Source organism: Kogia breviceps, chromosome 14 (assembly GCF_026419965.1).
Source record: "Kogia breviceps isolate mKogBre1 chromosome 14, mKogBre1 haplotype 1, whole genome shotgun sequence".
Lineage (NCBI taxonomy): Eukaryota > Metazoa > Chordata > Mammalia > Artiodactyla > Physeteridae > Kogia > Kogia breviceps.
In genome coordinates this window covers 24,600,924-24,745,102 of record NC_081323.1, presented here as the reverse complement: position 1 = coordinate 24,745,102, position 144,179 = coordinate 24,600,924, and the positions used below count along the sequence as shown (strand labels likewise).

General features: G+C 44.4%; 1 protein-coding gene across 11 annotated transcripts; it reads left to right on the top strand.

Annotated features, from left to right (window-relative positions):
• Positions 1–59,100: 59,100 nt before the first annotated feature.
• RALY (RALY heterogeneous nuclear ribonucleoprotein) lies at positions 59,101–142,482 on the top strand. Of its 11 annotated transcripts, none has more exons than XM_059039083.2 (10): positions 59,111–59,386; positions 95,559–95,693; positions 134,480–134,744; positions 135,845–135,917; positions 136,106–136,153; positions 138,191–138,360; positions 139,074–139,187; positions 139,394–139,608; positions 140,870–140,918; positions 142,124–142,482. In XM_059039083.2, exons 3-9 carry the CDS (start codon positions 134,489–134,491, stop codon positions 140,912–140,914), a joined length of 921 nt encoding a protein of 306 aa, XP_058895066.1. In that variant the 5' UTR covers positions 59,111–59,386; positions 95,559–95,693; positions 134,480–134,488; the 3' UTR covers positions 140,915–140,918; positions 142,124–142,482. The 11 variants fall into 11 exon arrangements, with proteins under 11 accessions (XP_066869400.1, XP_058895066.1, XP_066869399.1 ...); XM_067013295.1 differs by having other exon boundaries at positions 59,158–59,386; positions 95,559–95,641; XM_067013299.1 differs by lacking the exon at positions 136,106–136,153 and having other exon boundaries at positions 59,101–59,386; positions 95,559–95,641.
• Positions 142,483–144,179: the final 1,697 nt, after the last annotated feature.

Sequence of the window (144,179 nt, the reverse complement as noted above, 5' to 3'; positions counted from 1 at the left end):
AACTGGCACCTTTCATTTCCTTTCCTTGGCCTGTCCCACTCCCTGACCAGTATTTCCCAGGATAAACTCCCAAATAAACTACTTGTATTTGAATCTTTGTCTCAAAGTCTACTTCTGAGGGAACCCAAACAAAGTTACGTGGCATGCAGACATAATGTGGGAAAAGAAGCAGAGGAAGCTGGCCAGAGGGCAGGGAAGAGAGAAAGATTGGACCCCAAGAGAGGGAAAGGGTTTCTGTGTTCTCGAGGCTCTAGTTCTCTCCCTGTGAGCACTGTCTTGCATTTCTCCTCCTTGGCTTTCCAGGTAGCCTTATAAATTAGGATGTTAGGTATTCTGGAACATAAAATGATTTAGCACCATCCAGGTGCAGCAGATTCTCTTGGACTCTTCCAGAAACTTCCCCATAAAATATGCAATTACATTGCGAGTCGATACCTCTTGCTCTGGGGAACGGTGCCACAAAGGACGTTCTGTGGCTCCATAAATATGCCCCTCGAAGTAGACCTTTGGTTTTTCAGAGCTGAAGCGGGGGATGAATTGGGCAAATTTGCATATGGGTCAGAAGCTACATGGGAGCGTCAGGAATCAAGACTCCTACACCCTTTCCTTTTGAGATTCAACATGATCACAACTTTTCTGGTTGATTGGGATGAGTCCAGCTGAGATTCCTGAAAGAAACAGCATAAAGACCCACAGGGAAAATGACTATAAATGTATAGGGAGTCTGCACTGGTGACCAGTGTTCAACACCAGTGTTTGTTCCAGCAAGTTTTGAAGCTGACGCTGGGGAAGATACATAGTTTTTGATCCTTTAAGTGAAAAAACCAAGTCTTGTTAATTATAGTCTCCCATATTTTCCCCTCTGCTTAGGACCTTCCTGTAGAAATTCGCTAGACTTCTCAACATTGGGTGGGAGAGTATGTGGTGTTTATACCACATTGCCTGTAGGGGAGAGAGGGAGGAATAGAAGCCAGTAGGGGCAGGGGCTGGAATCAGAAAGAAGTGGATGGGAGCAGTTGGCTTCTGTGCTAGAGGAGTTCTCAACATAGGGTGCCACAGTCACAGAGGGAGTGTGCCCCAGGTGATAAGGGAAGTCTCAGAAGCAGGGTCAAGCCCTTGGGTCAGGGATAGCATGATAAATATAATGACATCGATGGTGAACAGGATAATTGTCATAACATCTCCTGTTAATAGGTGAGAAAACTTCACCATTCTCAGCAGGGCTGAGCGTCAGGTCCAAAGAGTAAAATCAGACCCTGAAAAATATGACTCAATGGGCAGAAAGTAGGATGCCCGAGAACAGACTGGGAAACGGAGTCCTATTTGGGTCAAGATGAGCCGTTTGGGACCAAGCCTGTGAACAGTTTGAGGGTGTCAGAAGCCAGCTTGGGAGTGGGGTAGCTCTGAGAAAGGGCTAGTTCTGGTGGCCTGAGGCCAACAGGGCAGAGCAGCATTGTCCTTCTCGTGGCTTCTATCCTTCACCATCCAGCACTCCCTGGCCCCCATCCTGCTTCACACTCCCCGGATGGATTAATTTTTTACATCAATAAAAAATAGTTTTTATTGAAAAAGTACAAATAGAGAGAAATAAGCAGAGGAAAAATTAGTCTTGCCACTTTTACTCTTCTGTTTTGACCTTGCTATTTTGTCCCAGCCATTTAACCTGAGACTTTGATGAAACATAATATTCTTATTCAGAGCCTATTAAATCCTTGAAATCAGAATTATATAAAAGAGTAACAGTATTTATTGAAAATTTATTTTATTAAGACATTTTAATTCCTTGGTCAATTTTTTTTCAAGACAGCATAGTAAAAAAACAAGTCTAGTTTATCCACTTTAAAAAAATATATTTATTTAGTTATTTATTTGGCTGCATCGGGTCTCAGTTGCAGCACATGGGATCTTTGGTGCTGTGCGCGGGCTTCTCTGTAGTTGTGGTGTGTGGGCTCAGGCATGTGGGATCTTAGTTCCCTGACCAGGGATTAAACCTGCGTCCTCTGCATTGGAAGGTGGATTCTTAACCACTGGACCACTAGGGAAGTCCTTAGTTTATCCACTTTTGTTTTTAATTCGCTGAACTTATTTCCAACAAAATCAATTATTTTTATGCAAATGATACTTTTATTCATATCATGTCATATTGACTATAGATTCTAGTATTTTAAGTTTTGTTTGAGTGTCATTATTTTTACAATCAACTTTCCTGACACATTATGTATTTCAAAAAAATTTTTCCCAGTTTTCTAGAGATATAATTCATATAAGACACTGTGTAATTTTAAGGTATAGAGCATAATGATTTAATTTACATATATTGTGGAATGATTACCACAATAAGTTTAGTGCACATTCATCAGCTCATGGAGATTTTTTTTACCGGAGAAGAAAAACAAAAGGTTTTTTTTGTGTGATGAAAACTCAGGATTTACCTTCCTCCCCAGATGGATTTAAATTGATACACTCAAAACTGCAAAAGTAGGGCAGGTTTTCCCTCCCTTCTGTCTACTCACCTTCAAGAATTTAATGAACTTGTCTAGGTTAAAGTGTTTTATTTCAAGCCCAATGCCAGCAGTATCACTGAGGAAGTAAATCCTAAACTAATAGAAGTTGAGTGTAATGTAAAATAGCAATTAATCTCTGTCACAGAGAGTAAGAAAAATTAACAAACTGCTGTTCAAATATTTATTAGCAGGAGAGACTGGACAGATATCTTTATTCTGTGACTGGGGGCGATTGAAACTTAAGGAATTATCTTGTCCTTACACGGGTGGCGTTAGAGGACCAGAGCCATCCCTGGAGGGGCGGGGGGGAAGGGTGACCCCTGTGGTGGGTCAGAATGGGAGGCAATGTCTCCAGAGGCTTCTTCTCCCCTCTCCTCGCTAAAATCGAATTGTGGATGTTGATCCTGACATGACAGGCATCAGCTCACCTCTGACACAGGTAGGGATGCTCCCCTCTGCCATCCAGGGGGCTCAGTCCTGAACCTCAGCCTTGACCCTCCTGTTGCCATGCCTCTGTATTCCCTTCCAATCACCCCCTCTTTTTGACAGCCCTGGCATTTCTTGACCACTCAAGATTTTTCCCCACAAGTGCTGGGCCTCTCTTCCACAGGAGTCACAAATCACCTGTCCTCTCCCATTAGTCCCCCACCTAAGACCTAGATAAAGTTACTATAAAGGCTGGCACCTGGAAGAAGAGCTCCAGACTTTCCAGCTGTGGGAGGTTGCCTCCAAAGATGGCCACCAACAATGCTTCTCAGCCTTGGACTCACATGTTGCTCCTCCCTGTCAAGAGGTGGTACCGTTCCTCCCCCCCTGGAATCTGGGCTGGCCTTGTGACTTGGCTTTGACTTGCTGCTGCCATTTCCACACCTAGCCCTTAAGGGACCTGGCAACTTCTGCTCTCTTGGAGCCCTGAGCCACTGGCAAATGTTCCAGTCCCAGCTGAATTCATGAGTGACCCCAGCAAACATGTCACAGAACTGCCCCGGTGTGTCTGGCCAACCCTTGGAATCATAAGAAATAGTAAATCGCTGTTTTAAGCCACTAAGGCTTGCAATGGCTGTGAAATAGTGATAGATATTTGAGACACCAGCCCTTCTAGGAATGAAGCCTGGCTTCCCCCTGATATTTTGCATGATGCAAACTACACTTTGCCAACTTCAGGACCCCTGTTGACACACGTGTCGGACACCCTGATGCTGGCCACCTGCCAGGGTTATTCTGTTTCCCTGCACATCAAACGCCAAGCCCAAGCTCACTGGTTATTCAGTAAACACTGATTATACCTAAAGCTTGATTCAAGCCCTGTTTGGCCACTGAGAATTCAGAGACACACACACTCTCAGCATTCAAAGAGTTCACAGGCCAAAGGGGAGAGAGGCAGGAAGATACAGGGACTTCTCTGGTTGTCCAGTGGGTGAGACTCTGTGTTCCCGATGCAGGGGGCCCGGGTTTGATCCCTGGTCAGGGAACTAGATCCCGCATGCATACTGCAACTAAGAGTTCTCATGCTGCAACTAAGAAGCCCGCATGCCGCAACTAAGACCTGGCACAGCCTAAATAAATAAATAAATATAAAATAAAATAAAATAAAATGAAATAAAATTCAGGGTGCAAAGTGCTGAAATAGTAGCAGGACATAGTACCGTGAGAGTTTGAGAGGTGGTGGGTGGAGGAGGAACAGTCACGCCCAGGTAGACTTCACAGGGACACAGGATCAGTGGGGAGTTCTCCAGGAGGGTCATTTCCAGGTCACTGTGTTTCTGTGCTGTCCCCTGTGGCCCTTCTCAATGCCACTGCCTGTCCTACCACCCCTGGGCCTCCCACATCTCACCTGTGCAAGCTCTGCTCTCACCAGGGCTGGGCTCTACAGCTGGTGGAGGATTTTAAGTAGGAGAATGACATGACGGCTGATGTTAGGAGTGGACTGAGAGGAACCAGAGACTGGGCCAGAGACAGAAGCTCAGTGACAGGGCAGGTGGAGTGGTTAAGGTGAGAGAATCATGGTGGAAAGGGGATAGAGACCTTGCCTAGGATGGAGAGCCTAGGACTCAGAGGTCCAAAGTCCCAAAGTCCCAAAATCCAGTGACTCCTAATCCAGAGCTCATTCCACTGGTGAGTAAATGAAGAGTAATTTATAAAGTGAAAAGTACACATGAGTATGTGGAGATAGGTACAAGAATGACCTTGGTAGCTTTGTTTGTGATGACAAGAAGTTGGAAAGAATTTAAACATTTATCAATAGCAAAATAGCTATATAAATTATGGTACATTTTTACAAAGGAATATTACAGAGGAGCTAAAAGGAATGAACTTAGCTCTATATAACAACATGGGTAAGTCTTGCAAACATGTTGTTGCATAAAAAAGTTCCATAATCACATATATGGTAAAAAAAACAACAACACTTATTTACTAAAAACACAAACAACATTACATATTTTCTATGGGTTTCTATAAAATAAATAAGTGTATTTTTAAAAGGTCTGGAAGCCACCTGCCAAATTCAATATCGGGAAAGGGGACACGGACCAGGATTCTGGGAGGTGTACAAAGAAAGCTTGTGCTTTACTTATAATGTTCTGTTAAAATAAACGGGAATTCCCTGGTGGTCCAGTGGTTAGGACTGTATGCTAGGACTCTGGGCTTTCACTGCCAAGGGCCTGGTTGGATCCCTGGTCGGGGAATGAAGATCCCACAAGTCTCGTGAAGTGGGCACAAAAAAAAAAAAAGAGCAAGAGAGCAATGGTTCAATTAAAACTGATATTATTAAATATTAATTAAAAATTGAAAATAATGAATTAAGAATTTGATTCATGAGCATTGTTCCTCCCCCTGAATTATCAGCTCAAACCCGTACTCTCCGATCCCTCACAGAAGCTGAGGCTACTGGGTGCCCCTTTATTCTGTGTCAGGCTCCGAGTGTTGGGAGTGTCACTGAAGAAAGGAGGGGATGAAGATGTACTGAACCCCCTCTGCCCGGCATGCCCTGTGACCGATCTTGCATCACTGCATCATCACAGCAACCCTACGGGGTGGGTATGACTACTCTCACGTACAGATGAGGCATGAGAGGCTCTGAAAGGTCAAATAAGCAGCTCAGTTCACACAGCATTCAAGTGGAAGGTTTGAACCCAAGTCTGTCTTATTCCAAAAGCTGTACCCTCTCCTCTGTACCCAGGAACAAAGTGATAGACAGGCACAGAATTACTTGGGAGCTTTCAAAGCACACAGGTACCCAGATCCCACCCTCAGAGATTCTCAAGTAATTGATCTGGGCTTTTTTTTTTTTTTTTAAAGGTGATTCTGGGCTTCCCTGGTGGCACTGTGGTTGAGAGTCCGTCTGCCGATGCAGGGGACACGGGTTCATGCCCCGGTCCGGGAAGAGCCCACATGCCACGGAGCGGCTGGGCCCGTGGGCCATGGCCTCTGAGCCTGTGCGTCCAGAGCCTGTGCTCCGCAACGGGAGAGGCCACAGCGGTGAGAGGCCTGCGTATGCATACTACAAAAAAAAAAAAAGGTGATTCTATGTTCTGCCAGACTTGAGGACACTGCTTTAACTGGAGGCCAGCTCATTCCCCCTGGATCAGTCATTATGGGTGACCCTCCAACTGTGCCCTGTGTTACTATAGTGCTGTCCTTCTGGACAATGCCTTTGTGAGAAGCAAATGTTTATTAAACGCTGGGATGAATTTTTGAAAGGTAGCTTGCAAAGCCAGTGTCAAATTTTGGTTCCAAATCTCTCACTGTCTTTTTTTTTTTTTTTTTTTTTTTTGTGATACGCGGGCCTCTCGCTGTTGTGGCCTCTCCCGCTGCGAAGCACAGGCTCCGGACGCGCAGGCTCAGTGGCCATGGCTCACGGGCCCAGCCGCTCCGCAGCATGTGGGATCTTCCCAGACCGGGGCACGAACCCGTGTCCCCTGCATCGGCAGGCGGACTCTCAACCACTGCGCCACCAGGGAAGCCCTCGCACTGTCTTTTGTTAGGGAATGTGAGATGTATTCTTCAAGAAAAAAATTACCCTATGAAATAAATAAACCACCAGTAATAATTTAATAAATTTTAAAGTCAGCGTTTCCCAGACTCAGGCATTTGGGAGCTGCCTTCATATTTGCTATATGTGTGTATCGCCACTGCGAATTTACTTGTTATTTTACTATAAATCAACTCCCATTTTATAAAACTGAAAATGTTTATTATAAACAATAACTGTATATCATCACTAAAAATGAAAACCAAAAATACTTTTGATAAACACATAACTATTAAAAATAAAACATGATTACTTTTCGTCCTTCCTAACATGATCTCATATACCACCATTGATATATGTCCTATATTTTGGGAAACAGTTTTAAATATTAAATTTAAAAGATTGGGAATTCTCTGGCAGTCCAGTGGTTAGGACTCTGCGTTTCCACTTCAGGGGGCCCGGGTTCAATCCCTGGTTGGGGAACTAAGATCCCGCAAGCAGCACAGCACAGCCAAAAATCAATCAATCAATCAGTCAATCAAAGATTAAAACTTTTGCATGAACTCTTAATGAATCTCTCAGCTGGATTATTGCATCTCTCACTTGGGTTATTGCAATATACTCTTATCCTTCCTGTTTCTACCCTCCCCACCCCCTACCTGTCCCCCCCATCTATTTTCCTCCCAGCAGCCAGAGCGATCCTTTAAAAATGTGTATCAGGTCTTGTCATCTGTCCACCCAAACCCCTCCAATGGCTCTCAACTCATTCAGAGTAAAAGCAATAGAACTTTCTATGGCCTATGTCTTTGCAACTTTAAGTGTTGTCTATATCTTTGCAACTTTAAGTGTTGTCCATGGACCAGCAGCGTCAGTATCACCTAGGAGCTGTTTAGAAATGCAGACTCTCAGATCCCACCCTAGATCTGCTGAATCTGCATTTTAACAAGATCCTCAGGTGATTCATATACACTTTGAAGTTTGAGAAGGACTGACCTAAGTGATCCTACAAGATTTCCCTTCCTCTAGAACTGGATGGAGCCCTTAGAAGTTGTTGAGTTTACTAGTCATTAAACTTATTTCAAATGAAATCTGACAAAAAGTCCTGTATTGAAACAGATAAAAGGGAACAACATCTGAGGTCTCTATGCAGATGTCCTGGGGGTCCCCCCTCCTTTTGTTAGTCTTGTGTGTGTGTGTGTGTTTTTCTTTTAATTAATTAATTTATTTTTGGCTGCGTTGGGTCTTCGTTGCTGCGCACTGGCTTTCTCTTGTTGCGCTGAGCGGGGGCTACTCTTCGTTGCGGTGCATGGGATTCTTATTGCGGTGGCTTCTCTTGTTGCGGAACACAGGCTTTAGGTGTGCGGTCTTCAGTAGTTGTGGCACTCAGGCTCAGTAGTTGTGGCTCTCGGGGTCTAGAGCTCAGGCTCGGTAGTTATAGCTCACGGGCTTAGTTGCTCTGCAGCATGTGGGATCTTCCCAGATCAGGGCTCGAACCCGTGTCCCCTGCATTGGCAGGCGGATTCTTAACCCCTGCGCCACCAAGGAAGTCCTCTTGTGTGTTTTTCCAACACCACCAAGCAATTCTCCAATTCTCAGTGGATGCTGACTGATGTCCTACAAATTTATCTCAATTCTGACACTTATCTTCCTGGAGAGAGGGAAAGATGGCACAGGTTAAGCTCTCAGTCTCCCAAGACTGTCCTCCTACCCCCAATTCAGATGCTGATCAAAAGTTCAGGTTGTCACCTGGTACTTTTGACCGACCAGCTATAAATCGAGGTTCCCATGACCCCTCCTCAGGTTCGATTAATTTGCTAGAGTAGCTCACAGAACTCAGGCAACCAGTTCACTTACTAGATTATTTGTTTATTACAAAAGATATTAATGGATACGAATGAGCATTCACATGGAAGAGATGCATAGGGCAAGGTTTGTGGGGAAGGGGCTTGGAGCTTCCGTGCTCTCTCTGAGCGAGCATCTCACGTGTTCTCTCGCAGCACCTGCACGTGTTCACCAACCCGGAACCTTATTGAACCCTGTCCTTTTGGGTTTTTATGGAGGCTTCAGTACACGGGTGCAATTGATTAAATCATTGTTAATTGGTGATTAAACTCAAAGCTCCAACTCGTCTCCCTTCCCTGGAGGTCATGGGAGGTGGAACTGAAAGTATCAATCCTCTATTTCAGGTTGGTTCCCCTGGCTAAAAGCCATCATCCTTAAGGGCGTTCCAAGAGTCACCTCATTCATTAACATAAACTCAGGTGTAGTTGAAAGGGGCTTGTTATGAATATCAGAAGATGCTCCTTTTGGGAGTTCCCTGGTTGCCTAGTGGTTATGATTCCTGGCTTTTACTGCTGGGGTCAAGTTCAATCCCTGGCTTGGGGAACAGAGATCCCACAAGCCGCGCGGCGGGGCCAAAAAAAAAAACCAAAAAACAAAAAAACAAAAAACGACTCTCCTTTCACCTTATAGCTCTTATCACTTAGGAAATTCCAAAGGTTTAGGAGCTCTGTGCCAGAAAGAGGGATGAAGACCAAATATGTATTTCTTACTATAAAGCACAATATCACAGTTAGTGACAGAAAAAGTGAACCCAGAGAGGGTATACCCCTTCCCCATATAACCCAACACTCAAAAATAACTGACATAAATATGCTACAATTGGGCTTCCCTGGTGGTGCAGTGGTTAAGAATCCACCTGCCAATGCAGGGAACACGGGTTTGAGCCCTGGTCCGGGAAGATCCCACATGCCGCAGAGCAGCTAAGCCTGTGCACCACAACTATTGAGCCTGAGCTCTAGAGCCTGCGAGCCACAACTACTTAGCCCGCATGCCACAACTATGGAAGCCAGTGCACCTAGAACCCACGCTCTGCCACAAGAGAAGCCACCACAATGAGAAGCCCACACACCGCAACGAAGAGTAGCCCCTGCTCGCGGCAACTAGAGAAAGCCTAGACACAGAAACAAAGACCCAACCCAACCAAAAATAAATAAATACATTTATAAAAAGAAAAATGCTAGGGTTGCTTTTCTCTTTGGAACAATTGAAGACCTAAAGAGAAAACATGGATGGCCACGGCCTAACTGAATGTTCTGTGGAGGGAGAACTCTCCTGGTCTCTGCAAAATCCCTTCCTGAACAAGGAGCCAGGGAAGCCCAAGTTCTCTGTCTGATCAGATTCATAGGAAACCGGAGGGGCCAGTTTCAAGGCTTTCAGGTGCTGGCAAAAAGCTTGTTATTTTATAAGCGGTCTGTGCTTACTGCTGTCTACAGACAGATGTTAGAGTTCTTCCTTGAGAGAGAATTGCTCTTCTGTTTGGGAAGCTATTTCAAGAGACCTATTGATTATGCAGAGGATACCTGCTGAGGGTCCAGCCTTGCTGTTCTGCTGTTAGTGATCAAACACCAGGGATTTGCACTTTTATCTAAGTATTGTCTTTTGTGTTTGTCTCATATCTTTGCCTTATTATCAACCCTTATTTAGCACTTTGTTTTAAAGGATTTTTGTACATCACATACAGAGGGGAGATGGAGAAGAGAGAATTTGGCAACAGGCCAGGGTGAAAGGAGTCAGGTACCCAAGAAGATGTGCCCAGGAGGGGAACTTTGGCCATAGCCATGTTTAATGCTCGATTTAAACACATTGTTCATTCTGTGATGACACCTCCTTTGCTTTGTTCTGTTAAAAACAAGACAACAGGCCCCAAATAGGTCGCTTATGCTAAGCCCCAGGTCTCCAAACCAAGAATTAACTTAATTACAGTTTTGACTCTCCCAGGAATGGAATCTTAACTCAGTCAATCAGGAATCACTTGATCAGCACTAGTTAGGTAACCTGCCTGACAGACGCCTGCCATCCCCTAAAGGAAAATGACCTTGACATCACCAACCCACTTTTTGTCTAGTATAAGTTTCTTGTTCCTGCTCCCTCCTGCCTATAAAATTCTTTCATTTCATACAGCTCCTCGGAGCTCCTTTCTGTCTGCTAGATGGGATGCTGTCGGATCCATGAATCATTGAATAAAGCCAATAAGATCTTTAAAATTTACTCAGATGAATTTTGTTTCTTTAAAAAATAAATTTATTTATTTACTTGTTTGTTTTTTAAATTTTTGGTTGTGTTGGGTCTTGTTGCTGTGCACGGGCTTTCTCTAGTTGCAGCAAGCGGGGGCTACTCTTCATTGTGGTGCGCGGATTTCTCATTGCGGTGGCTTTTCTTGTTGCGGAGCACAGACTGTAGGTGCGTGGGCTTCAGTAGTTGTGGCACATGGGCTCAGTAGCTGTGGCTTGCGGGCTGTAGAGCACAGGTTCTGTAGTTTTGGCACACGGGCTTAGTGGCTCCGTAGCATGTGGGATCTTCCGGGACCAGCGATTGAACCCATGTTCCCTGCATTGGCAGGTGGATTCTTAACCACTGCACCACCAGGGAAGCGCCGAATTTTGTTTTTTAACAGTTCCCAAATCTTCAGTATCAGTTGTTACCCCAGCAATGAGTTGAATTGTGGCTGACCTAAAAAGACATATTCGCATCCTAATCCACAGAACCTGTGAAGGTAACCTAATGAGAAAAAGGGTTTTGCAGGTGTAATTAAGGATTTTGAGATGAGATTATCCTGGATCACTGGAGTGAGCCCTAAATCCAATGATCAGTATCTTTATAAGAAACAGAAGAGGAGATAACAGAGGAGAAGGCAAGAAGATGGAGATGGAGATGGAGGCAGAGGCTGGAGTGATGTGGCCACAAGCCAGGAATTCCTGGGGCTGCCAGAAGCTGGAAGAGCCTAAAGCCTTTGGAAAGAGTAAGGTCCTGATAACACCTTGATTTTGGACTTCTGGCCTCTAGAACTGTGAGAGAGTAAATTTCTGTTGTTTTAAGGCACCAAGTTGATGGTGATTTTCTAAGGCAACCATAGGGAAGAAATACAATCTCCAATGGCTTTCCGTTGGTGGAGCTTTGGGCATGAAGGAGCTTTGGGAATACATAGGACATTAATGAGAAAGATGTTTCACTGAAGTTTTCATGGGAGACAGAGAAGGGGGTTTGCCTCTCACGTCACAGAGCAGGCACTCATTAGAATTCCTGGTCTGTACCTTCCCACACTGCATCTTTCCTTCTCTTCTCCTTCAATAATCTCTGAAATACCCCTATTTTTCAAGCTATTCAGCCCTCTTCTCAGCTGAACATAAGTGCCATAGTTATCTGCCTAGCTATTATCTCTGCCTCCTCACGTGAGCACTCAGGAGTCTCATTTTCTGAGTCATTTTATTCTTACAACCAATGGGGTCTTTCCTAAGGCATGAGGTATGAAAGGAACCCAAGAGGAAGGAGGCTAGAAAGAGAATTGTCTTCACTGACAATCCCCAGTCTTGGGATGGGCTCTTTCTGATGCACCTCTTTGGGCTTCTCACTGTCTCCACACTCCCCAATCCCCACCCAGTAGCTCTATCTAGACACTAATGAGGTATAATGCCTGGAATACACAGAAAAAACCTCGGTGCTTCCTGTTATTTAATATTTATGGAACGGAATAAAATAGTGGATGCAGTGAGGTGTAAACAGGCCCTTGGATGCATGGGGCTGCTCTCCATTTCAGGCAATCTGGAAAGGAGTGAAGCAATGCCATGCAACCAAGGGGTAATTGCTCTGGCAGCACCTCAACATGCAATGCACTGTGGCCTCACAGCTTTCAAATTTGTCTCCACCCTGTGTCTGGCTCTTAGCAGGGGCTCAGTGATTGTGTCAAGCTGAACTGTGAATCTGGTTTCCACACACAGCTAGCTCCCATTCAGTACTGCCCTGAGACCCAGTCAAGCGTGGGCTCCTGCTCCAGCCTCACACCTAAGGGGCCCTGCACTTGGAGTGCCTTTCTCAAAGGACGCCCCCTTTTGGTGTCTGAGACTGGATGGGGCTAGCATTAGTATTCAGGTCTGGTGCCCTAAGCCCAGACCTAGTTCTATGTTAAATTCTAGTTGCCAGAAACACACCTGAAATTTTTCTAAGAATACCTCTGGGGGCTAGGACTGGCTAGGGTGGGCAGTGCCATCTGCATGGGTCTCCCTGAACCTGAACTGGGGTCCGCGTGGGTTTCTGTCCTACTTCACCCCTTCAAAGTGGTCTGCAACCCTCTACCCTACTTGTGGGGCTGACCAGATGACCTGAGGAGCTCCAGGATCGTGCCTGTGGGGTGTTCCTGGGGCTTTGCAGTGGGACCTGCTTTGGGAGGGTGGCATAGGGGCAGAAAACTCTCTCTGGCTGGTGTGGTATTCCTTTTGTGGTAGCACATGAGATTGAGTTTCTAGAATGATGCTGACACAGAGTTTGAGTGACTCACAAGAGATGCAGGAGGGGTTTGGAGCTCTGGGCTATTAATGGCCTACCACTGACCCTCGGGCCTGACCCATATACATGGGCCTGGGCAGTGGCTCTCACACATCTGTGTTCAGACTATAGTGCCACCTCTGGTCTGCAGCACCCATGGTTGCAGGGTGGCTACAGGTGTCCTTACCCTGTGCACTTTCTGCTCTTGGACTCCAACCTTTCCGCAGGCCTTGAGTCAGGTGTCAGACAGTCCTCTGGGTGTGGCTGTGCCTACTCATTGTTCTGCAGTGTCCACGGGCCTATCAGTGTCCTTTCTTGCCTTTGAGTGATAAAGCAAGTCCTGCTCTTCTGGGGTGGCCTTAGGCTATGCTGGATGAGGACAAACAGTGTCTGCATGTATGGAACTGTTCTTGCTCCACCCATGGGCTCCTCATCTATGCTCCCCACTGGTAGTGGGGTGTAGTAGGCAGGAGTGAGGTCAACACTGAAACAGATCCCATTTTAGGAATGCAGTGATAGGGACCCAAAGTGTTCAAGAGAAGACATGGTTTCAAGACGTGTCGTCCTATACTAACAACTAAAAATTCCAAGTTGTAAATTTAACATGACTAGAAAATGAATGATCATTCACAGATTCTCCATACTCTGGGTAAGACTTCTATCAATGGTCATCATCAAGGAAGCACGACCTTTGACAGTCAACGGAAGCCAGTATTCACTGGCAGCGCAAGGGATGATGCAGGCCCATGAGTAATGGTGTAACCATCATTAAATAAAAGGTATTAGGGAACTGCAGAGGCAAGAAGACCTGTATTGTTTCAATATAAACAGAGACTGAAGAACATGGCATTGTAAACAATAATAGTGTTATTGCCTTTTTCTCAGAGTGGGAGATAGGACATTAGCCCAGAACAGCACATTTGACAGTAAAGTACAGAAAGCGATGGGTACCACAAAGAATCTTCATGTGCACATACATATCTCTTCTGTACCCGTAAATAAATCTCAATAAATCACTATGCCTCACACAGGCCCCGGAATTTTATAATTCAAATCAAATTATTTACATAAGCAGGGGCTCCCCAAAACATATTTGTCTAGGGTCCCATGCACCCTAGGGAGAGTGCTGTTCCCAATTTCAGATACAGTGTCTTCCTTGAGTTCACCAATGGACCCCACATCCATTCATCTTTCTAGTATTCACACCCCAATTTTCCTCGGAGAAAACACTCTGCCCCATAATCAGTCCATAGGGAATCTGATGAAACTGAAATCACTCTCCGCTCTGGGGGTAAGATTCCTCACTCATCACATCTCATTCTTCTGGCCCCGACAATTGTTCCTGGGTGGGCATGTGGCCCAGTCAAAGCCGATGAGATACAGTGAGATTTTTTTTTTTTCCCGGTACGCGGACCTCTCACTCTTGTGGCCTCCCCCATTGCGGAGCACAGGCTTCGGACGCGCAGGCTCAGCGGCCATGGCTCACGGGCCCAGCCGCTCCGCGGCATGTGGGATCTTCCCGGACCGGGGCACGAACCCGTGTGCCCTGCATCGGCAGGCGGACTCTCAACCACTGCGCCACCAGGGAAGCCGGAGATACAGTGAGATTTTTTACTTGGGATTTTGGAAAAGAGACTCTCTCTTTTCTGCAGTACATGCAACCTAAAAACGCATAAGAGCTGCATCTGCTGTTGCCATCTTGTTAGCTAGCACATGAGTCCTGGAACTCAAGCCAGCAACTGAAGAGGCACAAGGAAGGGGTGGAGGGAACTAGGAGCTGGTGAGTTCACCTGATCTTCTGATCAAGCTGCACCTGAAGCCAGACACCCTTGGATTATGAGCCAATAACATCCCCTTTTGCATAAGTAGTTTTAGTTGGATTTCCTATTATTTGCAGCCAGATTAAAACCGACTAGATTATTGCAACCAGATTATCGCATCTGAGGGCAGTTGCCTTTATTGCCCTTAAGCCAATGTCTTTTCCTTTTTTTTTGGCTACCTAGCAGAGAATGGCTCATGAGATATCCACCAACCTCTGCCCAGTTCCTATTCTTGCCTCCTCTCTGCCCTACAACTGAGGCCTCTTGACATCTACTGCAGGCTCAGCCCTTCTCCAATTACCAAGGAAAACCCTGCTCTGAGTTGGAGGGGCCAGTAACTCTAGCCCCAGTACTGGCTCCAATGAGCCATTCTCTCCCATCCCAAAGCCTGCCCAGCTTTTTCAGTTTATAACCAGATTCGCTACTCACCAAGCTCTAGGGTCTCAGTACAAGTTATGTGCTTGGGATTTTTAAACTGGAGTAATCAGAATGACCCACTTTGCCAGCTTGCAGGCATAAATATGGCCATTTTTTTCTTGATTTTTCACTCATTTGAGTCCTCACATGCCCACATTTGTAAAAAGTCCCCAAATCTTCCTTTTCAGGCCTCCCCTGATCCCTGGATTTTCAAAGCCTAGGGGATAATTTGGGTTTAGGGCATTGGTAACGTTCTGTAGGGAACTAGGAGGAAGTCTGATCAGTTCACTATAGCCATTGCTCCTCACTGCCACACGGTGTGGCTGTTGAAGACAGGTTCTGTGTAGTCCCCTGGATGCTTCTCCGTAGCTAATGGATGTCCTTGCTGGGTTCCTGCACAGGTCACAGTAGCGCCTCCTTTGGGCTTCTTCATAGCATTTATCACATTTTAATTACATATTTGTTTACCTACTCATTGTCTGACTCCCCCATAGTGTTATGTACATTCCAGGGATGCAGTTTCCATATCTGCTTTATTCATCACTACTGCACTACTATATTTAGAGCAGAATAGGTGCTTATTAAATATTGCTTAAATCAATGTAAGAATGAAGAAATTCATGCATGCATGAACGAATAAATGAAATGACGTTTCTGAAGCAATGGAGAGACAAGACAGAGAAAGGTAGTTTCCAGAGACAGAATCTGGACCCACCCCTTGGGAGATAAAGGGCAAACACTTGGCACATATGCTTCCACTCCCCACCCTTTCGTCCTTGGAGTCACTAATCAACCACGTCTTCTTTCTTTCCTACTGAAGCTAAAGACAGTTTCTGAATCCTCAGTACAATAGTCCAGCCATCTCCCATAATGAATGGGGGAGGCAGACAAAAATGAAACTTTTTGCCATGCTTTCCCTGTGGTAATAGGATACAAGAGAAAGTTCTCATGCTGGCAGTTTTAAAATATTGCCCCCAAATTCTTTGATACTCCCCCTAGTGAATGATGGGAATCTATGTCCCCTTCCCTTGTGTCTGGGCTCTGTGAATGCTTGATTAATGAATATGGTAGAAATGATGTTATACCAGTTTCCAGGCACAGGCCTTAAGAAACTGGCAGCCTCCACTTTCTGTCTCTTGGAAATCTCTTTCTTGAAACACTGCCACCATGCTGTGAGGAAGCCCAAGCAGCTTTGAGATGAGTCCTACATGGAGAAGAACTGGTAGCCAGAACCAACCAACATGCCAAATCACATGGGTGAGCCATCTTGGAAAGGGACCCACCAGGCTCAGGGAGCTGTCTCAGCTGACATTGCATAAGCAAAGATGAGCTCTCCCTCCTGAACCTTGCCCAAACTGTACGCTCATGAGAAAAATAAATGGTTTCTGTCTTAAGCCACTAAGTTTGGAATGTTATGTTATTCAGCAGTTGTAAATGGGACACTTATGAAACTTCAGCCTCACTTCTTCTCCTATGCTTCAGTCTCTATAATCAAGCTTGACTCAGTGACCCTGCTTCATATGCCAAGTCCCCTTCTAGACTGGCATTGATTTTTATTTTATTTTACTTTTTATTTTAATTGAAACATAGTTGATTTATAATGTTGTGTTAGTTTCAGGTGTACAGCAAGTGATTCATATATATATGAATATATATATTTATGTATACTCTTTTTCAGATACTTTTCCCTTGTAGGTTATTACAAAATATTGAGTATAGTTCCCTGTGCTATACAGTAGTAACTACTATATATGTTACTACTATAGTAACATATATAGTAGTATGTATATGTTAATCCCAAACTCCTAATTTATCCCTCCCCCACTTTCATTTTTGGTAACCATAAGTTTGTTTTCTATGTCTGTGGATCTATTTCTGTTTTGCACACAAGTTCATTTGTCTTTTTTTTTTTTTAGATTCCACATATAAATGATAGCATATGATATTTGTCTTTCTCTGTCTGGCTTACTTCACTTAGTATGATAATCTCTAGGTCCACCCATGTTGCTGCAAATGGCATTATTTCATTCTTTCTTTATGGATGAGTAGTATTGCATTATATATATGTATATATGTGTGTGTGTATATCTCTATCTATCTATCTATCTAATCTTCCATGTCTTGGTTATTGTAAATAGTGCTCCAATGAACATAGGGGTGCAGTTATCTTTTCGAATTATGGTTTTCTCCAAATATATGCCCAGTAGTGGGATTGTTGGGTCATATGGTAGTTCTATTTTTAGGTGTTTTTTTTTTTTTTTTTTTGCAGTACACGGGCCTCTCACTGCTGTGGCCTCTCCCGTTGCAGAGCACAGGCTCCGGAAGCACAGGCTCAGTGGCCATGGCTCACAGGCCTAGCTGCTCCGCGGCATGTGGGATCTTCCCGGACTGGGGCACAAACCCGCGTCGCCTGCATCAGCAGGTGGACTCTCAACCACTGCACCACCAGGGAAGCCCCTATTTGTAGTTTTTTAAGGAACCTCCATACTGTTCTCCATAGTGGCTGTATCAATTTACATTCCCACCAACAGTGCATGACGGTTCCCTTTTCTCCATACCCTCTCTAGCATTTACTGTTCGTAGATTTTTTGATGATGGCCATTCTGTCTGGTGCGAGGTGACACCTTATTGTAGTTTTGATTTGCATTTCTCTAATAAATAGCGATGTTGAGCATTTTTTCATGTGCCTGTTGGCCGTCCGTATTGGACCTGCATTCTGGAGAGGCAGCTTCGTCCTATCCCAGCCATGGCATGGGGTGGGGGACTTATTCTGCTCCTTATGTCTCCCGTCCTGTAGGAGGATTGCTTAGCCTGTGGCCCACCTGGCCTCTCTGACAGCCCATGCTGAGACCTTGGATGTTTCATGATAGACTGTGGCTTTTGAACTTGGAAATGAAATGTGGGTGTTAGTTCAAGCCAGTTTCCAGCCCTTTCATTCCCATGGCTATATTTGTCAACACCTGAGCAGAGAACCTAGAAGAACTTAGCAGAGGTTGTTTGTCGGTTGGGGAAGCTGTGTGCCATGTCCAATTCACTGCTTCCCTGTCATGCCCTGTCACTCTTCCTGCATGCACATTCCTGACTTGGAGGAACCGTCTCTAAAGTCTCTGTTAAGTGCTTCTGAAACATGTTTAGATGCCATTTAGCCATTTGGATGAGCCAGTGACTGCCTCACTAATCTGACAAACTGTTGCAAACAACTTGCTTGCTTCCCTCCTGGAACTGGGCACCAGCAGCCTCCTCACCTTGAAGATACTTTGAATTTTAGGAGGCTAAGGGAGCCTGGCTTTGGAGCTAGACAGATGTTAATTCAAATTCCAGCTTCATGATGTGAATGTCTCATATTCCTGTGAACTTGGGCAGGGAATGTCACCTCCTTCATCCTGGGTTTTCATACCTGTTCATGGATATAATGCTAGCCTCACAAAGTGGCTATGAGGAGTCAGTAAGCTAAGGCACACAACCCACATTTTAGCTGTGTATTAACCAGCCTCTTGAGATTGACCCAAGATGGGTTCAAATCTCCCACTTGCCCTTCTATCCAGGTTAATGCTTGTTCAGGACTTAGAACAGTACCTGTTCGAAAGTGCTAAAGAAAGTCCTATGAATTTTATGGGCCACTTTTGTGCACCTCTGACTCCAGGTCTCTGGTACATCTGCCTAGAGAGGTGGTAGGGTTCAGTGTTGAGTGTGGACTCTGGGCACAAACTTCCTGGGTCTGAATCTCGGCTCCAGTTCTTACTCTAAGTGTGATCTTGGGCTAGTTAACCTCTCTGGGCCTCAGTTTCCTCATCTGTAAAATGGAGATGATAAGAACACCTACCTTTCAAGGTTGTTATAAAGATGGAGTAAATCACTGTATATAAAGCACCCAGAATAGACACTGTGCTGTATAAGCAATTATGATTCTGCACTATGTTTATCAGATATAAAGTCTCACCCCTTCCTTAATTCCCATACATAAACTCCAACTCAAAAATTTTTGTGTGAGTATTGCAGAGCTTACAAAAAACATTTGGGTGCAATGGGCAAAGGAGGAATCTATCACTTGTTACAAAACAACTTCAAGTTGTCTTTAGACATGGCAGTTCCTAAGCTTCAGCCACTCCTCCCGTGACAACCCCTCACCATGTCACCCCATATGGTTTCCATCCTCTCACCTTCTCTCTGGCTCCTTTATCTCTCCCTCCAACTACCTCCATTTCTTCTTCTCAGCCTTCTACCTGGGATTGCCTTCCTCACCCCTGTTCAAATTCTTCTCCCTCTTGTACACAAAATGACTCTTCTCTCCTTAGCCTTTACTTCTTGTACAAGAAACATCCAACACCCTCTAAAGTGCTCAGCAGAACACAAATGGGGACTTCCATATAACTGGCCCCCTTCTTGGAAGACAGTTTGATTCATAAAAAGAAATGCTGTGTCATGATGTAAGGATGTAAAGACTATGATAGGTTCAGTATAAATTATACAGCTTCAATTATTAGATAAAATTTATATGTATTATTTTACATTTACCCTATTATCCTTCTTACTTCCTTTCTCAGTAGACTTGGGCTCTCACTGCACCAGGGAAAAAGAGCCATAGCTGAATGGGAAGAAAAACCAAAGAAGTTAATTCCTAAAGATCCGAGTCCTGGTGATTAAAAGGTAATTTATACAGAATTTTTAAGGGTAATTTTGGCAACAGGTAATTTTCTCCTTGTAGTGTTGAAGTTAGGACATAACCCCCACACGAGACAGAAATCTACAGCATAGTAAGTGTTGGTGGTCTTTCCTTAGAAGAAAGAGAATCAGTCTTTTAGTAGAGCAAAAGAATAAAAGTGAACATGAAAGAGAGAACTCTGATTTGGCAATATGGCAAGTTTATGTGGACCCTTGTTCCAGCTACAAACACAGAGAAATGCTGGATAGAAATCTTTAAACATATCTTTTTTTAAAAGAAGCAATTTATTTATTTATTTGGCTGCACCGGATCTTCTTTGCGGCATGCGGGATCTTTTTTAGTCGCGGGATCTTTTGGTTGTGGGATCTTTTAGTTGCAGCATGCGGGATCTAGTTCCCTGACCAGGGATCAAACCCTGGCCCCCTACAGTGGGAGCACAGAGTCTTAACCACTGGACCACCAGGGAAGTCCCAAAACATATCTCTTTAATATACACCTGAGTTTAGAAGGAGAAAAGGGAAATCCTTAAGTGCCTGAAAACAAGTGTGATCTTAAAGCAAGCACAGTCAACTCTCAGCTGATATTGCAGCAGCCCCCAGGGGACATCCATGGACTTCAAAGACTAGGGACAGAGGTTTTAATATCCATGCAGGTCAGGAGATGTGGCGTTGGGGCCCTGTGAAACAGTGATCTGGAGCTAAGAGCCTTTCCATTCAAAGCTGGAAGGACTGTTCTCCCTGTGAAAAGGAGATCAGAAGTCCTCCAGCTCAGAACCAGAAATAGGCCTGGGGACAGGAGAGGTGACTAGGATGGGAATACAGACACGATGGGGCAGGACACAACCCATTTGTCAGCATGTGAGCATGGATAGGGGAAAATTGACGCTGAGTCTCAGAGTACAAGATTAAATAATAATAAAGAGAATAACAGTGGCCATTTACTGTGCACCTACTATGTTCTGCATACCTCATATTTAATTCTCACAACAACTTGATGAGTTAGGTGCTACTGATGTTGCTACCAGAAGGCTGAGCTTTTGGATTTGGACAACGTTGAGGTGAGAAGGTGGTTGCCTACTGCTCCAGCCTGGGGAGGGTTTTTGCAGGATAGTAGAGGCACATTCTGGAGATCATTTCTCAACCCAGTGGTTTTTTTTTTTTTTTTTTGGCCATACGCGGGCCTCTCACTGCTGTGGCCTCTCCCGTTGCAGAGCACAGGCTCTGGACGCGCAGGCTCAGCGGCCATGGCTCATGGGCCCAGCTGCTCTGCTGCACGTGGGATCCTCCCGGACCGGGGCACGAACCCGTGTCCTTTGCATCGGCAGGTGGACTCTCAACCACTGTGCCACCAGGGAAGCCCCAACCCAGTGGTTTTTAAACTGTGCCTGATGGAAGTTCAGGGGCTGCCTTAGGCAGCAAGGGGAGGGTTTATTCTGGGAGGCTTTGCTGTACCTATCCCTCCTTCAACGAGAGCAGTTCCCACTGATGTCCCTTTTACATATTGTGCTTCTTCCTCATGAGATTTGCTTCACCGAAAGGGTTCTGTAGCAAAAAACAATAAAAAGAAACTACAACAAAATAAAAGAAAAAAAATTAAAAAGGGACAATCAGGTGAGGTATCTAATTGCTATCACACAGCTGTCCCTCACCCTCACAGAATCCCATGATGCTCATATGTTGTTAGCCCTTGTTTTGCTGCCGCTGGACTGTAAGCTTGCAGAGGCTTTGTTCTCTGTGGTTTCCCCAGTGTCTGGCCAGAGGAGATCCTCCATAAATGTGGAAAAAGAAATTATGCCAGGATTTCCACTCCCTTGGCTGACCCAGGAAACCTGCATGGTAGAGACTTGGAAGTGGGGCTCTGTCCACAGGGTGTAGGCTGCTTTTTGCCCCTGGGAGCCCCTCCCATAGCAAAAGAAGCATAAAGGTCCATTTCCTGTTCATTATATTTACCTAAAAGGGAAGACATACTCTGCCTCTGGAAAATCCTTAATTGCGGCTTTATAAAGAGCCTCCACATGCAGAAAAGGGGGAGAAATTAATTGGTCTTCCAGGGAGCAGCTGAACTGAGGTCTGGTAATTGAATTTCACAATGGATGGCTCCCTCTGGGTGGCCTGTGTGTGATCTGGAATGGATATTTGAAGTTTTCCTCAAATAGGAGCTCTGGGCTCCTCAAGGTTTACATTTTTCAGTGGGTATTACTCATTTACACTTTCATCTCAGACAAGATGAAGGGAAATTTACATCATCTTACAAATTCTAAAATGATAGAAGGGAAAGACAAAGGGGTAGGGGAACCTGTCTTCATCTTGAGATGCATTTGGCAAATCCTTTGCAAAGGCTGGAAGAGCCAGTTCAGAGAATAAATTATTACTCAAATGCAGGCTGCCTCAGAGTGAAGCTGCAACCCAACTGGCAGGTACCAGAGCTTGGGGACTTTGTTCCGAAATGAAAGGTGATAGGTGAGATCGGGAGAGGCAAGGAACACACCAGGGATTGATGATAATTGATACCTTGAACTTGTAGATATATACTGAGATGCCCCATCGAAGAATTAACTAGCACAGTCACCTGATAAGGACTTAATTTGTGTGTTTTCTGTCTCAACAAAACAGTTACTAGCAAATCACCGTCCTTGGGAAGGATATACAAGGTAATCCACCAACCACTGCCACCACCAGGGTGGGTATCAGACATTTTGGGTTTCTAAAGTCTAGGTCAGTGCTAGAAATGTAAAGTATATTTCTAGAAATATAAAGTATATTTCTAGAAATATATAGAATAAATAGAAATATAATATGAACCACAAATGCAAGCCACATATGTAATTTAAAATACAATTTATATTTAAAATATACATTTAAAATCTTTTATTTATTTTTATTTACTTTTTTATTGAAGTATAGTTGATTTACAATATTGTGTTAGTTTCAGGTGTACAGCATGGTGATTCAGTTTTTTGCAGATTATATTCCATTATAGGTTATTGTAAGATATTGGGTATACAGTAAATCCTTGTTGCTTATCTATTGTATGTATAGTAGTTTGTGTTGGTTAATCTCCTACCTCTAATTTTCCCCTCCTCCCCATCTTTAATTCTTCATTTATATGATTTCTTATTTTATACTAAGTCTTTTAATCAATGTGTGTTTTAGCTTAGAGTACATCTCAATTTACACTAGATGCATTTCAAGTGCTTAATAGCCCCTTGTGGCAAGTGGCTACAAATTGGACTGTGCAGATATAGTTATTCCTATAGGCAGTGAATGCAAGGAGTAGAATGAACACTTTGTGATTCTAGGGTTACAAAGGAAACTGAAGAGGATTCCAGGTTAAGAAAGTTGATTGAAATGTCCTAATAGTTTGCTCCTTTTCTAATACTTAAGAAGATGAGCAAAAAATAATAAAAGCAGGAAAAAAAAGCCAAAACAACAACCTGGCAAACTGAACAAAACTGATAACTGTTGTGAGGTGAATTGTGACTCCCAAAATTCATATGTTGAAGTTCTAACCCCTAGGACCTCAGAATGTGACCTCATTTGGAGACAGAGTCTTCACAGAGGTAATCAAGTTAAAATGAGGTCATTAGTGTGGGCCCTAATCCAGTAACGATTGATGTCCTTATATATAAGGGAAATTTGACAGAGACAAGCCTAGAAGGAAGACCAGATGAAGAGACAGAGGCAGAAGATAGCCAACTACAGGCCAGGAGAGAGACCTTGAACAAATGGTTCAGGGACAACTAAACATCCATGTGCAAAAGAATGAAGTTAGATCCTACTTCACACCAGGTATAAAAATTAACTCAAAATGTATGAAACATCCAAATATAAGAGCTAAAACTATAAAACTCTTAGAAAGAAAATAGGTGAAAATCTTCATAACTTTGGTTTAAGCAGTAGTTTCTGATATATAACATCAAAAGCACAAAAAGAAAAGGAAAAATAGATAACTTGGACTTAGACAAAATTTTAAAACTTTTGTGCCATAATAGTATGGGAAAAGACAACCTACAGAATGGAAGAAAATATTTGTAAATCATGCATCTGATGAGTCTAGTATCCAGAATACATAAAGAATTCTTACAACTCAACAATTTTAAAAGCCCAATTTAAATATAGGCAGGGACTTCCCTGGTGGTCCAGTGGTTGAGAATCTGCCTTCCAATGCAGGGGACTCAGGTTCAATCCCTGGTTGGGGCACTAGGATCCCACATGCCGTGGGACAACTAAGCCCGCGCGCTGCAACTATTGAGCACGCAAGCCACAACTACAGAGCCCACACTCCTCAGCTACTGAGCCCACGCAGCACAATGAAGAACCCACGTGCTGCAACTAAAAACCTGACACAGCCAAAAATAAAATAAATAAATATTTTTTAAAAATGGGCAAAGTATTTGAATAAACATTTCTCCAAAGAAGAAATACAAATTGCTAGGAAGCACATGAAAATATGCTCAACACCATTCGTTATTAGGAAATGCAAAACAAAATCACAGTGAGATACTACTTTGCACCTAATAGAATGGCTATAAAAGAAAGGAAAAAAATGGCTAATAAGTGTTGGGATGGATGGGGAGAAATTGGAACCCTCATCCATTGCTGATGGGAATGTAAAATGGTGCAGCCATTTTGGAACAATCTAGTAGTTCCTCAAAAGGTTAAAACCTAAATCTATCATATGACCTAGCAATTCCACTCATAGGTTTCAACCAAGATAATTAAAAACATGTTCATACTAAAACTTGTACACAAATGTTTATGGCAACATTATTCATCATAGCCCTAGAGTGGAAACAACCCAAATGTCCATCAACTAATGAATGGATAAACAAATTATTGTATATCCGTACAATGGAATATTATTCAACCATAAAAAGGAATAATGTACTGAAACATGATACAACATGGATGAACCTTGAAAACATTATGATAAATGAAAGAAGCCAACCACAAAAGGCCACATAATGTATGATTCCATTTATATAAGATGTTCAGAATAGGCAAATCCATAGAGACAGAAAATAGGTTCATGATTGCTAGGGGCTAGGGAGGTGGGGAGGGAAGGAGTGAAAAGTGACTGCTTCTACAAATAATAAATGCTGGAGAGGGTGTGGAGAAAAGGGAACCCTCTTATACTGTTGCTAGAAATGTAAATTAGTGCAGCCACTATGGAAAACAGTATGGAGGTTCCTCAAAAAACTAAAAATAGAGTTGTCATATGATGGAGAAATCCCACTCTGGGGCATATACCCAGACAAAACTATAATTCAAAAAGATACATGCACCCCTATGTTCATAGCAGCACCATCCACAATAGCCAAGACATGGAAACAACCTAAATGTCCATCAACAGATGAATGGATAAAGACAATGTGGTACATAAATACAACGGAATATTACTCAGCCATCAAAAAGAATGAAATAAGTCATTTGCAGCAAGATGGATGGACCTAGAGTTTATCATACTAAATGAAGCAAGTCATAAAGAGAAAGACAAGGACCATATGATATCATTTATATGTGGAATCTAAAATATGACACAAATGAATATATCTATGAAACGGAAACAGACATAGAGAACAGATCTGTGGTTGCCAAGAGGGAAGGGAAAGATTGGGAGTTTGGGATTAGTAGATGCAAACTATTATGTATAGGATGGATAAACAAAGTCCTACTGTATAGCACAGGGAACTATATTCAATACCCTGTGATAAACCATAATGGAAAAGAATATGAAAAAGGATATATATAACTTAGTCACTTTGCTGTATAGCAGAAATTAACACAACACTGTAAATCAACTATACTTCAATAAAATTAAAAAGGAAAAAGAAAGTGACTGCTAATGGGTACAGGATTTCTTCGGGGGTGATGAAAATGTTCTGAAATTAGTGGGAGTGCTTGCACGATTTGGTAAATATACTAAAGCCCACTAAATTGTACACTTTAAGGTGGTAAATTTATTATATATGGCTTATAGTAAACAAATATATATAAATGACTAAAAGAAATTCATGAGACTTATTGTTAGAACACAGTAAAACTGATAAAAATCTTTAAATTGTAGAATAATTTTATTTAAAAATTGTAAAAATAGGGCTTCCCAGGTGGCACAGTGGTTGAGAGTCCGCCTGCCGATGCAGGGGACACAGGTTCGTGCCCAGGTCCGGGAAGATGCCACATGCCGCAGAGCGGCTGAGCCCGTGAGCCATGGCCGCTGAGCCTGAGCATCCAGAGCCTGTGCTCCGCAACGGGAGAGGCCACAACAGTGAGAGGCCTGCGTACCGCCAAAAAAAAAATTAATAAATAAAAGTAAAAATAAATTGTAAAAAATATATATAAATAACAAAACTGGGGCTTCCCTGGTGGCGCCGTGGTTGAGAATCCGCCTGCCGATGCAGAGGACACGGGTTCGTGCCCCGGTCTGGGAAGATCCCACATGCCACGGAGCGGCTGGGCCCGTGAGCCATGGCCTCTGAGCCTGAGCATCCGGAGCCTGTGCTCCGCAGCGGGAGAGGCCACAACAGTGAGAGGCCCGCATACTACAAAAAAATAATAACAAAAACTGGGAGGTTAAAAGAAGTAAGAGTGCTTATCATTTTTCGAAGTGGGGAGATAGAAAAAACTGAAACATATAATTTAAAATAAAAACAATGACCACAACTTTAATGTTCTTGTAATCTCTCCTTTGTAAATTTAGAGAGATATTTTAAGAAATGATCTCTTGAAATAAAGAAACTTTATTTGGCTTTCAACAATCTCTTTAGTTTCTCTCCAGTTCCTTTTTTCTTCTAGTAAATTATAATAACATAAATGTAATATATATATATTTTTTTTCCGGTACGCGGGCCTCTCACTGTTGCGGCCTCTCCCGTTGCGGAGCACAGGCTCCGGACGCGCAGGCTCAGCGGCCATGGCTCACGCGCCTAGCCGCTCCGCGGCATGTGGGATCTTCCCGGACCAGGGCACGAACCCGTGTCCCCTGCATCGGCAGGCGGATTCTCAACCACTGCGCCACCAGGGAAGCCCAATGTAATACTTTTAAATTAAAACTTGAATCTATAACATAATCCCATTTTAATAAAATATTTCTATCTCATCTTCCTAGTTTTACAATGGCATAGAAAGATGTTTCAAATAATGTTCATCTCTTGTAATTTCTAGACCACAGGATTTGGTGTGGTTTTCATTTCTACTTTCATATTCACTTTTTCTGCTTTATTGGAATTCTTCATAATAGGGTGGAATAATTTTCCTGAAACAATAGAGTTAATTTTCTAAATGACTGCAAGAAAATATGCCAAGATATGCATCCATCTCTACCCTGATCACAGACACTGGAAAATTAGCAAAGTGAGAAGAGTTTTTTTCACTGCTCATGTAATTTATAAAACCAGCTTACCACTGGTGTCAGTGCCTGTAACAATTTATATATGTAACCCAGATGTACCCTAGAGTGTCTCACTGTTGGTGATCTTGGTAAGATTGATTCAGATTCCTGATCCACAGTCTGCAGATCCACAAAGTACTCTGCAAGAGTCTGGACACTCCAGGGGTCCACATGCTCAGTAACATCCACCTCTGGGGCCTGGTTCTGGCATGAATCTGTGACCCAGATGTGAAACTCAGTCACACACACAGACAAATAAACCACCCAAATCACAAAAAGCATTCATGGGTAAAATTAAATTTTTTTCTATGTTGGTAAAAAATTTAAATACAGAAAAGAACAGAGAGTAATCTAACAGACACCCATGCCCTCCAACTCTCAGAATTTAATGATATTTTATAGTTTTTGCTTCTGATTTTGTAAATCTAGTAGGGTTAAAAGTGAAATCTCCTGGGCTTCCCTGGTGGCGCAGTGGTTGGGAGTCCGCCTGCTGATGTAGGGGACGCGGGATCGTGTCCTGGTCCAGGAGGATCCCACGTGCCGCGGAGTGGCTGGGCCCGTGAGCCGTGGCCGCTGGGCCTGTGCGTCCAGAGCCTGTGCTCCACAACGGGAGAGGCCACAACAGTGAGAGGCCCGCGTACCGCAAAAAAAAAAAAAAAAAAAAAAAAAAAAAAGAAAGAAAAAGAAAAAAAACTTTAAGGAATAAGGAGAAACTTTGCTTTTTCCACTAGAAAGTTAGGCAAGAACGAGTTCAAACCATGCTGGCAATGGAGTCACCAAAATCTAATTAAGGCAGAGACGTGATGTTCTTTTCAGTAGCAGGAGAGCGAGGCTAAGATCTGGGTCACATAGAGATGATCACTCAAAGAGGAACATGGGAAGCAAGGATGGGAATTTGCTGGAGAATCAAGCTGTGAGAGGAAGAAGAGAATGACTGAGGCACTAAAGGATAAATAAACAGCTCCATCAGAGCAGCTCTTGAGATCTGAGAAGATATTTTATGCCTTAGCAGGGCAAGTTGTTCCGTATGGAAAAATTCCAGAGAAGTCACCAAGTCAGGATGTGGGGAGATGGATGGAGAATTGTTTCTACCTGCAGCAAAGGAGAATCCCTGTGAATCCCTGTGACCACATAGGAAAGTCTCTGCTTTGGGGAAACAAAAGGCGTTGACTTTTATATGGAGGCTGACATAGCGGCAAACTTACAGGACCGGCCAAAAGGAGGAAATTACAGAGTGGTCAGCAGCAAGGCCTGAGAGACCCACAGAATGTCAGGGCCTCTCAATTTAAAGTGGAGAAAACAGTTCAAAGTGATTAAGTGATAGGACCAAGATCACACCATGGGTTTTTGGCTATTCTCTTTACTCTCCAGATCTAGCCTTCACCCTCCCCCCAGAGGCATGCTGTGCCCCAGCAGCTCACCTCTATGGACTATGTCAGCTGGATCCTTTACTCTCTGCCTTCCTGTTGGACTTGCCCAATGGGAGGCACCTGCAGAAGACTGGAGGATGGAAGGAAAGAGAAATGAAGTTATTTATTTCCCCAGCTCCCTCCTCACTGGGGACACAGACTGGAACCATTCTAGAAAGCCCTCTCCTACAACTCCAGCTCTTTCCACATTCCCATAAGCACCCCCTCTCCTTGCCCCTTTAGGCTGGAGTCATAATGCTCCCTCTAATGGTTGCAATCTCTGAGGTGTTTCCCCGTCCTTTACCAGTTTTCCTTAACCCTCCTTGCACCATTAAATTCTTCTTTATTCTCCTTGATTCCATTTGTGTGTGCCATCTCTTTCCTAATGCAACCCTGAATGATGTATCACTTGGGCTAGCCACTTTAAAAGTCTTCATGCACAGTTGTCCCTTGGCTGCTCAGACTCAGAAACCCATATTTATGTCTGGAGAATTTCCCACAAATATGAGTCTTAGTGGGAAGTAGAGCTCGCTTCCTGATGTAGAATGTGGAAGTGCTAGTTACTTGCTTTCTCAGCCTCCCTTGCAACTAGGGTTTGGGCATGGAACCTAGGCTTAGGCATTTAGAGGTACACACTATACTTTGATTGAGGAGCCACAGAGCCACAGAGACAATGGAGAAGCCTAATCTTGTGATAGTGGCCACAGAAGCAGCAATATTCTGTCTCTGGGGCAGCCCAGGCAGTAGGGCCAGTGGCAGTCCCTAGTATCAGGTGTGAAGCTTTAGCAGGGTTAAAGGGAAGCTGGAAGGTCTGACATTCTGTAGTAAGGGCAGCAGTGTCCTTACCAGACTAGCCCTGTGCTTCTTCCACGGTGGTGGCCATTCTGCTTCTCCAGCCTTCCCAGCAATGCTGAAAGCTCTCCAGTGTCTATTTCACTGATTCCTCTTCTGCTGAAATCTACCAGAGTCAGTTTCTGTTGCTTGCACTTATGAATTCCAACTGGTGGAGGTTTCCTGTGTGGAGTGCATCCATGCTTCACAAGGAACCAGAAAACAGCCAGGGGCCATGGCAGCTGCTCTCTGCCTCCCACTCTTACCTTAGTTTCTCTCACTCTCTCTGTGCATCTGCCACCTCCTTCTCCAGCTGTGACTTTATCTTAATTCATGAGAAGATAGTATAGTCTATTGGTTGGGAAGCACCCACTTTGAGGCCAGAATGCTTGGGTTTGAATCCCAGATGTATTGCTTACTAACTGTGAGGATTTGGTCAAGTTACTGCACCTCTTTCCTCTTCTGTACAATAATCATAGTAGGATCTTCTTGTTTTGAGGACTAAATAAGATAATATATGTAAAGCCCTTACCAAGCTACTTGGTTCCTAACAACCATCAATAATTGTTGCTATTGTTATCTTCACCAGCAGCATTATTATCATCACCATGATTCAAGGGCCTTACAGAGACTAATTAGAGTAGATATCTTAAACTCCAGGTCCAAAAGGAGCCAGGCAAGCAACAGGAATAAGTGACGTGGAGCCGTGTGTAAAAACACACTGGGGCAAGGTGGGGACTATGGAATATGGAAGATTGTGTGCCTATCTAGAGGAAACAGCCACTTCTCACCAGCAGCCATTTATTGCCACGTGGAATGTGAGCCCAGTGATGCCCAACTTTCCACTGTTTCAAGATAAGCCAGAAATCCAGATTTTTATGGGAAGCTTGATGTTTCTAACATCAAGAAAACACTAGATAGGACAAACAAAACACTCCCAGGGCCATTATGGGCTGTAGATGCCACTTTGTGTGTTCTGAATGCAAATCTCTGGGTCCAGTTGAAATTCTCAGGGAGAGAATCTGGTTGGGTCAGGTTTAGATCACTGACTCAATCAGCTATGGCCATGGTCCACTGCCCACCCAGCAGGGAATGTGGTTAAAACTTTCTGAGAAGCAGGTGTGGGCAAGAATGTGGTGATGAGCTCATTTCAGAGAAGAGAAGCAAGGACTGAGGAGGTTCCCCAAGAGCTGCTTCTCAGTGGATGCCAGGGACACTGAAGGCAAATGCATCAGGAGTGTGATAAGCCCCAGTAACTGCAAACTTAAGATGGGGGCTTATTTATCTTATATAAAAATGTGTCTGGTGGAAGCAGAATAGGGCTGGTACAAAGGCCCAGATATAGCCACGTGATTCCAGATAACTTTGATCTTTCTACACCTCCATCTTAGCATGTAGGCTTTCATTTTCATGCTTGTTACCTCATGGATGCAAGATGGCTGCAGCTGTGACCATCATGACTATTTTCCAGGCAGAGAGAAAAGGAATCAAGAAGTGAGGGACGGTCCTTATGTAAGGATTTCCTACAAAGCCCCAGTATAGTTCTTCTTCCATCTCTTTGGCCAGAACTGACTCTTATACCTGTACCTAGCCACAAGGAAATAGGGAACGTGAATATTTTTAGCTTGGTACATTGCAGCCCCAAACAATATCAGGGTTCTGTTCATTGGGAACAAGGAGAAAGTAGACCTCAGGTAAGCAATCAGCAGCCTCTGCCACCTCCTCCGTATAGGTACTATGTACCCAGACCTTGGCTAAGCACTGGACACAACAGGCTGAAAGCCACAGCCTGCACAGTAGAAAGATACAGAAATGGCTGTGAAACCCAATGCAGCTGGGCCTGGATCCAAAGAGAGAAAAATCAGCCTCTGGTTCCTTACAGCTTGGCCCCACCAGAGCCCAAGCATGGTGGGAAGAATGTGTGATTAACACCAGCAGCAGTTTCAGGAGGCACCCAAGAGATGTTCCAGAGAGAAATATGTAACCGGCACATCTGGTTTATAATGTATATTAATCCCTGACATGTAACTTGAGTAATATATGTAAAGCAAAAAGTCCAAGTGCTGATTTAGGAGGCTTATTAATCCTGTCAGTAGAATTCATGTTCTATTTGCACAGCGCTCTGGGTCCAGCATCTCATCTAGGGCAGCAAGAAGGAGAAGGCTTTCTGATGGATGCCAGCTGATGGCAGAGGCCTCACACTGATGGGGATGGGGCATCAGTCAAGTGCTTGGAGCTCCTAGTAAGGGATGGCACGAGCTCATCTTGGCAAGGAGGACTATGGAACTAGACCAAGTTCCAGCTTGAACTAGTGGCAGATCCATCCCCACCCCTCAAAAAGGAAGAAGTCTAGAAAACTGAGGGCTTTGGGGTTCAAAGCCAGCTCTGCCACTTTTTCACCATGTGAATTTGCATAAGTTGCTTCAGCTCTTTGAGCTTCAATTTCCCCATCTGTAAATGGGAATCATAATAGCACTTATCTCATAGGATTGTTACGAGGTTTGGATAAAAACAAAAAATGACAACAAACCAACAAAGTACTGAGCATTAACTGTGGGCCAGTAATATTCCAAGTGTTTACATGTATTATCTCATTGAATCTTCACAGCAACCTCATGAGGTAGATACTATTCTGATTCCCAATTGATAGTTGAAGAAAATGAGGCACAGAGAGGTGAAGTAACTTGCTCAAGGCCACATGGCTAGTGACTGGCAGAGCTGAGCTTCAAATCCAGACAGTCTGGCCCCTAAGCACACACACTGAGATGCTTCAACAGACTGCTATATTTTGTGCGAAGCACTTAGTAAAGGGTAATTCTCGGGAGTTCCTTGGCAGTCCAGTGGTTAGGACTCCGTGCTTTCACTGCCATGGCCTCAGGTTCAATCCCTGGTCAGGGAACTAAGATCCTGCAAGCTGTGCGACCAAAAAAAAAAGGGTGGTGGTAATTCTCTAGGCCAGTGATGCTCAATAGACCTTCCTATGATGATGGAAATGTTTTGTAATTCTGTAGTGTCCGATAACAGTAGCCACTATCCACAGATGGCTATTGAGCTAACTTGATTAAGGATCTAAATTTTAATTTAATTTAATTTTAATTAATTTAAGTTTAAATACTCACTTGTGGCTAGTGGCTACTGTGTGGGACATGGAGCTCTAGGCTACCCCACCCACTCAGCCCTGCTGGCGGGGTTTAACCTCTTACATCTGTTAGAACCTCAGGGAGATTAGTGGCTTGCCTGGTAGGGGTCCAGTAGGGTTGTGTGAGCTGAACACGGAGAGTGATGGTTCAGTCCTTTGCAGTGCCAGTTAGAACATGCTCTGGGCGTCACCATTCAGAACGCTGCTCCTTTAAGAGAATGGGGGCTCAAGATCCCAAGCCTTCCAGAGAGCCCCAGCTGTAAGCTCCAGGATCCTAGACACTGTCCCAGTCAGTAAGATTATATGACAATCATGGTCCCTACCCTCCTGGAATTGGCAGTCTAGCGGGGGCGAAGGATATTAAGCAAATGACCACTCAATTAATTATGTAATAACAATTCATTAAACTCACACCTGAGTGTATGCCAATGTCAAAAATAATAAAATGGCAGTTAGAGAAAGTGCCTTGGGAACCCTCAACAGAGAACAATTCATTGTGTATGGGGCTTTAGGAGATGGATTGGTCAGAAAAGCATCCAAAGGAAGGGAACCTTGAATTTGGTCTTAAGGGGTTGGAGATTGTAAGGATGAAGTGTGCAGGAAGGGCATTCCAGCCAGAAGGAACAGCATGAACAAAGGCACAGAGGTGTGATAGTACTTCAAGTGTTCAGATAAAAGAGAACATCATGGTTCAAGGGGTGGTGAGAGAGGATGAGCCTGGGAAGATCAGCTGGGGACCACATTGTGAAATGTCTTAAATGTCATGCCGGGCTGCTGTTCTTTATCCTAGGGGTGAAAAAGCTTTCTTAGCAGAGGCGAACAGTTAGATTTGTTTCAGAAGGCAGGTTATACTGTACTGAAGAATGTGGAGTTCTGCTGTTCTCTAGATGGGCAAAGTCTTTCCGGTCTCTCCAATTCTACTCTTGGCCCTTCTAATCCACTCTCCTCACAGCAGCTAGAAGAATCTTCTTTTTAAAAAAATATTTATTTATTCATTTATTTTGGCTGCACTGGGTCTTAGTTGTGACATGTGGGATCTTCATTGCAGCATGTGGGCCCACAGTTGAGGCATGCGGGCTTCTTAGTTGCAGCACGCATGTGGGTTCCCCAACCTGGGATCGAACCCAGGCCCCCTGCATTGGGAGCATGGAGTCTTACCCGCTGGACCACCAGGGAAGTCCCCAGAAGGATCTTTTTTGTTGTTTGTTTTTCTTGTTTTTCATATGGTTCAAAGGCTAAAAACGCCAACATTATCAAAATGTCTATACTTCTCCCACCCTCCCTCTTCCCCATCCACCTCTCCCCACCTTCAGGGATTCCTCAGGGAATCACTTGAATTAGTTCTGTGTGTATCCTTCCAGATTTCTCTATGCGTGCAAATACTCTCTTCTGATCCTTTTTTTTCTTTCACTTAACAATGAGATCTTTTCACATCAGTAAAGAAAGCTTTCCCATTCTCTCTCTCTCTTTTAACATAAAACATTTATAGATTTACATGGAAGTATAAGAAATAATACTGAGAGATTCCATGTCCCATTTGTCCAGTTTCCCCAAATGGTGACATCTTGCAAAACTGTGGTGCAATATCACAACCTGCATATTGACATTGACGCAGTTAACATATAGAAGAGTTCCACCTCCACAATGATCGTGTGTGTTGCCCTTTTACAGTCACACCACCTCCTTCTCTTCATCTTCCCTTGCTCCTGGCAAACACTAATCTGGTCCTCACATCTATAATTTTGTCATTTGAAGAATTCTGTACAAAAGGAATCATACAGTATGTAACCTATCGGGATTGACTTTTTACTCAGCTTAATTCCTGGAGATTCCTCCAGGTTGATGTGTGTATCAATGGTCTGTTCCTTTGCTGACTAGTGTGCCATGAAATGGACATACCACAACTCTTTTGATCATTCACCCATTGAAAGTCATCTGGGCTGTTTCCAGTTTGGGGCTCTTATAGTTTGGATTGTATGATAGTTGCATGTTTAGTTGTTTTTTTTTTTTTAAGGTTGTTTTTTTGATGTGGACCTTTTTTTAAAAGTCTTTATTTAATTTGTCACAATATAGCTTCTGTTTTATGTTTTGGTTTTTTGGTCAGGAGGCATGTGGGATCCTAGCTTCCCCGACCAGGGATCAAACCCACACCACTCGGGGCTTCCCTGGTGGCGCAGTGGTTGAGAGTCTGCCTGCCGATGCAGGGGACATGGGTTCGTGCCCTGGTCCGGGAGGATCCCACGTGCCGCGGAGCGGTTGGGCCCGTGAGCCATGGCCTCTGAGCCTGCGCGTCCGGAGCCTATGCTCCGCAACGGGAGAGGCCACAACAGTGAGAGGCCTGCGTACCACACACACACACACAAAAACAAAAAAACCCCCACACCACCCTCAATGGAAGGCAAAGTCTTAACCACTGGACTGCCAGGGGAGGTCCCTGCATGTTTAGTTTTATAAGCAACTACCAAAATGATTTTCAGGGTAGCTGTACCATTTTACATTTCCACCAACAATTTAGGAATGATCCGGTTTCTCTGCATCCTCACCAGCATTTGCCATTGTCACTATTTTTCATTTTAGCTATTCTGATAGGCATGTAGTATTATCTTATTATGGTTTTGACTTACAGTTCCTTATGGCTAATGATGTTGAACATCTTTCGTGTGCTTATTTGCCTTCTGTTTATCTTCTTTGGTGAAAAGTCTATTCATGACTTTTGCCCATTTTCTAATTGGGCTTTTTTTTTTTTACTGTTGTGTATTGAGATTATTTATATATTCTAGATAATCCCTTGTCAGATATGTGGATTGTAACAAGTTTCTCCCAGTCTGTAGCTTGTCCCTTCATCCTCTATTGTTAAAAGGAGCAGAGCAAACGTTTTTAGTAAGTCCAGTTTATTAATTTTACCTTTTATGGATCATGCTGTTAGTGTCACATCTAAGAACTCTTTGCTTAGCTCTAGACCCCTGTATTAGTTTGCTAGGGCTGCCACAACAAAGTACCACAAACTAGGTGGTTTAAACAACAGAAATTTATTTTCTTATAATTCTGGAAGCTAGAAGTATAAAATCAAGGTATTGGCAGGAGTAATTTCTTCTGAGGACTCTCTCCTTGGCTTATAGGTGGCCGTCTTCTCCCTGTGTCTTCACGTGGTCTCTCCTCTGTGTAAGCATGTGTCCTAATCTCCTCTTCTTATAAGGACAACAATCATATTGGATTAGGACCCATCCTAATGACCTCTCCTAAGGGTTGTTCTTGGAGCCCTGAGCCACTGTGTAAGAAGTTTGACTACCCTGAATCTGCCATGCTATAAGGAAGCCCAAGAAACATAGAGGAGCCATGTGTAGGTGCTGTGGTCAAGTCCTTACTGAGCCCAGCCTTTGAATAATCCCAGCCTAACTTGTACATACTTTTAGCCTTGTTTACTTATATTTTTATGTTAATCTATTTTTTGTCTAAATATAAAGGAGATCACAGACTTCATTCCTGTGTAGTGCATTGGGACAACTAACATTCATGAGAGATGACTCATGTCAGGAGCTGTGAAGGGTCTGAGAGTCTACCCTGCTTACAAGCTGAGAAGCTAGACTGCTTCTTGGGTGCTAGCAGAAGACGGAGTTCTGGGCAGAGCCAGGGACTGTCTGTATTACTTACAGAGAAAGAGTAGCCAGATTATCAGGCATACTCTGATTTCCCATGTCTCTCAAGTCCCCAGGAGGTGATCCAGGTGGGCCTGCACACATAATGAGTTGTGTTATAGGAGAAGAATACTGAGTTTGGAGAATCTACCACTTCTACACTGAGCAGTAACTAGTCAGCTCTTTGTCTGAGGAAGACATTACTTCATCCATTAAGGTTGCTTGCTACAAACATAGTCCTGAGAAATGGCCTGAGTAGAAGGCAGTCAGGACCTTGTGTTCTTGGCACATCCAGCAAGAATGTGCATGGAAGCTTAGGGCCCACGGTTTGTTGGGAGAGGTGGATTGCCTCTCCCAACAAACCACATCCATGGATATGTTGACCACAAACTCCATGCCCTGGATCAGATAGGCTTAATTGTGCTGTGAGGTCCCAGAGCTAAAACTCCACCATTCTCTCTCCAACTCCTGATTCCACTTAAACCAGTAATAATAAAAGGTAAAAGATTTGCTCACATCAGGAGTTTAACTTTTATTAGTAAAACAACCCAAATGTTGCCAGTCTTCACTAGTTTGCCTGTTCAAGGGAAATCACATTAATGTGTTCTATCAATTAGCTATTGCTCTAGTAATGCCACATAACAATCAACCTTAAACCCTAGGCGGGATACAACAGCATTTAGCTTCAGGTTATGAGTTTCCTGGTAGCTGGGTGGTTCTACTGCATGTATCTCTCATTCTCCTCCTAGAACCAGAGGGCTAACCAGAACTTATTTCTCTCCTGATGATGGCTGAATGGCAAGAGAGGGTGCCCAACTGCACAAGCATATTTCAAGCCCATTGGCCAAAGAAAATCGCATGGCCAAGCCCAGAGACAAGGGGTGAGGAAGTATACTCCATCCACAGAGGTAGAGGGGAGGGAGGGAGATACTCCTGACAATAGTCTAATCTATCATCTATCAAAAGCCAGTGGTGTCTCTTTTCAGCACTTTTTACTCATATAGGACCTCAAGCCCTCAAACCCTCCTCCATAATTTCCCTTCAATCCGAAAGTATTAAAGAACAATTAACCCTCAAATGATGACTATTCATACAATGAACTCCTCCCCCACCCCCCAGAACAGGGCTTTAGAAAAACTTACACTCATTTTTCTCAATTAACTAACATTTCTTCCCAATAATAAAAAGGAAATAAAACATTGATTCCAAGTTTATTTCTCTAAGCTCCCTCTGGCCCACCAGGCTGGGGCCAGCTCTTGGATTGACAAATAACCCCAGTGCTTTATGTTAGAGCTTTTACATGCACATGAGGCCTTCTGTTTGAGAGGAGATACGAATTGTGCAATTCCTCATAAAGAAGGGATCTGTGCTAGTTTTTATGGTTATATAAGGTTATAAAAGGTAATAAATTGATTTAGAAATGATTCAGGAAAGAGAGAGAGAATAAGAGTCAGAATAATAGCTAAAGTGTATATTTTCTTTGCTGCCTTATATAGTGAAAGAGAATACACCGAGGGTCTGGGCTTTACAAGGAGGTTAAATAATAAGTATCTGACTCAGAGTGTTGTGTTATAACAATATATTTTCCTCAAGGTCTTTTCCCCCTTTATCCCTGGTGTGTGTGTGTGTGTGTGTGTGTGTGTGTGTGTGTGTGTGTGTGTGTGTGAGAGAGAGAAAAGAAGAATTAAGCAGGGGTATGTGTATTCCTAGGAGTCCCCGGAAGGTATTTCCTATATGCAGTCATCTCTGTGTTCCTCTTCCTCTCTCTCCAGCCCCTGCCTGTGAACATCTGTTGCCCGGGAGGCCCTTTGAAAGCTCCTCATCTTTTCCATTGCTGAGGATATCTGTATTAGTCAAAGATTCTTTGCTCGAAGTGATAGAAATCCAACTTTAACTACTTTGAGCATGAAAAGGGGATTTATTGGCTCACATAACCAAACCATGGATTGTACAGAGTGGAGCTGATCCCAGCAATGACTGGATCTAGACATCCAGTCTAAAATGCTGTCAAGCTTTTCTCTCTCTCTTCTCTCTTGCTTGTTGGAGTCATTCCTGCCTCTCACAGATGGTCGTTCTCTACATGAAGGGGAATGTGGCCTCTGGCAACTCCAGAATCCTAGCCTTCCAGCTTTAGCAACTCCTGGAGGATAGAGAACATTTCCTCAGCTCTGGTGTGAAAAATTCCAGATGTCTCTAACTGGTCTGGCTCATGACTCCATTTCCAGAATAAAAGTGGGGAACACTAGCATGGTCATTGGGAAAATCATTAGGAACCATGAAACCACTTTAATCTGTATGAAGTGCAGTGCTCCTTATGAGAATTATAAAGTTGGTTCTAAGCCCTTTCTCCAATCTGCTCCATAGAAGGCCCAACTGTATAATGGCTGGGGGTGGGGCAATCTGGGAAAACCTCCCACACTGATGCCCTGTGACCTTGCCATAAAGCAACACACTATCCCAGGAGGCACCTCCCTCTCACACTGTCTTTGAGGGCCCTCTGGGTTTTGTCTCTGTGGGTCAGTGGGTAGGTCAGGTTAAATTCCTCCAGGGTAGCTGGCCTGGGATGTGAAACTGGACAGCAGTTGCCCACGTCTTTGGAGCAGTGTTGCTGGGAAACATGATCGCCCACTGTCCCTGGGCCCCTGGAAGGGCTGGCGACCAGCAGCTTCACTGCAATTTTCACTCCATTTAAAGTGTGGGACATTCCAACCTTGACAAGCCTTGGTCTTACAAGACTTGGGACTCACAAGCCTTGAGTTCTAGAGCTGGCTCTCAAGTTCCCTTCTGTCATCCCCTTGCCTCTTCTTCAAGCTCTCCCCAAGCATATCTCCACTTACCCAGAAGCCTTAGTGAGCAATGCAGAATATTCTGAAGATTCGCCCTTTGTCAATAGATTGGCACTTAACTATACATTTACTTATTTTAAATTAGAATAAAATGTTTAAGGTATGTATGCATCATGTTATGATTAATCCACATTTGAACTAATATTTTTGCTGCACTGATCAAATATCTGTTTCGATAACATGAGATAAAAGAGCTTCTACTGGGGCTTCCCTGGTGGCGCAGTGGTTGAGAATCCGCCTGCCGATGCAGGAGACACGGGTTCGTGCCCTGGTCCGGGAAGATCCCACATGCCGCGGAGCAACTGAGCCCGTGAGCCATGGCCGCTGAGCCTGCGCGTCCGGAGCCTGTGCTCCGCAACGGGAGAGGCCACAACAGTGAGAGGCCCGCATACCGCAAAAAAAAAAAAAAAAAGAGCTTCTACTATATTTGTTTATTATCTATCATCCCCCAATAAAATATATAATGGATACGACATTTAAAAAATATTAAATGGATGATGTCTTAGGGTTCCCTCAGATGCAGACCTTGGGTCCAGAATTTGAAACCAACTAGTTTATTTGGGGGATGATCCCAGGAAATACCGATAGTGGAGTGGGGAGGGAGGCAGAGAAGGAAAGCCTGTAAATAAATCATGTGTGATCAAATAATTTACCACTGTGGGCAACTGAAGCCTAATCCCACTGGGGAACTCTGGGAGGCAATTAAGAACACCCCTCAGAGTTATTCCATACAATGGGTGAGGACGATGGTGTAGCCATCAACTCCCCATTGGTCATTGGTTTAAGGGTATTTTTGTGGGCATTACATCACTAGTACTTCTGCCTTGTCCAGTACACAGGCCAAGCATGCTCCTGTGGCCAGGTCTTTTGGGTCATAGCTGCAGTAATCATCCTTGGAGCATGGGTGGGTTGCTGAGGAGATATGGGCGGGGCTCTGGCAGTTGGCTACAGATGGGTTTTCCTTCCTCTAAACCAAGATATCCTGGGGTTTTCCACCCTACCACTGAATCAGTGGGGAGGGGAGGGTGGTCCACATATAGGTCCATGTGCTGTCCCCTGGCATCTTAGGTAACAGTCTAAGGACAGCACAAGGATCCATATGTGGATTGGCCAACACCCAGACACCATCTTGAGTAGAGGAAGGGGTGAAGGCACAGAAAGATGAACACTTTACTCAAAGGATATTAAGCACTAACTTATGTGAGATGGTTTTAAACTGGAAGAGACTAAGTTACTGTTAATAATCAGGTTTATATTTTTCTCTCTCAATAATAGATAGGGGAGGCACAAGAAAAAAAAAAACCTGTCACTTATAAAAAGTAAAGAACCTATACTTTTTTTGCACCTATGAGTTGTAGAGGGTAGATTTCAATCCTCCCACAGATATGATCTCCATGAGGACGGGGCCTTTACCTGCTTTGATTGTTGCCATATTCATAGCTCATAGCACTGTGCCTGGCACATAAGATGCTGAACAAATATTTGTTGAATGAATGTGTGCTCTATATTTCCCTACCAGTGGCCCCTTCCCTTCTGAGATCCAAGCCACTTAATTTCAATTAGTTTATTGCAACTTCACCCAGAGCTGGGCAGGAGTGCTGATATTTTTTCAGACAATTAAGCACTTTAGTAGAGAGCCAGAGTGTGAGGGGCAGCTCTCTGCACCCCACACAAGCCCAGCTGGACTCATAGAGAATGGTGAGGCTGTCAGAGCCCAGGCTGGTAAATGATGGCCTGTGTGTGTCCCTTCAATTTAATGCCCTCTTAATTAATACAAGTAATGTCTGGGTTGTCCCTTGCTGCCGCTACATTTCTGTCTCCAAGGCTCATTGCGATCAGGGATGAACAGATTCCTCAGACCCCTTAGTCCCCACAGTCATGGAGTAGAGCTGGATTCCTGGCCCATCACTGCCCACTTAGCTGGACGAACTTGGGTGAGTTGTGTTCCGTCTCTGAGCCTCAGATTCTTCATCTGGATAGGGCAGCAGCCTTGAGGATGGCTCTAGGCTTTTCCTTCTGTAAAGCCTTGCCTCATAGTGAAAACATATGTGACTCTTCAACATGGCAGGCCACTAGAGAACAAACGTATGGACACCAAGGGGGGAAAGTAGTGGGGAGGGGTGGTGGTGTGATGAATTGGGAGATCGGGATTGACGTGTATACACTAATATGTATAAAATAGATAACTAAGAACCGGCTGTATAAAAAATAAATAATATAAAATTCAAAAATTCAAAGAAATAAAAATTCCAGTAAGAAAAACAAAAAAACCCAAAAAAAACCCAACATGGCAGGCCACATACTTCTTCACCCACAGGGATTCCCTTAATGATGTGGGTCTGGACTCAGCCAGACTTGGGTCCAAATCCTGGGTTCAGCCACCTCTTTCTGGCTGTATGGCTTTAGACAAGTCACTTAACATCTATCAGTTGCACTCTTTTTTTCTAATTAAACACACACACACACACACACACACACACACACACACACAGATGACAGACACTGTCCTAAGACTGCAGAGTTCGAATCCTGAATCTAGTGCTGGCTAGCTATATGACCTCGCAAATCTCTTAACCTCTCTGACTCTGTTTCCTCATCTTTCATGTGGGAATAAAAGTGTTTTCCTCCAGGTTTGCTGTAGGAAGTAACTGAGCTTATACATGTGAAGTACTTAGAACTGTGCCAGCAACATAGCGAGCAATGATAAATGTTTGCTGTTATTATAGCTACACATCTCGCTGAAATTTTACAACCCATTCTGGGAAGAAGTTTGAATTTCTCCACTTCTAAACTGAGGGTGATAACACCCGCAGCATAACCACCCATGGTTATGATTATGAAAAGTAACATAGGCAAAATAACAATAGCTAATATTTATTAAGTATTGCAGTGAACCAGGTATTATACTGTGTGAGTCAGAAATGTGCTTGACAGCAAGTAGCACAGATGAAAAGTAACTGTGGCACATACATTTTATAGAGCTTTATTTATCTAACATAAGAAGTCTGGAGGAATCCAGGCTCTTTCCATCTTTCTGCTTTAACATTCTTATCAAGTCAACCTCTTTTCCCAAGATTTCAAGATGGCTGCTGTTCCTCTGTCCATCATGTCTCTGTTCCAGGCAGAACATGAGGGGAAGAGCAAAATGCTGAAGAATGTCGATTGAGACTGTCTTTTTAAAAAAACTTTTGTGGGACTTCCCTGGCAGTCCAGTGGCTAAGACTCCACGCTCTCAATGCAGGGGCCCCGGGTTTGATCCCTGGTCAGGGAACTAGATCCTGCATGCTGCAGCTAAGACCCGATGCAGCCAAATAAATAAATATTTTAAAAAACTTTTCTGGTAAGTAACACCAAGCAACTTCCACTTGCATATCGTTGGCCAAAACTCTGTCATCTGGGTTTTTCATGCAACCCTACATGCTAGGAAGCCTAGAACACCAAGCCAGCCTTCATGGCAAGGGAGGTTGTAAAGAATTTGGCGGTAGCCAATTCACAATATCTGCCAAATATACATTTTCTTATTTAATCCCCACCAAAGCCTTGAGAAACCGGAAACACTATGATTTCTGTTTTACAGATGAGTAAACTGAGGCCAGGAGAGGGACAAGCCCAAGGATACATAGTTTACAAGTGTCAGAGCCAGGATTCAAACCCAGGTGTGTATGACTGGAGGGCCTGGGCTCTTCACCACTAGGTGATGCTATAAAGAGTCTACCACAATGCCTGACACAAAGTAGGGGCTTAATAGGTGTTACTTCCCTTCCACTTTTGGCCCTCCATGAGGCCCTGTCAACTTTAGGCATTTGAGGCTGGACCTCTGAACCCCTTTCCCTATGGTCAGAAGGGTGAGAGTCCATGGAGAGAAAGATGGTGGCCACGCCCAAGGTTTCCCTGTTACTCAGGCTCTATGACCTGAGTGGGACAGAAGGAGCTGCTCTGTGTGTGTAGGACAGAGGAGGATAGGTAGGAATACTTCTTTGATGCCAGTGTAAACTCTGGAAGGACATTTTGAAATTATGTGGTCAAAAGGTTTCAAAACAGCAGCCTGAAGGCTAAATGGATGTAATTTTTGGTCCTCCACAACATTTTAAAAAATTCAATTGAATTCCTAATATTTTAACGTTGGAAAATTTTGCTTCATAACCTATATTTCCTGTCTCTCTAAGGAAAACATAACCAGGCTATCTGGCCATGCTGGGCCCAGCTGGATCTGGGTAGCCATGACCTCCCTTAGATGGGCATGCGCTCACCCACTAACACAGCTCCCCCACAGACGCCACCCCCACCCCGCCTGCTTCCCTTGTCTGTTATCTCCCAGGTTCTGTGAACTTCTGAGTTTGTTTCTCCCTCACTGAACCATTGGAAAGACTGAGGCTCAGAGGGGAAAGCAGAAGCAGTTTGAGTTGTCTAAGCTCATACAGCAAAGCAACGGCCAACTTCAAACTGGGCCACTGTGACTCCCAGGTCAATGCTCCTTCACACAACACTTCCGTCTGCTGCAGTTTATAAGTTTTTTTCATGCACAGTGAGAAATGCTGTAGAAAGAACTGATTACGAAGAGGATGAGCATGGCATCTCTGCCTCTGCTTGGCTGGGGCTGTCGCTTTCCTCCTTGGGCTTCAGCTTTCACAACAGGGGAACAAGAATCACACTCTCTTAGATGTGGGAAGGCTTTGAGAACTCTGTGGAGCTAGGAAAGTTTATTAAACATGATTGCTGTTTTGTTTTGTTTTGTTGGCTATGCCCCACGGCTTGCGGGATCCTAGTTCTCAAACCAGGGATCGAGGCCTTGCCCTCAGCAATGAAAGCGGGGAGTCCTAACCACTGGACTGCCAAGGAATTCCCATGATTGCTGTTTTGATTGTCTATTGCTAAGTTAAAAAGCACCCCCAAACTTAATGGTTTAAAACAACCATTTAATTTGCTTGTGAATGTACAATCTGGGCTGGGCTTAGGTGAGTGGTTTTTCTACTGATATTGCTGGTGATCACTTTTGTGGTTGCATTCAGCTGGCAGGTAGGTTGATGGCTGGGATTCTGATTCTCTCCATGTGGTCTCTCCAGCCACACTTCGTAGATGGTTGTTCAGGGCTCCCAAGAACGAGCATTCCAAGAGGACAAGCCAGCATGCAAGCATTTACTGTCTCTGCTTGCGTCATGCTTGCTGATGTCCTATTGGCCAAAGTGTGTCACATGGCCAAGTCCAAGAGGAGATTACATAAGAGCATGGCTAGGGACTTGCCTGGTGGCGCAGTAGTTAAGAATCTGCCTGCCCTGTGCTTTGTGACCACCTAGAGGGGTGGGATAGGGAGGGTGGGAGGGAGGGTGACAAAAGAGGGAAGAGTTATGGGAACATATGTATATGTATAACTGATTCACTTTGTTGTAAAGGAGAAACTAACACACTATTGTAAAACACTTATACTCAAATAAAGATGTTAAAAAAAAAGAAAGAATCTGCCTGTCAATGCATGGGACACGGGTTTGAGCCCTGGTCTGGGAAGATCCCACATGCCGCTGAGCAGCTAAGCCCATGCACCACAACTACTGAGTCTGTGCTCTAGAGCCCCTGAGCCACAATTACTGAAGTGCACGTGCATAGAACCTGGGCTCAGCAACAAAGAGAAGCCACTGCAATGAGAAGCCCACGCACCACAACGAACAGTCGCCCCCACTTGCGGCAACTAGAGGAAGCCCGTGCACGGCAACGAAGACCCAACGCGGCCAAAAAAAAAAAAAAAAAAGAGCATGGCTAATGGGAAGCGTGGTTCGTTGGGGTCCACCAAAATAATGGTATAACACAAGTATTTTCATGGTGTCTGACCAATGGCTAGAGTAGAGAGAGTGCACCTCGCCCGCAGGATGACATTTGATAGTCCCTGAGTCTCCCTTCTCAGAATTATCTCTCCTGATGAACCAGCCCAGAACCCGATGCTACCTTTTGCTTTACAGCTTTGGACTGGCAAGACCAGGTTTTCAGAAACCAGATTAGGTTTCAACCCATGGTACCAAATGATTTTTTCTTCAAAGAAATAATTATTCCATGCATTTCCTAGCTCTTTTATTTTTATTTATTTGGTTGCACTGGGTCTTAGTTGCAGCGGGCGGGCTCCTTAGTTGTAGCACATGGGCTCCTTAGTTGTGGCATGTGAACTCTTAGTTGAGGCATGCATGTGGGATCTAGTTCCCTGACCAGGGATTGAACCTGGGCCCTCTGCATTGGGAGTGCAGAGTCTTAACAACTGTGCCACCAGGGAAGTCCCCCAGTCCAAATGATTCATATGGCTGCTTACCATAGTGAGGTGGGGGGAATGTCCTGATTGGCCAGGACTGAGTCAAGTGCTATCACCAGAGTTAGGGGCAATGGGGTCAGCCCATTCTGAACTAAATAGGAATAGTGATAACAGATGAGATTTAGTGAGTGTTTGCTATGCACTAGCCACACCTTATGTGAATTAACTCATATAATCCTCCCCACAATTCCCCATATTCCTTTTTTTTGAGTTTTATTTTATTTATTTTTTTATACAGCAGGTTCTCATTAGTTATCTTTTTTATACATATTAGTGTATATATGTCAATCCCAATCTCCCAATGCATCACAGCACCACCCCTGCCCCACACTGCTTTCCCCTCTTGGTGTCCATACGTTTGTTCTCTACATCTGTGTCTCTATTTCTGCCCTGCAAACCAGTTCATCTGTACCATTTTTCTAGGTTCCACATACATGCGTCAATATGTGATATTTGTTTTTCTCTTTCTGACTTACTTCACTCTAGACAGTCTCTAGATCCATCCATGTCTCTAGAGATGACCCAATTTCGTTCCTTTTTTGGCTCAGTAATATTCCACTGTATATATGTACCACATCTTCTTTATCCATTCACCTGTTGATGGGCATTTAGGTTGCTTCCATGACCTGGCTATTGTAAATAGTGCTGCAATGAACATTGGGGTGCATGTGTCCTTTTGAATTATGGTTTTCTCTGGGTATATGCCCAGTAGTGGGATTGCTGGGTCATATGGTAGTTCTATTTGTAGTTGTCTAAGGAACCTCCATAGTGTTCTCCATAGTGGCTGTATCAATTTACATTCTCACCAACAGTGCAAGAAGGTTCCCTTTTCTCCACACTCTCTCCAGCATTTGTTGTTTGTAGATTTTCTGATGATGCCCATTCTATCTGGTGCGAGGTGATACCTCATTGTAGTTTTGATTTGCATTTCTCTAATAATTAGTGATGTTGAACAGTTTTTCATGTGCTTCTTGGCCATCTGTATGTCTTCTTTGGAGAAATGTCTATTTAGGTCTTCTGCCCATTTTTTGATTTTTTTTTTTTTTGCGGTATGCGGGCCTCTCACTGTTGTGGCCTCTCCCGTTGCAGAGCACGGGCTCCGGACGCGCAGGCTCAGCGGCCATGGCTCACGGGCCCAGCCACTCTGCGGCATGTGGGATCTTCCCGGACCGGGGCACAAACCCGCATCCCCTGCATTGGCAGGCAGACTCTCAACCATTGCACCACCAGGGAAGCCCTGTTTGTTTTTTTTTTAATATTGAGCTGCATGAGCTGTTTATATATTTTGGGGATTAATCCTTTGTCTGTTTATTGATTTGCAAATATTTTTTCCCATTCTGAGGGTTGTCTTTTGGTCTTGTTTATGGTATCCTTTGCTGTGCAAAAGCTTTTAAGTTTCATTAGGTCCCATTTGTTTATTTTTGTTTTTATTTTCATTGCTCTAGGAGGTGGATCAAAAAAGATCTTGCTGTGATTTATGTCAAAGAGTGTTCTTCCTATGTTTTCCTCTAAGAGTTTTATAGTGTATGGTCTTACATTATGTCTCTAATCTATTTTGATTTTATTTTTGTGTATGGTGTTAGGGAGTGTTCTAATTTCATTCTTTTACATGAAGCTGTCCAGTTTTCCCAGCACCACTTATTGATCCTGTTCCTTTGATCTATATTTCTGTTTTTGTTCCAGTACCATTATCGTCTTGATTACTGTAGCTTTGTAGTATAGTCTGAAGTCAGGGAGTCTGATTCCTCCAGCTCTGTTTTTTTCCCTCAAGACTGCTTTGGCTATTCGGGGTCTTTTGTGTCTCCATACAAATTTTAAGATTTTTTATTCTAGTTCTGTAAAAAATGCCACTGGTAATTTGATAGGGATTGAATTGAATCTGTAGATTGCTTTGGGTAGTATAGTCATTTTCACAATTTTGATTCTTCCAATCCAAGAACATGGTATATCTCTCCGTCTGTTTGTGTCATCTTTGACTTCTTTCATCAGTGTCTTATAGTTTTCCAAGTACAGGTCTTTTACCTCCTTAGGAAGGTTTATTCCTAGGTGTTTTATTCTTTTAGTTGCAATGGTGAATGGGATGGTTTCCTTAATTTCTCTTTCTGCTCTTTTGTTGTTAGTGTATAGGAATGCAAGAGATTTCTATGCATTAATTTTGTATCCTGCAACTTTACTAAATTCATTGATTAGCTCTAGTAGTTTTCTGGTGGCATCTTTAGGATTCTCTATGTATAGTATCATGTCATCTGCAAACAATGACAGTTTTACTTCTTCTTTTCCAATTTGTATTCCTTTTATTTCTTTTTCTTCTCTGATTACTGTGGCTAGGACTTCCAAAACTATGCTGACTAATAGTGGCAAGGTGGACATCCTTGTCTTGTTCCTGACCTTAGAGGAAATGCTTTCAGTGTTTCACCATTGAGAATGATGTTTGCTGTGGGTTTGCTGTATATGGCCTTTATTATATTGAGGTAGGTTCCCTCTATGCCCACTTTCTGGAGAGTTTTTATCATAAATGGGTGTTGAATTTTGTTAAAAGCTTTTTCAGCATCTATTGAGATGATCGTATGGTTTTTATTCTTCGGTTTATTAATATGGTGTATCACATTGATTGACTTGCATATACTGAAGAATCCTTGAATCCCTGGGATAAATCCCACTTGATCATGGTGTATGATCCTTTTAATGTGTTGTTGGATTCTGTTTGCTAGTATTTTGTTGAGGATTTTTGCATCTATATTCATCAGTGACATTGGTTTGTAATTTTCTTTTTTTGTAGTATCTTTGTCTGGTTTTGGTATCAGGGTGATGGTGGCCTCATAGAATGAGTTTGGGAGTGTTTCTTCTTCTGAAATGTTTTGGAAGAGTTTGAGAAGGATGGGTGTTAGCTCTTCTCTAAATGTTTGATAGAATTCACCTGTGATGCCATATGGTCCTGGGCTTTTGTTTGTTGGAAGATTTTAAATCACAGTTTCAATTTCATTACTTGTGATTGGTCTGTTCATATTTTCTATTTCTTCCTGGTTCAGTCTTGGAAGGTTATACCTTTTTAGAATTTGTCCATTTCTTCCAGGTTGTCCATTTTATTAGCATAGAGTTGCTTGTAGTAGTCTCTTAGGATGCTTTGTATTTCTGTGGTGTCCATTGTTAACTTCTCTTTTTTTTTTTTAAATTTTATTTTTTGTACACGGGCCTCTCACTGTTGTGGCCTCTCCCTTTGTGGAGCACAGGCTCCGGACACGCAGGCTCAGTGGCCATGGCTCACGGGCCCAGCCGCTCCACGGCATGTGGGATCTTCCCAGACTGGGGCACGAACCCATGTCCCCTGCATCGGCAGGCGGACTCTCAACCACTGCGCCACCAGGGAAGCCCAACTTCTCCTTTTTCATTTCTAATTTTATTGATTTGAGTCCTCTCCCTCTTTTTCTTGATGAGTCTGGCTAAAGGTTTATCAATTTTGTTTATCTTCTCAAAGAACCAGCTTTTAGTTTTATTGCTCTTGCTACTGTTTTCTTTGTTTCTATTTCATTTATTTCTGCTCTGATTTTTATGATTTCTTTCCTTCTACTAACTTTGACAATTCCGCGTATTACTTACATGGGGCACAGAGAGGTTAAGGAACTTGCGCTGGTTCACACAGCTAGTAAAAGGCAGAGCTAGGATTCAAACTCGGGCAGTCTAACTTTGGCATCCACACTCTTTATGGGCTGGACCAAGAATGGGAGTGGAGGTTCATAGGAAAGTCAGGAACTGATGTCAATAAGAGGGGGACATGATACTGTCCAGGCAAAAACAGTATCTGTAACCGATAACCACCCATTAACACCCTTTAAAAACATGATGTATCACTTAGAGCATAATTTGAAGAACAGTTTTATGTTCTTTATGCAGAAACCTGCATAACTGTGCATCTTCCTCTCTATTCCAGCTAGGACTCTTTTAGGGTCTCCTGATTGGATCCAAAGCTAAGTTTTTGGGCCACATGGTCAAGAACTCTTGAGGTACAACAGCAAAAAGAACATCTGAATGATAACTGTTAAAATATGGAGAAGTGGATTTGGAGAAGCAGATGGAGAACATAAAGGGGAATGTGGTGGACAGTTGCAGAAATGCATCTGGGAGGCCAGAAGCAAGATAGATTGAAAAATCTCAAGAATTGTATGTGATTCTTCTGAATATTGGGGGTGGGGAGGGGGTGGAAGGCCTTGTGTATCTGTTATTTCCTGGGCACTCAATCCTTTTTGAATAAGATGCTCTAGAGATGGTTTTTCTCATTAGAACAGATGCCACAGACGCAAAGCTTTCCTTGTTTATATTTCTTCTAATGTGCTTCTGCTTGAGCAAGTGAGCCCTTAATGTCAATTTCAATTAATGCTGCAGCATCTGATCTTGGTGTTGCTTCTTATGGATGCAATGAGTGGGGTTGGGGGTGGAGTGAAGTTCACTGGGAAGTGGGGGGAGGTGTCCCCTCTCGTTAGGAGACTGGAAGGCCCTGGTGAGTGAGGCATTGGGAGGGAAGGTGTGGAATGATTTGCTCCCTACTTAATGAAGGCCATACTTTAAAGATGCCAGCCTGTCTATTGTTTGATCAGAAAAACTAATTTGGAGACCTAGTAGTAAGGTAGAGAGGAGAGACAAGGCTCTGAGGGCTGAGCCGGTGAGAAATGTGACACACACAACCTTGCATTGACCTATGAGAGCTTCCCCCATAACCTAGAACTGCCAGGAGCAGGTGTTCCAAGCCTGCTATCTACTATCATGGGGATCCCCTAATTGTGCCACAAAGCTGGTGGTCTCACACTAGTGTGGGTGTGACCTGAATTCAGCATGGCAGTGGGATGGAGCAGTTTGGGGTAGGGGAAGCAGGGCAAAGTTCATAGAGAGGCAGAGACAATCACAGTCTGACAACTCTTCTTCCTTCTCTTCCTTCCTTCCTTCCTAACAAAGGGATTTCTTTTGTTCCCTGCCAAAGGGAATTTGTTTGGGATAGAGAAGATATGGATTCATGTTTTCTAAGAGACCAACCTCAGGAATGATTCTCTTCCCTTTGAGAAGTCAGGGCTCTTGTTTTTCATCTTCTTTATCATCAATAACAATCATTAGAAGACATTACCATTTCTTGAGGAACTTCTATGTGTCAGGGGAAACTATATACATTATTTCTAGTCTTCCCAGCAAATGTCAAGGTAAACATAACTTATGCCCACTTTACAGAGGTGCAATTTGGGGCTTAGCTTCAGTAGCTTGTCCAGTAAGAGACAGGTTTGGGGTTGGAACTAAGGCCTGATCATTTGATTTCTGGCTCTGATGTCACCAATGACTGAACACTTGGGAGCTCCAGGCTCCTAAGACTTGCCAACAGGTGCATCCAAATGTTAAACACAGAATTTAACCTGCCTTGGAGTAGAAGTTGAGAAGGCTCTAGCCCTAGTTCTGCAACTCTCCTGCTTTCAGCATATGTGATGTGTGAGTTCCTTTCCTGCTTTCAGCATATGTGACGAGTGAGTTCCCCTCTCTAGGCCTACTTCTCTATCTGTAAAATGGGCAAGTTGGACTAAATGTCTCCAAAGTTTAGCTCAGTCCAGTCTAACCTGAGAGCACTCATGGGGGCTTCTTGTTTGACTGTGCTGGAAGGCTACTAAAGTGGACACGACAGGCTTCCATGCTCTAGTTGAGCTGGATGCATGCTTTAATAGTTATAAACCAAGGGCAACAAATCTTGGAGAGTGAAGCATTTCATTTATACTTAGCTAATTGCAAATGTGTGTGGCAAGGGAGATAAGATAGCCTTCTTGGAGGAGAGAAATTTTCCTTCCCCTTCTCTGACCATATGGTTCCAACAGGCACTGCCATCTACTTATTCACCCAATCTCTCTATTCACAATGATTGGTTAAAGAGTAGGCACCTGGCTCAAGGTGGGCCAGTCACAGTACCTGGCCCCGCACCCATGTATAACTGGTCTAGGGATGAGCACCTACTCATGTTGGACCAATCTAAGTCCTTCCCTTAAGGAAGGCTTAAAGTTCTGTCAAGGCTAGAAGCAGAAAGCCTCCATCTCACTAGTGGAGCAGCTGAGAGTTGTTCAGTGCTGAGAGCTGCTGCAGCCAAGTGTCCAGCTTTGACGAGAAAAGCTCACACACAGAGAATGAAAGACAAGGACTGAGGAAAAAGAGTCCTAGCAACATCCAAGTCCCTGATCCTGTCATTTCAATTCTCTGAGCCTGGTTGTCCAGGCTTCCCATCAGTTCTGGGAGCTCCCCAATACCCTTTTAATAAATTCCTTTTCTGTTTCTGTTAGCCTGAGGATTTTTTTTTTTTTTTCAATTTGCAACTGAGAACCCTGGCTATATCCTGGGGCTCTGGGGCAATGCTAGTGGGGCTACTCCTCACCCCAGTCAGGGAGGGGCCAAAAGAGGGTTTATTCTCAAGCAGGTGGACAGGAAGGAGGGTGTGTCATTCCAGTTGGGAAGTGCATTAGCTTGGGAAGCAGGAATCCCTCCCTGTCACTGAACCTTAGGCAAATCTCTGTACCTTTCTGAGCCTCAGTTTCCTTTCCTTTCTGAGCCTCAGTTTCCTATCTGTTTCCTTATCACCTGGAATAGAATGGTGATTCTCAAAGCCGTGTTCTGCAACACCCTGTGGAGGGACCACTGTTTGAGGGTGGTTTGTGCCTGGGGTGGGGAAGCCTACTAGGCAGGACTCTGGGTTCATCTGCTACACTTCAAACAAAGCCACTCCCCTCCCCCATCCGATTATGCATTGCTTTTCTGTGAAAGGTCTGCCTTAAAAGAGGTCTCTGTAGCTTAACAGGTTTAAAACCCCTGGATGAGATGTCTTTGGGGACATTTTCTTTTCTAATAGTTCATGAGTTTATGGGTTATAGGAGAAAGAATAACTTTCACACTGATGATAAAACCATTCTGAGTGTTTTGCTCTATGTCAGGCACTGAATGCTAAGTGCTCTATATACATTTGTCTTATTTTTTAAAGTCCTGGGGCTTTTCTGGTGGTGCAGTGGTTAAGAATCTGCCTGCCAATACAGGGGACACGGGTTTGAGCCCTTGTCTGGGAAGATCCCACATGCTGCAGAGCAACTAAGTCCGTGCACCACAACTACTGAGCCTACAAGCTACAACTACTGAAGTCCACGTGCCTAGAGCCTGGGCTCTGCAACAAGAGAAGCCACCGCAATGAGAAGCCCACACACTGCAATGAAGAGTAGCCCCCTCCTGCCGCAACTAGAGAAAGCCCACACGCAGCAACAAAGACCCAACACAGCCAAAAATAAATAAATAAAATAAATTAAAAAAAAATAACTTTACTGTTAATTAATAAACAAACAAACAAATAAATAAAAAGCCCTTAGGACTTCCCTGGTGGTCCAGTGGTTAAGACTCCGTGCTCCCAATGCAGGGCGCCTGGGTTTGATCACTGGTCGGGGAACTAGATCCCGCATGCTGCAATTAAAGACCCTGCACGCCGCAACGAAGATCCCACGTGCCACAACTAAGACCTGGTGCAGCCATATAAATAAATAAACAAGTAAAATATTTAAAAAATAAATTAAAAAATCCTACAGCAACCCTATGATGTGGGGTCAGATAAGAACCTGGGACTTATTGGTGCAGTCACTATGGAAAACAGTATGGAGGTTCCTCAAAAAACTAAAAATAAAGTTGCCATATGATCTAGCAATCTCACCGCAGGGCATATATCCAGACAATACTATAGTTTGAAAAGATACTTGCACCCCTGTGTTCATAGCAGCACTATTCACAATAGCCAAGGCATGGAAACAAACTAAATGTCCATTGACAGATGAATGGATAAAGAAGATGTGGGATACACACACACACACACACACACACACACACACACACACATATATAATGGAATGTTACTCAACTATAAAAAAGAATGAAGTAATGCCATTTGCAGCAACATGGATGGACCTAGAGATTATCATACTAAGTGAAGTCATAAAGAAAAAGACAAATACCATATGATATCATTTATATGTAGAATCTAAAATATGACATAAATGAACATATCTATGAAACAGAAACAGATACAGAGAACAGACTTGTGGTTGCCAAGGGGGAGAGGAGTGGGAGAGGGAAAGATTGGGAGTTTGGGACTAGCAGTTGCAAACTATTATATATAGGATGGATAAACAAGGTCCTACTGTATAGCACAGGGAAATATATTCAATATTCAATATTCTGTGATAGACCATAATGGAAAAGAATATGAAAAAGAATAAATATGTATAACTGAATCACTTTGCTATAAAGCAGAAATTAACACAACATTGTAAATCAACTGTACTTAAATAAAATTAAAATATTAAATCAGTGTAAATAAAAAAGAACCTGGGGGCTTCCCTGGTGGCGCAGTGGTTGAGAGTCTGCCTGCTGATGCAGGGGACACGGGTTCGTGCCCCGGTCCGGGAGGATCCCACATGCGGTGGAGAGGCTGGGCCCGTGAGCCATGGCCGCTGGGCCTGCGCGTCCGGAGCCTATGCTCCACAACGGGAGAGGCCACAACAGTGAGAGGCCTGCGTACCACAAAAAAAAAAAAAAAAAAAAAAAAAAAAGAACCTGGGACTTGAAAGGCGAAGTAACTTGCTTGAGAGCACATAGTGTTGTTAAGCAGTGAAAGGGAGTTTGGATCCAAACTGATTAGAAGGCATGAACTGGCAGCCCACGGGCCAAACCCAGCCTTAAGATGTGTGTCTTTTGGCCAGCACAGTGTTTTTTTTTCCTTTTAAAATTTGAATTAGTTTCCGGCATTTAAAAACCAGAAGATTTTTGTATAAGAATTTGAATTTACAGCTTATTTTTCTTCTCAGACCTGGCAACTGCCCATACTGGGAGCCCATACTCTCGCATGAGTAGTAGGTGCCTTCTTTAGAAGGAGCATGAACTCCCAGCTTGCTGCAGACCCCATGACTCCCTATTATCTTATACCTGACCCACTTTGCTCATTTATGGTACTTACTTGGCTCTGTTGGTATCTGATTTTGCAATCCCTGTTCTAATGACAAGCCTGTGTCTTCCTTAATGAATTCTTCCATCTTACATCCCTCCATCTCCATCTGCTCCTTCTTCAGGTCCTGCTGATTCTCCCCATCACCTCTCTGTTGTCTGCTCCCTCCTCTTCGTTCGCCTGCTTTCCTCATCTCCTTTTTTCTTTGCCTCCAATGAAGACACCTGTTGGGTCCCTCTACTCTTCTCTCCCCTGAATCCATCTTCTTAATCCTAATCTTGGTAGCTCGACAAATATCATTGTCAAATCTCTGAAAAAGGATTTGCCCATTCAGGGTGAGCTCAGAAGGCAGAATTAGTTCCAATGGTGGACAGAGGAGGTCACTGATATCATGTGTTGGGGCTCAGATGGCCCTGGGTTCAAATCCTTGCTCCTTCACCTACCATTTGTGAGATATCGGCCTGTCACATTTCCTCATCCATGAAATGCAGACAAAAACAGATCCTAGAGTTGAACCAGATTGCTTTTAAAGATTCTTCCAACCTTGACACTTTATCACTTCAAAGCAACTTCTGCTCAGAACCTTTCAATGATTCCGACCATGTATGAAGTTGAGTGGAGAAACCAGTTCCTCCAGATACTAGTTCTACCCTACTCTTTATATCTCATCTTTCTCAACTCAACTCATACCTTGCACTGCAGAAACACTTAGCTCTTACACTCCTGCCTTCATATTTGCTATTCCCTCTGTCTGGAATGCCCTCCAGCATTCTGTAAACAAATACCTCATAAAAATGTGAGGCATTAATAACTCCACCTGTTGAACCCTACTCATCTGTTTTTGTTAGGAGGTCTGTTTTTATTGTAAATTACACACACACACAAAATCCCAACTCAAAATACTCAAACTCTAAAGAGGTATTGGTCCATAGAAAAGTCCAGAGGTGAGTCAAGCTTCAGGTATGGCTTTATCAGGTCTCTGGCTCATTTTTTCTGCAATATTTTCTCAGTCCTACCCTCCTCTATGTGATGGCTTTGTTCTCTAGCTGACTTCCCTCATGGTGGCTGTGATGGTTAATTTTATGTGTTAACTTGATGGGCCCTAGCCCAGATAGCTGGTAAAACATTTCTGGGTATGTTTCTGGAAGAGATTAGCATCTGAATTGGTAGACTAAGTAAAGAAAGGCAATGTGAGTGGGCATCATCCAATCTGGTGAAACTTGAATAGAACAAAAAGACGAAGGGTGAATTTGCTCCTTTGCTTGAGCTGAGACATCCATTTTCTCTTGCTCAGGACATTGGACATTGGTGCTCCTGGTTCTTGGGCTTTTGGACCTGGACTGAATTATACTATCAGCTTTCCTCATTCTCTAGCTTGCAGATGGTAGATCATGGAACTTCTCAAGCCCACACAACTGTTAACCAATTCCTGTAATATATCTCTTCTATATATCTATATATATATTATTGGTTCTGTTTCTTTGGAGAACCCTGACTAATATGGTGGCTAAGGAAAAATTCTGCTGCAACTCTTGGCACCGGACTCTATACCACACTGCTCAGAAGGCAAAAGGATGTCTCATCCTCATTCCTCGCCTTTATTGGACCCATAGTGGTAGATCTTTAATAATTAGAAGGTAGGACAGTACAGTGATTCAGCATGCAGGTTCTAAAGTTGGACCCCACCACTTATTAACTGTGTGACCTTGGGAAAGTTAATCTCTGTGCCAGAGTTTCTGTACATAGGGATTATAATAGTACCTACCTCATAGGGCTGTTGTGGGAATCAGCTTGAAAAGCACTTAGCAGATTGCCTGGCAACTAGTAAATGCTCCATGTTAGCTAGTGTTGCCAGCACATTTCCTCAGAAACATCTCCCTTTATACTCTAATCTTCAGGGATTCTTCTGGACGATGCAGAGTATTCCTAGCATTTCTTTGTTGAATTCATAGCCATTCATTCAACAAATATTAAATGAGGACCCACTGTTTTGGGTACTGAAGAATGAGTAAAACAGACAAAATCCTATCTTTGTGGTGATCACACTGTAGTGGAAGGTAGGGATGGGAGAGAGATAATAAACATGTAATATTTCAGGTGGTGATAAGTGCTATGAAGAAAAATTCAACAAGAAAGTGTGTGAGGAAGTGCAGAGGAGTAGAGCGTTGCTATTTTAAATGTGGGTCACTTCCTCAGAGAGGACTGAGGAAGTGACATTTGAGCAGAGACCTGAAGGAGGAGTGAGCCATGCCAATACCTGGGAGGAGAGCACTTGAGGGAGACACAAGATCAAGTGCAAAGTCCCTAAGGTTAGCCATATGCTTGGCATGTCAGAAGAACAGAAGGGAGGCCAGTGTGGCTGGAGTAGAGTGAGAGGTGGTGAGAGCAATACAATAGGGGATAAGAAAAGTAGGAGGCAGGTCACACAGGACCTTATAGGGCATGAACATAATCCTCAGTGTCAGCAGGATGCCAGCAGAGAAGACGATGTCACCTGCACAGGGAAGTTTTATAACTGAGGCCATGAACAGGAAGGGATGAGTGCTTCAACTTTCCTGGTGGGGTGGGGGTGCTGATGGGAGGTCAGAGAAGGCCTCTCAGAGGAGGTGGTTCTTGAGCTGAGTGTTGAAGGATGAAAAGGAGGCATCTAGGCAGAAGGGAAGGAGCAATCCAAGTGCCTTATCAGAGGGTGCTGAGAGATTGTGGTGTATTCAAGCAAACATGGTAAGGCTGGTACACAGAGAGGGAGGTGAGGAGCCAAGGAATGGCCAGAAACAGAGCAGAGGAGGTTGGGAGGGGACAGATTCATTTTTTTAAAAAAACTTATTTATTTTTGGCTGTGTTGGGTCTTCGTTGCTGCCCGCGGGCTTTCTCTAGTTGCAGCGAGTGGGGGCTGCTCTTCGTTGCAGTGCACGGGCTTCTCATTGCGGTGGCCTTTCTTGTTGCAGAGCACGGGCTCTAGGCGGCCGGGCTTCAATAGTTGTGGCGTGTGGGCTTAGTAGCTGTGGCTCACAGGCTCTAGAGCGCAGGCTCAGTAGTTGTGGCACACGGGCTTAGTTGCTCTGCAGCATGTGGAATCTTCCCGGACTAGGGCTCGAACCCGTGTCCCCTGCATTGGCAGGCGGATTCTTAACCACTGCACCACCAGGGAAGCCCGGTGCCAGATTCATTAATTGGTTGACTGACTCATTCATCCAGTCAAGTTTTTATTGAACACTAAATCTGGTGACACAGTGCCGTACACAACAGTCAAAGATTACTGGTCTCATGGAACTTACCTTCTAGTGAGGAACATGGGCAAAAACACATAAATAGATCAGTAAATGGCAAGACTAAGAAATGCCATGAAGGAAATGAACAAGAGGTCAAACTAGAGAACATCTTTAAGCTGGGTGTTCAGGGAAGGCCTTTCTGAGGAGGTGATATTTAAGCAGAGACCTGAGGCGTTAGAACAGGTGGGGGAAGAACATTCCTGGCCTTGGTCTCAGTTGTCACCATTTCTCTAATTTGATTTTTCTTCCTTTTGAAGCAGTGACAGGTCATCAAACAACACAAGTGTAGCTATAACTGCTGGTCTGGCTGAGCCAGGCAGGATTCATTTCAAACTCTGCTTCGTGCTCAGGAATCCGGTCTCTTAGGCAGGTTCTGGGGGAAGTGATGTGAAAAATACAATCACAGAATCACAGATCGGACGACGCATGGACAATTTGTCTTCCTACAGTTCAGGGAAGTCTACAGCTGAGGACTGAAGGGCTTACCATCCTCGTGTGCTCTGGTAAGACCCCTCCAGCTGTTCCGTGGAGGCTGGAACACTGATTTAGGTAAGAGTTTTCGACAGGAGAACTCTATTCAGTAGTGAGGACAAACATCCAGATCCAGATCAAATTATAAAACATTTCTCGCACCCCAAAAAGGTAAAGCTGCTTGAATTTAACCTTTTTTTTTTTAGGTGAAAGTGGCACCTCCTCCCCAGACCCTCCCTCACGGCGGCGTCTCCGCCCACTCCCAAAAGGCAGCGTGGTTCTTTGCCTTCTCTACTCAGCAGCTTCCCTTCAAAGTGAAATGCCCTGGCGCTCCGTTCCACTTCTTCTCTTCCGCATCCCTCGGGCCCCGCCCACCGCCAACTAGTTTGGGCCCCATTTCCAGGCCCCGCCCACCTCCAGCCCCCTCCCGAACCACATAGCCCTTTGGGTCACGCCTCCTTCCGGCTCCTCCCCAGAGTGGCCACCTTTGGGCCCCCTCCTCCCGGCTCAGCTTCCGGGCCCGCCTCCTTCTGTCCCGCTTCAGCCTTTCCTCCGTTTGGGGCTTCTCTTCAGCCCCGCCTCCAACACGCCCCGTTAAGGGCCCCTCCTCCCCCAACCTCGCCCGGGCCTCCCTCCACCCTTGACTCCTCCTCTGGGCAGGCCTCCCTTTAGCCCCGCCCACCTCCCTCTCCTTTCAAGCTCGTCTCTGCGAGGCCGCCAATGCCTTCCACACTTGTCTCGCGCGCCTCTCTTCACTGCATCATCACTCTCTCAGACCCGCCCCCCCTTACGTTCGGTTCCAGTGTAAACCAGTCTCTCTTCCAGCCCTAGCCCCGCCTTCTCAGGGTCCCACCTCAGTCCTTCCTCCCTGTCAGGCCCCTCCCCGACCCCTCCTTCCTCTTCTCCCCGCCGTAGCTCTGGACCTTTCCAAAGCTAGGTTGAGGGGGTAGGAAGAGCACCTGCGCCTCGGGGGCCGGGCTGTGTCACGGCGGGGCTGCGGACTCCTCGCGCTTGAGTCGCTGGGCCCGTCTCTGGAGACAGAGGCGGGGGGCAGGGGGTGGCGGGGCCAGGGCCGGAGTGGCGGGCGGGGTCGAGTTGAGGGAAGCCGCTCCGGACGCCCCCACCCCGGCGCGCCTCAGTGGTGCCGGCCAAGGGAAGGACTCGCGGCTGCGGGGCTCGTGCCGCTGTCAGTGCTGCGGGGTGCGCGAGCAGCGCGTCGCAGTGTGGGCTGAGCAGAGAGAAGCTGAGGGGGCGGTGGCGGCGGCGGCGGCTACTCCAGCGCGTGTGATCAGTTCCTCACGCTGCGGCCGGGGCCGCCTTCTTCCTCCCTCTCTCGCTCCCTTCCTTCCGCCCCCGAGTACGGCGGCACCGCCTCCTTCCGCGCCGCGCGGCTTCCTCCAGACCTCTCAGCGCGGGTGAGTGGGGGCCGCGGGCGTCTCCTTAAAGGTGCGGGAGGGGGTGCTCCTTGCTCCTTTTTGGTCACCCACCTCTTCGCGCCGGTCGCTGCCTATTTTTAGAAACTCTTTTTTTCGGCCATTCGGGGAGTCCCGGGTGCCGGAGTAACTCCCGGCCTCCTCCCCCCGCACCTTCCCTCCACCTGGGCCTGCCACCCTGGGTCCCGGCAGCCCTGGCGTTCCCTGCCCGCCTTCTCCCAGCGGGTCGGACCTGGGCCGGGAGTTGGCGGCGTGGGCCCGCGCCCGCTCGGAAGTTGGAGTCTTTTGTGTTCGCGCCCCGCCCCGCCTCGCCGGGCGAGGGGAGGAGGGGGGAGCGGAGGCCGCGCTGGGGAGGCCTCGGCGGGCCGGGCCCCGGCTCTGGCCTCGGCCCCGGGCTTCTTCCGGCTCTCCTTCTTGGGCTGGGTCTGCGGGTTCCCGGAGGCGATCAAAACTGGTCCCGCGTCGCTCCCCACGGGCCTGAGCGCTTCCTCGGCCCCTCTTTCCTGGTCCTGGGCTTGTTGCACACCTTGGGCTTATAGAGGAACAACAGCAGGCCCTCGAGCTGGGGCCGTGTTCCGCGCTTCACGCAGCCTTTTCGCCGCCGAGCCTCAGTTTGCCTTTCAGAGAACAGGGAGAAAGAAAGTCGCCTCGCAGGGTGTTTGTGGATTCAGGGAGGAAAGTAATGTGTGAGAGAAGTGTTTAATACCAACAGGTAACATTTAATAGACTTGACTCAGGAACTTCGCAAGCCTTATTTCATAGAATGCTCACGACGGCCTTCTGAGGTTATCCCTATTTACAAAAGCAGCAATCAAGCCGCAGAGAGGTTAAGTAATGTGTTCCAAATCACAGGAGCCACAGAAGTGTAAAGCCGTGGTGCTGGTACCTGTTATTTATTTCTTAGTGTGAACTTGTGTAATCTCTTAGTGCAGAACGGATTTTGAGTCACATCGTTAGTTGGGAAACCTAAGTAACTCCGTTCTCCCTGATTCCTTGCCCGTTAGAAGCTGATGGATGCAGAGGACTCCAGATCTCAAGCACAACTGAAGTTCCTTGGGGTTTTGGCTCAGGGAAGGTGTAAGTCGTTTAAAGCAGTGAGGTCCATCCGTTTTTTGTTTTTTGTGGCTTGTTCCTCCCACCAAGCCTTGCTTGTTCTCTGTAGGGTTTAGGTTTATAGCTCCTGGTTGGGGGAGGGGGAGCAGAAAGTGGTTCAAGTCAGTTGCTTCAACTCCCTGCCTTCAAATAGAGATTTATTTCTCTTATTTTCAGATAAAGCCCAGAGGGGTAAAAGTGAACTAAAATTAACTTTGGCAAGTGTTCTAGTTTTCCAGTGTGTTTGATCCCTGGTGTCTAAAGATCAGGCAGGGGAGTTCATAGGCCAGCTCTTGTGATGTCTCCTGATGCTTGCTTTAGTTCTTTGGAGTCTGGAGGTCTGCTGTACTCTCCCCTTTCCAAGATTCTGGATTTAAGAGTAGTGGTATGTAGGACCTGGAAGGGGTCTTATCTGGTCTAACTTTTTTTATCTGCCTTTTCCCTCTTTCCTGTTAACTGAACCTTGGAAAGGGGAAGTAAGTTGTCTAAATTCACAGACTGCTTTAGTGACAGAATCACAACTGGAATTCCAGTCTTCTGACTCCCAGTGCAGTAATATTTTTATTCCTACCGTACTCTGCCACCTTTTGAAAGGGCACTAAACTACTTATTCAGGTCTGAAGACCAAGAATCCCAAGTAACTTGAAATCACAAAGAAGTTGTTTAGTCCGAGCATTAAACGGAGGCCAGGTTTTGTGCACAGGAGTACCAGTTCTCATAAGTCACCACTGTTATTTTATAGTACTTTATTTATGGTTTATAGTTCTCTTTTATAACTGTTACCTGATTTCATTTCTCATCCAGTTCTGTGAGGGAGCTCTCAGAGTTTGGTTTATATCTCCTTTTTACAACTCCAATTGAGAATTGAGACATAGCAAGGTTAGGGCATTTGCCTTACTTAGATCACCGGATTAACAAGTGGTGAGTACAGGGCATCTCTCTTGGACAAAGGATTTGATTTGATGTGGCATCATGAACTCAGTCACTCATTGTGGCTCTCTGAGCCTCAGTTTCCTTATCTGTAAACTATCACAGGGTTGGGTGGGGACTATGAAAAATGGCTATGAAAGTGCATTGTAGTAGTAGGCTAACATTTATTAAGTACTTTCCATATACCAGTCACTGGATTAAGGACTTTCTGTGGAGTTATCTCATTTAGTCCTGAGAGCTACTGTATGAATTAGGTATATATATATTTTTTGCGGTACGCGGGCCTCTCACTGCTGTGGCCTCTGCGTTGTGGAGCACAGGCTCCGGACACGCAGGCTCAGCGGCCATGGCTCACGGGCCCAGCCTCTCTGCGGCATGTGGGATCCTCCCGGACCGGGGCACGAACCCATGTCCCCTGCATCGGCAGGCGGACTCTCAACCACTGCGCCACCAGGGAAGCCCAGGTATATTATTAAACTCCTTTTGCAGAAGAAGCAACAGGATTAGAGAGGTTACATGCCTTGCTCAGGATCATGTAATTGATAACTGCAGACAATATAACTTTAAAGCTGGTATGCTTTTTATTTTATTTTTTTTGTAAAAATACATGTAAGATAAAATTTACTATTTTAACTATTTTAAAATGTACAGTTCTCTGGCATTAAATATATTCACATTGTTTTGCAACCATCACTACCATCCGTGTCTAGAACTTTTTCATCTTCCTCAGCTGAAACTCTGTATGTACACTTACTTCCTCTCCTCTCCCTCCCGGCAACCATCATTCTGTTTTCTGTCCTTGTGAATTTGACTACTCTAGGTACTTCATATAAATGGAATCATACAATATTTGTCCTTTTGTGACTGGCAAAGCTGGTAACCCTCCCTTAAGCCTAAGGTGCTCTGAAAATGCAAAATGATTATTAGTTCTCATCTGCTGTAAGGTGTGGCATGCAGCTCCAGAGCAAGAACCTGGGCCTGGCGGTTAAACTCTCCGCCCCCACCCCGCCACTCTGTAGATTAAATTCTTTATCACTGAAGCCTTTTTTTGGAGATCTCTGCTTGTCCCTTCTGTATTTTCCAAAGGGAACTCCTGCTCTTGAAATAGGACTCAGAGGACTCCCCACCCTTGCTTTGTTTGCATCTTCCTTTCTGGCTGTCCTGGGTTTGGGCATATGGGACTGTAGTGATCAACAGCAGTGCTGTGACAGCAGCTTGGATCAGAACTACTCAGGACGATTAAATGGATTATCTTTATGAAATGCTCCCTCTTTGTGCCCTCCTCTTTCCATAAAGGCACACAGAGGGATTAGTTTTTGGGTTCCTAGAGGGTATTTATGGTTCCTCATTGCTTGCAAGTGGTTAAGATGGAATTAAATGCTGCATTTAGTCTTTCAAAATTCCCTTTGTTTTGACTATGTCTGTATCTTTGTGTGTTTTGGGTGGTTTGGTGGTGGGATGTGGTGTTTATGTTTGTGAAGTGTAGTTGGAATTTTGTGATGATGTCAGCAGGGGGTTGGGATGGGAGGTGTTCCAGAAATGGATAATAGGGCAACAAACACAGATCTGAGTATGTTGCACTTTCCTTAAAAATCTGATGGCCCAACATTGCCTACATATTAAAGTCTAAACCCCTGAGTGTGATAATAAGGCCAGAGTGTATTGAAATGTTTATTGGATAGAATCTTGTAGTTGAGGGACTTAATATCGTGTAGACCAGCCAGCCACCCAGCCAACATTTGAATAGGCTACCCCTTGAGATTCTGTTTCATTGGGCACCTCATTATTGGAAAGTTTTCCATTTACAGAACAGTTATTAAACATCTGCTCCGCACTGTACTAAGCTTGGAAATTTGGGTGTCTCAGGGGGAAGACAGGCAAGAAAACAGTCAGTGTGAGAAGTGTTGTGACAGGGACAAGCACCATGAGAGCACGGAGGAACGGAACTAACCCAGCCTTGGAGGGTCAGGGTAGGGGGGTTCGTTGGAGAAATTGGCTAGGCCTAGACCTCAGAGAAAAGACTAAGCTAGGAAAAGAAGAGATTTGGGGAGCTGAGGAGGAGACAGGTAAGACTGTTCTAGGCAGAAGGGAATAGCAAGTCTAGAGATGGTGGTGGTAACAGGTGAGACTTTTGGCCATTTACTATATCTACCAGATGCCATTTTAAGCATTTAGCATGTGTTAACTCATTTCTTTCCATAACCATCTTGAGAGGTACATACTGTTATAATTCCCATTCTGTAGGTGAGGAAACAAACCCAGAGGGGTTAAGTAAGTTTCTCAAGATTTCTGGGTGGAGCATGAAGCATGAGATGGGTGGATGTAGCAACAGGTGAGACTGGCAAGGTGGGCAGAGCAGAGGCCAAGTCATGAAAGGGCCGTATTGCCCAGGTTGAAGAGTTTGGACTTCATTTTGGTGAGGGGACCATGATCCTGTATGCATTTTAGAAGGATATCAGTGGCTCTTTGGGCAGTGGATTGGAGGGCTAGAGCACCATGGGCAAAGAGACCAGTTAGGAAGCTTTTGCAGTGATGCAGGCAAGAGGTGATGGTGTTTCCAATGAAGGGTGTGTGTGTGTGTGTGTGTGTGTGTGTGTGTGTGTGTATAGAAAAGAAGATGGAATTGAGTTGTGATTGTTGGTGTGGAGGAAAGAAGATGGAATTGAGTTGTGATTGTTGGTGTGGAGGATAAGGAAGAAATCAAGGAAGACTTCTAGATTTCTACCTGGTGCAGTTGTATAGATGGGGATGCAGTTTATTGAGGTGAGGACACAGGAGAAGAAGGTGGGGGGAAGATTTCTCATGCAGGGTCTTATTACATCGGCTTTCATTTACCTTCATCCAGTTATTGATCATAGTTCTCCAAGGGGAGGGGAGGGGAAACAGGGGTGAGGGAGAGTATGGCACAGCAAATTTGATAACTATCCCTGGCTAAACTGTTGTAGACACTAGTTTTGGAAAGGAGGAAATAATTAGAACCTAGACATTCCAGACCTTGCACAGCTCTGAAGACTGCTTATGTTAAAGCCAAGGAAAGCTTATGTTTTCTCCAGACAACATTCTTTGGCATTGCTCTCCCCATGTGCTAGTGTCCCTCTCTAATTCACCTCTGCTTACTCTGCTAGGCACTGGGAAAGCAAAGATGAATAAAACATAGCTTGAGAAGCTTGCATTCAAAAGGGCAGCAGATCTCAGTAGCTTAGATACTGTAGTGGAGGGGAGAGAGTGGAGTGGGACAGGATGAGGAGGGACTAAGAAGGATTCTTATTAGGGGCAGGAGTCAGGAGACTGCTCTGTGTGCCAGTCTCTTCCTCAGGTGGCAAAAGTCTACACTTACTCAAAGGGCCAGGTTTATTCATTTGAATAATGATGAAAAATAATGACTAGATGACCCCCCGGGTCCCTTCTAGCAATAACATTTCATGATTCTAGATGATGATTCAGACAGTATATCTCTTGGAGAGGTATTTTCTTTCTTCCTTTCTCTTCCCTCCTGCTTCCTCTTTCTCCCCTTTCTTCCTTAGGCAGTAGTAGGGATGTTGGGGTGGAGATAGGGTTTTCACATGAGTGTCTATTAAAAACCTAGTTTTATTCAGTTTTAGCTTTATGTATAAAATGTACAACTGGAGGAGAGACGATGGCAGTAGTAATGTTAGCTTGCTGTCCTACAACTGACCCCTGGGTACTGTAAGGAAAGCTTCAGACCTCTGATGGATGCAGCTCACAGACTCTCAGGACTAGAGGGAAAAGGGGCAGTGGGATAAATTGGGAGCCTAGTCATGAGCCTGAGGATATTTGGTCTGGTCTCTGCTACTAATAATTCAGTGTATGGGCTTGGCCAAGCCCCTTTCCTTCTCTGGCCCTGTTGCTTCATAAAATAATCAGGGGGCCAAAGGGTGAACCCTGGGGACAGAAAAAGGATTGGAAGTTCCTCTCTAATGAGGAATAATTATCGAATAACTAGAGACAGGCATCTACCCAAGTATTGCTAGTGTTCTCTTCTGACTGTTTCTACAGCCCTTCTTTTTTCCTCAGTCTTTCTGTCACTTCATAATGGCCTCCATATGAATAAATCTGCTGTGCCTCTTGGGAGGAGGGGAGGAAGGTTGGGATATTATCTCTAGGTTCTGGTCTACATCCCCAGCGAGCCATTCAGGCTGCCTATTGCCCCCTGCTTTCTATGCTGGGGTAGGGATCAGGAGTTTTTGGTTCAATACTCAGGTTTTCTTAGGCTCAGACACATGTATTTGGAGTGCTCCACTGACTAAAGTGCCAATCTGGCCATCCTCCCAACATGCCCAGTGCAGTTCCACTGGGGTGGGGGGGGGAATAGCATTCAGTGGGCCTTTGATGCTTGCCAAACTCATGTTAATTGTAATTACCTAATACTTCCTGGGATCTCAGTCTTCCCGTCTGTAAAACAAGGGGGTTGGGCTGATGTCTGGTTTTATGGAAGTGGCTTGAGAATTCATTTCTGGAAGAAGAAGGGGCTTTGTTAGAGTATTGAGAGTATCTCACAGGGTTAAATTCTGGGTTCGAAGATACCTTTCAGTATATAAAGAGATGGCTATTGCTTTTTAGAGTGGACAGATTGCTGAAAAATTGCTTGTGAGATGAATTTACCAAATTGTCTACTGAGTTCCATTATAAACTTGGAGCTGTTGTCCCATGGGACAAACTTGGAGTCCAAGACTAAAAAGTTATATTTAAATATGTAGCAAACTGTTTAAAATCATAGGATAAAAGGAAAATTAAAAAAACACTATAAGATTCCCAAACACCACTAGGACTGGAAAAGCACTAGACCAGAAATTTGCATTTCCTTAGAGCTTTGGCTTTATGAGGTAGATAACCTCTGCTGTGGTTACCTGGCCCTTGAAATGCCATCTGTAGAGACTGAAGAGTTCTGTTTATTTGTCAAGGTAAGAATCATTGTCTTATTCCAAGTAAGTATTCTCATTTACAAGGTCTTATTTACAAGGTCAGATTTACAACTTGGTCAACCTATTGTTGGCCAGATTTTCTTCATTCCAGAGGCATTTATCTGGTATTTAGCTATCTCCTGTTTGTTTTATTAAGGATTTCACTAAGCCTAGTTAACGGTAGTGTTTGCATGGTGTCTGTTGATCTGTTTGTCTAGTTTCCTTTGTAATTCTTTGTGCTAGTGAAAGCAGGCTGAGCAGTAGATTTAAAAGAATCATTTCCATAACTCATTATAGGTCTGGGTTTCCTTTCTGGAAGGTATGATCATGCTACACTGAGAAGTCAAGTGTTTGCTGCTTACACAGACCGTGTTAAGCCTTTGGGACTTTGTTCTTCCAGATAGTTGTAAGCTGGCACTGAGGAATGGTGCTCTCAATATAATGATGCTAGCTGTGCCTGAATCAGTTGAACACAAGAATAACTTTTCTTCATATTTTAAAGACTCACCCTAAATTGATTTTTCACACCAATTAAAGTTAACTCTTACTAAAATTAGGGTGTTAGGTAGCCTTACCATGCTAAGTAGGTTACCTAGCTGCTGTAGTAAGATTATGCTTAGAAGTCCAACTGCTTTCCATCCCTAAGTTCAACTATTTGTTCTAGGAATTTGGAGTACCTACTATGTGTTCTCCCTATGGAGAACATAAAAACCAAACAATACATGATTCCTGCCCTCAGATTACATTCAGTCTGGAGAGAGAGACAGATAAGTACAACAGGTCCTAGCTTATTCTTACCCGTGCTTCCTTGGCCTGGATATTTTGGTAGAGGGTTCAGACTGGAAATAGCAGAAAGGAGACCTATTTGAGTATCTGACTTCCAGTGTTTCAGTTTGGTTTTGGCCTTCCCTCCTTCTCTTCCTTTCTTCTGCCTGTTATCTAGATTTTCTTCTCTATTGCTGAGGTGTCCAGCAGCCAGTGTGTAAAGTCAAGAACCTTAGGGTAGGGGACAACATTGTCCTTCAGGTTTGGGTGTCCAGACATATCTGCCTAGTGCTTTCCCTATTCTTCTCACATCAGTTCTTTGGCTGGTTTCCAGAGAAAGAGTTGATATTGTCTAGCTTCTTATTTAGGAATGAAGAAAATTGTTTCATATTGAATTAAGTTTTATACTCAGATTTGAAATAAAAGAGCTGTTTTGCTTGCAAAAGGAATTATTTAAGGTGTGGTTTCTGGCATTTTTTTGGCTGTGCCGCACAGCCTGTGGGATCTTAGTTCCCCAAGCAGTTATTGAACCCGGGCCCTCAGCAGTGAGAGCACGGAGTCCTAACCACTGGACCGCCAGGGATTTCCCATTTGATCAGTTTTTGACTTAACTAATTATGACTAAACTCTGGTTCTTGAAGCCCATTGCTGCTATCTCTGCCAGCCTTCTTTGAACACTTTGCAGCATGGAGCCCTAGGAAATGGAGGGAACGTTGAGGTTACCCTGTCTTGAAGGGCTCTTCCTCTTCCGTTGTCCCTATTCTCAAAAAAAAAAAGTGTTATTTGGGATGCTGTGTTGTGTTCATGATTTCTTCCAACAATTTTGCATTGCCTGGGAGGTATAGAAGAAGAGGAAATATGCCTGTGTTCATCCTCAAAGGTTGGGGACAATATTGAAATCAATTTGGCCAAATTGTATGGAGCCCACTGAATTCTCCCTTGGTGCTGTGAGGGATGAAAATGTGTAAAGCATACTCTTGTCTTCAGGGAACCTGTGGTCTCTTTGGGGGAGATAAGGTAATCATGAAGTTGTAGCTGATAATAAGGCAGTTTGGTGTAGAGAGCTTGGTTTGGAAGACTAAGGTCTTACTCTTGTTCCCTGGAACTAATTTGGCCAGGAAAACTGGAATAAGTCATTTTCCCCTCTCTGAACCTCCATATTCTCATCAATAAAATGGAATTAATAATCTGTATCTTGCAATCCTCACAGTGTTATTCTGAGGAACAAGTTAGATGTTACTAAAAGTGCATTATAAAACCAGATGATGCAATTTATATGTGAAGAATTCATGAGTCATTTGTCAGAGGTAATAGGTAAATAGCAGAGTTTTCTATAGAAGGGGAGATCTCTTTGGGCTGGGGTGTTCAGGAAGAGTGGTCTGGACCAGTCTTGGGATTGGGAGAAAGAATGCTAGAAGCATTTAGACAGAGGCAATGATGGAGCAAAGGACTATAGGCAGAACTGTTAAGGGGCAGCAGTGAGTGTTTTAGCGTTAGTAGTTACTGACAAACAGTTTTCAGAAGCATACCAGATCAAACTCTCATCAGCTGTGTATGAGAGAATTCCTGTTGCTCCATGTCCTTGTCAGCAGTTAGCATTATCTTTTTGTTTTATGTTATTCTTGTTGGAGTGTAGTTATAGAAGTGAATTGTAAGAACCACGATAGGAACTCTCAGGTAGTAGTACCATACAGGGGTAAAGTGATTGGTAAGTTCAGAGGAGGGAGAGATTGCTTCATTTGTGGGTGTGTGGTGCCCAGGGAACACCTATGGAGGAGTGAGCATTTGAGCTGGGCCTTGTAGGATAAGGATAGTGACCATGTATTATCTAGGACCATCCCAATGTCTAATACTGTTTTGCTGTGCTTATAAATTACGAAACACCAATATTTCTATGTCTGGGCCAAATCTCCCAGACTACCCAGAAGCAGCGCCCAGATATCTTTTCTCAGTTGCAGTGCTTCTCTCTCCTCCCCCTTTGTTTCCAGGAAGTATGATCACAGGAGATTTAGGCTCCAGAGATGGAGAGAGGACATTCTGTGCAATGGGAACAACTTGAGCAGAAACACAGATGAGCAACTAGATCAAGTGGCATCCATATTCCAGCTAATGAGCAGAGTGGGGAGGACATGTCCCATAATTTGGGGGTTGGTGATACCTTCTCATAGTCTCCTGGAGCAGGTGGAAAAGGTAATAATGTTCCCAAGCCAATTTGTATTTAAATTGATAGAAGGATGAGAATGACCTCTTTGCCTATAATTATATCATTTCGGGGAAGAAATTAATCCAGCAAACAGTCACACTTGAAGTATGTCAAAAGAGAGTTTGTCTTCTCTTAAAATGGAGGGGGAGGAAGGGGAACGCCAGGACCTAAAGAGCTTAGTCTCTCAGCACTCATCTATTACTTGTATATTTGCTCGGAAAAATTACCATTTCTTTGTCAGCTTTTATCCTGCCTGGTGGACCCTAGCTGGGTGTTTATTTTCTGTAGTTTTACCAAATCACTTTGAAGGCTGGTGTGAACATTGATCATGTCTTAGAGTCTTTCTTCTTTGTTCTGTCAGCAAATACTAGAAAATTTACCTTAAATTACCTGTTTTTGGGAAACAAGGTGGCCCTACCTGCTCCCAGAGAGGCATGTTAAACATTAGTCAGCTCCTGATCCTGTGTTAGGTCCTGGGGTATTTGTCAGGGGACACTGGGGGTGTTAGAGCTGCCAGTGGGGACATTGACCAGAGGGTATCTAGGCCTTCTGTCAAGGAGACTTGTCAAGTACTTGATTAAAAATCTGACCTGGATTCTAGACCTAACTCTGCCATTTATATTAATAAAAGCTGCCATGGGACTTCCCTGATGGTGCAGTGGTTAAGAATCTGCCTGCCAATGCAGGGGACACGGGTTCAAGCCCTGGTCTGGGAAGATCCCACATGCTGCGGAGCAACTAAGCCCATGTGCCACAACTACTGAGCCTATGCTCTAGAGCTTGCGAGCCACGACTGCTGAGCCTGTGTGCCACAACTACTGAAGCCCGTGTGCCTAGAGCCTGTGCTCCATAACAAGAGAAGCGACCACAATGAGGAGCCTGTGCACTGCTACAAAGAGTAGCCCCCGCTCACCACAACTGGAGGAAGCCCTCACACAGCAACAGAGACTCAACGCAGGCAAAAAGAAACAAAACAAAAAAACTGCCATGACTTGGGTGCCCACTGTGTTGAGATATTATATTGGTACCTTGTGTTCATACTAATAGAGCTGATATTTACTGACAGTTACTATGTGCTGAGAGCCCTTTGTGTTTGTGTGTGTGTGTGTGTGTGTGTGTGTATGTAATCTTTATAATATAAATTTATAGATAATCTTAAGGCATATCTTATATGTAAAATTAATGTATAAGGCCTTCCCTGGCGGTGCAGTGGTTGAGAGTCTGCCTGCCAATGCAGGGGACATGGGTTCGTGCCCCGGTCCGGGAAGTTCCCACATGCTGCAGAGCGGCTGGGCCTGTGAGCCATGGCTGTTGAACCTGCACATCCGGAGCCTGTGCTCCGCAATGGGAGAGGCCACAACAGTGAGAGGCCTGTGTACCGCAAAAAAAAATTAATGTATAAGACATAGACATATTTCATATAAATTTTCAACATATTGTATATGTTGTATATACATATACAATTGTATATATTGTATATAATTTGTATATATTGTATATAATTTAAATATAATATGCCTATGTATATTAAAAATCATTCTCACCTCAACTGTAAGAAGTAGGTTCTGTTGTTCCACATCATATAGGTAAGAAACTGAGATACCAATAGGTTAAGAAATATGCCCACTGTCACACTGCTGGTAAATGGAGTTGCCAGGATTTAAACCTAACCAAATCTTCTTTTTTAATATGGAAAATTTCAAACATATACAAAGTAGACAGAATAGGTTAATGAAGCATGATGTACCCATCATTCAGCTTCAGTCGTTATCTATTCATGGCCAATCTTATTTCATTTATACCCTTACATACTTCTCATCCTGTGCTTTGAAACATGGATATTATATTTTGTCCTTAAGTATTTCACAATGTATTTTTAAAAAATTTTTAAACATTTTTTATTGTTGTAAAGTATATGTAATATAAAAGTTACCATTTTAGTCATATAGTTCAGTGGCATTCAGTATGTTCACATCATTGTGCAACCATCACCACTCTAGATACTTCTTTTGTTCGGTCTCAGTTGTTCCGCAGTATGTGGGATCTTCCTGGACCAGGGCTCGAACCCATGTCCCCTGCATTGGCAGGTGGATTCTTAACCACTGCGCCACCAGGGAAGTCCCACAATATATTTCTAAAAGATGATTTTAAAAAACACAACCATTATCACGTAACAAAATTTAACAATCCTTAATACCATCAAAATCCAGATTGTGTTCAAATTTCCCATTATCTTATAAATGTCACAATCTTATTTTTACAGTTTGATTTAGGATTTACATAAGGTGCATACATTGTAATTGGTTGTTATGTCTTTTAAGTCTTTTTAAATTATAAGTTCACCTTTTTCCCCTTTTATTTGTTGAAATTTCCTGTAGAAATTTGCTCATTGCAGATCTGTGGTGTGTTTAATATGTTTCTCTGTCCTTTGTATTTCCTGTAAATTTGTGGTTGTATGTAGAGGGCAATATCTCTTAATCCTCATAGCAGCCCTACAAAAATATGTATTCTTATTTTGCAGATGAGAAAACAGAGTGAGAAAGGTTGGGTAACTTGCCCAGGGCCTCACAACAACCTTGGATTTGAACAGACCTTCTTGCCTTCAAAACCTATGCTCTTTTCTTTTCACCGTTCAGCCATTCTGTGAACTTGAGCAAATCATTTTCAGTTCTCTGGGCCTTAGTTTCTTTGTGTGCATTGAGAGCTCTTACAGAAGTCGTGTTTTGTGTCCCTGTGACCACTTTAGTGCCCACCATTTGACGGCATGATACTAGATGCTGTGGGTGATACTCATATGAATAAGACTGTTTTCAAGGAACACGTAGTCAGCCAGGGACTGAGGACCATACCCTGTTTCAGACATGGAGCCTGTTTTGGCCATTGTGGGGCTATAGGATCCTTAATCCCCCATAGGATTCCTAACTAACCTCCCTACATCCTGTCTTGCCCTCTTTCAAGCCATGCTCCTCTCTGCTGCCAGTTGCCTTTTCCTAAAAACCATTTTTGTTGTGTTCTCCCTGCTTATAAATCCAGCTTGAGGGATCTGGTAAATAAAAGTTTTTCCAGCAATAAACCTTCCTTCCTTGGATTGAGTTACTATTTCAAGGGCAGCTAGTCTTTTTTCTTTTCTGTTTGACAAAGGTGTTATTGCTTTTGTGGAAATGGAATCTGGAGATGATAGAATAATGATGGATTGAAGCATGGGGAATGCCATCTTGATTCAGGGGAGTGCATACATTTAGCATTGTGCTGTTTACTCCCAAGTAAACAGTACTTGGGAGTAATGGGGCAATTGTGCTGTTTTGCAAAGAAAAGGAACTTTTAGTTGTGGAGTCCAGGGAGAAGAATCTTAAAGGTATCCTTTTGAGATACCTTCATCTTATTGCTGAACCTTCATCTTATTGGCTAACCAAGCCATTAAAATGAATGTGTTATATAGGAGTAGAGTCAAGCAGAGCAGTGTTTTCGGTCTGTAGTAATTTGGGTGGTAGACAGGTGGCATTGGGGTCCAGGTTGACGTACAACTGATACAGGTAGTGAAGTCAAAAGTCAGGAGAAGTCAAGTTTAGGGCATTTGTATCACTGGAGTGCCTTGCATATAATAGTTACCTAATATCTTTTTAAAGTCTTAAAAAAAAGTACTTTGACAGTGGATCAAGCCAGAGGAGAAGGCTATGAAATTATGGATTCTAAAGCTCAGGAACCAAGTGATCTAGGACCCTGGATAGCTCCTTGGAAAAGCAGTGTCTCTGACAAAAGTTGGACTCTTAAGTCCTTTCTGTTCCAGATCTTTTCAGAGGATCTTGCACTCTGGATCAGAGGTTGCAGACTGGCAGGTCTTGGATTGTGTCTAGCCTGAAGTGTATTTATTTTGAGTTGGACCCCAGCCTGGGAAGATTAGGGTTTTCAGTGGAGATACCATGTATGAGATCAGAGGCCTGGGCATGTGGGCTATGAGGGTGAGTGATTTCTCCTGAAGAGGGAGTAGGAGTTTTGAGGAAGAAGAAGGGGTTGTATCCTGATGCTGACCAGGAGCATTTTCCTATTCACAGGAGTGGAAATAGTCCCCAGTTATTCTACAGGCTTCACTCCTTGAGCCTGCCACCAGGGACTCTTTGTATCATAATTGGCACCAGGCCAATTTGGCAAAATGCTTGAGTTTACAGAATCATGTTTTTCATTTCTCTCCCTCATTCCACATGCTACTTCCTTATTGGCTGACTCTTCTAGATAGGACATATTTATTCTCAAGTTTGTCAAAGCCCACACCATTTCCTGTTGTTTCTTTGCTACCCAAGCCCAGTGTCCGTTGCCATTTATCACCAGGCTAGCACTTTTTTCTTTGAAACATTTGGTCAGCTGTACTTATTTTTGCTACCTGCTTGGTCCCTCTGGGCCAACTCAGCACTAGATGGAACTCTAATATTGAAGGGACTTAATCCAGTTACAGTGCTCTTCGTCCCTGGGACTAGATGAATTATCTTATTTTTACCTGGAGCTTTTGGTGCCTCTGTTGCCTAGAAAGTCTGTCTCCTGGCTTGTCTTAGGACTTCATAAGGACAGCAAAGTAGTCAAGTCTCAGTGAACCTTGTCCTTGTAAAATTGGCATTTTTTGCATCTAACAACTCACAGGGTGGGGTGAAGTCTGCAGTCTCATGGAAGAAACCACAATATCTAATATAAATCAAAACTGTTATAAGTTAGTAACCGGTCTTTTTTTCCCCCTAGCTGCAGTGAGAACAGCTCCTGTGTGTTGAAAGTGGGTGGCTTTCTGAGTAAGTGACTGTTCTTGCTGCCTGTTCCCTTTGGCTTCTTGTAATTACTGTAACATCATCCAGTATATGGAGCCACCATGGTAATTTCCGTGACAGCTGATCATGATTTCCCAGATAAAGGGATGAAGCTAGTAAGTGTTAGGAACTTGAAAAGGGTATTGAGCTAAGTTCTTGTGATACTAGTAGAATTTGGAGCTGGGAATGACTTTTCAGCAGCAACTTCCTAATTAAACCTTCCCCATTTATAGACAAGGAAACAGAAGTCTAGAGAGGTTAAACAACTTGCCTGAGGTGTCCCTAGGTTGTGGAATACACTTGAGATCCTCAGTCTAGTGTTTCTTTGTGCCTTCTGTTCTGTATGGCTTCTTTCCATTATGTCCCACTGGACCATGAGCTCCACCAAGGCAGTATCCACATCTGTCTTGTTAATTAATGTTTTCCCAGCACTTACCATAGGACCTAAGTATTTTTTGAGTGAACGGATAAACTATGTTGGAGTTCTCAGACTGGGACACATGAAATCACAAAATAAACCATATGCCTTCCTGAAGTGTACTCAAATCTTTTTTTTGTAGTTGGATTAGTTTAAATACTATTACTAGTAGGTTAAAAGTTTACTCTTACATTAAGTCATGTTATGGAATGGATAATAAGTTAGCATAAATTTTTTAGATAAAATGAGAAGGCATCAAATAAATTACAGGATTATAATAGGCCCTTTGGCCTTTACCCCAGAGGGTCTAGTGTTGCCAGATCTCTGATATATTTAAGAGAAGCTAGAAATCTAATTAGAATAAAGAGGTCTGATTTTAAATGTTGGCAGTTAACTCAGGTTTGTTTGTTTGTTTGTTTTTTAAACAAATATGTGGGTCAGACAAAACACATCCTTGGGCCTAAGCATCCGTTTGTGACCTATGAGATAAACAGGTCTGGGCAAGAACAAGACTTTGGACAGAGCCAAATGGATGATAGTGTCAGGGATGGCTTCCATTCTGAGTCTGGCTTCTTGGCTTCAAACTGGCCATAGATCGGAGTGGAAAGAATGAAGTTAAGACTTGATAGGTTAGGAAATTTCCCACATTAAATATCATTCTTTGTGGGTAGCAGCTTCTGTAATATCTTAGCCCTTAGAGAGCATCACATTTACCCCCCTTGTTTTGCAGATTGAAATAAAGTCCAGAGAAGGTAACAGAGTTTTCCTCTAGGATCCTAAGCAGCAGCCTTAGGTCTTGGGCAGGCCCCTGCTTCAAACTCTAGACCTTTGTTTGGTGCTCCTGCCTCATGCTCTTAGGGCATGGGGCTAGGGGCTTCTGGCATACTTTGGGATGGTTGGTAGAGCTGGGCAAACTCCACTTCTTAGTACAGCCCTGTCATCCTAAGCAAAGGGAGTGTTGAGGTGGCAGTAATATGCTCAGCCTCATCTTGGTGCAAAGGGTCTATTTCTGTGACTAGCATCATATTGACCTTATTTTTTCTACCTAGAAAGATGTAGAGGACAGCTCAGCAACAAAGAGCCTCAGTGCCAAGATAGATCTGTTCCCTCCTGTGACTTCCTTACCTCTTCTCTTCCTCTTCTTTTTCTTCTCTTTCAGCTCCTTCTTCCTTGAACCCTGCTACCTCCCTCTGCACCCCCACCCCCATCCTTTCTTTTTCTCTCACTGTTGCCCTTCTCCATCGAAATTCTTGTGATGCCACTGCAGTAGGCAGAGCCTGGGATTGGACCTGTTTTCCAGGAGTTTTGAGAGGACTTGCTCTAAAGTAGGGCAACTAAATAAAGGAGATTATATGTATTTAAAATGTCCCTTCTCCTTCCCCACCTCCACCCCAGGTTGGAAAGGATAAAATCTCAACTATGGACTTGACTATAAGGCTCATATAGTCTGGTGCCACCTCACTTTGCTGCCTTCTGTCAGCAGCACAGTGTTGAACACCCACTGTTCCCTGTGCTCCTGTTCAGTAGAATGACTTTGTTTTGACTATTCCCTCTGAGTAGAAACTCTTTCGGCTCCTTGTTGTCTTTACCTGACAAACTCCTACTCATCTTTTCATACCAGTTCAAATGCTGCCTCCTCAGTGAAGCTTTCCCTGATCACTCCATGAGCAGAATCAATTTTGATCTTCTTTCTACTTTGCTTCTACTTCTATAGTTGTACTCTGGTGCTATATCACACCTGAATCTGCTTTCATTCCTGAAATTGAGACCTTATGAGCCAAGAGACAGTGTGCTGTTTATCTCTATTTCCCGTGTGTCTCTGTAACAGGCCTGGCACAAATAGTACTTGCAGAATGAATGGCAGAAATATATGTACATAGATACCTGTAGTATTTGGTTGAGCGATAAACATTATAGGTGCAATATGATAAAGTGCTCTGGCAGTTTATGGAAGTTCTTGAGAGATAACTTCTGAGAGAAAACTTGGAAGATTCTAGAAGCTGCTATCATTTGAATATTTCTTTTGAGATTTAGGGGAAGTTCAGTTGGCAAAGATGGTGGGAAGAACATTCCAGGTGGAGGGAATGGTTAGAGTAAAAACAATGAGAAAGTACAGAGGTCAGGCCCCACCTACTAATTTACTCTTGCCCTAAGCTAGAATTCTTTCTAGAATGTGTGCTATCCTGTCTTTTTTTTTTTTTTTTTTGCCGTACGAGGACCTCTCACTGTTGTGGCCTCTCCCGTTGCGGAGCACAGGCTCCAGACGCTCAGGCTCAGCGGCCATGGCTCACGGGCCCAGCCGCTCCGCGGCATGTGGGATCTTCCTGGACTGGGGCACGAACCCGTGTCCCCTGCATCGGCAGGCGGACTCTCAACCACTGCGCCACCAGGGAAGCCCTCTCCTGTCTTTTCTACCTTTTTTTCTTTCTGTTCTTTCCTTCCCTTCTCCCTCTCTCGTGACCCACTTGTCTTTTACTTTTGATTTCTTCTCAGTCCTTTCCCTTTCTTTCATCTTCCCAATGCTTCAGTTTTTTGTTGTTCTTTTCGTAATTTTTTTTGTCTGCGTTGGGTCTTCATTGCTGCACGTGGGCTTCCTCTAGTTGTAGCAGGTGGGGGCTACTCTTCGTTGCGATGCCTGGGCTTCTCCTTGCAGTGGCTTCTCTTGTTGCTGAGCATGGGCTCTAGGCACGTGGGCTTCAGTAGTTGTGGCGCGCGGGCTCAGTAGTTGTGGCACGCAGGCTCAGTAGTTGTGGCTCACGGGCTCTAGAGCGCAGACTCGGTAGTTTTGACGCACAGGCTTAGTTGCTTCATGGCATGTGGGATCTTCCTGGACTAGGGCTCGAACCCGCGTCCCCTGCATTGGCAGGTGGATTCTTAGCCACTGCGCCACCAGGGAAGTCCCCCCAGTGCTCCAGTTGTTTGTTTTTTGTTTTAACTTTATTGTTTACCTTTCTCTACCTACTTTCTTCTTTCTTGCCCTCTTCCCCAGGCAACCCAGGAAATCCAGGCCTTTGGGTTGAGATGTGAATCAGATATACAGTATTTAACTCCAAATACCACCTCCTCTTGTGAAGCTGAGAAGTAATCATGGCATAATTGCTTCTCATCTGTCTCTTATGTTTTATTGGCATTGACTTTTTTTAAACCTCCCACCATGGTGGGGGTGTTGTTATCATCTTATTTTTTTTAGTAGTTGTCAAAATGTCAATTTTAATGAGAAATTTCTGCAGACAGGCTTGCCCTTGAGTGGTGTGAGCCTTCAGGCAAAGCTAGGGCTGGATGAGTCAGAAATGCTCATTGGTCTGTTTTCTCATGCATACAGGTGTCTGGGTCACACAGACACATACACACTCCCTTCTGTCCCTACAGGTTTATATGCTTTGCAACACATAACACACACAACTGAGTTACAAAGGTGCACATATTTCTTCTGTTCTGTACACACCAATACTTATCTCCCTTTTACCTTATACCCACACATTTATCCTCCTATACCCTTGTCCCACTGTTTTCTACCTAGATACACAGAATTGTGTGTGCCACGAAAGTATCTGCAAGCCTGTCTTACAGACACCACACTGTCCTCTCCCTTACGTATCCACACAAGTACTCCCCTACATACAGACACATCTGCCCATGCCCCAGTCCCATACACTCAATACCACACCATCTCCCACTATTCCTTAAATCTCCCTCCTTAATTATTTCTAATCTTCATAGAGACATTTTGGTTTCAGACTAGTTTTGAAAGGAAATGTCTTTGTCGACAGCCAAGCTAGCAGACCATTAGGAAGTCTGAACCATTTATGACAGATCCTTTGACTAAGGCCTCTAGAGTAACCCTGTTATTGTGGAGGTGGGGGAGGGTTGGCTCAGACAATAGCGGATTGCTTCTAAATGGCACTGTTAATGAGCCAAGGTGTATTTGAACCTAGTTCCAAACTGGATCCTGTGATTTCAGGGTTCACTTCTATTGGAAGGTGATCATATACTGGCAAAAGAGCCAGAGCCACCATAGATGTTCCAAATCAGACTTTCTAGGGTGGGGCCTGGAAAACTGTATTTTTAACAAGTTCCCAGAGTCCTTCTATTGTGTAGCCATGTTAGGAAACACTGATGTGTAGAGGAAAGAACTAGAAGTGAGAAGATCTGCATCACCTTTCTGTACCACCTTGGACAAGTTATCTTTTTTTGGACCTTAGCTTTCTCAACTGTAATATAACAAAGCTCATGCTCATAGAGGACCTTTTCAACTCTAAAATTTCATGCTGCTTTATGATAAGTTCAATCTGGGATACTTTTCTACCATAAAAGTGTCCATTCTCTGTCTACCCTGGGCAAGGCATTTCAGGCTTTGGCCAGAGGCCAGCAGAGGCAGCCTAGGCCCTGACCTTCTGTCAGAAGCACTGACACAGTTCCTAATTAGAAGTGGATCAATATGGGCCTACAGCCAGGCCTGGGGAGCCTGGGAGGAAGCTGGAGGAGTACTCCTAGCAGGGAGAATCTGATTACTATGAAATCGATATGTTTTCCTCACCTTTATAAACTCATATATGATATAGTGCTAGGTACATAATACAGGCCCCCTCCTCAGATGGCAACATCATTTAGTGTTAATATTGGGTTAAGCCTCTTTGTATGTTCATTTCCCCTAACAACTTACGGGGATAGGTTGAAAAGGAAACGAGCTCAGAGAAGTGAAGTGACTTGGCTGCCCTATGTCACATAGCATGTTCTCTTTTGTGCTGCACTACAACATTTCTGAGCATTTGCAACACTTTGATTCCAAGCCAATGAACTTTTTTTTTTTAATTTAGAATCTTTTTCTCTTCAGAATTTTCTCATTTTTTCTTTTTTTTTTTTTTGCCACGCCACATGGCATGTGGAATCTTGGTTCCCCGACTAGGGATTGAACCTGTGCCCCCTGCATTGGAAGCTTGGAGTCTTAACCACTGGACAACCAGGGAAGTCCCTTTTTTTAAAAAAAAAAAACCAGGATCATCCCTTACCCTTCTACAGACTGAACTGGAGCTGAGGCCCTCTCCCTGGAACCCTTCAAAGAGTAGAGGAAATCCCTTAAAACCAGTGGTTGAGGAGGATGGGGGGAGATGCTCTGCTTGCTTTGGCTTTCTCATCTCCTTTCCAAGGTCCCTAAGGAATGAGCAGGCTCTGGTGGGAGAGATAAATCATCATTTGGGATCAATGGGAGAGCTGAGTCAGGTTTTTGAACTGGCCCTGTGCAAGGAGGGGGAAGGGACTCACAACCAGATATTTCTATGCGTTGTAGAACCAGAGGGCTTAATATGCTCAGCTACCAGTGTGCTCAGACCAAATTCCCCCTACAGTTGGTCATTCAACAAAAATTTGTTGAGTATCTCCTATGTGTCAGGTCTTGTGCTAGTGTTAGCTAAGGATTACTTGATAAAGACCCAGTCCCTGCCCTGAAAGACCTCACAATCTACAATTAGAGTCAACCAGGGAAACAGACCATAGTATTCTGTATGTGCCTTAATACAGGCATATGCAGGAGTCTCTGGGATCACAGAGGCATGGAAGTGGGTTTTTCTGGGGGAGATAACTTTGATCTGGCTTTGAAGAAAGAGTAAGAGTAGAGGCAGGCAAGGCAAGGAGGGCACTCCAGACCAGGGAACTAGTGCAAAGGAAAGCATAAAGATGTGTCCAGGAACAGTTGATAAAGGGGTGGACATTAGAGTAGTCCCTAACATGTAGCCAATCAGATTGACAGCCCTTGCCCCTTACTAGACTTAGGGCTGTAATAGTAGTCACTGAATGGTAGTAACACAGGAGCAGGTAGGGAGAAGAAGGTGGATTTATTAGCAGATGCCAACTGAAACTTAGTTTCAGGGAGGAAACTAGGGAGGAAAGCTGAAGAGCAGCAGCCCTCTGCACTCTGGGCCAAGCCTGCAGAGATGCTGGGGGTTCTTGGCAGTGGTTTGAAAGTTTGTTGGCTCAGGCACAGGGCTTTGCTTCTCTGATGGCAAAATCCTCTGCTTGCCTTCCCCTCCTTTCCTTTGAAAAAGAAATTAATGGAATCTGTTCAAAGTATCCCTGAAATGAAATTACATTTTTAACTCTAATTACCCTAATTAAAACTTGACAGCTGTAATCCTGGAATGGCAGATATGCTAAGTACCCCATGCCTGTGACAAGCTTACTTACCCAGATGGAATGTTGTTCTGTTCTGGGCTTAGGAGAAAAATTCTTTTGTATGTTTGTTTTGTTTTTCCCCATTAGCAATTTAGTCTTTGACCTCACAGCTTGCTCAAGCTAGGATAGTCTTACTTGTAGGCTACAGGCTTGTTCAGGACCCCTTAATCTCAGTAGAGGTCCCTTTGTATCCAGAGGAGATGCTCCTGATGGTTCTTACCACATACCTTTGAGTTCTCACTTCAGTTGAGGTTGGATTGAATGCCCTGAGCCTTTCGCTGGGTGAAATCTCCTGTCTTTGGGGGATCTGCACTTGTTAAAAGGCTGTCTGCTGATCTAGGGCTAAATCTGTATCTGGGATCAGTTTATGGCTGGTATTAAGGATACAGTTTGAGCTCAGGGACAAGGAGCTCTGCAAATTGGATCCCTCTTCTTTTCACATGTATCAGCACAGGCTAGAAGCCACCTAATGAAATGCCTGGTCTTGGCCCCTACCTTAACTGGTTACCTGGCCAGACAGGGAACATGATGGGGAGGGAGGGAGGCAGCCCCTGAAGCAGCCTGAAGGCTCTGTTGATGCTGTGAGTCATCTCATGGTTCTGTTAGAACCAAAGATTCCCATGTTCTAATGACTTTCTCTTAGCCCAGAAGCCTGTTCAGTCAGTGGACACTGGGTGTTAACGTTAGGTACTGCAAGGGATACAGAGTTGAATAAGACACACTCCATGCCCCTGAGAAGTTTAGAATTGTGGAGGGAGTAGGGAGACAGTAGTGGGTAAGGGACAGCCATATAGTGACTAATTATGTAAGGCAGAGCCAGAAAAGACTTCTCACAGGTGTTGGCATTTGAGCTTGTCCCTGAAATAGGTAATATTGGCAGAGGAATGGAGAAGGGCATTGCAAGTGTTAGGGAAGAGCATGGTGGAAGGTAAGAAGTTGCCAGGTGACAGCCTGCTGTGATGGAGTACAGTGTGCAGGGAAGGATATGATAGAGGATGATGTAGAGTTTAAACTATCCTGTAGGCAAAGGGGTTCCATTGAGGGTGTAGGATTGTGATATGAGTGTGTGTGGTGGATTGAGGGACAGGGTGATTGGAGACAGGAGATTAGTTAGAACACATGTCAGGCAAACTGGCCTGTGGGCTGAATCAGTCTGCTGCCTCTTTTTGTAAAGTTGTACTGGAATACAGCCACACTCATTTGTTCCTCTGTGACTGCTTTCATATTACCTTGGCAAAGTTGAATACTACAGAGACTGCTGGCCCTATACAGAAAAAGTTTGCTGACCTCTGAGTTAGAAGGTAATTGTGAAAGTTCTGGAAGAGGAGATAAATGTCAGGACTAAGCTGGAAATGAATTGGAGGTGTCAAATGAGACTTTTCAGAAGAAGGGACAGCATGATTTAACAGAGAACACCTGCCCTACCTACCTCTCAAAACTTTGTAAAGTTCAAATTTGCTGAAAGTCACCATATCACAAAGGACACAGGATACAGGCAAGTCCTGATTTGCCCTTATTAGCTGTGTGACCTTGGGCAAATCACTTACCTTCCCAGAAGTTCAGGTGAATATTGTGAATAGAACAAAGAAAAGAATCAATCAGATTTTTCCTCATGGCACAGAACTCTTATTCTGCTATTTCTCTATACTTCACCCCCCATTTTATAAATCTGAGGGCCCGCTGTTGGGAATGACAGATATCCTAGAAAACCTGGAACATAATTTACAGTTTGAGTTGTGAAGTTGGGGATGGGTGGGCAGAGGGTTTTGATCTCCCGGAGCCGCTGGTGTTGTGGGAGATGGGCTCATGATAGTTTGAGGACCTCCTGTGCCCTTTCCCTTCCCTAACTGCTGGCACTTGTTCTGGCCAGAGTGAGTTTATTTCTGCCCTTTAACTTCCAGAGCATATTAGCCCCCTGCAAAACTAAAGGCTGGATTGATTTCTTTCTCAGTCACCTTCCAAAGCAGGAAACTATGTAAGTACCACTTGATATCCCTTTTGCGTCTCTCCCTGCCACTACACTGAATCCCCTATGACTCACTCCCTTTTTCCTAGAATGTTGTGCATCTACCCTGGAGGATAGGAAAAATCACTAGATGGGAGACCTCAGTGGTGGGTTCCAAACTCTTTCCTCCCTTCAGTTTACTCTGTGACCTCAGCCAATTTGTTTCATGTTCCTGGCCCTTCAAATGACTTTAGCTACCTCTTAGGATCTGGGCTTTCTTCTTTAAGACCTCAACTTCAGAGCACAGCCTTTTCCCTTTTTTTCTTTTATCCTGTGTTCCCTCCTCCTTTCAATCTAGAGTTATTTGTGTATATATGTCATTTGTGTATATACATCATTTGCTTCAAATTCACTGCCTTTGACTGTGAGGAGAATAGTCATATCTCTAGCTGTTTTTTACTGGCAAGGTTCTAGGAACTGGCACTCAGTCTAATTACTGGAGTGGAACAGACACTGGAGGTCAGGTCCAGCTGACCCTAGGGTTCAGCAGGCATGGTGTCTCTAGGATGGACAGTAGAGTTCAGTACAGGTAAACATTTGGCCCTGGTATCCTGGTATAAGAATGAAGACCAGGCACTGATCCAGGCAATTAACATTTTTTTTGTTCCTTTATCTCATAACTCTGAGACAGGTGATATCATCACAGATATCATTTTACAGATGTGGGAACTTAGTTTTAGAGGATCATTCAGTAGACAGAGACTGACTCATTGAGGATACAGGGAAATACCTAAATGTTCCCTCTTCCCATAGGGGAGTGGTGGAAAAAACAGACAGTAATCGAAGCTCTTAAGAGGATATAGGGGAGCAGGTAAATAATAATGCTTAAGGATACCCAGTTTAGGTGGCCAGATCCAGGGCCCAAACCCAGATCTGTATGCGTGCTATGTCTACTATACCATGCTGCCTTCCCTGCAGAAGGATGGGGAGAGTGGCAAACTCAAGAATAAGTCTAGGCTGGCAGGCAGTCTCTGAGGAATGGCCATTGGTGGGAAGGCCTAGTCTTGGATTCAGAGCTGGGCTTTAGTCCTAGGAGGGCCTGCGGTGTTAGGCAGGTGACCTGAGGCAGGCGTTCTCACATGGACCTGGGGCCATTTGTAGAATACAGTACATGATTTTGTGCCCTCTAGAAATTGAAGCCTGGTGGTCAGCACTGGCAATATCCTGGAATACCACAAGGAACCCCACAATCAACTCTGTGGTACGGGAGAACAGAGAGGAAGGGTTGACATCCAGGCCGTATGGGTAGGAGATGGGAATTAGGGCGAAGACTGTTTTAAATATTTCCTGCCTGGAATCAGAATTGTTTGAGGACTGGATTTGAGTTGCTGACTCCAACCTGAAGTGATAGAGCTAGGATATAAGTAAGAGGGAAGGGAAGAGATTTTAGAGGCTGACAGTCTGTCTTCAGGTTAAAAAAATAAAAAAGATTTAAAAATTGTGTTAGATTCTACAATTTAGTCCAGTTTAAAAACTTTGAACCATTTTCTTCTCAGCACAGCCTTTGCATATGCTGGCTTCTTTTCCCAGAGGCTCTGTCTTCCTTTTTCTCTGCCCATGGCTAGGCAGGCAGGTCATGGCTAGCTCTGAGCCATAGCATCCTTCAGTCTGCTGCTTCACCCTGGGTCTTTCCCTGTGATGCCCCCAATAGTGCTAGATTCGAGGCCTTTCTCGCCTTCTGAGATGGCCCACACTCTTGTCTCTGGAGTCTGTTTCTCCCTGAGTAAACCATCTTTCATTTTAGTTTGGCTCGCTCTTGAATTCTTTCCTGTTCAAGAACCTACACTCGGCGGCCATCCCAGGGACTCGCTTAAGACATGGGACGTGAGCATCCTCTCGTGCCCCACTGTCTTTCCTGCAACAAGGGGAGATGTCACTTGGGGATATCACAGCACAAGTTATGGCAGATCCCAGTTTGTATGTTTTGAAGGATAACCATTGTATAAAGTACTGAACTGCAATTTTGCGTATCTGTCAGTTGTTAAATTCTTTTTAAAGACATGTCTCCCTTTTGGTGTTGTTATTTAAACTACAGAAATTGTCTTAATCCAGTTTCCAGATTTGGTTTTTGGCATAAGTGATCGTCTACTAGAGATCTGTGACATAGTTGGAAGACTAGGAGAAATACTCCCAATAGATGAAACAATGAGGAATTCCTGAAAGATGAGATAAAAACAGATAAATGGGGCAACCCCAATAAAAATGAGGACAAATACTTCCCACCAAGCGAAAGAGAGAAGTTCCCCCCCAAATTAGTTTTCTGGACAAAACTCTGTGATTACCCTGAGATGAGAAGCAATGACATGGACAGTTGGCCAGAAAATTAAGTAAGGTAATCACTGGTCAGTCTCCTTAGAGAGCAGACAGTCCTCTGACATTTAGGATAAAGCCGTGTGTCTTAGTGTTCAGGCTGCTAGAACAAAAACACCCGAGACTGGGTGCCTTCTAAACAGCACATGTATGAAAAAAAAAAATAGTGCTAGATTCGATTTCTTCATTTGTGAAATATGAGGTCCTAGTGTTCTATAAAGTGGTCTTTTATCCGCCAGACCTGAAATTCATTCTTAAGGCTAGTTCTGACCCCACCCTTGGTATCTACAGTGTTCACGTAACTTAGCTGAATCCCAACTAAAATTAACAGATTGTTTTTTTTTGCCTGACCATCTACTTGTGATTTAAATTTTGGGGTAAAATTGGCATTGTCTCTCAGATCCTGGCTTTCTGTCCCAGAACCCCAGTTCTGGGATTGAGTCCACTTCTGCAGAACATTGTCATTGATTTTTAAATACCTATTCAAAAACTGATATGTAAACTTGAAATTTGTAGTTGTAGTTTCCAGGTACATTGAGGACACCTCCAAATTTATTCTGTACTAGAGGAAGTCTGGATGATGTGGGAAGTTTCCTGATTGAGAGGAGACTGATTCTGGCCCTGCCACTGCCTTCCTTCTGTGACTTTGGACAGATACTCTCACTCTGGTCTTACCACTCCTTCTGTAAATTGGTGGGGCTTCTTCCAGCTCTGGTCTCATCAGGGACAAAAAGCCATCTTCTGTACAGTTCAGTTGCAGAGCACTGTCTGGCCTCAGCTTTGGTGTGTTGGTTACAGATTATAAAGCCTTAGATTCTCACTTCCAGCTCAAGAGGGGGAAGGGGAACCATCCAACTGTCTCATTAGCATGGAGAAAAGAAAACAGTAATTACTTGTGCCTCCCTTGATGATTCCTGCCGGGTTGGTTATTCAAGGAAGGAGAAGGGGGAAACTGGAGACAGCTTCAGCTAAGGAAGGAGAAATGCTGTTAGCTGCCCAGAAAAGGCAGAGGCAAGAATGGTTGTCTTGCAGGTCTGTTGTATTCTCTGGACATTCTTCCAGGCAGCCTAGAGACTGCCTGGATTGAGTTTCATCTATTTATGGCATGTATAGTGTTCTCATACATGGACATGGATTGGGCTCAGGAACCCTAATGTCACCTGTCATTAAGAAACCAGCTGCCCTTCAGGGCCTCTTTTTGCTATATGCTGGGCATCCTGACACCTGTCTTTGTTGGGGAGCAGAAGAGGATTTTACTGAGCCATTTTGTGACTTGGCTGCATTTTTATTATGTTGTGAGGTCATTTTTTTAATCCCCATGGCAACACAGCCAGTTAGTTTATTATTCCAGGGCATAGGCAGCACACAATAGAGCCAGTCATAAGAGTCAGTGTCAGGTATTCTTGTGATTGGAAGGAGTCTAGAACTGCAGGACCATGGTGTTTGATCCAGGCTGGGAAAAGCAGGCCTCACAAAGATTGAAGAAGTTAGAGTTTTGAGACCAAGAGGTTAGGGGGCAAGCTGGACAGAACTAAAACAGATTGGCAAGCGTGGCTCCTAGGACAAGGACTATTTGCTCTATGGCCAGTCTTGTACTCCCTGCTGTCTATGGGCAGTTGTGCACCTTCAAGTGCTGACTGTAGCAGAAATGGGTCTGAGACTACCTGCAGGGGAGCCCTGCCTGATTGAACCTGGAGCTGTTATGCTAAGATTATGTCCTGTGGCTGCTCACTCCTGCCTTGGTTGTCACCCCGGAGGCCTAGAGAACCTAGCTTCTATTTTCCTTCCCCTCTCCTGAGGAAGATACCACTTCAGAAACACCTCTTTCAGGGACTTCCCTGGTGGTCCAGTGGTAAAGAATCTGCCTTACAATGCAGGGGACATGGGTTCAATCCCTGGACAGGGAACTAAGATCCCACATGCCATGGGGCAACTAAGCCTGCGTGCCGCAACTACTGAGCTCATGTACCTCAACTAGAGAGCCCGCGTGCTCTGGAGCCCGCGCACCGCAATGAAAGATCCTGCGTGCCGCAAGTAAGACACGACACAGCCAAAAAAAGTGAAAAGAAACACCTCTTTCAATCAGTCTTCCTGTATGCCCTGGGGATTGCTCTACTCTAAACACCAGAGGTTTTATAGGGACGTACTATTTCTTTTTAATTAATTTATTTTTATTTATTTATTTTTGGCTGCGTTGGGTCTTTATTGCTGCGCGTGGGCTTTCTCTAGTTGCAACAAGTGGGGGCTACACTTTGTTTTGGTGCGCAGGTTTCTCACTGCAGTGTCTTCTCTTGTTGCGGAGCATGGGCTGTAGGCACGCGGGCTTCAGTAGTTGTGGCACATGGGCTCAGTAGTTGTGGCTCGTGGGCTCCAGAGCACAGGCTCAGTAGTTGTGGCACACGGGCTTAGTTGCTCCGCGGCATGTGGGATCTTCCCGGACTAGGGCTCGAACCCGTGTCCCCTGCATTGGCAGGCGGATTCTTAACCCCTACACCACCAGGGAAGTCCCAGGGATGTACTGTTTTTAAAAAAATTTTGTTTTACAAATGTAGGAAATAATTTCTTCTGTCAAAACATCTTCTTAGCCCCCTGAAGCACTCCCTTTCTCTTGTCTTAGTTCTTTTGCTTGGTTCCCCACCCTACCCAAAGCCTTTGATATCCAGGCCCCAGTTCTTCTCTCAAATTTTTCTTAATTTACTTCCTGGCTTCTTTCCCCCACTTGCCAGCTGTAGATTCCTGGTTTCCATATACTCCTGTAAGAATGTGTTCCCTCCCTTTTTTTAAAAAAATATTTTTTAATGGAATGCTCCAAAATAAGAGTCTGACCCAAGGGAAGGAGTGCTTGTCTTAAGAGTAAACTTCCAGTCATCTGGGCCATAGTAAAGTGCGTCCCAGAAATAGGTACAATGTGCACACTCAAGACACAGTACATGCTGACTCTTGCAAAAGTGTTCATACATAGTATTGTATTCACTCCCGGTATAAGGTGTTTTGATCAGGTATTTGAGTTCTGCCCTGGCACCTCTCATGACTTTTTGCCTGTTTGTTACAACATTAAAACATCTTGTCCTTTAGGGTGTGGTATTCAGTTTGGCAAAAGGCCATGTCTCCTGTTTTACTGCGACAAATGTGAGAGCCCCTTGGGAAGGCCTGGTAAGTCCAGTCTGCATCTCTGGAACTTGATGGTGCACTTGGATTTCACCCCTGCCCATATTTTCCCCAGGCATACAAAACCAGTAGTTGCTTCATCGAGTACAAAATGGGAGAAGTTGGTCCATTCCCTAACACTTTACTATTGGAGCCTATTTTGGTATGTGGGGGGCTCCTTATTTTTGAACATGAGGAAGTGTGAGGTATATATGTAGTAGAAAGAACACAGTTTTGCAGTCAGACCTATTGTAATAAGTTCTTTTTCCCAGCTGTGTGGTTTTAGACAAATTACTTCTCTGAGGCTCAATTTCCTCCTGTAAGTTGGGGATAATTCTATGGATTTCAAGAGGTTATTAGGAATAAATGAGAATAATTAAGGCTTTGGGTCTTAATGGTACATAATAAGATAATAGCAAATGTACATTTCTTTCTTTTCTCCTAGGCCTTTTTTATTGCTTGATTCATCCTTTGTGGTATTTAAATGGAAAAATAATATCTGTCATTAAGTCACTTATGCCAGGCCCTGAGGTAAGGGCTTTCCCATGCTATTTAATTTATTTCTCCCAATAACACATTTATGAAGCAGGAACCTTTTAAAACAAATGTAGGAAACTGAGGCACAGAAGGTAAATGCCTTGCCTAAGGTCACAAAGCTAGTAAGAGACAGAGCTGGGATTCAAACCCAGATGTGTGATTCTAGACCCTGAGCTCTTCACCACTAAATTGGTCATTACTACTTTTTGTTACTTTCCCTGAGTAATATGTGACTTCTACTGGTTCTTACCTTCTTTGTACTTGGAACTGTTGGTATTTGCATACATGTAGCTCTTGAGCTTTTTCAGTCTCAGTTGGTGCTTTACTGTCTTTTGATGGAGGTACAGACAGTGACAGTCTCTGCCACAGCTCTTCCTAAGTCTTTTCACTCAGAGCAGATCTCTTCAAGTGAAAAGTGGTACAGCCCTCTTTTTATTTTATTTCATTTTTTAAAGAGACCATCCCCTCATTCCTTCTTTATCTTTATATCAAACTAAATAGATTTAAACAGTTAAACTGTTTCTTGACAATCTTGTTTGATCCATCAAAAAGTCCTCCAGAATAGTAGATGCTCTCACCCTCATTTTACAGATACGGAAAAAAGGTCCAGGAAGGTGAAATGACTTGACAAGGTCACACGGTGCATTATAGGTAGAACTGGAACTAGCCTTTAGGTTTTCTCTCAGCCCAGGGCTCTCTCTCTGTTTATTTAGTAAGAAAGAGAGATACCTGTGTATAATATGTAGATCAGACCTAAAGAGGGTTGAGCTGTATTAGGACCCAGGATCTAGAGAGTCCTGAAGGGACCTTGCCTTCTCCATCCCATTTTTATCCCAGTACATTCACACACATTTGAGAAATTAAGCAGAAAGGGAGAAACACTTTTCCCTTAGGAGTCAACAAAGCTTTCCTGACTGGGAGCTTTGGGGATGGGTCCAGAGGGTATCAGTATCCCCTCATCTGTAAAGAAGGTTAGACTCCCAGGGCTTATTAGCCTGGAGCAACCTTTGTAGAAGGAGCAGAGGAATAGAGGAAGAACTTTCATGTCTTCTGATCTCTGCAGGCCTCAACCTAAACCAGGTGAGCAAGGGTTAGGCTGGGGCAGGACGGGGGTGAGAACTGAGGATGGGAGCCCTGAGGAATTTCACTTTACCTCCTGCTGACAGATTAGGTCTGGGATTTGGACAAGCAATTTCCCTTCATTTAAAATATGTAAAGAGGAATTCCTACTACTGCTCTTAAAAAAACAAAAACAATTTTGTTTCTGGCATCAGAAGGAAAAAGAAACCTTTCTCAAAGTCTAGGGTCAGACATTTTAATCCTGCCCTGGCACCCCCTTCCTTTTTGTTTCCTTCCTTACCTTCTCTCCTTGCACCCCTTTCTTCTACCTCTCTTTTCTCTGTTAACCACCTAACCTCCTTTCTTACCCTTTTCTCTTCTCACCTCTTCCCTAACTCCTGAAAACAAGAATGGGAAAAGGGTACCTTCAGCTGAGAGACTAGTCGATAGTTGATATAGATATTGGGGCTGAGAGTCAGAACATGGAGCTTGAGATTTTGGACCTTACTTCTAGACCTTAGAACAAAGGTTGATAGGGCTGGTGTTTTATTCACTCACAGGTTCCCTAAATACTTAATGTCTCCTACGTGCCAGGCTGTGTCAGATATTTGGGCATTCTAGTTAATAAGACCCTAAACCTGCCGTAAGGTCACAGTCTTATGGGAAAGACATAGCAGCAGTAAACCTCCTCTTCGCTCCTCTCTTCTCTCCCCCACCCCCATTCAAATTATTGGATTTTTGAGGTAGAAAGAACTTCAGAGTTTATCTGGTCCCTTTTCATGTTGCTACATAAAGTAAGGCAGACCATGAAGTAAGTAAGCAAGCACATTAGGCTTTGGAGTAAAGCAGACCTAGGTTCAAATCTTAGCTCTGCTACTTACCAGTTGTTTGACCTTGAATGACACACTTAGCCTCCTCCCCCATCTTCAGTTACCTTGGCTATAAAATGGGCATGCCATCACTTGCTTCACAGGGTATATTACAAGGGTTACCAGCATAACACCTAGCCCAGTGCCTGGTGCATAGTAGCCCACGTCTTCCTGTCACCCTGCATCAAGACCTGGCCTAAGCCCTTGCTCTAATGAAGCTTCTGAGACTGATTTCTTTCTGTCTTTTTAAAAAAAATTAATTTCTTTTTTATTTATTTTTGACTGCATTGGGTCTTTTGCTGCACACGGGCTTTCTCTAGTTGCGGCGAGCAGGGGCTACTCTTCCTTGTGGTGCGTAGGCTTCTCATTGTGGTGGCTTCTCTTGTTGTGGAGCACGGGCTCTCGGCACGTGGGCTTCAGTAGTTGTGGCACGTGGGCTCAGTAGTTGTGGCTCATGGTCTCTAGAGCGCAGGCTCCGTAGTTGTGGCTCACGGGCTTAGTTGCTCCACGGCATGTGGTATCTTTCTGGACCAGGGCTCAAACCCGTCTCCTGCATTGGCAGGCGGATTCTTAACCACTGCGCCACCAGGGAAGCCCCAGACTGGTTTCTTTTTCCACTTTTATAATACATAGCAGTCTTGAAACTGTTAGGTCCTGCCTAATGTTCTTTTTTTTCAAATTTTTTAAAAAATTGAAGTATAGTTGATTTACAATGTTGTGTTAGTTTCTGGTGTACAACAAAGTGATTCAGTCATATGTGTGTGTGTGTGCGTGCATTCTTTTTCCTATTCTTTTCCAATGTGGTTTATTACAGGATATTGAATATAGGTCCCTGTGCTATATAGTAGCTCCTTGTTGTTTATTTTTTATGTAGTTTGTATCTGCTAATCCCAAACTCCTAATTTATCCCTCTCCCACCCCCCTCCCTCTTTGGTAACCATAAGTTATCTGTGTCTCTGAGTCTGTTTCTATTTTGTAAATATTCATTTGTATCATATTTTAGATTGCACATATAAGTGATATCGTATGGTATTTGTCTTCCTCTTTCTGACATTTCATTTAGTATGATAGTTTCCAGGTCCATCCATGTTGGTGCAAATGGCATTGTTTCATTCTTCTATTTATTTATTTATTTATTGGCTGCGTTGGGTTTCCTTTGCTGGGCGTAGGCTTTCTCTAGTTGCGGTGAGTGGGGGCCACCCTTCATTGCAGTGCACAGGCTTCTCATTGCGGGGCTTCAGCAGTTGTGGCATGCATGCTCCGTAGTTGTGGCTCGTGGGCTCTAGAGCACAGGCTAAGTAGTTGTGGCACACGGGCTTAGTTGCTCCGTGGCATGTGGGATCTTCCTGGACCAGGGCTTGAACCTGTGTCCTCTGCATTGGCAGGTGGACTCCCAACCACTGCGCCACCAGGGAAGCCCTGTTTCATTCTTTTTTATGGCTGAGTAATATTTTGTGTGTGTGTGTGTGTGTGTATGTATGTATATGTGTACACACCACATCTTTATCCATTCATCTGTTGGTGGACATTTAGGTTACTTCCATGTCTTGGTATTATAAATAGTGCTTCTGTGAACATTGGGGTGCATGTATCTTTTTGAATAGAGTTTTCTTCAGATTATATGCCCGAGAGTGGGATTGCTGGATCATACGGTAACTCTGTTTTTAGTTTTTAAAGGAACCTCCATACTGTTTTCCATAGTCTGTGTAATATTCTTAGTCATCCTTTGTAGGAACTGACACAGTCCTACCAGGACTTTACTCCACAGTTCTTGCCAGGAGCCTAAGGATAAGATTTGTTCTCATTCATCCCTGCATCCTCTATAACCCCTAACCCAGAGTTGTGACCATGGCTAAGAAGGCCCAGGAATTGTTTTCGATTAATTGGGTAGAAGACTTGGGATTTTGCATCTGACAAAAAGAGCTGTTAAAGATTTGGCTGGGTCTCCCATCTCAACCCTTCCCCTTTCCTCTCCTGTTGTCACATTGGTTCTTACAAAATCCCTATATTGTAGGCTGGATGGGAATTGTATCCCCATTTTGTGGTTAAGGAATCTGAGGCTCAGATTAAAACTCAGGTCTCTTGTAAGGAGATAGATCCAGAGTAAGATAAGAATAATAGGGGACTACCTGGTGGCACAGTGGTTAAGAATCCGCCTGCCTATGCAGGGGACACAGGTTTGAGCCCTGGTCCAGGAAGATCCCACATGTTGCGGAGCAACTAAGCCGGTGCACCACAACTACTGAACCTGCGCTCTAGAGCCTGCGAGCCACAACTACTGAAGCCCGTGTGCCTAGAGCATGTGCTCCGCAACGAAGAGCAGCCCCCGCTCGCTGCAAATAGAGAAAGCCCCCACGCAGCAGCAAAGACCCAACACAGCCATAAATAAATACATGAATGAATGAATGAATGAACCCCGTGCAGCAGCAAAGACCCAATGCAGCCATAAATAAATGAATAAATAAATAAATGAATGTATGTATGTAGTAGGAATTCGAACAGAAATCTTAACTGACTAGGTTTTCCTTGTCTGGAAGCAGTAGGAATCTTTACAAGGAAGAACAACAGGGGAAGTGTTCTGAAGCCTTAGTGAGGCTGGCCTCTGGTGAGGCCAGAGCCAGATAGATAGGAGTCACAGCTGGAGATATTTCAAGAACATAACATGACAGAGAGGTAAGAAGGGGTTCAGGATAACTTCACTGAATTGCTAGGCCTTGAAGATTAAGAAGGATTTGAATATGTACAAATGAAGAGAGGCATTCCAGGTGAGGCAACAACATGGATAAAAGTATGGGAGCTGGAAAGCCCACAGTAGAGGTAAGGTAGATGATGACCAGACCCATGGTATGAGAGTCTAGAGAGCAAGGCTGAGGTGATTGGGAGCCATGACATTTTTTTGAGCAGGGGAGTGGTATTAGGAACATTAGTCTGTCAGTGTGGGCTCAATAGATTGGAACAGGAATGGTGGGGGGAGACTAGTGAAAGAGAGACCAGGGAAGAGGCTGCTGTAACAGCCTGTCCTTGTAATGTCAATAAATTCTAAGAACTATTCCAGCAGTGCAGGCAGGAGATAATGAGATCCTGAACCAAGAGGAAGTTGACACAGTAGGGAATAAAGATGATTTGGATGTAGAGCTGTTAAGAGACTGAAAACAAAAACAAAAAACCCTACAAGGACTTGGCAATTGTGGGAATGAGGGAAGAAGGGGTTGGAGAACATGAGTGAACATTTTGGACTCTAAATATGTACTTGGTGAGAGAGTGGCATGGACATATGTACACTACCAAATGTAAATAGATAGCTAGTGGGAAGCAGCCGCATAGCACAGGGAGATCATCTCGGTGCTTTGTGACCACCTAGAGGGGTGGGATAGGGAGAGTGGGAGGGAGGCGCAAGAGGGAGGAGATATGGGAACATATGTATATGTATAGCTGATTCACTTTGTTATAAAGCAGAAACTAACACAACATTGTAAAGCAGTTATACTCCAATAAAGATGTTAAAAAAATATATGCACTTCAGAGAATTGTTATACCGTTTGGTGAAACATGGGGGCTGGGAAATGGAAGATGAGTTCAGTTTGTTGACATGTTAATTAGAGGTGCTGATAGTCCTTTCCTCTTACTACCCACCCATTAGTGCCTCTGCCTTTGTGCTTTGACCCTGGCCTACAGGGATCCTTTAGTTCTTGTGTTTGCTGCTTTGTTCCAGGCATGGAGCCCCCCACAGATCCCTCTACCCAGGTCTTAGAGCAACTGTCATTCCTTCTCTGAAATAAAATAGTACATGTAAGGTGCTTAGCCCAGTACCTAGTCTATTTCAAAGTGTGCATTAAATGTTAGTGGCTATTAAATGGCTATTGTTGTTGTGGTTATCATCATAGCTTTGTGATCACAGTATCCTCTGGAACCACCTGGCTGAAGAACTCAGGAGTCATTCAACTGGTATTCAGTAAAAAGCTTGGCCTGCAAGTAAATGGAGAGGATCTCAGACTTGGGTATAAATGGGGGCTGTGAGCCAGGTCAGCTAGGACTAGAGAATGCATTTCCTGTGTTTTTTCTTCTGTTTTTGAGAAGTGGTATAGTGTGTGGTTAAGAAGGCAAGCCCTGGAGGTTGGACTTTGAGGGTTAAAGTCCCAGGTCTACCATCTATTAGCTGTATGAGTTGGGACAAATTTACTTAACTTCTCTGTTTCCCCATTCGTAAAATGGGGAAATGTAAAAACACACCAACCTTACAAGAGTTTGTAAAGATTAAATGAGTTAATACAAATAAAGGGTTTACAACAGTGCCTGGCATGTGCTACTATTCTCCTTACCCCAGTCATTTCTACCCCAGATTCCAGGTAATACATAGGAGTTTCTCTGTTTTCTCTCTACCCCACATTCCAAGTAATATATAGGAGTTTCTCTGTCCTTTACCCAGCAGAGGAGGAGGTGAGCAGAGAAACCTGAAATCAATCTCAGAGTGCTTGAAAGTTTGTCCCAGCTGGGTTCCAGGTTACTGAAGCCTGGAGGAACCTGATTCTTCCCATCACTATATTCTATGTTGACTTTCTTGTTCTTTAGCATAACAAGCTTACTCTTGCCTATTGTTGCCTCAGGACTTTTGCACTTGTTTCCCCTCTCTGAAACACTCTTCCCTCTGATCTTTGCAGGTCTTACCCCCTTACTTTATTCAGGTCTCTGTCTAGCAATTGCTTCTTGGAGAAGTCTTCCATGATCAGTTATCTAAAATAGACCTCATTCTCACTCATTGTCATTCTTTCTTTCCTGACTCTGCTTATTTTTCTTTATAGCACAACTTGAAACTATATATTTAATTATCACCCTATCTTTTGCTAGGATGCAAGACATGTAAGGGAACTTTGCATGCCTTCATTGACCTAAGTTCATGCCTGTTCTGAGCAAGACCCTGTCTGATTTCTCTCTGTTATAGGTGAGCCCTATTCCCTGAGACAGTTGGTGCTGACCCTGTAACACAAAAGAGGAAATTGCTGGCTGAGCTCACCCTTGGTACTGGTGAGTGAGGGTGCCTAGGCAAACTCTGGGCAAACTTGTGCCAAGATACAAGGTAACTAGTTTGGGGCTTCTTTTTTTTTTTTTTTTTTTTTTTTTTTGTGCTAGGCGGGCCTCTCACTGTTGTGGCCTCTCCCTTTGCGGAGCACAGGCTCCAGATGCGCAGGCTCAGTGGCCATGGTTCACGGGCCCAACTGCTCTGCGGCAGGTGGGATCTTCCCGGACGGGGGCACGAACCCGTGTCCCCTGCATCGGCAGGCAGATTCTCAACCACTGCGCCACCAGGGAAGCCCAGGGGGCTTATTTTTACCCTTAGTACAGATAACTTACAGATAATTACCCTCCTACTCCATGCCTAAGAGACTGTCATAGGCAGCCTTTTGTACTGGGAGGAAAATTGAACTTGCTTTCCTGGAGCTGCCATGAGACAGGCTGGGATCGTTTGCCATGAATAAAGCAAAGCATGCTCAATTCCTTCTGGCTTCTGCCAGCTGCTTTCTGCTGGGGGTATTCTGGACCTGGCAACTAAACCCCTTCTGCCATAAGCTCTCTTAACGTGACTTCATAGCCCTTAGAGACTTTTCCTGATTTCAGTCTTGATTGTGACCTACCAAGCCCAGAGTCAGCTTCAGAAAATCCTGTGGTTTTATCAGTCCTGCAGAATGTGATCATCAGTGGAGGTGGGGACGGAGTGATTAGAGTGGGGCTGTGTGAAGAGGGAAGTCCAGGGAATCTTAGAAGGAAGACTGCAGATGGTGAAACAGGAAGGGAAATCAACATATTAAGAACCAATAGTGTTATGGATCCCATTTAAACTAGACAAAACCCCATCTTATAGATGAGGGAATTGAGACTCAGGAAACTGAAGTAACTTGCCCAGGTTTACACCTGGGAATCCGTAAAGCTGATATTAGAACCCAGGTCAATCTAACTATGAATACCATTGTTCTCTCTGCCTTGGCAGGCACTCCTTGGAATGCTAATCTCCCTGGAATCATGATTTTTCTTATAAAGTTCAAGAAAACAGACCTCCTTAGGGATTCAGGAAGGAGGTCTAGTTATTTGAAGGGCCCAGCAGGGCAGGCAAGAGTTGGGGGGTCCTTTCTGAGCAATGGCATTTTTAGTGAGGGGGAAAGGAAGAACCTTCAAGCAGGCGGAGGCCAAGGCTAAATATGACTGGAAGGAGAAGAAAACATCTATAATATGTGGGATTCCATAAGCACTTGGGCCAGCACAGATGGGGACCTGGAGAGCTGAGTTGCAGTTGGAAAACCTGGGTTTTTATCTTCTCGCTCAGTATTTGCCCTTGGATAATCCATTTCCCTATTTGTAAATTGGAGTGCCTCATTGCAACCACACGTCTATCCTGTATAGTTGGTGTGCACCAACCATACAGGATATTGTAGACAATCAAATGGGAGATGCACGTTGGAAAGCTTTGTGAACTGTAAAACAGCATGACTGAAATGAGAGAAGGTGAGAAGAAAGTGTTATAAGTATCCTTGGCATCTCAGTCCCTGACCTATTTGCCACCCCACTCCCCAAAGGTAAAAGGGAAGGTTTTGCCTTGGAAATTTACAGTGTAACTTTTCTCCCAGGCCCTTCTCCTCCTCTCCTTCCGCAGGCCCTACCGGAAGTTCAGTCTTTCCACAAGTTCAGTCTTTCCAGGGCACAGAGACAAAACCAGGCAGCATTGGCAGCCATGATTTGCAGCATGTGGGCTGCAGAGTGCAGGTTTAAATGCCTTCACACAGCCTGGCTGCAAGGCCACTGCCAGTACAGATATTATAGTAGGTTTCAAGAGTCCATCCCCAGCATGTTAGAACAGGAGGGCTATTCCTCTTCTGGCCTTAGGTTCCCTGCCTTCCCCCAATGCCCACCCTCCAACTGCTAGTGAAAAAGGCACTTGCACTGCAGCCTCATATTTTATCAGAGGCTGTGGGCATTCCAGTTCTCCCACCATTTCTCTCGCTCTTGGCCAGTGACATAGGTCACTCTCTTCATACTCTGTAACAAGTGGCATTCTATTCTTCCCTCTGCCTGCCTGAGGGTGCACAGAGGGATCTGTCCTCCAACCTGGTGCTCCTGGAATCCACACTGGCCAACCTTCCCTCCTATTCTGAATCTCCAGACTCTTGCTGTCTCTCTTTCTGTCTTGGTTAATCTAACGTTCTTAGCTTCTGGCCTTTACATGGCCTGGGCATTAAGCTTGGCTTTTATTGTTTTCATGACAACTGCCCTGGGAAGAAGTTCCACTATTGACTATTTTAAAATATGAATGATTCTATGTAAAATATTGTATAATATACTGATATCCGTATAGTATCTTATTTATCTAACATCCTCAATTTTCCAGAGTCCAACTGAAAAACAAGAAGGTAGCAAAGCATTGTCATCCTTAAGACCTTGCACAGCACTAATTTATTCCTATTTTTATGTGTTGTTGTAACAAGCTTAGCAATCTGGTTTCTAATCCTCCATAAGATTAAGAGCTGCGTATAAAAAGGGGAGGAGGAGCTGCTATATTAGCAGCAGCTAGAGGTGAGAGCTGAAAGCTAACAGTAAGGGAGAGGTAAAAGAAGAGTGATAAGAAAGAGAAGTTAAAATGGGTATGAAAGTCAAACTTTAGGGGCAACAGCCCTATAGACATCTATGCATTTCAATAAGGTGGAGCTAGGTAATTTTTAAGGTAGTTCTAGGTTCTTCTTGAGGGACAGAGGTGTCAGAGAATGTTTAATTATTTGTAGTATCTACTATATTATCAGGTGCTATATTGAATACATAAATTGATTTCGTTTTCATAACAGCTTGGGAGGTAGGTGGTGATATTCATTTTATAAATTACGGAGACTTAGAGAGGGATACACAGGCAGTGACTGGAAGACCTAAGCTTAGAACTTAGAAGAATCTGGCTTTAGAGAACCAAGTTTTTTCTATTCTACACTGGCTCTTTCTCTAAAACCCTGGTCCCTCTCAGACTCTTGGGACAGTGGTTCCCACCCTCCCAACCCCGCCTTTATTCATTCTCCTATACATGAATATCTTTTTAAAGACGTCCATTCATTCAGTGTGTATTTATTGAGTGTCCACCATGTGCCAGGCACAGTTTTAAGTGTTTGAAATGTAGCAGTGAAGAAAATAGTTTTCTCTCTTGTATCCTAAATTCTAGTGGAAGATAAACAAATGAATACATAGGAATAAAAATAAAGCAAGGAGGGCTTCCCTGGTGGCGCAGTGGTTGAGAGTCCGCCTGCCGATGCAGGGGACACGGGTTCGTGCCCCGGTCCGGGAGGATCCCACATGCCGCAGAGCGGCTAGGCCTGTGAGCCATGGCCACTCAGCCTGCGTGTCCAGAGCCTGTGCTCTGCAACGGGAGAGGCCACAGCAGTGAGAGGCCCGTGTACTGCAAATAAATAAATAAATAAATAAATAAAAAGAAAGAAAGAAAGAAAGCAGGGTAAGGGAATAGGGAGGGACTGTGTGATGAAAGAAGGGCTCTGTGAGAAAATAAAATCTGTTCAGAAATATGCACAAGCTGAAGTAGTATGAGCTATGTGTATATCTTGGGGAATAACATTCCAGGCATAGAGTTCAGCAAGTTCAGAAGCCCTAAAACAGGAGCATGCTTAGTGTCTTGAGGAACAAAAGGAGGTCAATGTAGCTAGAGATGAAGTGAGCAATAGGGAGAGTGGATTATGGAGAAGTCATAAGGGTAGACAGGGACTCAGATCACGTAGGGCTTTATTCTTAGTGAAATAGGAAGCCACTGGAGAGTTTTGAGTAGAGGAATGACAAATCTTATGTCCATAAAATCGCTCTGCATGGCTGTACCGGCTAGGACCTCCGGTACAATGTTGAACAGAATTGGTGAAAGCAGACACGCTTACCTTGTTCCCAATTTTAAGGAGAAAGTATTTAGTCTTTCACCATTAAGTATGATGTTAGCTGTAGGGTTTTTTGGTAGACTTCTTTTATCAGGCCAGGTAAGTTCTCTTCTATTTCTAGTTTACTCAGAGGTTTTATTATGGATGGATGTTGGATTTTGTTTGTGTGGTTTTTATCCTTTATTCTACTAACATGGCACTATGTTATTGATTTTTGGATTTTTTTTTTTTTTTTTTTAATTTTTTTGCAGTACGTGGGGCTCTCACTGTTGTGGCCTCTCCTGTTGTGGAGCACAGGCTCTGGACGCGCAGGCTCAGCAGCCATGGCTCACGGGCCTAGCCACTCCGTGGCTTGTGGGATCTTCCCGGACCGGGGCACGAACCCATGTCCCCTGCATTGGCAGGCGGGCTCTCAACCACTGCGCCACCAGGGAAGCCCATGATTTTTGGATTTTAAACCAACCTCATTCCTAGAGTAAATCCCACTTGGTTATAGTGCATGATCCTTTTTGTATGGTGTTGGTTTGGGTTTACTAATGTTTTGTTGAAGATTTTTGCTTGTATTCATGAGGCATGTTTGTGTCCCACTGGAGTGGCAAGCCTGACAGAAGAGTGTCTGACAGCTCCTAGAGGGCAGTTTTAAGGCCGTTGACTGTGGCAGAGAGGTAGGGATCTGAGCCTAAGAATAAGGCCAAGAGATCAAAAACCCAAGCTGGGAAACCGTAAGTCTGGAAACCAAGGTCCATCAGCAAGTGTGATACCAGAATCTTGAGATGAGTAGGACATGAATAAAGGGGACTTATGACCTAATGGGGCAGATGCAGAAAAAAGCCCCAAAACTATCCTACAAAAGATCACGTTAACACAAAAGCAGAAATTGCTTCTTTTGAGTTATCTGTCATTTTGTATCAGGAGTCTCTACTGGTCTCCCTTACCTTCGTCTCCCTCCCCATCTCCTCAGTTAGCATAATATATCAAGAGTTAGTGTACTTAAGTGCATAGGGCAATAGACAAAGTTATCTACAGGATAACTGGTCTTTAGGAAGATTAATTAACTCCAACTTTCCCACCATTGTGTGTATTCTTAAAAACCTCAGGCTATATGCTGCTGGGGAAGGAGAGGAAGCTTTTAAGCCAAAGATTTGAATCCTTGCTGTGACATTCATTTGTTTTGTGACTAACCACTCAGAGCTGTAGTTTCCTCCTCTGCAAAATGGGAACAATAATGCCTATACAGTTATTGTGATGCTAACAGGAGATGATGAAAAAATGCCTGGCTTGGATTGGTGTTCAGCCACTAGTGGTTGAAATAAATTCTGATACCCTATGTTCAGTGTCAGATTGTAGTAGAAGGTGAGTATTGTGACCCAGGCTCTTAAGCCTGTTCTACTAACTCAACCTTGGGAAAGCACTTAATATCTCTGGGCCTCAGTCTCCTCAGCTCCAAAAAGAGGGAATGAAGTAGAAAGTTGTTCTATAATTGCTGGTATGTCTCTTCCAGTTCTGTGCCTCCAAAGGTACTTTGTCATTCCAAGGAAAAAAAGAGGAGGGGGCCAAAAGAGAAGACTCAGATTCAGTCCTGCTTAACGCTGCGGCAGAGACAGAAAGAAAGAGCCATTACCTACAATGAGAAGTGTTTGGGAGTGGGGCAGTGACCTGCCTGTCACTCAGCATTTGGAAAAAAAATATCAATGAGAAAATCAGAATGGCCTGGAATGTTGGAGACTGAGTAGATAATGAGACAGTCCATGACGCATAGAACCCAGTTTGTGCTCTGTCACCCACTTTCTGGGTGTTCCCAGTCAAGCTGTTTCTCTTCTTGCAGCGTCTACATCCCGATCTGTAAAATGAATTAGGCGATGTATTCTCCAAGGGTCTTTTCAGGGCTTCCTAAAATTTCATTGTCCGCTCTCCCCTGGCTCTCAAGTTGGCTTGTACTCAACTTTTGCCCTTGGTGTTGAGGATTTCATTTATAGGAGAAGGCTTCTTAACTAGCAGGTTAGCACTACAGTATATATTTAGAATGCTCTTGAAACCACAATTTCAGGCTGCTAAGAATCATAAAATTTTCAAGTCCTCAAATGCCTTGGTCCACCTGGTTTCACCCCGTCAGTTAACTCTGAGAGATGATGCAATAGAGTGGAAAGACTACTGGCTTTAACAGCAGACCTGGAATTCAGATGCCTGCCTGTATTAGCTTAATTTCTCTGTGCCATAGAAAATGAGGATAGTGATAATAGAGTACGCATGTAAAGAATTGTTATTATTTGGAGGAGAAAGAAAAAACTGAGGCCTGAGAGATGATGTTGCCTGCTCAGAGTCATGCTCAGACCAGAACCTCGGTCTCTTGTGTCTCAGTCTAGGGTTTTCTCCTCTGGAGACAAGGTCAGCTGTACCCATACGTAGGTAGTAGCAAAGATTGGAACTGAAAGCTTGTCAGCTTTCTTCACATCTCTGCCAACAGTCTTCTCAATTCCCCTGTGGCGTGTGTCAATAACACAGCCTGTACTTGTTTTAGAAACAAGCTCTTCATAAGCACTCCTGTTTGATTTTCTTTGGCTGGTACAGGATCCAGATGCTCTTAGAATAGCACAACAGACTCTCCAAATCAGCCCATTCCCATTCTGAGCCACTCACGGCTCTGATCTACTCGCTGGGGTTCGTCCCCTAGGCCTCCCTACCTGTCATGTGAATCACGTTCAGTCATCTTTTGCTATTTGCCCTTTCCCTGTTGATGGAAGTCACATTTATCAAGTACCTACTATGTGCCAGGTATTGTCATAGGTGTTTTAAGTTAAAATTATCTTCGTTAATCTTTATAACTCATTAAGTTATTAATAGCTCCAGAGGGAAAAGCTGAGGCTCAGTGAAGTAAATGAATTTGCCAGAGTTCATATACTTAGTCTGTGAAAGAGCTGGGTTTTGAACTCGGGTCCTCCTGCTTCCATAGACCCCATGCATTTAGTATAGTAAGCTCTTTCCTGAGTATCATACTGCCTCTGGCCTCTGCCCTTCCAGGAGGGTAGAGTGTTCAAGAGTGCCCAAGAAGGGGGGTATGCAGTGGCTTTAGTATAATGGGAATATCTCCATGCCTTCAGTGCATTTTCCCATGAGTTTCTTCTGCTCTGCCCTGCCTCAAACCAACTTCTCTAGGATCCACGTGTGTGGCCCAGAGGTCCAATCACTAAGCAAGAGACCAGGTTTCCATCTTCAACATGGAACATGGACTCCCTAGGAAGAAGTGTACTTGTCATTTTCAAAGTTGAATGAGGGGAATATTCCAAGCAATAAGCCCCTTGTATGCCCAACTCTGAAATGTAAGGAAGGGAGAGGGTCTATACATCGCAAGTGTGATGAGCCTCCTTCAGGGACCTGACAGGAGAGGAAAATAATATAAAAGATTTAAGAATAAGATTGCTCTAATAGGTCTTCAAATCTGTAATCATTTTTCAGTTTACAAAGCACCTTACTTGTAGAGATTTTAGTCTAAGGAAACTGAAGGCATCTGCCTTTATGTGGCGGGGTCAGGGGCTAGAGTCCAACTCCTTAGTCTTGATAAGGCCAGTGAATCTAAGCCCTCCCTGAAAGGGTTCTGTCCCTGGCCTTGGGTTCCACTCAATCTTCATTTGCAAAAGGGGCAGGCCTTTTAGTTTCTGCCCTTTTCTTTTTTTTTTTTTTTTTTGTGGTACGTGGGCCTCTCACAGCTGTGGCCTCTCCCATTGCGGAGCACAGGCTCCAGATGCACAGGCCCAGCAGCCATGGCCCACGGGCCCAGCCGCTCCGCGGCATGTGGGATCCTCCCAGACCGGGACACGAACCCGTGTCCCCTGCATTAGCAGGCGGACTCCCAACCACTGTGCCACCAGGGAAGCCCTCTGCCCTTTTCTGAGCCCTCCTCTGACCACTTGTTCCCTTCCTCACCCCTTCCTACTCAACTACTAGGGACTTCTTAATGAGACCCTCGTCTAATATGTTTTTAATTAGAGGGTAAGAGGAGATATTTTTGGCTCTGTATTGTCCCCAGGATCATTTGCCATAAAATGATGGAATTTTGGGATGTCAGAGTGGGAAGAGATCTTAACCAACAGTTATCAAGTTTATGGAGGAGCCCTTTATTTAAACATATAATTCAACATCTCAAACAGAGCTGCTCTGTTAGAAGTGGCAGTGGTGGGCCAAGAGTCCACCAGTCCAGCCTCCCCCTTACCCTCATCAAAGACAGGCTCTGAGGCATCTGCCTTAAACCTGCAGAGTTGCCAGGAACACAGTTTATAAAACAACACTGACCTAGATCAACTTACCCGTTTTATAATTGTGAAATTGAGGCCCAGCAAGGGGCAGTAAGTAATAGGCCCAAGGTCACACAATGAATTAGTGGCAGGTCTGACTCTCAGCTTTGTGCCCTTTCTGCTACACTGAGCTTTATGTCATTTCATAAGTGACCACCTGTTTCACTTCACTGAAATCCTGTGCCTGGATGTCAGGCTTCTTTTGCCTCCTGGCATCTGGTTCCTGTGAGGTAGGTAGGCAGGCCTGTGGATGTGTGTGCTATGTCAGGGCATTATTTTCATCCACGTGGTGAGCATGTGTGAAGTTTTGTTTAACTCACTGTGGGAACCAGCAGAAAGAGAATAGCTGAGAAACTGGATTTATGTTCTTAGGGGAAAAAGGATTGCTGAAATGAGATTGCTAAATTAGATCCAAAATTGATTAATGTCCTAATGAAAATGTAACATTTCATGTTATCTTTTCTACTTCTCAGTTTGCTATATGTTAACCTCTAACTTTGCAGAGTTATAAAATATTTGGGCCCTAACTGTTTGTGAACAGTAAGTCAAACAAAATTCTATTCTCCAAGAGTATCAGATGATTCTCAGATACATACTAAAAAAAATGTCCTAACATGACTTTAAAAGTTCACATAGTTATCTTTTTCCCTTACTTCCAGTTTTTGGATAATTTTCCTTAACAAAGCACCGCTGAAAATCATCAGAGTCTCTGGTATTAAAGCTGGCTAGAGCTCTCCAAGTCAGGAGGGCATCTTTCTGCTCAGGGCGCAGACCTGACTTCTTTGCGGAAACTTCTGCAGGTAGCAGCTATTAGCAGGACCTTGAGCTGTCTCCTACAGCCCTACTCACTGGCTTAGAGCTTGACCTTTGCTAATCCTAGACTTGCTTCTTCCCCTTCACCTAGTCATGGAGGCTTTTTCCCTGCTCTGGTTACCCTCAGGGCCATCTTGGATGCAAAGAGGTCACAAAGTTCCACCTGGAGGAACTTTGTTTTGAGCAGAGTTTCACTCAGGTAAAGTAGGCAACTGCTTTCATTATGTGGTTTTGTCTCTGAAATGTTTTGCCCATCTTCTTATCCCCAGTGCTACCATCCAAGGCCAGATCTTAATCCTCTCTCACTGAGACTTTTCCATTGTCAACTAGCCTGTCTCCCCATCTCCAGTCTTTGACCCTGAAATATAACCCGCTTTTTCTCTCCATAGGTTTTAAGATACAGATCTTATTCCTATCACTTTCTTGCTCATAAAACCTCTAGAATAAAAGCCAGTGTCCTTAGCGTGACATTCAAGGCTCTGCAAATACTATTTTTCCTCTTTCTTTCCAGCTTCTTCTCCAGTCCCATAGGAGTTCATATTAGTGGGTAGAAGTATGAGGGAAACCAACTTTTGGTTGGAAGAACTATCTGATCAAGTGTGCCAGTGAAGGTTAAGAAGTGTTATTAGTTGTGGTGCCATGTTAACATCCAATATGATAAACATTTGTGCCAGGCATAGCGATAGGTCCTTAGGGATAAGGAAAAGACAAACACATGGTCAAGGCCTTTGGAGCCCATAACTGATCAAGGAGAAGAGGTAGATAAAGTAAGTAGGTGGCAGTGATGATCACTATAATGGAAGCATGTGGAGTGCTTTGGGAACTTGGAGGGGCGGGGGACACTAACTGCCTGAGAGATCAAGGAAGGCTTCACAAAAGAGGTGCTATTTGAGTTGGACTTCAAAGATGAGACATTTGACAGTCGTGAAAGATGAAGTATTTGGCAGTTGAGAAGGGGAGTCTGTAGCTTCCAAGCAGAGAGACCAATGAGGGCAAAGGCACAGAAGCTTACATGTGTGTCTCAGAGAAGAGTAAACAGTCCATTGTAGCCAGAGCATAGGATTTCAGGAATGGAGTGTGGTTAGGGTTAAATTTATCAAAGTAAGTTGGGTCTAAACTGCATAAGGCCTCATTTTCCAGGTTAAGGAAATACTGTGTTTCACATCTAGCATATGATAAGAATTCTTGAATTAAGTGGTATATATTTGTCTATTTGTGCATGTGTGTAGTTGTGTGTTAGGATGTGATTGTTACATTTGGAGTTGATTTTTTTTTTTTGTGTGTGTGTGTGTGTGTGTGGTACATGGGCCTCTCACTGTTGTGGCCTCTCCCGTTGCGGAGCGCAAGCTCCGGATGCGCAGGCTCAGTGGCCATGGCTCACGGGCCCAGCCACTCTGCGGCATGTGGGATCTTCCCGGACCGGGGCGCGAACCCGCGTCCCCTGCATCGGCAGGCAGACTCTCAACCACTGCGCCACCAGGGAAGCCCTGGAGGTGATTTTTGAAGAGCCTCTGAGGCAAAGCAAATATCAAAAATTGGAGCCAAAAGGACAGGTTAAACCTAATAAGCTCACCCAGGCTTGCACTTTGAACTTCTGAGATTTTCACAAGTTCTGTAAGCCCATAAGTTAATCATAGCATGCCAGAATTGGAAGGGACCTTAGGGATCCATTCAACAAATGCCTGATACTATTCTTGTAGCTGAGATATGGTAGTTAATAAACAAAGACTGCCTTCATGGAACTTGTTTCAGTGGGGGAGACAGAAAATGAATAAATCATTAATTATTAGATTATTTCATATGTGTGAAAGATATGCAGGCTAGACCCCAAGATAAGAGCATGTTTGTAGAGAAACTAGGAGGCAGACAGTGTGGTTGGAACAGCACCAAAGAGAAAGAAGCAGGGATAAGGTTGGAGAGGGAACAGCTGAGGCCAGAACATATAGGACCCTGCATTTGGCCAATGGGAAAATGAGGCTAATATCCAGGGCCACATTGCAAGTTAGTAGGAAGGCCAGGATTGGTAACTCTCCTGGTTCAGCCTCCCTTCCCTTGCCTGCCTGCTGTCTTCTGGCTTTTATCCAGGATTAACTTGGATCCCATTTATTCTCCTCTCCCTCACTTAGCTCTCTTTCTTTATCCCTGTACCCAAGGTTCCTGTCATACCATTACTCTGTTTCATTTCAGGCTTCTTTGCTTAATCACAGTATTAGCATTTCCCAGACTCACATTTGTACACATGACCTGGTAATAGAGTGATTCCTGAAAGGTCAAAGTTAGAGAGGTCCCTGGACATCTTTTAGTTTGATCCTCTGGTATTAGAAACCCAGAAAGGATGAGTGACTTGCCCAAAGCCACTTAACTAGTTAGTGGTAGAACTTGATTTCCTTTGCCTCCCAGTCTCTGGATCTTCAGTTTTGGCATGCTACCTCTCTTTCGCTAGTGTCCAGCAAAGAGGGGAGTCAAGTTGTGATCCACATAGTTGGCAAGAGCAGCTAGCATTCAGTGACCCTCTGCCATCTGCCCCTTAGCTTTTTATTTTGTCTTTGTCATGTGAGTTTACTGTTTTATTCTGGCCAATGTCTTTGAACTACCACTCTTTGCAAAGAGAGTATGTTGCTAAATTTCGCATCCTAGTTCATGCTATCCCCCCTACTTAACCGGCAGCCTGCTCTTAACCTCCAGTCTACATCCAGGCTTGTCTTTTAAGCCCAGCCCGTATTATCTTGAGAGAAGCAAATGTAGAAAGAGCATAGCGTTTGGAATTGGATATATCTGGATTTGAATCCCAGCTTTGGCAGGTACTGGGACAAAGTAATCTTGGATAAGTTAGTTGACTTCGGAGAGCAGTTTTCTCATCTGTAAAATGGGGATGTTAATACCTGCTTGATGGGATCATTGGAAAGATTATTTAAAGTGTTATATGGGTATACCTCAGCATTCTGTTAAGAGAAACTTAGTAATTCTTCCTCAAAAGCCCATCCTGGGGCTTCCCTGGTGGCGCAGTGGTTGGGAGTCCGCCTGCCGATGCCGGGGACGCGGGTTCGTGCCCCGATCTGGGAGGATCCCACATGCCGCGGAGCGGCTGGGCCCGTGAGCCATGTCCACTGAGCCTGCGCATCCGGAGCCTGTGCTCCACAGCGGGAGAGGCCACAACAGTGAGAGGCCCGCGTACCGCAAAAAAAAAAAAAAAAAAAAAAAAAAGGGAAATTCCTTGGCGATCCAGCAGTTAGGACTCTGAGCTTTCACTGCCGAGGACCTGGGTTCAATCATTGGTTGGGGAACTAAGATCCTGCAAGCCATGAGGCATAGCACCCCCCACCCCCCAAAAAAATATTTATTACTGCATATGAATCTATAATTATCTCAAAATTAAAAGTTAAAAAAATTTTTAAACCACTGATTTCATTTTTTCTGTATTTATTATTCCTGCTCTTGGTAGATAGATGCTAGGTTAAGGTTCAATATATGCCTGTGTTCCGGTTCTTGCTATTTTCCAATTCTATAAATTTGGACAAACCTCTTGACCTCACTCTTAAGTGTTTTTCCCACCAGAGTCCTAAAATTCCATTTCATAACCATTTGGAAACCTGACTTGCTTACCATCTCACCTTGGAATTTGCCTCTATTGATGACATTGTAGTGGCGACTGGGCTGGACCTGTGTGACTTGGAGAGGACAGTATGGGAGGCAAGAGAACTAGGCATCTGGGAGCTATTAGATCAAGGATTGGCAACTCGTCATAAATCAAAAGATTTCTGGGGTAGGAGTCTGGGGTAATGTCAATGGTGACTCTACTTGGATTATGTTCTCAGGGTGAGACTGCCAACATCATTGAATGGAAGGACCAGCAATACACAGGCACTCTTGCTTGTGCCTGGACAAAAGAGTGTGTTGGTGGCAAGTGTTCAACATGACCACGGCTGCCCACAGGCCATCTCTGCCATTCAGGACATCAGCCGCTGGCCCTGCCAGCCCTGGGGCAAGGTTGCTGTGGTTTCATAGAAAGAGCCCAGTCTCTGGAATTGCAAGTTCAGATTGTGAGTTCAAATCCCTGTCTATCAGCTACTGGTTGTGTTCTTCAGCTAGTTCCTCAACTAGTTCCTTAGTTCCTTAAAATTCTTACTTTATCTCTCAGAGCCACAGTTCCTCTGTCTGTAAAATAGTGCTGTTGAGGGAGTTCCCTGGTGGCCTAGTGGTTAGGATTCCAGGCTTTCACTGCCGCAGCCTGGGTTCAATCCCTGGCCAGGGAACTGAGAGCCCATCCTGCAAGCCTCGCCGTACGGCTGGAAAAAAAATTAGTGCTGTTGATACCTACTTTGGGGATTGTTGGGAGGATTCAAAATAGTAGGCAAATAGGTGTCACACAATACCTGATACTTAGTTGGGTGAATGGCAAGTTGATCTGCTGCTATTAGCTCTTTGAAGACCAGTATCCTTGGGAGGTGGCATTCAAGTCAGGGCTGCTCTGATTCTCTTAGCACCTCCCCACTCAACCCCAGAAACACCCTAGACCCCTCCTCTCCTTCCTCAAGTTCACACCCCAGAAGTATTGTCTGTCTCACCAGGTGGCATATCTGAGTAAGCAAGATTGTTACATAGCAGACATACAGGACCAGGGAAAGTAGCTCAGGCAGCAGTTGATGAACAAAAGATTTCTCTCTCTGTTCCCAATAAATTGGTCCTTGGGGATCCTAGCTTTGAAATTCTAATTGACACAGGAAGGAAAAGATTCATTAGGCTCTGGTCTCATTAAAGTGTTCTGCTGCTCACCTAGGATTTATTCTTGGCACTTCATCAGGAGAAATTAAGTAAACCAACAGGCTGGGAGGCTGCTGACAGCATAGTTTAGTATACCTGGTGCTCCTCGTGGGGTGAGGATATTGGGCCTCCCATACTCTGGAGCACACAGCTGGCTTCAGAAGTTCCTCACTGGTAGGACTTAGCATGAGCCTAAGTCTCATATATTGTTGGTGCTTTTGAGTTCATTCATAGGTGATAGCTCATTTATGGATGGTCCAGGAAGAACTGGGGCTTGCCCGAGATCACTGAGCACAGCAGTGGTGGAGCTAGAATTAGAAACAGTAAGCCCTCCTGACTTCCAGGCCAAGAATCTCCTTTGGATTTCTAGATCCACTATTTCAGTCATTTACCCATCAACAGATACTTTTGACACATGCTGTGTGCTAGGATTCTATGATAAAACAGACATGGGGGGTAGTGGTGGAGAGGGAATACCTGACCCAGTATTAGGGGAGATTAGAAAGTCCTCCAGGTCTGAGGGGTAAATAGGAATTAGCTCAGCAAAGAAGCATATGAGGAGTGTTCAAGGCTAAGGGATCAGCACCTACAAAGGCTTAGAGACTCTCTCCAGTAATGGAAAGTCTTGCTAGGGTGGAGGAATTGAGGAAGAGATAAGTTATGATGAGTCAGTCTATGAGATTTGGGCCACTTCCTGTTATAAGAACTCTATACCTGGGATTAGGAGTCCTGGGTGTTCTAGATGTGTTTCTACTGCCAGTATTTCTTTAGCATCTTTCTGGTGTGCCAGTGCTGGGCATTGAGGTACAAAAATGCATAAAATATATGTAGCTCTGTCCCCCAGAGATCTGTTAGTTTAATGAGGCTAACAAACTAATAAATAACTGCTATAACAAATAAAAGGAATAATTACCTTTGTTGGAGGAAGTCAGAGTTGAGCTGTGTGTTACCATCAGTATTTTCTCTGGGCTTCGATTATCTCACCTGTCAATTTAGTGATAACCACTGTCCTGTGTAGCTCATGAGCTGATGGGAAAACAGCTTTGTAATGACTGATGTTTGTGTGGCATCTTTCATCATTAATTAATTGAATCTTAACTATAATCTTATGTCTTAGGAAATCTTCCACCAATTTACAGATGAGGAAACTAAGGCTTAGAGAGGTTGAGGCTTGTTTATGGTTTTACAGCTTTTGATTAACAAAAGCTAGGATTAGAAATCCAAATCTTTTGCTCTCTTTTGCATTACAGTGAATCTGAACAAACTTTGAAAAGTAGAAAGATGGCAGCCTTTCTGTTCCATACTTGAGTGGCACATTTCCTTCTCCCTTCAATAGAAATGCAAAGAATGACTTCAGTGTGAGAAATGCAGACTTAAATTGCCTGGGGAGGAAGAAAAGGAGCTTATTTCAAGTCTTCCCCAGACTGGGCTCTGAACTTTTAAGAACATGTGTCCCAGTGCTCTGTCAGCTCCCACTATTCCATCTCATGCCATTTACAGAGTAGATGTCTCAACTATTATGTCACTGGCTACAAATAGCAACTTGTGGGGTAGACAGAGCCTGCTTTACATGTTGGTAAACTGAGGTCCACAGAAGTTAAGTAATTTGCCCAGATTCACTGAATTATTCATGCCAGAATGAGGACTGGAATCCAGGGCTCCGGACACCACAGGTGCTCTTAAGTCATAGAAGAATGCTCCTTTGATTCATTTAGTTCACACAATTCTGAGCCAGAGACTTTGTTTTACAAGAGAACCTCTGGTTAGGCTCCAACTGTGTTGGTGCAGTGCCTTCCTCTCTGCGAGCAGGGACTTTGCTATTTATTATCTGTCCCTGACCAGGGCCTGGTTCCAAGAATGCTTTGCTATTGTTTTTGGCCTTACTCTGTCAGAAGTTGAAGGGAGCAGATGGCCACAGCAGTGTGGATCATGAGGGTGTGATCCCAGGCTGGGCTAGAGAATGAGTTGAGAGCCCTACTCATCTACTACTGTTTCTACGGTCAGGGCCCTGCCAAGGTGTTGTCCATCCCAGAACAAATTGAAGCTGGCCAACACTGCCCCCTCCTACTCCCACACACAACATACTTGTTGATCTTCTGGATAGATTTCATACAAAGGCTTCTATGATCTGCTGTCCCAAATGACCCTTTGGACCTATTTCCCAGGCATGTTCCACTATTTAAGGAGTCTCCTGTATCTACAGGCCTCCCAACACTCCCACCCTCACTGCTGTTTTTACTTCTGACTCCTTAAGCAGATTGGCTGCTTAGTGTGACTCTGACAATTAGCCTAAAGAGTACTCAATACTGAGAAGTTGACGTGTTTTCTGTTTATCCAAAATCCTAACTGGAAAATTCTAAGGAACACTATTTTGGAGAGGGGTGGGGAGGTGGGGTGACTGGGATAAGGACAGTTGACTTCATGGGAAGCCTATAAGAACCTCAAGTACCTTAAAAAATCATGAAAGGAAATGTCAACATTTGTTCACAATATTTCAAGTGCTCCTTATATTCATATCTTTATATATTACAGAGCCCTTTCATACCTATTATTGCCTTTGAGTCTTAGAGCAACTCTTTGAGGGCAGCAGTGCAAGGATTACTATTCCCACTTGACAGTTGAGACCAGGGAAGGTTAGGGAAGAAGGTTAGTGATCAATCTTCTGGTAATTATGGTGGCAGAGCCCCAAACAGAACCAAGAATTGGGAGACAGGTAGACCTAGGTTTGAAATCTGGTGCTCATCATATTCTAGCTGAATAACCTTGGACAAGTTACTTAGCCTCTTCAAACCTCGGTTTTCTTCTCTGTAATAAAAGGATAACTATCTCTTACTGTTGTCTAAGCATTAAATAATATAATGTATGGACAAATGCGAGCGCAGTATGGAATAAGTATTAGGAGCTTAGTAACTGCAGGTTTCCCATCTTAGTATTTTAAGTGTCTTGTATTCTGAGTCTTTAAGAATTAGTCCTCTCACCCTCAGAATGGGAGAAAATATTTGCAAACGAAGCAACTGACAGGATTAACCCCCCAAATTTACAAGCAGCTCATGCAGCTCAATATCAAAAAAACAAACAACCCAATCCAAAAATGGGCAGAAGGCCTAAATAGACATTTCTCCAAAGAAGATATACAAATCGCCAATGAACACATGAAAGGATGCTCAACAGCACTAATCATTAGAGAAATGCAAATCAAAACTATAATGAGATATCACCTCACACCGGTCAGAATGGCCATCATCAAAAAAATCTACAAACAATAAATGCTGGAGAGGGTGTGGAGAAAAGGGAACCCTCTTGCCCTGTTGGTGGGAATGTAAATTGATGCAGCCACTATGGAGAACAGTATGGAGGTTCCTTAAAATACTAAAATTAGGACTACCATACGACCCAGCAATCCCACTACTGGGCATATACCCTGAGAAAATAATTCAAAGAGTCATGTACCACAATGTTCATTGCAGCTCTATTTACGATAGCCAGGACACGGAAGCAACCTAAGTGTCCATTGACAGATGAATGGATAAAGAAGATGTGGCACATACATACAATGGAATATTACACAGCCATAAAAAGAAATGAAATTGAGTTATTTGTAGTGAGGCGGATAGAGCTAGAGTCTGTCATACAGAGTGAAGTAAGTCAGAAAGAAAAACAAATACCGTATGGTAACACATATATATGGAATCTTAAAAAAAAATGGTTCTGAAGAGCCTAGGGGCAGGACAGAGATAAAGACACAGATGTTGAGAATGGACTTGAGGACACGGGGAAGGGGAAGGGTAAGCTGGGATGAAGTGAGAGAGTGGCATGGACATATATGCACTACCAAACGTAAAATAGCTAGCTAGTGGGAAGCAGCCGCATAGCACAGGGAGATCAGCTCGCTGCTTTGTGACCACCTAGAGGGGTGGGATAGGGCAGGTGGGAGGGAGACGCAAAGAGGGAGGAGATATGGGGATATATGTATATGTGTGGCTGATTCACTTTGTTATAAAGCAGAAACTAACACACCATTGTAGAGCAATTATACTCCAGTAAAGATGTCATAAAAAAAACTAGTACTCTCACTACAGTAAAGTGAACTACATGTAATGAATTTCTGTAAGCCAGAGTATCATTTAAGTGCCTCACTGGGTTAAGAGAACTGGGTTAGTGGGAAACAGGGGAGCTCCAAGCACTGGTTAAGTACTTCTGATAGAAATCATAGTGGGTTAGAGCTGACCAGAGACCCGAGAGATCTATTCCAATGTGTCTTCCTCAGAAGAGATGTTAATAATCTAGGAAAAGTCAGACTGAATAATGCAAAGTACATTTCTTTATTGTTGACTTTAGAGCCTTAGTGTGCATGTGACTGGGGAGGGTGGGGAGGAAGGGATGGAGTATGCCAAGTTTCCTGTTTTTGATATTGGAGCCCCTTTTCTGAGGAACTCTCATTAACATCTTGAGGAACACTGGTTTTTCACGGAAGAGTTCATGCAACTCTGATATGGTTCAGTTCCTCCATTTTTTGGATGAGGCAGTTAAGGTCTGTAATCAAGTTTACAGAGCCAGTCCACAGTAGAACAAAGTCTAAAGTTCAAGGTGCCTGACTCCCCCTTGGGCCACACCACTATTTGCACTCCATTGTTCTTACTCTTCTAGCTGGCAAATCATAAAATTACAGAGGATTCTGCAAACCACTAATCAGAGAGCGTTGTTAGAGCATCAAGCTTTCTGTTTTGTTGTGTTTGTGCCAGTAAGCAGGAAAATGAGGAAACAACAGGCTTAATGGCCACCAAATGTTTCCAAACAGTTGAAAGACCAGGGGTCAGGTGATTTTAGCTCAGTGCCTGGAAAGGTGCCTCTAACCCACTAAGTTTTAAGTCTGTTCTTGTTTTAAGAAGTTTCAGTTGCATCCAGGGGGCTCATCCAAGAGGCCCATAGTGCAGTTCCCAGTGATGAACACTGATACCAGTAACTATGGGAAAGATCCTGAGAGGAATTTGAAGAGAATGTGTCAGATTTCTGTTCTTCCATCACCATCTTCCATGGAATTCAGTGGTTAGGAATGTGCTACTGGTTTCTATCCAGACCTGGCAGAGGGAATTGTCCTTGGCATTTATTTGGTGGGGGCTGTCCTTGCTTTTACTAAGCCTTCTAGTTTAGATCTAGTAAAAAATACAACCTTTACCTTTGCAAAGTTGTACAGTAAACTTTCCAAAACACATCTGATACACAGAACAATCCTATGACATAGAGGTTATCTTCCAAGTGTCGTTATGAGGACACTGAGACTCAGAGAAGGGGTAGTGACTTTTCCAGGGGCTGAGAGCAGATTAGTGATATGTTCATTGTTGTATTACAGGTGCCTAGTGTAATCCTGATGTATACTAGATCCTCAAGAATTTATTAATTGAAAAATTGGTACACTTCCAGGACTGAACTCCAGTCTTCAAACTCTTTGCCCAGTGTTCTTTCCTTTAGGCCAGCATGGTAGGGCCCAGTGGTTGGGCTCATCTCAGGGTAACCAGATAATTCAGAGAGAGTAGACTGGGTCTCCCTTGCTGTGTTGATTTCCAACGAGGATGGGAGTTTCTAGCCTTTGTTGCTCTCTGCTTGGTGAGGACCTTGTACATCTTCCCCACCACAGAAAGCTTAGATTCACCAGTTTCTGGGTTGAAGATTCAACCTCTCTTTTGAGCCTCTGCTCCTTGGAGTCTACTGAACAAAGACACCACTGGTCCCCAGCTTCTCGCTCTGATCCTCCTTTGTTGTCTCTCTCATCACTGTTTTGCCTGTCCTTCTGCCCCACTGATGGATGAGGAACTTGGGTTCGTCTCATGAACTTCAAATATACAGTTCACTTTTAAGGAGCTGCCATGTCAGGAACACTGAGAAACCATTTACTGAAACAGTGCCCACCTAGGATTCTTTCACCTGTTGCATCTACTTGTTGCCAGGGCAGTGCCGGAGGCTGGGATTGCAAAGATTAATAAAAGAGTCTCTGCCTTCTAAGAGTTCAGAGTCTTATGGAGAAAGACAGATGTGTAAATCACAAAGGTGCAGCAAATGTTGCTGTGACAGAGGTCTGTAGAGAATATCGGGGTCCAGAGGAGACAGTGACTGTATCTTCCTGGGAGATGGAAAACAAAGGCTATCCTGAAGAGTTTTCATCAAGGTTATGACATCAGTGGCTTTGTGCACTGAAAACCCTTTTGGCTCCAGCCTCCATCACCAAATCGGAAATTGGTTCTGGTCCTGCTTTATAGATGAAGCAGTCTCTCTTAACCTTACGCAATGTTAAGAGTGTGATATTTGGAACCATCTATTAAATGGGACCAGTAGTAATAATAATTTCATTTAGAAAGCTCCTGAATGCTTCACTTGCTGATGAATTTTCACAACCTTATGGAGAAGGTACTGTAATATTATTCTCATTTTACAAGTGAGAAAACTTAAGGCACAGAGGAGTTAAGGCATTTACCCAGCATCATATAGCTGGTACATGGCAGAGCTGGGATTTGAACCCAGGTAGTCTGACTCCAGAGTCGTTGTCCTAAAAGAGTCTCAGGGCCATTGTGACCTTGATATAATTCTTAACCTCAAAGAGTTGTTGTAAGAATGAGAAGTAAAATACTTAGCAATGCATCTACCACAAAATAAGCAATTAATGAATCATAATGATCATTTTTTAATATTACAAAACAGCCTTTTCTAAAGGCTGGAGTGGATTGGGCTCCTGCAAAGATGTCTCCTTTCTGTCTCCCAAGTCTCCTGGCTTCGTTATCTGTACCACCTGCTTCTTTTTGTTTCTTAAAAAGCATGAATGAGGAAGGGGGTGGGGACAGTGGTACCTGGAGTTCACTTCAGCAGGTACTCCCTGAGCACCACTCTGGGCCAGGGTCTATCCTGAAAGGCAGGAGGAATGCCGATGTGAAATAGATTGTGGTCCCTGCCATCCAGGAATTCACAATCTGGGAGGGGAGATGACACAGATAATTTTAATACTCTGCCTCTCAGATGGATCTTAAGCAGCACATCAGATTCCATTGCCCACAGCTCATACCACTACTAGCAGGGCATGAATGACTTGCTATTATATTAATTGTTGAAATAATCATCTTGTTAATATCCTTGTCATCATTAAAGCAGATGTTACTAATGTAGAAAGTTGTAATACTTCAGAGAAGGTCAGCAGCTACTCAAAGGAGACTTAACATGCTCAATTGGAAAAACCTATTTTATTTTTATGGGGGGGTCGTGGTGGCACTCCTAAACTGCCAGTGGAGCTGAGGGAGTCCTTGGCTTGAGGAGTGTACTATGGGGGAAGAATTTATATCCCTCAGGCCTACCTGCTGGCCACCCCATGTGCTGCTTAGTTATCACATACTTTATAGTTTCTTGTACCCAGGCACATTTTTTTATTTGGCAGAAGGAGCAAGAAGCGGGGAGGTAGCTTTCTGAGGCAGTACATCTGTCAAGAGAGGCAGTGACTGAGCTCCTGCTGAGATTGGCTGGCGCTATGCCAGGGCAGTAAGGGTTTCTTGAGTATATGTATTATTGCAGGAGGTACCTCCAGTTAGTTGATCCATGAGCATTATTGGAGCCCCTGCCATGTGCCTAGCAATGTGCTAGGTGCTGTGAAAAATACCCCAAAAGTTCTGCACTGCTTGGCAAGAGAAGACTAACATATGAGACAAAAAGAGTTGACACAGCGGGATGTTGTGATTGGGGTTTGACTACTGTAGTTCAGACCCTCGACACCTATAGGGACTTCTGAGTCCCTTCTTATTGAGCACTCTTCTGCATATGACATAGGACTGGGTCATGGCTCCCATGAAGTCCAAGCTCTTCAACAGTCCCCAAGGGCTTTCTAATCTGGCCTTTTCCAGGCTCTCTGCTATCATCTCTTGCAATATCCAGTCTTAGACTCTACACTCCAGTGAAACCGCAATACATATTATTATTCACTCAGTGTGGAAGCACTGTCCAGCTTCCACAACTTTGTTCATGTTATTTCCTCTTTCCTAAATGTTTTCTCTCATCTATGTGTGGGTCAACTTCAACTTATCCCTATGGACAAGATCAGAACTTCTTGATGACTCCTCTTGCTGACTGCCTCCTCTTCCTTCTGTCCTGTCCCTTTGGTAAGTGACATGCCTCTGAGTTCCCACGTGTTCCTATCATAGCCCTTATCCAGATGAAAGGGATGAAACATAGTTTCTGGTTTTCATCACTGGACTGTGTGGACTGTGAATTCCTTCGGGGCAGGGATTGTAAATACTTTGTTCACTTCCATACTTTGTATAGTGTCTGGCAGAAACAGGTACTCAATAAATGATTTTTTGATAAATGAGTAAAATTTCAGCATATTATTCCTCTAAGAACCTAAAATAACTTCTTTGTGGCAATCAAAAACTCTGTGGACTCAAATCTTAGTGTAACAGTCGTGGGACACTATTATTTTCATGTATACATGAAAACAACAATGAGGATTTGCTTTTACCCTATTAACTACCCCCCACCCCCACCACCACCACACATAATAATACAGTACATGATTCTGGTGAGGTTGCCATGAAAGTGGCATTCATTGGTGATAGCAGTGTAACTTGGTACAGCACTTTTGGACAACAATTAGGCAGAGTGTATCTCAAGAACCATAAAAATGTTCACACATTTTTGACACAGTAATCCACTTCTGGGACACTATCCTAAGGAAATAATCCAGTATATAGAATGAACTTTCCCTCAGATGCTATTATTTATAATATTGAGAAATTGGAGAAAGCTTAAATGACCACCTAAACTATGACCAGTCTAAATTATAAATCCACTCATGGGGAAACTATGAGTTATTAAAAATGGTAATTATTTTAAAATGGTGCTTATTGAAAGCTGTGCAGCAATAAGGACAGATATGTTATATATACTGTGTTATAATGTTAGTTGAAAAAATTATGTTACAGAATTGAATGAATGATCTAACTATGTAATCCAAATACAATGCACAAGAAAAAACACTGGAAGGCAGTATACCAAGATGCTAACAATAGTTATGTTCTATAGAGGGGTTGGGGTTTAGGTGATTACTTATGGTAATTTCAAAAAATAAACACACAAGTACAAACACCCAAATTAATAGCCAAGAATTTTGAAATAATAAAGCAAAACTTTAATTTTGGTTTTAAGCAAAGGAGTCATGTAGTGATATTGTGATGGTGTGAAGGATGAATTGAGTACTAATATGAATGGAGAAAGAAGGGCTACATTCTAAAAATATTTAGGAGGCCAAATCAGCAGGGCTTGGTTTTAGTATGTGAATCAGGAAATGATTCACTGTGTGGAGGGAAGAATATGGAAGTATGCCTAGTAGAGAACATCAGCTCAGGGAGTTTAATGACTTGTCCCAAGGTCACACAGTAAGTAAATGATTGATTGATCCTGGTCTGTCTCTGTCCAAAGCTCCTGCTTCTGCAGCTGAGACATCTATGTATTAAAGTTTGGGGGAAACTTTTTTTTTTTAAACCAGCTATTGCAGTATAGAAACATGTTTAGTGTAGTGTCCTTTTTGAGAGGAAAGGGGACCAGAAAGGGTTAGTTAATTCTTTCTAAGAGAATGACGGGGTGGGGGGGGGCGGAGACCATAGAGACCACAGCTGCTTCTGTCATGATCAGTTGAATAAATTAGTTTAAAAGTTCATTAGGTATTGGGCATGTTATGCTTATTGTTTTGGGGGCTGGCTTTTTTCCCCCTAAGTTGTTGTGGTTCATTGGTTTACTTTTTTGGTTTTTTAAAATTTATTTAATTAATTAAATTATTTTTGGCTGCATTGGGTGTTTGTTGCTGCGTGCGGGCTTTCTCTGTTGTGCCGAGCGGGATCTACTCTTCATCGCGGTGCACGGGCTTCTCATTGCAGTGGCTTCTCTTGTTGCAGAGCATGGGCTCTAGGTGAACAGGCTTCAGTAGTTGTGGCTCGCCGGCTCTAGAGTGCAAGCTCAGTAGTTATGGTGCACGGGCTTAGTTGCTCCACGGCATGTGAGATCCTCCCACACCAGGGCTCAACCCCGTGTCCCCTGCACTGGCAGGCGGATTCTTAAACACTGTGCCACCAGGGAATCCCTCACTGTTTTACTTTTATTTGATGCTCGTGGTGGCTGGGCCTCCTGAACTTAGGTATGCAAACGTGTACCATATTACATGCAAATGAACATTTTGGTCATTACGCCAAGTTTATCAATGATGCTGCAGCTATAGGAGTGAGAGAGTTCAGATTGGCAGCTTCCAACAAGGGACATTTATCTAAGCAGCTCCCTGAAGGGGTCACCTGAGCAATAAATGCCCCATCCCCATATTGCATCATATAGACTAGTCCAAGAAAGGCGGTTGTACATTTGAGTCTATAACTTGAGGTCTGATACCTAGCCCTTCAGGAAGAACTCAGTTTATACCAACATGCTCACTGTGTGACCTTGGGCAACTGCCTTTGTCTTTCTGCACTAGAGTTTATTCATCTGTAAAGTGGGTGTGACTTACAATCTCTTAGAGGATTGTTGTGTATGAATTTGGTAGCTTTAACTAGTGAAGGGGCTTGTAAACCACGTTTAAGGAGTTGGACTTGATTCTTGGTGGTGGGAAGCTGCTGAAGGGTCTTAAACAGGAGACAAGGACGCACTTGCTCAGTGGTTCACTCAAGAGGCAGAGCATAGCAATATTTGTGGAATTAATGTTGTTACCAGCGGGACAGAGTGGCTATGACAGTGGCATCATTCTCAGTGGTCCTCTTTGGGCCAAACATACAGCACTGTGGGGTGATGCTTAGAGCCCTCAGTTGTGTTTAGATCAGCACCCTGGAGAGAGGTCAGCTTTCTTTGCTCCTGTCTGAATATGGGAAATTAAATATATATATTTATATGCCAGTGCATATGCTTTCGGCAGGATCAAGCCTTAGTGGGACTGTGAGGGGTAGCATTAGGTGTTTTCAAGGAGAAGGATTGTTGTAATGAGGAAAATACTGATTTCACAGGAAAGGATTTTAATCAACTGCCCTTATACCTGAGGGGCACAGTGCTTGGCTGCAGTGCCAAGTTGTGCACCATCTACTGCCTACTTCCAGCCAACTGGCTCACTGCCAGGGTGCCTCTGTCTAGGAAGACCTGCAGGAGCTGTCCATCCCAGAGAATATCCCTGTCCACATTTTTGTAGCAATCTCAGGTAACAGTGCACTCCCATATGTTATCTCCTTTGACCTTCACAACAACCTGCACTGCAAGTGGGCAGGGCAGGTATTTTCATCCCCATTTCACAGATGGGATGGCTGAACCTCAGAGAAGTGAAGTGCCTTCCCAAGTTCACACAGCTAGTGGAAGTGGGGTTCAGGACCTGGGACTCCACAGGCAAGCAGGAATTCAAAGCTAATAATCCCCTGTTACTATTTTAACTTGGGGCAAGGTCTGTCTTGGGAGGGGTTAGGCTGCCCTCTCTGCGTTCCTCCAATAGGAAAATGGGGACATGTACACTACCATGGCACAACCTGCTGCAGCCTTATTCAGATAGAGTAGCCACAGAATGTGGAGGTTCCATCGGAGATACCGAACAGTGAGCAAGCAGAGGTTTCTTGCAGTATCAGCCCTTGCAGCCCTGTTGCCTGGAAAGGGAGAACAACCTGCCTTCCTCAAGGTACAAAGAGGCCTTTCTGGGAACCTTCACTTAGGGGCCTCTTGCCACCCGCCTTCTCAAGTTATACTCTCTGGGGGACTGCTTTACTCTTGATACTCATTTCTTTATTCATTTAACACTTAATGAGTGCCTACTCCCGTGATTCCTTTTATGTTCAAGGCACATTTCCAGATACTAAAATTTATTGCATCCAGTGATAGTATTCTTTCCTTGATCATAGTTCAGCTCTAGATTAATGTTACAGTAGAACTCACTACCTGTCATACTCACAAGAAAAAGTTCTTCTGGGTTCTAACAATAACAATACTAATAACAGTAGCATATTAGAAATAAATGCACAACCTGCCGAGATTGAACCAGGAAGAAATAGAAAATTTGAATAGACCAATCACAAGCACTGAAATTGAAACTGTGATTAAAAATCTTCCAACAAACAAAAGCCCAGGATCAGATGGCTTCACAGGCGAATTCTATCAAACATTTAGAGAAGAGCTAACACCTATCCTTCTCAAACTCTTCCAAAAGATAGCAGAGGGAGGAACACTTCCAAACTCATTCTGTGAGGCCACCATCACCCTGATACCAAAACCAGACAAAGGCGTCACAAAGAAAGAAAACTACAGGCCAGTATCACTGATGAACACAGATGCAAAAATCCTCAACAAAATACTAGCAAACAGAATTCAACAACACATTAAAAGGATCATACACCATGATCAAGTGGGGTTTATTCCAGGAATTCAAGGATTCTTCCATATATGCAAATCAATCACCGTGCACACTATATCAACAAACTGAAGGAGAAAAACCATATGATCATCTCAATAGATGCAGTGAAAGCTTTTGACAAAATTCAACACCCATTTATGATAAAAACCCTGCAGAAAGCAGGCATAGAGGGAACTTTCCTCAACATAATAAAGGCCATATATGACAAACCCACAGCCAACATCATCCTCAATGGTGAAAAACTGAAACCATTTCCACTAAGATCAGGAACAAGACAAGGTTGCCCACTCTCACCACTGTTTTTCAACATAGTTTTGGAAGTTTTAGCCACAGCAATCAGAGAAGAAAAAGAAATAAAAGGAATCCAAATCGGAAAAGAAGTAAAGCTCACTGTTTGCAGATGACATGATACTATACATAGAGAATCCTAAAGATGCTACCAGAAAACTACTAGAGCTAATCAATGAATTTGATAAAGTAGCAGGATACAAAATTAATGCACAGAAATCTCTGGCATTCTTATACACTAATAATGAAAAATCTGAGAGTGAAATTAAGAAAACACTCCCATTTACCATTGCAACAAAAAGAATAAAATATCTAGGAATAAACCTACCTAAGGAGATAAAAGACCTGTATGCAGAAAATTATAAGACACTGATGAAAGAAATTAAAGATGATACAAACAGTTGGAGAGATATACCATGTTCTTGGATTGGAAGAATCAACATTGTGAAAATGACTCTACTACCCAAAGCAATCTACAGATTCAATGCAATCCCTGTCAAACTACCACCGGCATTTTTTACAGAACTAGAACAAAAAATTTCAAAATTTGTATGGAAACACAAAAGACCCCGAATAGCCAAAGCAATCTTAAGAATGAAAAATGGAGCTGGAGGAATCAGGCTCCCTGACTTCAGACTATACTACAAAGCTACAGTAATCAAGACAGTATGGTACTGGCACAAAAACAGAAATATAGATCAATGGAACAGGATAGAAAGCCCAGAGGTAAGCCCACACACATATGGTCACCTTATCTTTGATAAAGGAGACAAGAATACACAGTGGAGAAAAGACAGCCTCTTCAATAAGTGGTGCTGCGAAAACTGGACAGGTACATGTAAAAGTATGAAATTAGAACACTCCCTAACACTATACACAAAAATAAACTCAAAATGGGTTAAAGACCTAAATGTAAGGCCAGACACTATCAAACTCTTAGAGGAAAACATAGGCAGAACACTATGACATAAATCACAGCAAGATCCTTTTTGACCCGCCTCTTAGAGAAATGGAAATAAAAACAAAAATAAAGAAATGGGACCTAATGAAACTTAAAAGCTTTTGCACAGCAAAGGATACCATAAACAAGACCAAAAGACAACCCTCAGAATGAGAGAAAATATTTGCAAATGAAGCAACTGACAAAGGATTAATCTCCAAAATTTATAAGCAACTCATGCAGCTCAATAACAAAAAAACAAACAACCCAATCCAAAAATGGGCAGAAGACCTAAATAGACATTTCTCCAAAGAAGATATACAGATTGCCAACAAACACATGAAAGAATGCTCAACATCATTAATCATGAGAGAAATGCAAATCAAAACTACAATGAGATATCATCTCACACCAGTCAGATTGGCCATCATCAAAAACTCTAGAAACAATAAATGCTGGAGAGGGTGTGGAGAAAAGGGAACACTCTTGCACTGTTGGTGGGAATGTAAAATGATACAGCCACTATGGAGAACAGTATGGAGGTTCCTTAAAAAACTACAAATAGAACTACCATATGACCCAGCAATCCCACTACTGGGCATATACCCTGAGAAAACCATAATTCAAAAAGAGTCATGTACCCAAATGTTCATTGCAGCTCTATTTACAATAGCCAGGACATGGAAGCAACCTAAGTGTCCATCAACAGATGAATGGATAAAGAAGATGTGGCACATATCTACAATGGAATATTACTCAGCCATAAAAAGAAATGAAAGTGAGTTATTTGTAGTGAGGTGGATGGACCTGGAGTCTGTCATACAGAGTGAAGTAAGTCAGAAGGAGGAAAACAAATACCGTATGCTAACACATATATATGGAATCTAAGGGAAAAAATGTCATGAAGAGACTAGGGGTAGAATGGGAATAAAACACAGACCTACTAGAGCATGGCCTTGAGGATATGGGGAGGGGGAAGGGTAAGCTGTGACGAAGTGAGAGAGTGGCATGGACATATGTACACTACCAAACGTAGGGTGGATAGCTAGTGGGAAGCAGCTGCATGGCACAGGGAGATCAGCTAGGTGGTTTGTGACCGCCTAGAGGGGGTGGGATAGGGAGGGTGGGAGGGAGGGAGATGCAAGAGGGAAGAGATATGGGAACATGTATATGTATAACTGATTCACGTTGTTGTAAAGCAGAAACTAACACACCATTGTAAAGCAATTATACTCCAATAAGGATGTTAAAATAAATAAAAAAAAATTTTTAAAAACAGCATACTTTCTAATGTGCCAGACATTGTTTTAAACATAAATTAGATTGTTTTGTCCTCTAGCAACCCTACAGATATGTATCACTACCCCCATTTTATGGGTGAGATAACTGAAGCATAAAGAACTTAAGACACTTACTGAGGATCATGTCATACAGCTAGTTCAGTGGCAGAATGAAGGCATTTGGCTTCAGAGGTTACTCTCTTGACCATATTACATGGCCTCTCACATGGCAGTGTACATTTAGGCTTTGATTCCTGCTTGATGGCAGCACCCTGTTCACAGCAACAGGTTGTACCTCTCTATACACCATGTCATATGCCCACTCAGCTCTGGGTTGTGCTGAAAAATGGTACTACCCTGTTAGCTCAGTTAGAACAAAAAGAAGTTTTGTACACTGATGAAAATTTAGCCATGCACCTGGAAGATTCAAGGTACATTATTATGTCTTGGCACACTGGTTAAGAGCTACTCATCTGCCCCAGCTAGTCACACTCTTGGGTGTACAGTGGCATTCAAGAATGAATCTGATATCCATCTTGCTGTCAGTAAACTCCCTAGAGGGAGAGAGAAGGCTACTGTGTAAATAGCTGTGATACAAGATTGAAAATTAGAAATACCAAAAAGAAGAGTTACAACATGCTTCCCCTTCCTGGCTGGTTTCCTCATGTCCTCTAGTCTGGGGAGAGAGGGTCTAGAAGTACTAGCCTCTTCAGGCACATGCCTTCTTTTCAGATCACCAGGCTTCAGGAAGGTGTTAGTCCTCATTAAGCCTAGATATCTTGGCTTGCAGGATATAGCATGATCTAGAGCAGATGACCAAGATAAATCACCTACAGCATTTGGTGGCAAATCCTTGAACTCATCATTGGCTTTCATCCTCTTCTCTCTTTCTTGAGAAGAAAGGAAAAAGACTAGGATAGTTTTTTATAGTCTTAACACCAAAGTCTACAAGAAATCAGGTTAAAGGACTCGAAAGAAATGAAATAAACTCTATTTTTTGTTTGCTTTGCTTTTTATATAGGTTGACAGGGATGGGTGAGCGTGGTTTAGAGCTGTGCTATTCAAATTATAGCCCACTGCATAGATGGATGCTAGTTCGCAAACTTGCTGGTTTGTGATTAGTACAGAAATTGAGACTAAGCGCTTAGAGACCTTTACAGTAATTTGACATTCTTACTGTATTTTGCAAATGTGTTTGTCTGTAATGGATTGGAAGTTTAAAAAGCAAAACAACAAAAAACTGCTTCTTCACCACAAGTAGTTTTGAGAAGTACTGGCTCAGTGTGACAAAGTGAAAAAGAGCTTCAGTCTTCTTGTCTGTAAAACAAGATTAATAATACCTACCTCAAATTGATGTTAAATAATATTTTGGCATACTTAATATGTGCCTGCCACTGTTCATTGTACATGTATTATTTAATTCTCACCACAACTCTGAAATAAATTTTGTTCCGAGGCTTGGATAGGTTGAAGGACTTTTCTGAAGTCAAACCCTGTAATAAGTGTGTAGGTGGGATTTGAATGGGAGCTAGCACTCTTGACTGTTATGCCATGTTCTGTGTAAGAAGCCTGGCATGCAGGAGGGCTCCCTGTCACTCCACTTTCTCTACTTCACTAGAGGTCTGGAGACCTGCTTTCTCATTCAGTCACTGATCCTAACTTATTTTGTGACCTTGGGCAAGTCACTTCTTTAAACCTTAATGATCTCATCTACCCTCAGTGGTAGGGATTATGTTTTATTCATTTTTGGTTCCCCAGCATTTAGGTGGAGAGGGCTTCGCATATAAATGGGTATTGAGTACTGAGGCAATTGATTACACTAGGTGATCTCTAAGGGTTCTTTCAGTCTCTACTCTGAACATCATAGGTACTTTATCCTCTTCACTCTTGAGCATCATATTCCCCACCTACTCTACCGGCAGCATGACCTTATTTCCACATGTCTGTTTGTCTTAAGCAGTCTTGTTTCTGGGTACTTTTGAGACAGCCCACACAATGCCCATGTTTTTACTCGTTTTTGAAATGTGTCTAGAATAAACACACCAGAGATAAAACAAGTATGGGGTGGAAGGGTCTGACTCACAAAGTCAGAAATGTGCTCTTACTCCATGCTTAGCCAGTGGGGCCTGGGCCTAGGGCAGCTCTGCTGGCAGCCCTGCCAGGCCTGACTAATGGCTACAGCCTGGAGCAGGGTTTTCCATGAGCTTCATCGGGATCTCCAGTAATTGGAACATGGCACCTTCTGCCTTGTAATGGATGGCAGAACAAGAGGGGCATTTGTCACTGCCTGACTTCCCTGCGGGGAAAGAGCCTCATAAGTCACAGCTGACAAACCCTTTGATGACTTTTAAACTTCATTTACAGAAAAGAATAGCTATAATCAACCAACGGCAAGCAGTGACTAATCTTGCCACATCACTGTGAGGAGCCAGCCCCTTGAGTTATGGGAAGGGGGAGGAGTCCATCCGCCAGACAGCAAGTGCTTATTGGCTCTTGGACTTGAGAGTATGCACTCAGCAAGGCTCCATGAGTTTTTTCCCAAAGGATCAGAAAGTGTTAGAAACTGATCTCCTGGCAGGTAGAGTGCATGCCTAGCACAAAGCCATTCTGGACCAAGGTTAAGAGCAGTAGCCCTTGTCTCATACAGACTGGTCCCAGCTCTGCCATTTCCTAGCTTGTGTAGGACTAAGCTCCAACTAGGCTTAGTTTCCTCATTTGTGAAATGGACACTATCTATACCACCACCTACTTCATAGCAGAAGACATAGTACAGTTCCTGGCATGTAGTAAGTGCTCAGCAAGTATTGGTAATGTTAACCCTGGAAGGGCCCTTCGTGGTCACATGCTCCCAAACTCGTGGTCATGTGGTACATCAGCAGCAAAGCCAGGACCAGTCTTCCTATTGGGGGATGGAGGGGATGACCTCTGGCAAAAATAAAGAAGCTGACAATCATCTGTATTTTCCCAACTCTAACTCAGTATTGGGGATTGTAAGCCCAACTTTGTACCTATCTACCCTTTGTTGCCTTTCCCTCCATAGCTGTATGGGCTGCTTGTCACAGATGCTAAACCTCAGCCTAAGGCCACAGTCAAGGGTAGGGTTAGAGTGCAAGATGCAGGGAGGGTAGAGTATATACTCAAACCACACTGTGGGAAGAGATGGCTGAGGCCCCAGCTCTACCTTCTGTTTCTGCTTTGGGGTCTCCCCTCAGGGCCTAACAGATGCTGATTCTAGTGTTAGAGTATAGGACTAGAGACCTCATGGTGTGGCGGAGAGGTGGGTCAGTGCCTCAGCAAAGCCTGGAACTCCTCCCAGCCAGTGTTCTTTCCTCTCTGAGTCCCATACAGTAGTGATTTGACAGGCATGGGGAGGGGGCACTCTTACGAAGTTTTTAGGTTTGGTACCAGATACTAGGACAAGGGAGAGAGCATGCATAGGCCCCCTACCCCTGACTCCCTTATTCTCAGGTGAAGCGTTGTTGCATTGGGAGACAACCTGGGTAAAGAGGATTAGGGCTGGAATGTGGAGGATCTAGACTGCCAAGCTAGATTCATCTCTTTGCATAGGGCATTGGGCATTTGAGTTTCTTATGTAAATATCTACTGGTCTCATCCATTATACTGGGCACTTTACAAATATTATCACTAATCCTGGGAGGTTGGTATAATTCCCATTTTGCAATTGAGGAACCTGAGGCCCAGTGAGGATAAGAGACATGTCCAGGGTTATATCTCCTAAGTGGTAGGACTGGGATTAGAACTCAGTCCTGTCTGACTGCAGAGCCTGTGCTATTTCTGCTATTTCATGTGCATTCTTTTCTTATTAGGAAACAGTCAAGAAACAGGTTCCTGGAGAGAAGGCTTTCTTAAAAACAAGTAGAGGACAAGGCCCGTGAACACTGTTCCCCAGCACCTCCACAGTGCCAGCACAGAGGAGAATACTCAAAAATGATTGTTGAATGAGTGAAGGGGATAGGAGTTGGGTAATAATTGAAATAGGTATAATCCCCTATTCATTTATAGTATGTTACAGATGTACAGAGAACTTTCACATCAATTAGCCTATTTGATTTTTATATCAGATTTGAAAGGTAATCAGGAAAAAGATTATTTATGTTTTCAGAATAGGATGATAAGACTCAGAAATTATGAGACTTGTCTCAGGTCACATGACTAAGAGCAGCAGAGCCAAGCCTCCTGGACCTGTAGCCTAGACCCCTTAAACTCTCCAGCCATCCCAGGAGCCCTCCGTGTTCAGCTTGATGGGAACTAGAATTTCTCTTGGGAGTGGGAATGGTCAAGAACTAAAGAGCATTCCTTGGGAAATCAGTCCTGTCTGGCCAGTAATGATCATTTGGGCAGTGATAATGAGCTGGGGCCTGGAGAGTTTAATGAGATTAACAGATGTTCTGTCATCCCTAGCCACCTGGTAACCAGGAGCCTCTGGACCAAGGAAGCCCTAGGTACTGATCAGTATAATTGCTTGGCTTCTCCCCATCACTGATAGCTATTTTCCTTTAAAGTCACCCAAATGGCTCCAGGGTTATCTAAGGGCAGAGGTCTGGCCACAGGCTAGCATGACCACTCATCCCCATGCTTGGGAATAAGGCTGGAGATGTCCAGCAGCACTGGCCCAGACAGAGGCTCTAGATAGCACTGGTTGGGGGGGATGAGGACCAAGAGCAGCAGAGATCCAGTGCTGAGGAGGATTTACAGAGTTGGAGACGTGGGTGTTCTGATGGTTGAGTGCCTCAGAGGTCAGGCTGAAGACTAGGTTCTGATAGGCAGCATTGGGAGGGCATGAGGTTTGGTAAGGCAGAGTCATAGGCTTAGAATAGTTGAGACAGTGGCATGTAGAGTGTCAAACAAGAAGCCTGGATTCAAGTCTCCTAGCTACTCCCTTCACCAACTGGGAGACCTTAAGTAAATCACATATCTTTGCTGATGATCCTCAGCTTTTTCATCTATAAAATGGGATTAGCAATGTCAGGCTCAAGAAAATAAACTGGGGCTTTCTTTACTAAAATCCTGTGCAAATATGAGGCATTGTAGCAGAAAAGGGAAAGGGTCGAGGAGGACCAAGGAGAGGGTGTGGCTGGCTCAGGGTGACACACTCTCACCATGGGAATCAGTACCCAAGGCATCTCTATGCATAGGTTTTTGGAGTCAAACAGACCTGGGTTCCAGTTCTGGTTTTGCTCTGTTAACCAGTTACTTGGTCTGTCTGAGTTTTCTTTCCCTATCTAAATTACCTCCTCATAGGGCTGTTGAAATAAGGTGAGGTTTGTAAAGTCTCTTGACACATAGTTGGCAGCCAATAATTAGAGGCTATTCTTATTGTGATGCCCCTCTGGGAGGCTCATTTACTCAAAGTTCAGGGGTTCAGGTACCTTTTAGGGCTTTTCTGCCTTGACAAAGAAAGCCCTGTCATTTTATCACATGTTCAGGCTTGGTTCTTCCAAAACATAGCTTCCATCTGAAATGTTTCATCTGGGGGAAACTATTTGTTTTTTTGCCAGATTTCTTCTTTTCTTATTAGCCTGGAGGAGGCAGCCCATCCCTTTGAGCTGTAAATTGCCATTTCAAAGCCTGTGTTCTTGGTGGGTTTTAATTAGCTTAAGGTCCCAGCTTTTATGCAGCAGTTGTTTTAGCAGGTAAAAGTGAAGATATTTATTTGGGAGCCAGTCCCCAGTTTTCTCAAACACAGCGTATCTAGACTGCCTCCTCCAAGCTTCTCACTGTCCTGAGGGCTTGTCTCTTAGCAGCCCAGAAGGAAAAATGAAATATAAGAACACTAGACGTAGAGTCAGAGGACCCGTGGGGTTCTTGGCCCTGCTACTCACTGGCTACGGCATCCTGGCCATGTCCATTCCCCTCTGTTCCTCAGAGTAAGGGCATATAAACTCCATGCTCACTAAGGTCCCTGCTAATCTGACATTGCAGAAGTCTCTGGGAACAAGTTGGGTTCTTGAATACCACCCCTCACCCCCGCCCACCCACCTGCACAAGAACAACCCCTCTATACCCACCTCTCCTTAGCTCATTGCTAAGCATGGAGCCTCTGGGGACTACAAACACCTTGCTCTCAATTACACAGCTAATCTGTGAGGCAGAGCTTGGCCCAGGGGGGAAAATAGCTTATCAAGTTAACCAGCTTCTGCTGAATAGGATGTCAGTATTTTCTAGGGCTCCCACTCTAACCTAGTGGGAAGCCCGGAAGAGCCAAGATAGAATTGTGTGGAGAGGATTGAGTTGGGGATGGTTGGTGTGTGGACCGGGGTGTTTGGGTCAGAGGCTAGAAAAAGGTGCCTGGGACCCTAGCCTCTAGTAGTCCCCCCAACTCTTCCATACCCCAACTCAAGGGCCACAGCTAGCCCTTCTCACCACCTTCTGGGATATTATCCTCACTGCTTCCTCCCTAATGTTTATTGAGCATTTACTGTGCAACTTTGTCAAGCTTGCCTCTAACATTTGCAGGGCAGAACAAGAGTATATAGATGGAGACCCACAAACCATGTGTCTAAATATTCGAAGGTAATAACTTATAAGTGAGGCTAACAAATTGGTATTTTCATAACAACCTAGAAGACTGTATCTGAATTTGGGATTCTGTACCTGAACCTAGTAGTTCTAGGAGAGCTAGTCTGAGCACACTTTCTTCTCATTTTGTACCCCCAACTCCATTCCTCAGTTTGAGGAGCTTCATGGACATGTGAGTGGATACTTAAGCTTTTCTGAACCCCCAGAGATACCTACCTCTTGAGATTATGCACAACAGCAGCACGGCCTGCCCTCTGAAGAGTGTGCAGGCCTTGAAAGCAGATTGGGAGCTATTTGGTTGGGGAATACAGCAGTTAGGTTCCTGGAGCATGCTTCAGGCAGACATTTCTCCTTGGCAGTACAGGGCAGCCACATACATATATTTCCTAAGTGTCTTCTCTACAGATCAGAAAACTGACCCCCATGTGACATGGCTTCTGACTGCTTTTCCTTGGCATTGTACAGAATGTGCTCCAGTCTGACCTTGACCCTCATCTAGAATGAGCCCAGAAATGGCAGTATTAGTAGAACAGAGATGTTCAACTAGTCAGAGTAACTTTTAGATCTTATAAAGAGCTTCACAGTTTGCAAAGGCCTTTTATATACATTGTCCCAAACCCCAGGTGATGAGAGAAAAGACTGGGTAGAGGCAAACCCAAAGGACTTTGCTCACCAGCCAAGGAGTGAATGCTGATCCCACTATAGCACCAAGCACAGGTGCTCAGCAGTGCTTCCTGTTCAGTAGTGTTAGAGCTCACTAACACTACTGAACAGGAAGCAGTCTGAGGGAACCCAGCGATGGTCATGTCCCTGCCAGGGCCGTGGCAGAGCCAGCAGTCATCAGTAGATCTCTGAACCGTCATCCGCCCTTCTCTTCTTTCTGTCTTGGTCCACACACCTGACCTGGTTGGCTCCCTCCAGCCAAAGCAGGTAGCATCTCCCTGGGCCAAAACTTCGTGACTTTGAGCTGTCTCTAGGAGATAGCTCTGGAGATAGCTCAAAGGAGAGAGTTATCTGATGCCCATGGAGGAGCCCCACAAATTTCTTGTTATACCCATGGATGCACAAGGAATTAACCTTTGAATGGCTTGTCATCCAGGTAGGAGAGGGATTGTCGGAGAACTGTGAGGAATGGGGAACCGACATACATCGAGCATTTCTTTCTGCATATGGGCAGTGTGTTAAGTGTTTTCACGGGCAATCTCTTTTGTGTCCCTCACTGCTTTATAAATGTTGGTGATTGGATTCAAAGGCAAACTGAGTAACAGAAGAGTCTGTCTTCCCACGCCAGCTCCAAAACTGGCACCAGCTCCTTCATCAGTAGCAGTGCCCTCTCAGCCCTCAGCCTTTACCTGCGATGACACACTTGATCCCAGTATATCCTTGCTACTGCAAGCCCATGATAGGAGCAGGTTATTCCCCAGAATCGGTCTCAGGTCCAGTGTATGGTTTCCTTGCAAACAGTACCATCTGCTGGTCAGAAAGTGCTAACTTCTAAGCTGGGAGCATTGAGGAGAAAAGGGTCTTTTTACCCTAGTGGGACAAAAGATACAGATATCCCAACTTATACTCAGCTCTTCTCTAATTCACTAAAAAGAAACCCCCTCTGCCCTAAAATATTAGGTAAATTGTCAGGTGTTTATGGTTAGCCTAAGCTGATGAGAGATTTTATGCATACTGCCTGGTGGTTCTTCACCACCTTCTGCAATAACTCTAGGGTCAGGTTTTAAGATAGAAGTGTTCCAAAAGGGAGTTGCACCAACCCATGCCCGTGAGCAGAAGATGGCCAGGAAGTATAATTGCCAAGGCTTACATAGGCCTTTCCTACTGAAATTGAGCTTCCTTTTTTCCCTTTCCCTTTGGAGCCTGTGCCAAGATTATAACCTGTCCAGGAAGGGGAGTAGAAGAGAATTGTACAGCCCTTTTGGGTGAAAAACACTGCCTGAATATAGAGAGCAAAGAGCAGGTATAGTATCATCTCTAAGCAAAGAGGATAGAACTTGAATAGTAAGTGTAAAATGGATAACTCTAAAAAATTAATTTATTAAAAACAATTCTCAGATAAATGTGCTGACTTACTGTTGTACAGTTGACCCTTGAACAATGCAGGGGTTAATTGGAGTATAATTTACAGTCAGCCCCCTCCACATCCACAGTTCTTCAGCATCCGTGGATTCAGCCAACCATGGGAACCATGCAGTATTGTGTTTACTGTTGAAAAGTATTTGCATAAAAGTGGACCCATGCAGTTGAAACCATTGTTGTTCAAGGGTCAACTGTATTTAAAGTGGATTTAGCTCTGGGAAGGAGAGTGATAAATTTGATAGAAATGGGCTTTAGGGATCAACGACCTGGGTTTGAATGCCTGTTCCTGGCTAGTTAATGAACTTGTTGGAGTCTGGTTTTGGTAAAATATGAAGGATAATGATAACACTCATGGAGTCTTTTTTTAAATTTTTTACATCTCTATTGGAGTATAATTGCTTTACAATGTTGTATTAGTTTCTGCTGTACAACAAGGTAAATCAGCTATAAGTATACATATATCCCCATATCCCCTCCCTCTAGGTCATCACAAAGCACCGAGCTGATCTCCCTGTGCTATGCAGCAGCTCCCCACTAGCCATCCATTTTACATTTGGTAGTGTATGTATGTCAGTGCTACTCTCTCACTTCGTCCCAGCCTCCCCTTCCCCGCTGTGTCCTCAAGTCCATTCTCTTATGTCTGCATCTTTATTCCTGCCTCGCCACTAGGTTTATCAGTACCATTTTTCTAGATTCCATATATATGCGTTAGCATACAGTATTTGTTTTTCTCTTTCTGATTTACTTCACTCTGTATGAGAGATTGTAGGTCCATCTACCTCACTGCAAATAACTCAATTTCGTTCCTTTTTATGGCTGAGTAATATTCCATTGTATATATGGGCCACATCTAATTTATCCACTCATCTGTCGAACTCATGGAGTCTTGGAATTATTCAATATTGGATGCCACCCTTAGCTCACAGTGAGTGCTCAGTGAGGTTTAGCTCACTTTTTTCGAAATGGCTGGTTCTAATAAAGACAGCCATGATCCATGTCTGGATCAGACTGAGCAATTTTCTTAATATGATGTTGTTTTAGAGCAAACATTACTTGCATTTGCCATGTGACCTCTTTACCACGGTTCTACATTGAAGGAACAGAAGAAAAGCTGTGAAAGATCTCCAACTTTAGATCCTGCAAGGGGTAGCACCTGAGATAAACATTAAAGAAAGAGTGGATTTGAAAGAATTGGAGTCATATGAAACTTATGTAATGTTATAAACCAATGTGTAACCTCAATTAAAAGAGAAGAATTGAGTCAAGCAGACCAGGGTTCAAATCCCTGTCCTGTTATTCACTAGCATTGTGACCTCTGACTTTGCATTTCCTCCCTTATAAAATGTTCTGATTCTGCTTATCATGTCAGTACCAAATGACAGAACATATGTAAAGCACCTATATGAGGTCAGCAGCCTGTGAAATGAACAAAAATGGGGAAACTGGATGCTGTAGGGGTGTGTGTGTAGGAAGGCACAGAGCAATCCAGTTTAGTCAGGTTGTGGGCCATGGGTAGCCCTTGAGCCCAACCCGGGTTCCCAGCCTCACAGTGGCTTTCTTTCTTCAGGTAGCCACCATGTCCTTGAAGATCCAGACAAGCAATGTAACCAACAAGAATGACCCCAAATCCATCAACTCTCGGGTTTTCATCGGAAACCTCAACACAGCTGTGGTGAAGAAGTCTGATGTGGAGACCATCTTCTCCAAGTATGGCCGTGTGGCCGGTTGTTCTGTGCACAAGGGCTATGCCTTTGTCCAGTATGCCAATGAGCGCCATGCCCGGGCAGCTGTGCTGGGAGAGAATGGACGAGTGCTGGCTGGGCAGACCCTAGGTAAGCATCTCTCCATGGCCCTGCCCCTGGATTTCTCCTGGGCGGGTGCTGACCTGCATTCTTTAGCTTCCCTCTTATCCTCTTTTCTGTCTTCTCCAACCGTCACCCACTATAAGATCAGTGCCTGTATGGGAAAATTTTAGAAGTTTCAGGAAAACACTTCTGTCCCTGCTTTCACAGTGTAAGGGTTCCAGTTAAAATGCAGATTGCCCAGAGAAAGGGAACAGAGTGGACTAGCACAGCCTCTTACATTGGGCTGCATTTGGCTTAGGTTAGAACCCTTTCTGAGAGGCAGGAGGAGGGGGTGGGAGCATAAGGCAAAGCAGGTGCTCTTGGTCTCGGTGTTATGTACATGAGATGTGGCTGTGCTGGAGGCCTACCTTGGAGCCTGTATAGTGGTTGTATATGTTCACATACTTCAGTGTATTTGTGTATGTTTGAGAAGGATATGTATTCCTGAATATGTGGTATGTGGATGTAACTGAACATGTGGAGAATATGTGGACACATACCTTACTACATGTATATATGTAGAGTTATGTGTGTATCAGAATATACTTGAGTGTGTAAGCAGATATTCATGTATTCATTTACCAAATATGTATTGAGGTCCTAACATTTGCTGGACTCTGCTCTAGGCATAAAGATGTTTGGTAGAAGGTTTGTGTAAATGTGCATTGGCTCATTTGCATATGGGCAGTTAAGCATAGGATGTTGGAGCCACGTCTGAGTGTAGTTGAGAGTGTGTGATCTTATTTCCTGGATATGTGAAAGTATGTGTGAGGAAGTGTGTCTGATGTATGCGTTTATGTGAGTGTACTTGAGAATGCATATAATTTGATGTATGTGGCGTGTGTGTGTGTGTGATCGTAAGCATGCATGCATGTATCTGAATGTATATGAATATATAAACAACTATATGCATGTGATGTGTGGGTATGAGTCTAATTTGTGAAGACCTCTGTTGTCCATGTTAGTGAGTGAAGTCCATGTGTATCTCATGTAAACACATAAATTGCTGCACCATATGCATGAGGGTGATATGTGTATGGGTGCTGATATCCTGTCAGCATCTGATTCTGCCTCCTCCTTCCATACAGACATCAACATGGCTGGAGAACCAAAGCCCAACAGACCCAAGGGGCTAAAGAGAGCAGCATCTGCCATATACAGGTGGGGCGCTCTGTCTTGTTTGTCTGTCTCTGGGTGGGATTGGTTCCTCTTTCCACAGGGGGAGTAAACACTGGTGGTGACAGTATGCCAAGCCTAGAATTTGGGGAGGTGTTTGGAGATGAGGGCCTGCAAAGAGTGGGCTGAGTGGCCGTCTCTAAGCCCCGGCCCTCTCCCCTTTGTTTCCCCAGTGGCTACAGCTTTGCCTATGATTACTACCGGGACGACTTCTACGACAGGTGAGCGGGGGAGAGGCGTGCCCAGGCATAAAACAGCCAAGCTGGAAGGGTCCTGAGAGATTGCTGGTGCAGCCCACTCAGTCCTCAAAGTGGGAACTGAAGCCCAGAGTTGTGGACGGGCATCTGCCCAAGGCTGCTCCGCAAGATAGTGGCAGAGCTGGGACTAGGGTCCAGTTCTATAGGTGCCCAGGCCAGAGCTCTCCCCAGCCCACACTGTCTCCCAACTCTCTGACCGCCCCTCCCCCTCCTAATCCTGGGGTGGGACTCAATGCCACTGGACAGCCAGGGGACCTATAAATGTAGCAAGTTGGAATACAAAACAGGTACAGGGCCAGGTGCAGGGAATTTGAGCCCTCACACTTCTGCTGTTCAATTTCCTTACCTTTCTGAGGTGCCCAGCCAGCTGAAGGAACCTCAGAGCTCAGTCTGAGCTTCTTAGCCTTATATTTATAGCCAAGAGGCCAGCAGTCCTTTGGAGGTCTGAATTACTCCCTGGTAGGCTGTGGCCCACCACCAAGCCTACCCAGACCCCATCATCCATGGCACCAGCCACATTCTTGTGGAAATCATGGTGGGGGCTGGCCCAAGCTTCTCCTCCTTCCTGCTTCTCTCCTTCCCTCCCTCCCTCCCTCTCAGCCTGCCCCAGGCTGTCCCGGAAGAACAGACCTCTCTGAGCCTCAGTTTTCTCACCTGTGAGTGGTTTCAGGAGACAGTGCAATGTAGTGGAAAGTGCCCTAGCCTGGGAGTCAGAAGACCTGGGTGCTAATCTCAGCTCTGCCACTGAATAGATTACACAACTTTGGGCAAATCCCTTCCCAGTCTGAAATGGGCTTGTACCAAGTGATCCCTCAGGGCTCTTCCAGCTCTGGGATTCTGTGGTTCAGTGATTCTGACCAAGGCCAGAGCCGCCCCCTCCCCTTAGGGGCAGAAATGCAGGGTCTGGGACTGGATGCAGTCCCAGAGACTCTCCATCTCCAGCCATCACCACCCCAGGGTAGGGGTTCCCTAAACAAAGGAGTACCAAGGCATGGGGCACTGAATTGCCTAGTGATGGCAGGTTACCTGGCTGTCATCAGGAAAGTGATTCCATAGTATAGCGCTGTGGCTGCTGTTCCGTGCAGAAAGGTGGTAGCAGCAGCAGAGGTGGGAGAAACCCCTACTTGGCTTACTGAGTTTCTGCCTGATGAGGAAGAGAAGCCCTCCTGGAAAGGGCTGGGTGATGGCGTCGGGGGTGCAGCATACTATCTGATATAGAGCGTCTGACTGAGCTGCCTAACCTTGATACTCCACTGGGCCCCCTGCCCCTCCATCTCCAAAGTTGAGTGAGAAGGATGGGGTGACTGGGGGCCCAGAATGAGGAAAGGGGCTTGGACTCCAGCCTCATGCCTCTGAGGTCATAGGCCCCTGAGTTGAGGGTCTCGGTACCCTGGCCCTTCACCTATCACAGCTTCTGATGTTCGTTTTTAACCAAGTTCTCTCATGCTCTACCCTCACAGTAGCCTTGGGGGATGTGGGGGGCACAGTTTGGGGTAGCCATCCTCACTAGGCAGATGGGAAAACTGAGGCTTAGGCAGGCTTAGGGATTGACTCTCACTCCCTCACCTCTGTTTCCAGCTGGGGATTTGTACTGCTTTAGGGAGATTTGCAAACTCTGACCAGAGCTTGGGGTACAGTTGACTGAGCAGAAGTAGGTCAGGTAATAGAGCAGGACTGGGTGTCAGGGTGATCTAGGGAAGTCTCCTTTCTGGGGCTGTTGTCAGTTTGCTCCTCTGTTGAATGGGGCTATAACCATTACCACCTGTCACCTCCCCTGCTCTTACCCAGCTTGAATGGTAGGAAAGGTGGATGTAGTAAGGTCACTGAGGTCCAGAAAGCCCTTCCTTTTCACCCTCAGGACTTAACTGGGAGCAGGATGAGGTATGTAGTACAGGCTACCTAGCCCTTCCTTCACCAGCCCTACACGTGTTGGTCTAGGGTCACAGTGCCCCCTGGTGGCCACAGGCCATGCTGCAGCCTCTGGCCCGTTTGCTCTCACAGGCTCTTCGACTATCGGGGCCGCCTGTCACCAGTGCCAGTGCCCAGGGCAGTCCCTGTGAAGCGACCCCGGGTCACAGTCCCCTTGGTCCGACGTGTCAAAACCACCATACCTGTCAAGCTCTTTGCCCGTTCCACAGCCATCACCACCACCGGCTCAGCCAAGATCAAGTGTGAGTGACTATATCTTCTTCCTAGGTAATTTTTATTTTTGTCATTAGCAAAATAATAGAATCACATTTTTTTACATTGGAAAATAGATAAAGGAACAAATCTCCCACAGTTCTGCAGCTCTAATACAACCAAGTGAGTATTTTCATGCATTTCTAAGAGGAAAAGACCAACATTTGTGGAGGAGGGTCTTGGGTTAGGCACAGAGTCCAGTGCTGTGACATGGAGCCCAGTGAGGAAATGGTGTCATCTTTCCTTTAGTAAGCACAAGGACAGGTCCACACAGGCTCGCTACTCCACATTCATTCAGGTGTGCACACGTGGTCAGGCACTCAGGAAATCTGATTGTAAAACACTCACATTTACACACCTTGAAAGAGAGATACCACTCTCTAACATAAGCAAAGACACATGCTTGCTCAGGTGCACACAGAGGTACATACCACACACCTCCATTCTTATCCATCCCCAGTCCCTTTCAGAGTTGGAGGGGTCAGGGATGGTGGGGGAGATCCAGGTTCAGAAGGGCCTCCAGAAAGTCTCAGGGGGAAGCCACAGGCAGCTCTGGCCTTTTCCCTTGCCAGAAAAAGACTGTGGACAAGAATAGTTTCTGCCACTGGCCTGTCTTCCTAGTTGACAGAATGGGGCTAGGGTCTTGTGTTAGTGTCAAGCTGCCAGCCCTTAGGTGACATCCCTGTACTCCCTCCACTCTCAGTAAAGAGCAGTGAGCTGCAGGCCATCAAGACAGAGCTGACCCAGATCAAGTCCAACATCGATGCCTTGCTGGGTCGCTTGGAGCAGATTGCCGAGGAGCAGAAGGCCAATCCAGGTCAGCTTCCAAGGGTTGCTGCCCAGATCAGTGGCCAGGGGCACAGGGCAGAGTGTGGGGAGGACGGCGCATGGGGCAGAGAGGGACTGTGGCCTCCAATCCCACCTGGACCCACTGTGCTGAGGCCTAGCTTCAGCTAAGGTACTACCCCGGGCAGCTGCCCCAAGTTGATTTTTATTCCCCCCGTCCCCCACTTCCGCCTGAAGATGGCAAAAAGAAGGGCGAGAGCGTCAGCGGCAGTGGCAGTGGCAGTGGCAGCGGCATCGGCAGTGGCAGTGGCGGTGGCAGTAGTGCTATCAGCAGCCGGCCACCAGCCCCCAAAGAGGACGCAGCTCCTGAGGCAGGCACGCCCCAGGGAGAAGCACAGGCTCGAGACGACGGTGATGAGGAGGGGCTGCTAACACACAGCGAGGAAGAGCTGGTGAGGGCATGCGGGGGGTCAGGGGAATTGGGACTGGGACTGGACTTTGCACCCTTGGTTGCAGGAGGGCCGCAGGGAGAGGGGGAACCTCTGAGCTGGTTGGCTGCCCTATGAGCTCCCTCCTTCCTTCCCGGGGATTCTAGTCCTGTGAGGAAGAGGGGGGAACAAACAGGGAGTACTTAGCTATTTCAGCTGCAAGTCAGAAATCCCACTGAGGACTGGGGCAGACCTCTCTCTAGCCTAAGGCCCATTCTAGACTCTGTCTTCTACATGAGTCGGAGAAGGGAAGAGTCACGGACTCAAGGAAACACACATGGTCTGCAGAGTTCCAGGGAGCACGAGGGGGATTGCCTGGGGAAGCCACAGAGAGTGTGGGTATCTACTCCACCTGAGGATTTTCTAAAAGCCATTGTTGCCTCAGAATGAAAACAGGCTGTCTCAAGAGGGAGTGAGCTCTCTGTTTGTTATTGGAATTCTTCAGATTGAGGCAAGGAGCTCATATTAAGTGGGAAAGTAGACCGGATTCTGAGTCTATAAGATGTCTGTTGTGTGCCTAGTACTCAGTTAGCTAACACTGAGCACCAGGCCCTGTAGTTCACACTTTTTAACTTCATTTAACCTTAACAGCAGCCCTGAACTCTGCAAAGTATTACTCTTATCACATTTTACACCATGAAGAAACTGAGACTCAAAGGAGTCAAGTAGCTTGCCCAGGGCATTGTAGCTAGTAAGTAAGGGTTGAGCCAGGATTGGAGCCTAGACTTCAGCAGGTCTGTGAACTTTCTCCACATGGCTGGGTTCTGGTGTGAGGACAGATGGACTTATGGCCATAACAGCTGAGAGGTCTTCCTCGTGCCCAGCTTGTCTCTTCGTATTTAAACCTAGCCTGATACCCCATCTTACTCTTTCAGGCATAGTAGTCTCCATAGAGGCCCTAATGAAGGCTTCGATGCTCCTAAGATGGGGAGCTCACCAGTCGACTAGGCTTTCAGTCCACTCCAACCTAAGAAGGTCTTTCTATGAAGCATGTGCCCCCCGGCACACCTAGAACTTCCTTGACTGGTCCTTTCTCTCCTGCGGGGCCTTCAGACTACCCTGTTGGGATCCCAAGCCAGCCTTTAGTTACACTGCTCCCATGGTTATTGCTTTTGGCTGTCCCTCCCCTTTTCTGAGTGTGGCCTCCATATGTGCTCTGGGCCCCAGGGTAGGACAGAGCTTGCAGTGAGTGATATGTGGTCCTTTGTTGTCTCCTCCCTATCAGGAGCACAGCCAGGACACAGATGCGGAGGATGGGGCCTTGCAGTAAGCAGGTACGGGGGTCCTGGTGGGGAGTGGTGGAGTAGACCTGGCAGGGTAGTGCTGTGCCCAGCAATGAAGGCTGTGTCGTCCCCAGACATCCTGCCATGCCCATTTGTGGTAGGGGCTTGGTGGGTTGCAGAGCAGGCAGCCGTGGATGGGCTAGCCAGGTCCGCCCAACAGGAGCTCCCTCAGAATACTCGGAGCCACACTACCTGTCTCCACTTGTAAAGAGCTCCGAGTCTAGTGGAGGAAGACAAACCATTACCACCCAGTGTGAGCAGGATAACAGGGACTGGAGAGCCAGGGGCTCAAAGAGGGGTGTGGTGGAAGAGGTGATGTGTAGCTGAGCCTGTTGAGGATTGAGGGAGAAGCGTCTGAGGGCACACCCTTATCAGAGGCACAGAATGCTGGCAGTCCTCGTGTGTGAGTAATGTCCAGGAGCCTCCTGTGGCTGCAGTCCCAGCTCTGCACAGTGGGGAGAGGGAGCTGCTCATCATCAGAGGGTGATGATTATGCCAGACTTAGGGGCTGAGATTTGATCCTGTCAGGAGGAAATGCCCTGTGCACCCCAGCCCTACAAGGTTGTGACCGTGCCAGTGTAACAGATGTAGAAACTGAGGCACTGAAGGGGGCAGGGAGATGCCACATATCTCACAAGATCCCCATGTGGTAATTGGTGGAGCCTAGATTTGAACCCAGTGGTGTGGGCCTCAAAGCTCACTCTCTGGTTGGTATTTACCACCCTGCTCTACCCGACCCTAGAGGGAAACCAGGCCACAGCAGCTCTGCCCATACTCTGCCCCATTCCTTTGGGGGCCGTTTCCAGAGTAAGACAGGCTTGGGTGGAGGAAGGCCTCAAACAACAGAGGTGTCTGTACGCATGACACATTCATGCTATGAGATGCTCCACCATACATTTAAGTTGAGGCAATCTTCGTGGTTTGTTTTACCTGGGAGGCTAAGTTTTACCTTGTTAAGCCAGTTTGCAGGAGAGGTGCTGGGGACTCAGGTGGGGAAACTGAGGCTTAGGGAAGGGGAAGATTCACCCAAGGTTTCATGGCCAGAAAGTTATGAGTCCAGAGCCAGAGCGCAGGCGTATCTCTGTTTGCAAACAGCAAACACCATTCCACTCTTTCTTCTTCTCACCCCCTGTTATCAAGAGCACGAAGGGGCTCTTCCTCTCAGCCTTAGTCTCTCTTTTGTGTCTCTTTCTCAGTTTGACAGGAGCAATGGCCACCAGCAGGAGAAGGGCGTACACTGTACCAGGCCTCAAGTTGGGTACCCACCCCTGGATAACCACCCCCAGCGGGTCCCAGAGGAGAGCTGGCAGCAGGCACCACCTCCCTCCCTCGTCCCAGCCAGTGCCACATTCTCTGCAGGTGGAGTTATCAGCACCCTCTTCTCATGTACCCTCCCTCCCTGTTGGCACTGCCCAGGCCAGAGGGCAGAGCACAGAATTTCCCTACACTCTGCCTCCCCTCCCCAGGACACTCCCAGGCTCGGAGTTTTTCTATAGGTTTGGGGGGGGGGGTGCCCACAGGGAGGGGACCCTGACAATAAAGAGATTGGATCCCAGTTTGCTCTGAGATGGGATGGTTTGTGTTTTCTCATGAAGGTACCCTGGCCCTCCTGTCCAGCCAGAAAGCAGGTCTACTACACCCACTTCTGTTCCCTCCTTCACTCCTCCCTGCCAGAGAGAGCATTGTCTAGGGTGCCTGAAACTGATCTGTCTGGGCCTTAGTTTCCATGGCTAAAATGGGGATTAAAATGCCCAGTAGGGTTGTTCGGGAGGGTCAGATGTGCCAGTGCCCACGAGAGCACCTTTGTGGTAGAAGTGCCAAGCGATTTTGATCCACTTGGTCAGGCAGTGGTAGGTCCAGGCCTTAGTTTCTAAGTCTGGTGTTTCCCAGCTCTAAAATGGTTCTAGAACTCGCCACTTCCTCCCCTTCTGTGTCTTGGTTTAGGACACTGTTTTTTTCACAGGGATCTTGGGCAGCAAGGGGAAAGAGGCTAGAGGCTGAGGCCTTCAGTCAGAGACCCAGACCTGGAGTGAAAAGTAGCCCCTTGGAACTGGTCAAAAGATTTCAATCTGGAGAGTTGGAGAGATGAAGAGGGTGTCTAGAGGAAGGGGCTAGGTCCACAGGGAGTGTCTCATCCCCTTGAAGAGCCCTTGGTGGCACATACCACTACAATCTCTGAACCTACAATCTGTCCTTGCACCCAGGACATCAGAACCCAGCTCTAGCTGACCCACTTGCATACATGGTTAGGTCTTCATGTTCCCCTCTGCTGCCCTGGACTGGAACTTGGGCAAAGTCCAAAGGGATTTTGGTGCCTGGTAAATATCACACTGAAGGCTGGCACTGTGTTCTGTGTCCCCAGAGCTTAGTGCTGTGCGCCCATTGTACTGTAATAACACTTCCAGACTCTACAACGACTACTCAGTATGCTTTACTGAGGCACTCACTTTTCAGAGCTTGGGGGACAGGTACAACAGCATGGGCCATGGGCTTCCTTAGTATGCCAGGCATAGAGGCCATGAGAAGAGCAGGGAAGAACCTTTCCAGAGTTGGAAGCATCTGCCCTACCCAGAGGCCCTGTCTTATCACCCTGGCACCAGGAAATATCCGGGACACAGTAAAAATGGGATTCCCCAACTTGGCGCCCTGGAAAAGCCCCTGAACTACTTCAGTTGCTAAGAAAGCTCACAGTTGGGCCCCTCAGTTGAGAGTTTCAGATCCAGAAAACCCTGCATATACCTGCCCATCCTCCCTGTGTGAGACCAGAAAAGACATTTCCCATTGCATTGCTCAATAGTTTTCATTTTTCTTTCCAATCTCTGAAAAACAAAAGGAGATCATGAAGAAATGTGATACCAGATTCTGCCCAAAGCATCGATTGTGATCCTAGCAGCCCTCTTGAAGGACTATCATAGCCAATGGGTTTCCTGGATTGTGAGCTAATGCTTTCCCCCTTTTACTGCTGCCAGTAAGGTTTGTGACCCTGGCAGTTCTTTTTCCTTGCCAGGTCTCAGTTTCCTCATCTGAGTGAGGGATTGGCCTAGATAGGGACAGTAAATGGGCCTTATTTCAGTTGTATAACAAACCACTCTGAATTCAGTGCCTTTAGTGAAATTTATTAGCTTCTGATTCTGTAGCTGGGCATTTGGGCTGTGAACCAGCTGGGTGGTTCTTCTGCTTATCTCATCTGAGCTCTCATGTGGCTGAAGTGAGCTGGCAGATTGTCTGGAAGCTGACTGGTCCCAGATAACC

Excerpts from the sequence above, each read along its gene's own strand:
- RALY (XM_067013293.1), top strand. The coding sequence starts at position 108,463 with ATGGAAGGACCAGCAATACACAGGCACTCTTGCTTGTGCCTGGACAAA. Across the intron at positions 108,665-132,692 it reads TGGAATTGCAAGTTCAGATT|CCTGTGCCAAGATTATAACC; the intron begins GTGAGTTCAAAT and ends TTCCCTTTGGAG. Across the intron at positions 138,361-139,073 it reads CGGCTCAGCCAAGATCAAGT|TAAAGAGCAGTGAGCTGCAG; the intron begins GTGAGTGACTAT and ends CTCCACTCTCAG.